This window comes from Schistocerca gregaria, chromosome 1 (genome assembly GCF_023897955.1).
Source record: "Schistocerca gregaria isolate iqSchGreg1 chromosome 1, iqSchGreg1.2, whole genome shotgun sequence".
In the NCBI taxonomy this organism is placed as follows: domain Eukaryota; kingdom Metazoa; phylum Arthropoda; class Insecta; order Orthoptera; family Acrididae; genus Schistocerca; species Schistocerca gregaria.
In genome coordinates this window covers 314,862,445-315,006,623 of record NC_064920.1, presented here as the reverse complement: position 1 = coordinate 315,006,623, position 144,179 = coordinate 314,862,445, and the positions used below count along the sequence as shown (strand labels likewise).

The 144,179-nt window shown below is 41.4% G+C and overlaps 1 protein-coding gene across 1 annotated transcript; it reads left to right on the top strand.

The window, feature by feature from the left end:
* The first annotated feature begins 30,526 nt into the window (after nt 1-30,526).
* LOC126343351 (uncharacterized) lies at nt 30,527-137,668 on the top strand. The gene is made up of 7 exons (XM_050001931.1): nt 30,527-30,678; nt 75,155-75,242; nt 84,069-84,105; nt 84,808-84,852; nt 114,324-114,409; nt 117,677-117,830; nt 137,348-137,668. Exons 2-7 carry the CDS (start codon nt 75,162-75,164, stop codon nt 137,434-137,436), a joined length of 492 nt encoding a protein of 163 aa, XP_049857888.1. The 5' UTR covers nt 30,527-30,678; nt 75,155-75,161; the 3' UTR covers nt 137,437-137,668.
* The last annotated feature ends 6,511 nt before the right edge of the window (nt 137,669-144,179 follow it).

Here is a 144,179-nt window from a genome sequence, read left to right as displayed (position 1 = left end):
ACACTGAATAGTGCACGGTACATCCAAATCGTCATCGAACCCATCGTTCTACCATTCGTAGACCGGCAAGGGAACTTGCTGTTCCAACAGGACAATGCACGTCCGCATGTATCCCGTGCCAGCCAACGTGCTCTAGAAGGTGTAAGTCAACTACCCTGGCCAGCAAGATCTCCGGATCTGGCCCCCATTGAGCATGTTTGGGACTGGATGAAGCGTCGTCTCACGCGGTCTGCACGTCCAGCACGAACGCTGGTCCAACTGAGGCGCCAGGTGGAAATGGCATGGCAAGCCGTTCCACAGAACTACATCCAGCATCTCTACGATCGTCTCCATGGGAGAATAGCAGCCTGCATTGCTGCGAAAGGTGGATATACACTGTACTAGTGCCGACATCGTGCATGCTCTGTTGCCTGTGTCTATGTGCCTGTGGTTCTGTCAGTGTGATCATGTGATGTATCTGACCCCAGGAATGTGTCAATAAAGTTTCCCCTTTCTGGGACAATGAATTCACGGTGTTCTTATTTCAATTTCCAGGAGTGTAGAATAGATTGCTCTATGGTGTGGCAGGTGGCAGTTGACGCTAAATAACGAAAAGTGTGAGGTGATCCACATACAGGGTGTTTCAAAAATGACCGGTATATTTGAAACGACAATACAAACTAAACGAGCAGCGATAGAAATACACCGTTTGTTGCAATGTGCTTGGGCAACAGTACATTTTCAGGCAGACAAACTTTCGACATTTCAGTAGTTACAATTGTGAACAACAGATGGCGCTGCGGTCTGGGAAACTGTATAGTACGATATTTTCCACATATCCACCATGCGTATCAATAATATGGCGTAGTCTCTGAATGAAATTACCCGAAACCTTTTACAACTTGTCTGGCGGAATGGCTTCACATGCAGATGAGATGTACTGCTTCAGCTGTTCAATTGTTTCTGGATTCTTGCGGTACACCTGGTCTTTCAAGTGTCCCCACAGAAAGAAGTCACAGGGGTTCATGTCTGGCGAATAGGGAGGCCAATCCACGCCACCTCCTGTATGTTTCGGATAGCCCAAAGCAATCACACGATCATCGAAATATTCATTCACGGAATTAAAGATGTCGGCCGTGCGATGTGGCCGGGCACCATCTTGCATAAACCACGAGGTGTTCGCAGTGTCGTCTAAGGCAGTTTGTACCGCTACAAATTCACGCAGAATGTCCAGATAGCGTGATGCAGTAATCGTTTCGGATCTGAAAAATGGGCCAATGATTCCTTTGGAAGAAATGGCGGCCCAGACCAGTACTTTTTGAGGATGCACGGACGATGGGACTGCAAGATGGGGCTTTTTGGTTCCCCATATGCACCAGTTCTGTTTATTGACGAAGCCGTCCAGATAAAAATAAGCTTCGTCAGTAAACCAAATGCTGCCCACATGCATATCGCCGTCATCAATCTTGTGCACTATATCGTTAGCGAATGTCTCTCGTGCAGCAATGGTAGCGGCTCTGAGGGGTTGCCACGTCACCATTGTGTAGGTGTGTGAAATTCTCCTATAGAGACGTATGATGCAATTGACACCCAATTAACTGACCACGTTCGAAGTGTGTGAGTTTCGTGGAGCACCCCATTCTGCTCTCTCACGATGTCTAATGACTACTGAGATCGCTGATAGGGAGTACCTGGCAGTAGGTGGCAGTACAATGCACCTAATAAAAAAACGTATGTTTTGGGGGTTTCCGGATACTTTTGATCACATAGTGTATCTGACCCGACTGTAAAATATTTATCCTCAGATTGTGAAAGAGCCCCACGCTACTGGTGCCTGACAGTTTCTCAGCAGTCTAATCGAGTTATTATTTGAGCTGTTTGGTTTCTCACACCAAGTGATTTCCTACATGCGCTGAAAATATGGGCTAAGATACTGAATCGGAAGATGACTTCAGAAGATATACCACCAGAGGCATCAGTAATCTTTCACCCGAAGCCACTCTGTTGGAGAAGTCAGTTTTGCCCATCTCATGGAGAAATAATTATCACGTATTTATTGACAAAAGATTTTGTGGTGTTCCATGTGTTGCGTTTTTCGGTGGAGGAAGTTTCGGGAGAAGGTTTCAAGGATTCTATCCGGGGATAGCATGGTGTCAAAATTGAGGAAATTGTATGGGGACAGTGTAGAGTCCAGCGATGGCGATCAAGGCAGAGTCCAGTTAGGGCTGACTGCACCAACGCCGATTAAAAGTTAACCGCAGTCAAGTCAGCATTTAACGCTGATTAACTCGATATTCGGCTGCACCAACCTCAATCATAGTTTCAAGGGATTTGATCGTGATTAGAGTCAACCGAGCTCGAAGGTTCATTTATCTTGAATTGATCACGGTTAACTTATCGTAAACACGTAACATGGCAGCGCGTTCTGATGTTTTAGATGGCATAGAAGACGAAGAAGTGCTATATCTTCAACAGATAAATCGTCCCAACCATGTTGGTGTGCTTGTGGAAAGGGGAAAACCTTTCGAAGATTTCGGCAACCAGAAATTTGAAGAGAGGTTTCGTCTTTGAGGAGAAAGAGTGTGGTAGTTATTGGATCAAATCCACGATAGGTCAGAATTTCCCACTTACCGAAATAATCCGGTTTCGCCCATGAACAGACTTCTAACGATAAGACGCTGCACTCATGGACTGTGGGGCCGGTCCCGGCGGAGATTCGAGTCCTCCCTCGGGCATTGGTGTGTGTTTGTTTGCCCTTAGGATAATTTAGGTTAAGTAGTGTGTAAGCTTAAGGACTGATGGCCTTAGCAGTTAAGTCCCCTACTATTTCACACACATTTGAGCATTTTGAACTTCTGATGACATTATTGGCATACGCAACTGGAGCATTTAATACAGTTATTGGTGACAGTGCTGGTGTACATTCTACAACTCCAGAAAGAACTGTAAGTGAAGTGTCGGGAATCATAGCTACAATGTCATGTGAGTACATAAATTTTCCTTCTCAAAAAAAGTGGTTCTGAGCACTATGGGACTTATCTGAGGTCATCAGTCTCTTAGAACTTAGAACTGCTTTAACTTACTAACCTAAGGACATTACACACATCCAAGCCCTGGATTTCCTGGAGTCACTGGTGCAGTGGAGCGCACTTACATAAGGGTTCAGTCACCTGGGGGAAAGAATGCAGAACTTTCCTGCAATAGGAAATCATATTTCTCCTTCAATTGTCAAAGAATCAGCGCCCACAATGTAATAATACGGGGCATTGTGGCTCGGTGGCCTGGCTCTGTGCTGGATAGTACAATATTTCGTAATTCCGCTCGAAGGGCACTGTTTGATAATGGTGAAACACCAGTCGGTCACTTAGTAGGAGATAGTGGCTATGCATGCAGATCTTACTTATTGACACCACTTTCAATTCCACCAAGTGCGGCAGAGCACCCACATAATAGGTCTCACATTACAACAAAGAACACTGTGGTGAGACAATATGGTTTATGGAAGAAGAGATTCCCCATTTTATCTATAGGAATGAGGTGTAATCCACAAAAGACAATGGCAATTATAGTGAGCACGGCTGTCTTCGATAGTATTGCAAGGAGCACAAGCAAGGAAGAGCCACCAGAAGATACGGAAATTATGTGGCTTCTGAGGCTATCACGTAGCGAGAGAGGCTCCGATATCGACGATAATGAGCCAGTGCCTCCCGGTCAACAAATGTATCGTGATGACCCATTACCAGGACGAGCAGTTCGTCGCAATATAATTGATGAAAATTTTCACTGAGGTAAACTGTTATTTAATACATGTGAAATATGCAATTACTTTTATTTGAAATTATTATAGTGCACAAATAACAATTTTTTTAAATATTTACATTACATTCGGTAGAATTCTTCTGCTTCCAATATTTTAATTTTTCTTTTAGTGCTAAAATTTTGAGATTTTTTATTCTCATTTCTTTCATATGTTCTCTCTCCATCGTTTCCAAATGTTGCTGGCGTACTTCCACCCTCGTCTGCATCAGATTGTCCAGTGCAGAGGAGGAAGTTGGTTTAGGTCCGGTGGCATCCTTCTCCGATTACATGTTTCTTCTGTTCCTGCACTAGAAGGTTTGGAGAAGAGTCGTCGAACATTCTCCATAACAACCTGTGCTGGGATCAGGATTTCGCCAGCTTCAGCAGCAATTACAGTTCCATTTCTGTTTGTGGTACTGGCGGCATCGCCAACTGCTGCATCATCAACTACATCTACATTTAGATCCATTATTACACTGTACTGTGCATCCGAATTAAAGGTATCTTCCAGTGGCTTCAATGATGAGCCAACTATTTCCAGTAGTTTTGCCTCGTGTGGACTCTTTTTAGGTACTGGTACTGCCTCTCCTCATCCTGTTTTATAGGCATGAACCTTCTCTTCAGACAAACCCTTCCGCAACCTCCCCTTCAAATTCTCCTAAATGTTTTAAGCCTTTCACGCCTTCTTTTTGTTACACCTGGAATGGATATATTTTGTAGTAGCTGATATCATTTTTGTTGTGTGTATCTTGAATTGTTATTCAATATTAATCAAAGCACCATGAAAAATAGTGTTTCAATTTATATTAGTAACAGATATTTATTGATTTATGATTCAAATAAAACCTAATCTTACCTGGAGTTGAGTTAAATTATGTTCCTATATTTTCCCATGCATACTGCTTGTCCCTAACTGTGCAACCATCCGTTTTTTTTACACTCAGTATACTTGAATTGGAGGCAACCAACTCCAAAACTATGTCTACTTCGAATATGGAAAAATTCCGCGTCGTTTTCTTGTTCTCCATAGTAACGCTCACGTGATGCCAACGATATGAAAAGCACGCGTACGTTCCACAGACCCAGGCGGTTACAACACCGTGCCACAGGCAGACAGTGAATATAATTATCTTTGCATGTATATGGGCGCTTTCCTTTGTAGCCGCCGTCAAACTGCCGATTAGGAAACCGCGTTTTGGTAATCGGCGTTTAACGTTGGTGCAACACAGAGTAAACTTAATCGCGATTAAGTTTTAACCGTGATCACGGAACCCTCATTTACCTTACTTTTTAATCGGCGTTGGTGCAGTTAGTCATTAGAGTCTGTGCAGGGGTGTCCGGTCATGGACTTGCAGATTTGAAGCACAAAACACAGAATTTACTCATAATGGACAGTTATGTGGAGTGAGTGTCTTCGCAGCTCCGACACATAAGGAATTCTTCAGGATGTTTTATCTCCGTCTGTGGCGTGTTCGTTCTACCTGGAGCAGCAGTTCTACAATTAGTGCATATAGCATATCATTAGAGCTTAGTGTTTCACAATAACTGTAGCTCACTACAGAATTAGTCAGATAGTGTTAATGCTTGTATGCAGAGAGGGAGGCACCATGAGAGACTTCCACTCCTTCCTGCCAAACCTGCCAAACTTCTATTAGTACTTATGTATTTTTTGTAATATATTGATCGTGACAGTGAATAACCTTTCCCATTTCAGTAGACAATATAAATTGTTCACTCGGAATTTGTGGTCTTTTACTCCGGAATATTTGATTTTCCAACTTAAGAGTTAACTACTAGAGCCATCCATTATTCATACGCATTTAGGTGATCCATTGTGCACAGATTACCGTAACGTATGTTAAGATTTGTTCTGTGTTGAGGGTCATCCTGGTCCAGAAATTAATCACAGGTAATCCCCACATTACCGTACCACTATGAAATTTTGTATAATTTGTTGTCTCTGTCAGCATTCCTTAGGAAGATTCTGATGTGTAGTCACTAAACTTAAACGTGATTTCCAGTAACTTATCTTGTTTCAAGGTTTGTGAAGATTTAGATCTGTGATAGCGGTAGTTGCTGGCACGAATTTAGCAAACCACGTTTTCATTTGTCAACGCACGGATTTCTTTATTTTAGATGTTTTAGTTTGAAGATTTCTGCACCAATGACTATTGATGTTTTTGCAGTGTTGATATCATCATTTCGAAGAGGTGGTCATCTATATGTAGGGTGAATTACTTAAAACCTGCACCGCAGATACTGAGGAAATGGAAACTGTTATTAATGTGTGTTTTTCGCAGTATGGATTGGTAGTCAAATTTTAGTGATTCTTAGAAAGAGTCTTTTTCGTGAAAGCAGGTACTTTCTAAATGGAATATGCCTGTTGATATTAACAAACAGAAAGTAGTGTAAAATAATATTTCTGTGGTGTTGTTGCAGGATTCTAGCGCGAGTCGTTTACGAGATATCGTATTTTGAAAAGTTTCCGCACCAACACTTGTTTGTACCATTCAAATTGTATAGCTGAAAGGTATGATGTTATGTTTGCTTACAATGTGCTTATGTGCTCCTTGAGTGTATTGCGACTTTCTAGTCAGTAAGTGTGTGGCAGTCCATGTAGTAGGTCGTAAGTGGACGAAGGGATTTGCCAATACAGAGTAAGCCGACATGTTCATGGTAAGAGTAGGAAGAATGCAGTTCGCTCTTGTAGGCGTACGCAACAAGGTACCCCATATGCATCAACCATCTCGACAGTTATCAACCTCTTCAATCAGTTACTTGAAAGTGGTAGTGTAGCACCCAGACAACGTAACAGAAGGATAAAAATGGTGACACACAGGGGTTGCGGTTACTACAAGCCACACCACAAGTTGGAAAACGGGGCCAAATTTCTAGTAGTTTACTGTCGAGGTGAGATTTTTCACAAATGCTTTATTCGAATCTTACAGAAACTAGCATTACGGCAATAAACAGGCTTTTAAACACGCCACTAACGGCAATCAAGTAATTTATAGCAATACAACAGTTTAAAAAAATAAAAAAAACACAGAACCTAGCAGGACGGCAATAAACTACCTTTTCAAAGAAGCCGTTAATGCCAATCAAAGTAATTTATAGCAATACAACAATTTAAAAGAAATTAAAAGAACATTAGTAAACATACTACTAAAGTAAATACAGAACTTTGTTAATGAAGTACGGTGAGGTAGTGAAGCTTCCAACACCGCCATTAAAAAAATTAAACAGGTCTCAACAAATACACGATTAATGGCAATAAAAGAATTTTCAAACTTGGAGGAATTTTAAATTTTTTTAAACAAAAGTGTCCTTGAATGTTATTAGAACATAATAGATACGAGGGACCCGGTGTAAGGCAGCCATAAATCACCCACTCAGGGATGCTCAGGCTAAACAGAATACTGACCAATTTAAATGCGCTCGTAAACACAATTGCCACTTTCAGGCTGGTCACTGCACCGACTTTTAGCCAGAGAACACTTGTTATAAGGTGGCGTAACTTGCTGACAGAATTAGAGCTAACCTCGTGCAAGGAAACATTACACCATACAGTCCAGAATGAGTGAGCGAGCACATGATCAACCAACAAGAAGCATGAATTTGCTCATAACCCACAGCGAAACAATTAAAGTGCCAAAACTACACCTCCCATCGGACAGTAACGAGAGGAGGAGGAAAGATCACTGTCTTCAATTACACTGGTGCCAGGGACAGGAAACCAGGTAACCGGAGGCCACAAGGCAGAAGAGACGCTGGTTACACGAAATTATTACTTAATGATTAAACCTTCCACGAACTTAACTTGCATTTATGCTCGAACAGGCAGTACACGACCTCCAATGACAAGGATCCTCACATCCGACCGCGCTCGCGTCGCCAGCGTACCCAGCACGCCACGGTCACGCGACAACACGCTGTGTCACTGGAGTCCACGTCTTCTCTGCAACGTTGATGGGTAGTGACCGCTCCTTCATGTTAGGTGCCTCCTTTTAAAACTCCAGTGTTGAAACGGAGCTCTTAAAGAAACACCAAGATAAAATGAACAGCAACTACTCGTGGGGCGATTCTGTATACAACGAACCCGCGGGGAGCTCTTCCGTCAACTCGACCCGCTCGTTCCACACAACCGACATACATCACGTGGCGACTCGGTACGACTGACCACGCCTGCTTCGCGCTAGAGAGCCACATTGCCCTCCAGTGTCCACTACACTCTCTGCGCGCAACGCCCTTACTTCCGCGCCACCACAGGAGGTTACAACCGGTCAAAGATCTCACTTTCTCCATAGCAGTTTCCCGGAAGCAAAAACGCAGATATTGATAGCAGAGGGAAAAGAAAACCTAGCAGCCACTTAATGACAGTCATAGCGTTTAAAGTTCAGTTTTGTAGTTCGATAAATACGCCACTTCCAGTGCATTTTAAAATCAACCTGCAGTGATTTTCTTAAATAATTTGCCTTACATGCAAAGATGCCTGAAAATAGCAAAGCTGATCTGGAGTGAGAAAGATTATTAATTGTTGCAGTTGTGCATTTTGATCAGAATTATAATGTTTTATTAGTGTTCAATTCTTGAGAAAGTGTTTGAAGCTGAATTTAATATTGTGTTGGTATTTGCATAGCGATCTAAAGTCTGAGTAGTTTAAAAACCTGCTTATCAAAGCACATTTGTAAAGAGTTATAGTTTCTTGTGCTTTACTGAATTAATAATTATTAATGAAAATATTAACCATTTCTCATAAATGCTTGTGTAGTTTTGTTAATGAGCGTGGTTCGTGAAACCATGAAAGTTTAAGGGCTCTCATGCACTAGGTTGCTAGTTAATGAGGCAAAGCAATGTCTCCTTCACAGTCAGTGCAGATAGATTTGCATTCTGTTTAATTACTTCAAACCGAGTTTGAGGAACAAATATTGACTGTTTTATCGATTCTAATGCAAGCTGGTCAATGCATGGGCGTAGAGACCTTATTCTAAGCAATGACGTTATAAACTCTGATCATTAACTGACCCCCTGATTTAAATCAGAATCATTTCATTGTCTTCCCTTTTTAGTGTTGCTACTAGTTCATTTAAGGTATGTGTTGTTGAGAGGCATATGTTACTGTTTGCTATCTCATTGGCCATTTGTTTGTCTGACTTCCAAGTTTGCAGTACATTTATCTGCAAGGTTAGGTTACTGTGTTGTAGTGCGAACAGATATAAAGAAGGAGTTTAATGTGTGTATCAAGGAAGGTTAGGCTAGCCTTAGCACTGCCTTCTGCTTTTTTATATTGAATGACACAAGAATGTCTATTTAGGACTACGATCAATATTAATATGTAGCGTTACAAGTTGTTTTTGTGCTGGGAGAACGCCTGTTCCTGACCCACGTGTTTACTGTTCGTTATACTTTGCTGGAGTGTTTCGGAAACGAATCGCAGTCTGATTGTTCTGTTCCAATTAGGTTATCTCATGGTCACAACTTTCTCAAAATACCTCGCAGAGGTTTAAAGTTAGCAGTGATTGCCGTTTAAGGTGGTCAATGTGACCGTTACACTTGGCGCTGGGTGACAGGACAATTATTGTTTTCGATCATAAAACTGCGCATGTGGAAGAGTCCGTGGCAGGCCGACCTGTATGTGCGTGTCCCCCGCAAATCAGTGCAGTACAGGCCGCAAGCTGCTACATGGAGAGAGACCAGTCACACAAGAGTGTGCCACTCAGAAGATACGAAAAGCACATGAAAATGCTGCAGGACATAATCATAGCAACCTGCATCATGAGATTATGGAACATATGGAGGAAATAAGAGCATCCAAATCGGGAGTAACAACGAGCGCAATAGAGGTCATTGCAAAACCTGCAGCATGAGGTTATGGACAATGTGGAGGAAATAAGAGCATCCAAATCGGGAGTAAAAAGGAGCGCATGAGGGATGGGTAGAGTCAACCGGTTAAAACCGATACCAGTATTTTAGTTCCGCTTACCGGTACTTTTATATGTTTGTTCGGTATTGGTTACAGCAGGAATTTTTTTATTTTTTACTAATAACAGAGTAAAAAATACATTCCATTTAGACATAGTAGCAGTCCTAAAAATTTTCGTTTTTATATACACATTTTTTTTAATAGGAATAATTTTTACTCATAAAATTTGTATTCGCTTGAAATTTTGTGTTGTTATTAGAAATGGTAAAACAAATCAGTGCTATTTTAATAAGAGTGTCGACAGAAACGAGCAACAAGTAGTTGGCATGAGAACTGGTGCAGCAACGCTGAGACAAAAATGTCCCAATTGCTGCACATTGTGCTTAGGGTAAGTGTGTATGTGTAACGTGCAAAGCTTTCCCCCACCTAGACTACATGGCGACTTCTCATCATGGTCACCGGACATACGCTGTATTGCAGAACGGCACCAGCCTCGTCTCGAAGTGTTTTAAATAACGTGATCTAGCTATGAAGTACAGTGCTTCTCACTTGCTTCAAACGGTTAAAGATCTGTCTACCACTTGTAAGAAACAATAAAAGAGGAAGGCAATAACTGTAACAGTAATAAACTGAAAACTTAACAACAATTCATTCACAGTTGTTGTTGTTGTTGTCTTCAGTCCTGAGACTGGTTTGATGCAGCTCTCCATGCTACTCTATCCTGTGCAAGCTGCTTCATCTCCCAGTACCTACTGCAACCTACATCCTTCTGAATCTGCTTAGTGTACTCATCTCTCGGTCTCCCTCTACGATTTTTACCCTCTACGCTGCCCTCCAATGCTAAATTTGTGATCCCTTGATGCCTCAAAACATGTCCTACCAACCGATCCCTTCTTCTAGTCAAGTTGTGCCACAAACTTCTCTTCTCTCCAATCCTATTCAATACCTCCTCATTAGTTATGTGATCTACCCATCTAATCTTCAGCATTCTTCTGTAGCACCACATTTCGAAAGCTTCTATTCTCTTCTTGTCAAAACTAGTTATCGTCCATGTTTCACTTCCATACATGGCTACACTCCAAACAAATACTTTCAGAAACGACTTCCTGATATATAAATCTATATTCGATGTCAACAAATTTCTCTTCTTCAGAAACGCTTTCCTTGCCATTGCCAATCTACATTTTATATCCTCTCTACTTCGACCATCATCAGTTATTTTACTTCCTAAATAGCAAAACTCCTTCACTACTTTAAGTGTCTGATTTCCTAATCTAATTCCCTCAGCATCACCCGATTTAATTTGACTACATTCCATTACCTTAGTTTTGCTTTTGTTGATGTTTATCTTATATCCTCTTTTCAAGACACTGTCCATTCCGTTCAACTGCTCTTCCACATCCTTTGCCGTCTCTGACAGAATTACAATGTCATCGGCAAACCTCAAAGTTTTTACTTCTTCTCCATGAATTTTAATACATACTCCAAATTTTTCTTTTGTTTCCTTTACTGCTTGCTCAATATACAGATTGAATAACATCGGGGAGAGGCTACAATCCTGACTCACTCCTTTCCCAACCATTGCTTCCCTTTCATGCCCCTCGACTTTAATAACTGCCATCTGGTTTCTGTACAAATTGTAAATAGCCTTTCGCTCCCTGTATTTTACCCCTGCCACCTTTAGAATTTGAAAAAGAGTATTCCAGTCAACATTGTCAAAAGCTTTCTCTAAGTCTACAAATGCTAGAAACGTAAGTTTGCCTTTTCTTAATCTTTCTTCTAAGATAAGTCGTAAGGTCAGTATTGCCTCACGTGTTCCAACATTTCGGCGGAATCCAAACTGATCCTCCCCGAGGTTTGCATCTACTACTTTTTCCATTCGTCTGTAAAGAATTCGCGTTAGTATTTTGCAGCCGTGGCTTAATAAACTGATAGTTCGGTAATTTTCACATCTGTCAGCACCTGCTTTCTTTGGGATTGGAATTATTATATTCTTCTTGAAGTCTGAGGGTATTTCGCCTGTCTCATACATCTTGCTCACCAGCTGGTAGAGTTTTGTCAGGACTGGTTCTCCCAAGGCCGTCAGTAGTTCTAATGGAATGTTGTCTACTCCGGGGGCCTTGTTTCGACTTACGTCTTTCAGTGCTCTGTCAAACTCTTCACGCAGTATCGTATCTCCCATTTCGTCTTCATCTACATCTTCTTCCATTTCCATAATATTGTCCTCAAGTACATCGCCCTTGTATAAACCTTCTATATACTCCTTCCACCTTTCTGCCTTCCCTTCTTTGCTTATAACTGGGCTGCCATCTGAGCTCTTGATATTCATACACATGGTTCTCTTCTCTCCAAAGGTCTCTTTAATTTTCCTGTAGGCAGTATCTATCTTCCCCCTAGTGAGATAAGCTTCTACATCCTTACATTTGTCCTCTAGCCATCTCTGTTTAGCCATTTTGCACTTCCTGTCGATCTCATTTTTGAGACGTTTGTATTCCTTTTTGCCTGCTTCATTTACTGCATTTTTATATTTTCTCCTTTCATCAATTAAATTCAATATTTCTTCTGTTACCCAAGGATTTCTAGCAGCCCTCGTCTTTGTACCTACTTTATCCTCTGCTGCCTTCACTACCTCATCCCTCAGAGCTACCCATTCTTCTTCTACTGTATTTCTTTCCCCTATTCCTGTCAATTGTTCCCTTATGCTCTCCCTGAAACTCTGTGCAACCTCTGGTTCTTTCAGTTTATCCAGGTCCCATCTCCTTAATTTCCCACATTTTTGCAGTTTCTTCAGTTTTAATCTACAGGTCATAACCAATAGATTGTGGTCAGAGTCCACATCTGCCCCTGGAAATGTCTTGCAACTTAAAACCTGGTTCCTAAATCTCTGTCTTACCATTATATAATCTATCTGATACCTTTTAGTATCTCCAGGGTTCTTCCACGTATACAACCTTCTTTCATAATTCTTAAACCAAGTGTTAGCTATGATTAAGTTGTGCTCTGTGCAAAATTCTACGAGGCGGCTTCCTCTTTCATTTCTTAGCCCCAATCCATACTCACCTACTATGTTTCCTTCTCTCCCTTTTCCTACACTCGAATTCCAGTCACCCATTACTATTAAATTTTCGTCTCCCTTCACTATCTGAATAATTTTTTTTTATTTCATCGTACATTTCTCAATTTCTTCATCATCTGCAGAGCTAGTTGGCACATAAACTTGTACTACTGTAGTAGGTGTAGGCTTCGTATCTATCTTGGCCACAACAATGCGTTCACTATGCTGTTTGTAGTAGCTTACCCGCATCCCTATTTTCCTATTCATTATTAAACCTACTCCTGCATTACCCCTATTTGATTTTGTGTTTATAACCCTGTAGTCACATGACCAAAAGTCCTGTTCCTCCTGCCACCGAACTTAACTAATTCCCACTATATCTAACTTTAACCTATCCATTTCCCTTTTTAAATTTTCTAACCTACCTGCCCGATTAAGGGATCTGACATTCCACGCTCCGATCCGTAGAACGCCAGTTTTCTTTCTCCTGATAACGACATCCTCCTGAGTAGTCCCCGCCCGGAGATCCGAATGGGGGACTATTTTACCTCCGGAATATTTTACCCAAGAGGACGTCATCATCATTTAATCATACAGTAAAGCTGCATGTCCTCGGGATAAATTACGGCTGTAGTTTCCCCTTGCTTTCAGCAGTTCGCAGTACCAGCACAGCAAGGCCGTTTTGGTTATTGTTACAAGGCCAGATCAGTCAATCATCCAGACTGTTGCCCCTGCAACTACTGAAAAGGCTGCTGCCCCTCTTCAGGAACCACATGTTTGTCTGGCCTCTCAACAGATACCCCTCCGTGGTGGTTGCACCTACGGTACGGCCATCTGTATCGCTGAGGCACGCAAGCCTCCCCACCAACGGCAAGGTCCATGGTTCATGGGGGGAGGTCACAGTATACAACAAAAATGGAAAATAGCCGATATACTCCATATGTCTATATAATATGCCTTCTGCTTGTAATCCTTGAAAATGGATAAATTAACACGAACAAACAGTTCTTCAAACTAAATTATCACCCCTTACCACTGACTATTCGTAATGACCGAACAGTGATACACTATGTGATCAAAACTATCCGGACACCCCCAAAAACATATTTTTTTCATATTAAGTGCATTTTGGTTCCACCTACTGCCAGGTTCTTCTTATCAGCGACCTCAGTAGTCATTAGACATGGTGAGAGAACGTGGTCAGGTGATTGGGTGACACTTGTATCATACGTCTATATACGAGATTCCCACACTGCTAAACATACCTAGGTCCACTGCTACCGATGTGATGGTGAAGTGGAAATGTGAAGGGACACGTACAGCACAAAAGTCTACAGGCCAACCTCGTCCGTTGACTGACAGAGACCTCCGACGGTTGAAGAGGGTCGTAATGTGTAATAGGCAGACGTCTATCCAGACCATCACGCAGGAATTCCAAACTGCATCAGGATCCACAGCAAATACTATAACAGTTAGGCGGTATGTGAGAAAACTTGGATTTCACGGTTGAGCGGCTGGTCATAAGCCACACATCACGCTGATAAATGGCAAACGAATCCTCGCTTAGTGTAAGGAGGGTATGGTCGTGCGGTAGCGTTCCCACTTCCCGCGCACGGGTTCCGGTTTCGATTCCCGGCGGCGTCAGGGATTTTCTCTGCCTCGTGTTGACTGGGTGTTGTGTGCTGTCCTTAGGTTAGTTAGCTTTATGTAGTTCTAGGGGCCATAGATGTTAAGTACCACAGTGCTCAGAGCCATTTTTTACAACATGAATTTTGAGCAGAGTTGCAAAAAATTAGTATCAGTAGGAGAATATTGGTGATTTCTTTGTAGTGTTGAGCTGGTTATCACTTTCTGAGAAAAGTAGCTGACGGTGCATAAATTAAGTTTCCTTTTAGTTCCCTTTTTAATTTAATAATTTGGTTCTATGCATCTTGAAATAGAGTCAATTTTTTTCAAAAAATACAGGAATACAATAACCGAAAAATGTTAGATCACAAAGCAGATATTTTGAATGACTTTATCGGTCAGTTTAAACTGATGTGGAAAGAAATCTATCTGACCGAAAACCGATTGTTTCAGCGATGATTGCCATCTCTACACAACATCCGATCACAAACACTTTAGCTGTGCAGAACTTCCAATATTACTGTGAGAGTGGGACTACACTGCATCCAACACCGTGGATTGCTCAGTTTGCTCGATCGTTACCACCATTCTGGGATTTATACTACAAATTCGATTTCCTTTGCGAACATACGGAAGGATCGTCACGAGAAATTTTGATGAGTAAAGAACTGAAATCGTCAGGTTTCAGACGCGCAGTGAAACCTTCCGTGTTCTTGTATAAGAAGAATTGATTCCTGAATGTGTCATGTAGTATATGTGAAATAATCAAGTAATGTTACGTGAAGCTAGCCACTAACTATCGACTGGTAGTTGCAGGTAAACGTGGATATAATGCGAAAACGTTCATGAGTTTTCTCTGTGAGTTAGAGTATATGAGTCAGAAAATACCAGAGAGATGTCTTGAAAGAAACTGTCATGAGCTGTCACGTCTTCTCGCCAACTTTCCAACCATCCTTACCACTTTTATGATTCTGACTGATACATGCAAATCAGCTCGTTATTACTGTGTTCGAACGCTATACTTCATGCACGTTGTTGTGGGGTGGATCCATCGTCACAACGAATAACCTTTCTCATTTCAGTAGACGGTATGCGTTGCTGACTTGGAATTTTCGGTTATTCTGTGAGATATTTATGCCATTTATTGTTTTATTACGAATTTGGCAATTTAGAATACCCTACTTCAGCAGTCCGTTACTAACGCGTGTTTAGTTAGTGCATTGTGCACAGATTGTAGTAATGGTGGTAAGGGGCATTCTGTTGCAGAAATCAATCAAACATAATTCCCACGTACCACTGCAGTGTCGTATTTCATAATTTTCTGGGTAAATTATAAGATACTTATGTCATCAGTGTTATGATTATCACTCTGTAAACAAATGCGGATCACAAAAAGAAAACTGCAAGTGATATGTTATAATGAACGTGGCCAAACGGCTTCACAAATAAACGAAGCGAAACGCTTGTGGCAAAAAGCAAATTGTCTTTCATTTAGTTGCATAAATAGAACACATCTCTATGAACATAACTTACTTTCACTTTGGTTTATTGGCAATGCAAACAAAAATACCTCATAATTACCATGGAAAACTATGTAGTTATGTAGTGTCATGCAAGGTGCCGAGTGTTTTATTAAATGGTACAGTAAGAGGAAGTGTGGTAAATTAACTTCAATTATAGCTATCTAGTGTACTATCTGTCTGTGAATCAAGCGAACTTTGTTCTGTTTGTTATATTTTAACTGTCTTTGTATCGTATTTTCTGAGGCAGAATTTGATGACCAGACCAGCATTTGCCTAAACGAGTGTGGGGAACAACGTAAAAAACACACTTAGGCTGGCCAGTGTACCAGCCCACTGTCGTTAACTCATCATCTGTATTCGGTCCACGTATGATCCACGTCCCCTCTTGCAAGCTACCTCCCTGTGGATTACGCTACCCCAGCAGGTCAGCCATCAGTAATTGTATTAAAATTATAAAAGGTGTACCTTATCTGCCATAACCGTACATGGTGGAGAAGGGAAAAAGGAAAAAAAAATAATGTGTACCTTTTAAGTTACGTATTTAGCTAATGTCCATGAATCTGCCTACATTATACGTTGAAGGAATAGCTGACACTGATTCTTGGTGCATCAGACTCATAAAATCACTATCAGTTTAAATAAAATCATTTTAGGTGCAATACAACATCATTATAAAACTCTAAAGCTACGATATAAGTTAGGCTCTGACCGTTTTTAGAGTGGTCCTCTTCAAAGTGACTAGACTGCTGGTTGCTGGGGAGAATCAATATGTTTTTTCGGTTGACTCAGTTATTAAGAAATAGCAATTTATACACATTGGATCCATTTGATGACTGTAAACAAATACTCTGCTTGTTACTTATTTCTTTAATTAATATTTTTGAGTGTAGAAGTTGCTATGCGAAAATACAGTTGGTGTCTTGTGTGTTAATCCAAGAGAAATATCATGGTACTGAAACCTGGGAATCTGTGACTCGATGGAGGGGCATGGGTGCTGCTAGATGTAAACAATATCAGCGTGTTTCATGTTCTCGAATCGAAGTGAGGTCGAAGATAGCAATGCAGACTGCAATCAAATAACGCCGACGTAGCGTTTAAGTAATGTGCTTTAATGTTTTAGCATAGGCACTGTAATTAATTTCTGCAATTTTTGTGTAGTTTATACAGAGGCAGAGCACATACATCGATTACTGTTGTCGAATGTTGATAACAGACAAAATGAAGGTGTATGGTTACAAAATATTTAACTGCAATCAACGATATAAATTGTTTGCTTTTACGATTACTACCTTTCAACGTTGTCACGCAACTGTAATCTTTGACAATCCCATCTACTGTGGGTTCTTAGTATTATATTCTTTGGTTGTACAGAAATACGTCCACGAAATTTGAAAAGGAAATGAAAGACTGAAAGAACGCTAGTAATGGGGTTGAGTATGACAATTGATGGAGATACAAGCAAAAATATATATTACGATTACTTTTGAAAAAGACTGCAGCAGACGTTACATAGCAGGAGAGTGCTCTACGATGTAACCCAAGATCTGCTCTCCAACTCGGACTGTGACACCGACACCATCAAATGCGAAGAATATGTCGGCGTCAGCAGGAAGGAGTTTTGAAGGTAACAACGTAGACTGTAAATATTTTTTGCTCATCGACTACAAACGGGATGAAACTGGCCAACTTCAGCTGAACAGCAGTTCATGTACCTGTGATGTCTTAAAACCACCTGATTATAGCTGTCTTCAAGAGAATATGGACGTGGTTCCGATTTTGAGAGCAGTTTCAGTCTTTGAAGACTGCAATCCTTTCGGTTCCATAACGGACGTCCTTTTGAGGGTACTTGTAGAACGAACGACAGCATCTTCTCATCTTCTCGTGACTGAACTAATCACTGCATACCAGTATGATGGAACGAAACGGATTTGGTTTATCGCTATTGAGGAAGAGAGCGTATTACCCAAGGTCAAGATATATCTTGACGTTACAAATCCAATGGTTTATGCATTAATAAACATTTATAATGCTACATATTTGTGTCAAATGCATACAAGCCCAGTGAGCTATAGAGAAGATGTGGACGATTACGGCCACTCATTGGTTCTCAAAATTCTGCATGTGTTTCCTGAAGATGTAATTCTACGCTGGATTATTTATGCTACTGGTGAAAAAATACATGAAAGCTGTGTCACGAAGCTAATAGAATTTTTTTGAATGAAACATAAATGGAGTTACGGTCAGCCACAAAATTAGAGGTAGTAACACTACAGTCGGATTCATATCCACAGCTGCTTTACTACGAGTGAATCGAAGAATCTCACGTCTCCATTGGCCACAAGATCGTTCGAAGGTATAGAGTCTCAAATTATGGGGATCTGGTTGGGCGGTGAAAAGGTGCTGGGAGCACAAAATAAAGCATTCCTTAACAACAACTTGTTATTATGAACAACTAATACCTTAACGATGAGAAAACACACACAGCTACATTCAGTCATTGAAATGTATCAGAGTAAAGTGATTATCAAGAAACAACTGATCGACCCACATAGTAGGACCGGAACGAAATCATCAAATGATGCTAGTACTCAGAAGTTGCCCAGATTTTTAATCGCTCCGTAGCGTTACTCATTAACAGGAAATTCATAAAAGGAATAAACTATATTTAGCAACTGCACAATTTGCTTAAGGTCCAACGAAACCCGTATTTCACCGATAAGTCAAAATAATTTAAAGTTACAAGTAAGTACAGAAGAGCCGTTGATGAAGTTACTGGCCAAGACTAATCAAAAAACATTCTTAGAAAAAGCACAAACAGCTTAAGACCCAGTAATAATTGGTGATACCAATAGTTGTGTAAACAAAATCCAAATTTTAAAGTACCGGTACTAAAATCTTACTTACAAGGAACATTTAAAACGAAAATACAGTGGCGGAAAAAGTGGCAATATCAACAAAGATTTCTGCAACATAACAAAAGTTGGTAGGCGTGTTTATACATCAGAAAGATGTCTATTCAAACTTCGCACGAGTCGCATAAGATTGGCGCTAGTAGCGCCATATGGTAATGGAAATTAGATTTGTTTTAAATACGCTGTGTACGGTAGTAAGCGTTACTTGCCTTTGAGATTGGACGTGATGAGCTAATGTTAGTCTAAAATCCCCTTAAGGCGACAAAGACGCCATTATCATCACTTCAACGAGTTTAAACAAGGTAGTGTAACTGAGCTATTATAAGCTGGATGTTCTTTCTGCGAGTGTTTTTAATTTCATGAGTAAAAACCATTTATGTACTGTATTTGTAAGGAAGTCTGGAAGTAAATAGGTAGGTTATGTACGGAAAACAGCTCGTGTACAACATATAAAGAAACACAGCATTGGAAAATGTGTGTAGTATTAGCCCACAAAAGCAGGTTGTGTCTCACATAGGCAGATACCCATTTAGTAATTGTTCTGTAGGAATATATTAAATCATGTAAGAAGAAATTGATTAACTTGGCACACGGTGTACAATCTACCTATACAATAATACCTACAAATTTATACCTGGAACACTCTCTTTCAAATTATGAAGGTGGCACGGGTAAAATACAGGGAACGAAATGCTATTTACAATTTGTACGGAAACCAGATGGCAGTGGTTGGGAAGGGAGTGAGACAGGGTTGTAGCCTCTCCCCGATGTTGTTCAATCTGTATACTGAGCAAACAGTAAAAGTAACAAAAGAAAAATTCGGAGTAGGTACTAAAATCCATGGAGAAGAAATAAAAACTTTAATTTTCGCCGACGAGATTGTAATTCTGTCAGAGACAGCAAAGGACTTGGATGAGCAGTTGAACGGAATGGACAGTGTCTTGAAAGGAGGATATAAGATGAACATCAACAAAAGCAAAACGAGGATAATGGAACGAAGTCAAATTAAGTTGGGTGAAGCTGAGGGAATTAAATTAGGAAATGAGGCAGTTAAAGTAGTAAAAGAGTTTTGGTATTTGGGGACCAAAATAACTGATGATGGTCGAAGTAGAGAGGATATAAAATGTAGGCTGGCAATGGCAGAGAAAGAGTTTCTGAAGAAGAGAAATTTGTAAATATCGAGTATAGATTTAAGTGTCGGGAAGTCGTTTCTGAAAGTATTTGTATGAAGTGTAGCCATGTATGGAAGTGAAACGTATGCGATAAATAGTTTGGACAAGAAGAGAATGGAAGCTTTCGAAATGTGGTGCTACAGAAGAATGCTGAAGACTAGATGGGTAGATCACATAACTAATGAGGAGGTATTGAATAGAATTGGGGAGACGAGGAGTCTATGGCACAACTTGACTAGAAGAAGGGGCATGTTCTGAGGCATCAAGGGATCACCAATTGAGTATTGGAGGGCAGCGTGGAGGGTAAGAATCGTAGAGGGAGACCAAGAGATGAATATACTAAGCAGATTCAGAAGGATGTAGGTTGCAGTAGGTACTGGGAGATGAAGAAGCTTGCACAGGATAGAATAGAATGACAAGCTGCATCAAACCAGTCTCAAGACTGAAGACCACAACAACAACAACAACATACCTACTTTGACATAATCTGTCTATAAACCTCTGACAAAGAGTCAGCTTCGTGATACACCATGAGACACCGGTAGCTTCTGTAATACACTGAATAATTTTATAAAGCACTTGTCATTAGCTACTCTGGTTTTAATTCTCCACTTACATGTCGAGCTGTACTTCACGCACATTAATACAATCTCTCAAAGCAGTGGACTGTACCGTCATTGGCGCTGGGGTCTACGAAATTTGTACAATCGTCGTAAATAGGTCACCGGTTACTCTGATTTCAACGCATTTCCAATATGTTGAGCTGTACGTCACACACCATTCCCCAGGATCATGTGGTAAAGGGTTGTGGCAGCGTCGTCGCTGGGGACTGGAAACCCGTCTCAGTGGACGCGACCTCCATACGCCGCCAGCACATAACGCATAAAACATCAGGAATGCAAGGCCAATGTTAGGACATGGAAACAGAGAACGACAGTAGCACTTCAAGTGGCCTGGCAGTGAAGTTTGACTGCGAGAAAATATGGCCTGAAAAAGAGTGTTTTTAATTCTAAATACGCGATTACGTGACAGTAGTTTTCATTTATATTTTGCAGGTCGGCCTCATAGTCCGCTAGTACAGTGCTGGCCTGGAAATCGATAGATTTGTTTCGACCTTGCGCAGAAATATTTTCGAGAAATCTCAGTCAAAACCGAAGGTCAACTTCTCGTAGCTGAAGTTCACATTCATTAAAATTTAGTAAATGCACCATTGTCCTTTTTTGACTGTAAAATTATTTATTTGTAAAACCTAATATTACTATTTAGGCCATGTGCCCATTATAAAGAGGAAACAATTGCACCTTATCACATCTCAAAAAGTAAAAATTATCTGACAGGACATGATACAGAAGTTCGTTTCATTGAATTGTGTTCCTGATTACATTTTCGTCTATGAATTGTAGTGTTTGAGCTGCATTATCAATATGTTCTTCATAGTATGCTTTATTTTTGTATGAATCCGTAAAATACTATGGAGTAACACATTCAATTTCATTTTTGTTTCGTGTAATACAGAAGTCGGTTTTGTCGCATAGTGTTCTGTGGACATTTGCTTCCTACCTATAAATCCATATGTGAGTTTCCCGTTATAAATACATTCATTATAAGTTTATTGTTCCTATCCTTCTTTATTTTAGTTCAGATCAGTTTTTCGTACTCTCTCGTATTTAATGGAGAACTCCATGTCAACAGCATTTGACAGAATCTGCATGCAACTGTATTTGTCTGCTAATGTAATGAGAAAGGCCTATGAATTCCAGTTTTGAATGGTGTTGCTCCTTGTAACGGCGTATGCTTTGTCGTCTCAGTGGCTACGGCATTCTCCCCTGCAAATGCTAAAACTGCAACAGTAGTTACCCAAATGTGTTCACACGTTATTAACAGGTGATACAAACAATTCATTTAGCAGAAGTCATTGTTCTACAATCATCCTCCTACTCCACTGAAAATTTAAAAGTAAATAAGACATGCTCTCATGTTTTCGTCATGGAATCTGCTAGTGAATTCTGTGCAACTAGAGTTAACTAAATTCAGGAGCATTTAGTATGGTGGAGGTACGTTCACACGACACCAAACAACCCTATGTATAGAGACGCACTTCGATGTAGAACACTATTGCTACATAATAATACCTGGCACGTAACTATGGACTCAACAACACGATTCAAAACAGAACTACACACTCATTCCATGATAAGATGACAAGATGCAATAAAGTTGAGTACCAATTCAGTCAAAAGCTGATAATGGAGAATACTCCATTAAATGCGAGATAGTACGAAAAAGAGATGTAAATTAAATAAAGTGGAATTCAGACCACATATCTTTCCATCTCACAGTATCCGCAGAAAAATATCCAACTAAGCCAAGTTCTTTTTTATATCACACAGAAACATGGAATCATTTGCTGCACCCAATGAATCTGAGCCAAAATCAAAAGATATACTACAAAAATATTCACAATGCAATACAAAACGTGAAATATACACAATAAGCCGTAATCACAAATTCGATGCAATGAGAGCAGCTTCTCTTTACTACGAAACGTAAACAAATACGGATGGCTTTAAATCATCCAATAAAAAACCGAGTGACAGACTGATAAATGTAGAGCGCTCCAAGTGATCTGGCAGAGAACCAAGGTTGTGTTACCGGAAGTCTTCATACGAGTTACAACCCATGATCTCCAATACCGCTGTCGGATCTTAACAGATGACCCACATGTGTCTCATTGTGTTCACATGCAAAGCGAGCTGCTCGTCCGATGACGTCGACCTCCCATGATTCAACGCGTCACCCTTCGCATTCCACTGGACGTATTGCCAACATCAGAATACAAAAAATATTATGGCAACATAAGAAAGAAAACACTGCAGGGCTGCTCGCGCATGACCTAGCTTTGCTAGCGCCCGCATGTAAACTGACAAACAAAACACTTGCCATGCACGCTGCAGTTATTGTTTGCTGTAGCGTCTTGCAAAGTACACAGTCCTTAGAAACGCTAATGTAACATATCACCTGTAAATAATCATTACTCCATTTTAACAAAAAGTTGCAGTTACGTAAATAGTCACTTCAAGTACCTACTACAGTGAGTGAATTAAAACTTACAGTTATTCGAAACATCACTTTTGTTTGCTGAAAGTTTCATTGCATGCACAGGTGGTGGCCATGGTCTTGGATTTAATAGGATTTGTGGTACCTTTCCCAAGAGATCATACGCAGTTACGTTTCAGTACTTTGCTTTAGGTTTTATTCTCACATGTAGTTTCAATTAAAATGTGTCCATCTTTTGTATAAAGAAAAATGCATCTCTGATCTCATCCATTTCAGTTACATCCTTTCAGAATGAATTCCACAGATTAAATCTTTGTAGTTTCTCAGTAGAATCACACATTTCATACAAGTCTTTGTTATCTCCTGCAGAATCATCAAGTTGATAAAAATTGTTTTTAAATTTGTCGCAACATTTGTTCAAGTACGTCTTCTACCAGTTAAGCGGCATATGACGACAAATATTGAGTCTTTCACGAACAGAACTAGCTCTACACGATTCAAAGACAATTTGCAAAGCAAGCCTCACACATGGAACAGTTTTCGAGAAGTTTTCAGTACATTGGGTCAAAAGTCTGTGTGCCTCTCACAACTCAGATAACACTTTAGCATCAACTGCCTCAACTACTTCAGTTTTTTCATAGTTATTACATGTAATGATTGCATTGTTATTAAGTACGTCCAGTGTCTCTGCATTTGCTACATTCCTCACAAAATTTTGTTGGTCATCATTGGCCTCTCCTAAAATGTCTCTTTCAACAAAGTAACTGCATGGGATAATAGCACAGTAATTAATCACTTATGGCGTCTCCACATTTCCTATACTCGTCACAGTACTTTCTTAGTTTCGTTCGATAATTAGTGTGTTCGATTTCTTAATTTCACTTTTGAGACTTTTATCCTTCTTGTTAATTACTTTTCGGAGTTCATCATTCTTTTGATTAAATGTACTGGTGTTCTATTCGCAAACTACCAATTGCACTGGCTAAGTTATTATAATCATCCTTCATTCCTTTTGAATACTTATTATTCTGTCAGAATTTTTTAATTTCTCGATTAGTTTTCACAGTTGCCTGACACAATTTTTAATTTTTTGGTCAGGTTATCAATTGTTTCTTTAATTTCTTGATTCATTCCTCTGAACATCCACACTACTAAATCATTGCTAACAACAGTAGTTTCCGTTTGTTAACTAGCTGCCAGTCTTGAACTATTCAGTATAGAATCAAAACTACCGATCTTCTGCTATACAGATCACGATATTTCCACGTTCATAATTCTATTCAAATCGTCAAATTGTCTTTTCTCATTAATAGTATACAGAAGCACCAAAGAAACTTGTATAGGCTTACGTATTCAAACACAGAGACATGTGAAGAGCCAGAACGCGGCGCTGCGGTCGGCAACACCGAAATAAGACAACAAATGTCAGGTGCGGTTGTTATATCGGTTACTGCTGCTACATTTGCTGGCTATCAAGATTTAACTGAGTTTGAAATGGTGTTATAGTCGGAGCACGAGTGATAGGACACAGCATTGCCGAGGTAGCAATGAAGTGAGGATTTTCCCGTATGACTATTTAACCAGTGTATCGTGAAGATAAGGAATCCAGTAACACATCAAATCTCCCACATCACTGCCACCGGAAGAAGATTTGCAAGAACGGGACCAACGACGACTGAAGAGAATCGTTGAACGGGACACAAGTGCAACCCTTTCGCAGACTGCTGCAGATTTCAGTGCTGGTCCACCAACAAGCGTTAGCATGCGAATCGTTCAATGAAACATCACCGAAATGGGCTTTCGGAGCCGAAGGCCCACTCGTGTACCCTTTATGAATGCACTACACAAAGCTTTACGCCTCGCCTGGGCTCTTCAACAGCGACAATGGACTGTTGATGAATGGGAACGTGTTGCCTGGTCGGTGGAGTCTCGTTCCAAATTGTGTAGAGTGGAAGGACGTATACGGGTATGGGAACAACCTCATAAATCCATGGGCCCTGCATGTCAGCAAGGGGCTGTTCAGGCTGTTGGAGGCTCTGTAATGGTTTGGGGCGTGTGCAGTTAGTGATATGGGACGCCTGATATGTCTACATACGACTCTGAAAGTTGGCACGTACGTCCGCATCCTGTCTGATCACCTGCATCTATTAATGTCCATTGTGTGCATTCCGACGGACATGGGCAATTCTAGCAAGACAATGCGACACCCCACACGTCCAGAATTGCTACAGAGTAGTTCCAGGAGCACTCTTCGCTGGTCCCCAAACTACCAGACATGAACATTATTGAACATATCTTCGGTGCCTTGCAACGTGCTGTTAAGAAGGGGTCTCTATCCCTTCGTACTCATACGGATTTATGGACAGCCCTTCCTCCAGCATTACGTCAGACGTTATTCGAGTCCATGCCACGTGGTGTTGCTTCACTTCTGTGTACTCGCTGGATGCCTACACGATATTAGGCTCGTGTACCAGTTTCTTTTGACTCTTCAGTGTCTCTCTGCCGTTCTGCTCCGGTATCAGTCATTGCAATAATGTTGTCTACAGTCACTGTTCGATATATAGTTAATGTCTGTATGTACTTTAAGAGCTTTTTTGCCACTTTATTAACACAGTTCGTAGTTCCTTTCCTATTCACTGCGAAGCAATGTTGAATCCAGTTCCACACGAAACGCTGCTGTCGGAAATATCTGATGAACTCACCGTGATGCTACGTTTGTCTTCTCCAAAGCCTCCGAAGATTGAAGTTATTTCAATGTCCTGGAGCCATTCATCGCCATGTGTAACTAATTTGGCGTTATATGTTTTGTTATTACCTTGCATACGATATGGCCTTCGTTACCACTAAGATGGTGTGAGATTTTTCTTGCCGGCTGTATTGCTCAGCTTTCTTGACTACTAATATTAACTACGACGAATCAGGTTTCTCTGACTACCAAATTATTTCAGTGCATAAGCCTTTACCATGTATAGTGATACTAAATCACTTGCAAACGGAAACACGTTTCACATTACATACCTTGCGCTGCTTCGTGCCGTTAACGTGATGCCAATAACCGCCTTAGCATGCTGTAGCCCATGCTTCATGATAGTCTACAACATATCTTTTGGTGAAGACGTAATGGTGACCTCTTGCGCCTGATTCAATAATTCTGAAGAGACGTGAAAGAAACGGTGTCAAAATATATTCCAGCCTGTGAACTGTCATGTAGCAACTGCTGACATTATTTCGGTTAAAATATTAGCCAGTTTACATCAACTATATTGAATGAACCGGAGCAAGCCATTTCTTTTAGTTACACCCATGCAAAAGCAAACTCTTGGAAAAATCAGTGTTTTTAACACGATGATGTTATACCAATATTTGTTATCCGATAATTGTTCTGTTTTCTTGGTCTGGGACCGACACGTTATGGATATAAGTACTGCTACATCTACCTTTTTTAAAAAAGTAATTGGAATGATGCGTTTTAAGCCTGTATTATTCTGTGACTTGACAAACTTCTCGGTTGTCTTATTGTAATTGAAACAGAGAATCAATTTCTGGTCACTTTAATCAAGTAGGAAGCGGATTGTATGGTGAGCATCTTCAACGCTCTTTCGTTATTTTATTTTTGTAAAGTCGAGCCTGCGTCTGAATACGAAGTGGTATTTACTTTTTACAAAATAATTTCTTTTCTATGGACACTATATACTTCTATGGTCATTGATCACCAAGAGTGCTTTAACCGATAATAAACTTTTGGCCTCAAGCTATCTGCATTCAGTCTCTTAAAACCAAAGAGTACGACTTGATCTGAAGTAAAATTAATCAAAATTCACAATAAATTATGTTACAAATTAAAATAGTTGGACTCCTACTTTTTATCGCCTTTGGAGTGGTTCCATTCCTTTGAGACATTATCATACCTGATAATCTGTAAAATCAATCAGTTTATTTGAAAGTAACTACTTCAAGACCAGCACTATCTGTCTACAATCGACGTTTGCTGGTTAAATGCGTTACAGCGCGTTGTTGGCATCAGTGATATATTCAAAGATGTAAGGGTAGTGGTTTCTAGACGGTGGTAAGCGTACCCTTGGTGGTACACAAGGACATATCAAGCTGTACCCGTACAAGTGAACAAATCACTTGCTGATATAAGTAAAATTTTTCCCTTACGTTACTTTATTTTTACAGTGAAATTAGTGAGAAAACTGGTTGGTAAAAGTATAACGTTAAAGAAAATCGATTTATGGCAGAATCGTTATTTGGGACTGTGCGCAGCATACAGAAACGTCGGATTGTACCCTCTCCACTTCTCCCTTCATTTGTCGTCGATGCTTCAGCCGGGAATGCTTTTTCCTGCTTTGCTGGTGAACATATTTTGATCGGGGCTAGTCGGTGGTATTCGAAATTTTTCGTGATGCTTTGCAAGCACTGCCAAAACATGCGGTGTACCAATGTACGTTGCCGCAGTTGTCATAACGCAGTGAATCATTTGTTGTCGCCTTGTTGGGCATTACGTTAAAAGACAATGGGACACGAAGAAGGCTTTCGTTTGTAACAGTAGTGGGCATATTACAATGAGCTAATTCCTGACTGCTGACATTATTATGCGAAGTTAAACCTGATTAATCAGGAAGCATGTTGTCAGCACTGAGTAGGATGACGAAAATTGTCATCCGATACCGTTCCTCACCGTGCGGCATTTGTCGCTCAACTTCCTCCAATCCCTCCCCTCCCCCTCTCCCTCCCCCCTCCCCACCACACACACTTCCGTATGAGGTTTAGTTACAAAGTGAAAAACTTACAGAGTTATGTCCAGATTTTTGAACACGTAAAGTGGTGTAAAAAAGCCTTGGAGCCCCCTGCCTTACAAGATCCAATGACTAGACCATGCTTGAAGTGACTGAGCTCTCCAGACTCAACTGTTCTGCTGATATTGCTTCTCTGCTGTTATTACAATACTCCGCGCCCCCTTTTATACTGGCCTATTCACCTCTCGTGTCACCTAGTGACCAACTGCACATTACATAAAAGTGTCCGATTCTTTTGATCAGGTGGTGTGTAACAAAACACCCATCCTTCTTTGAATTAGTTCCTAAGAATGCCCATGAAAGACATTGAAGTTGCAAGGTATTGTAAGTGTGTCAGTATAAGCGAAAATAATCATCGAAGTCGTATGAAAATAATTTCATTTTAGGAAAGTCAATGGATATGAAAATGTGAAAAACTTAGTCTAGCTTTTGTGGGTCTACTTCCCGCTTGTTTCCGCTTAGATCTATGTGTTATACACTGACGCAAAAAACTGCAACAGGAAAAAGTAATTGATGTATAGTAAGGAAATGTTTGAAATACGTTTGTCTAGGTTATGTATTTAAGTTATTAACGTTGCAAGATCTAAGCGTGAGACAGCCCATTCCACAAGTGGAATGCGGGTACATTAATAACGAGTGTTACCTCCAGAATGCTGAGTGCAAGCATGCAAACCTGTGTACATTGTTGATTGGCGACTCGATGGAGTGCTGTGTGCACAACGACCATATATGTCAAATTAAAAAGAAAGGTCAGCGTTGGCCGTAATACTGATGTTTTGTTGATAGCAGGATCGATTTTCGATCACATAGTGATCACCTTAGGTGCTGTACAAATTAAACACAGACACTGGTATCGAGTTATCGATAACAAAAACTGATAAGCGATCAACAATTATTGTTATCGCTTCTCGGTTTTGGTTGCTGATAACTCGATACCAGTGTGTGTGTTTAATTTTTACAGCACCGAAGATGATCACTATGTGATCGAAAATCGATTCTGCTATCATTAAAACATCAATATTACGGTCAACGCTGACCTTTCTTTTAATTTTGACATATATGGTTACATTGTGTTTTTCAGGTGCCAGATGTCAGTTTGCAGAAAGGAGTTGCATGCCTGTTGCATTTCGTCGGTCAATACAAGGACGGTTAATGCCGTTTGTGGATACCGTCCGAGTTGTCGTCAGGTGATGCCCAATACGTGGTCGACTGGAGACGAATGTGGACATCTCATCATCGAACACGCAAAGGCAACATTTCGACACTCCGTAGAGCATGTTGAGTTACAACAACAGTACGTGGGCGAGCGTTATCCTGTTGGAAAGAACCTCCTGGAAAGCTGTTCATGAAATATTCAATCGCCGGGGTGTGTGGGATAACCACGAGAGTGAGCCTACTATCATAATAAATTTCATCCCAGTTGGTAACTCAAGGTGTAGGCCCAGTGTGTCTAGCTCCCAGACAGGTTGATTGCATGTCCTCAAGTCTCCTCCTTCTAATGGACACACAGCAAGCACTGGCACCGAGACAGAGCCAATTTTCATCATAAAACACATCAGACCTCCATCTTGCCTTCCAATTAGCTCTCGCTTGACGCTACTGAAGTGGCAAATGGCGGTGATTTGGAGCCAGTGGAATACACCCCACCGGGCGTGTGACTCGGAGCAGTCCTTTTATACACCCCACCGGGCGTGTGACTTGGAGCAGTCCTTGAAGTAACCGATTTGTAACAGCCCGTTCTGTCACTGTGGTGCCAACTGCTGCTCATAATTACTACTGTAGATGCAGTACGATGGGCCAGAGCCTGGCCGGCCGTTGTGACCTAGCGGTTCTAGGCGCTTCAGTCCGGAACCGCGCTGCTACCACGGTGGCGGGTTCGAATCGTCCCTCGGGCATGGATGTCCTTAGGTTAGTTAGGTTTAAGTAGTTCCACGTCTATGGGACTGGCGACTTCAGATGCTAAGTCCCCTAGTGCTTAGAGTCATTAGAACCATTTGGACCAGAGCCATACGCCGAACACGATGGTCTTCCCTGTTGGCAGTGCCATGTGGCCGTCCGGAGCTAGGCCAACTTCGTGATAACCGCCGGCAGCAATGACGTAAGTGGTTATACACCTGCCAAGACTTTCTGCAATGTCGTGGAAGAAAAGTCCAGCATCTTACAATCTTATTACACGACTTCGTTCAAATTCACTTAGGTGTTGAAAATGGCGTCTTAATCGCGTTAAAGGAGTTCTTGAGTAACATGAGATCACCACGTCCAATGTCAAGGGTAACTAACGGTCACCGCCATTACAGAGTGTATTCAAAGCGAACTTGATTTGCATCCTCTTAGTGGCGGTATTAGTTGCAGTGTTACGTGACTGGCGATTGATCTGGATTGACACCATTCGCTAGATGGAGCAACACGCCTACAAGCATTTGCTTAAGACCCACAACTTCTTCTTAGTGTTGCTTTTACTTAGTGCAACTTAAAGCTCGGTTTAAAAAAGCCGGCACGCCGCGTAACAAAATTTCGCTACGGAACGTTGCACCCATCTGCGGTATCTGCGGTCCTGCAGCGCGGCCCCGCGAGCGACCCGCAGGGCTAGCTTGGGATCGCCCCCACTGCCCGAATGCTCTTGGATCCGCCCCCCTCCCTCCTCCTTCTCCTCCTCCTCCTCCTCCTACTCCCAGACACGTGACGACTCATCCTCGGCCGGCGCGGCGCTCGCCTCGGCCAGCGACAACGCACTCCACCAGCGTCCGCTCGCCAATAGAGGGTCCCTCCCACACGAGGCCAGAAGAGAAGCACCAGGGCCAACCGACTTGCCTCCGCACGCCGCGACGCCGTCCGTGAGTACTAGACACGGCTGCCTCTGTCTGTCACATTCTACACACGGACTGCAACGTTTTCGCCTTAGGGGGTGCAGCAGTATACCGCAAGTAGAATGTCGTTGGCTAGGACATTTTTTATTTTGGTATAAGGGCCCTATGGTTTCCAGTGGCTGGTGATGGAGAAATAATGTATCTGTGATTTGAGTTTCCTCGGCGGACCTGATATTCTGTTACCTACCGGACGTATATTCGAAGGAGCCAAGACCGATTCCAGGCCGGCCGGAGTGGCCGAGCGGTTCTAGGCGCAACAGTCTCGAAACGCTCGACCGCTACGGTCCCGGGTTCGAATCCTGCCTCGGGCATGGATGTGTGTGATGTCCTTAGGTTAGTTAGGTTTAAATTGTTTTAAGTTATAGGGGACTGATGACCTCAGAATTTAAGTCCCGTAGTGCTCACAGCCATTTGAACTATTTTGAACCGATTCCGGAATATTATTCCACGAAAGTTAACTACCACTTCGCACCTCCTCCCTCAGACATTACTTGCAATGGAGTGTTGGTAAGACATTTGAAAACAAATATGTATCTAGTGATCACGGTATTGGGTTTCTTTTTCTTTTAAAATTCCTCTGTAACAAAAGTGAGTTTCTAAATCTTATTTCAGCCCTAAATATTCGGAAAAGAAAGAATTAATTACTTTTGAACATAATTACCGAGAACTTCAATAGCTTTCTGCAAAAGCAAAAACAACGTATCGTATTGGTTTAACTTAACTAAAAATGTTTGACCAAACTGAGTTCAAAGAATGAAAATATAAAGTGAATGACCCTATGATTTCTTCATCAAGCATTTTGTAAAAATTAGGTGCAAAACAATATACCAAACTTCTGACAAAATTGCTTCCTACACTTCAATCCGAACTGCACTGAGATGTAACTTTTATGCTCTTCACAACTCGTGTATTAATTTTTTTATATAATTGAAATTTAATAATGCATATACTTGTAATATGCATTCACAAGTCGGAGACAAGTCTGTTGGTATATGCGTTTTGATGCTGCCATTAACAGCACCTAGTGAAAAAGAGTTTTTACCTTACAGCATTTGTACTGCTAAGGCAGTTCGAATATTGGTGTTGTAACAAATTGATTGTAAGCGACAAGACGCTGTATATCGATGTTAAAGATACGTCACTTAGCTCCACCGCCTCCTTATAATGTAACTGTCTCTATTGCGTTTCACATTTTATTCTTATGTCACAAATCAGAAACGCGTCACTATAAGCTAAAAATAAAAACATATTGCTGGCAAGGAGGACAAGTGTATATCCACAAATGACTCATATAGTTAGTTTCGATATTTCTCGTCTAAGGATAGAAATGCGTACATATTTATCCAGTTTGAAACCACTAACGTATCTACAAGGGAGATGGTTTCGCCATTGGAAAGTTTCCACCAAAAAACGTCTGCTAGTACGTTTTAGGTTCTATTAACGTACACCTTTACTCCCTGTCAATTTTCTCAACTTAGTACACATTGCATTGTATACAAACATTGCTTCCTCCCTCTCAGCTATTGATACGATTTAATATTAAATCCACAAGGTTTACAGCCAGATTATCAGCAGATGAATTACTGCAGTCACGGATACAGGTGCTAAAGGTAATCTAATAAGATTTATTCTGATTCATACCCTAGTTGATTTATTACTGTGAAAATGCCTTCACATCAGTCAAAAGGTTTGTAATATCGAATCATTGTAACATGGGAGGATGCCGTTTTCACACTGAGGTGATAGAAGTCACGGTGTACCTATTAATGTTGTCTCGGACCTCCTGTTGCCCGGCGTAGTAAAGAACCTCGACGTGGCTGGGACTCAGCAAGTTGTTGGAAGTTCCGTGCACATACACTGAGCCGTGATGCTTCCATAGCCGTCCATAGCGCAGAAAATGCGCATGAACTGACCCCTCTACTATGTCTCATAAATGTTCGAAGGGATTCATGCCAGGCGATTTGAGTGGCCAAATCATTTGCTCGACTTGTCCTGAATGTTCTGACATGGCGCATTGTCACCCATTACAGTTCCATCTTTCTTTGCAAGTCCATGAATGGCTGCAAATGGTCTCCAAGCAGCCGTACATAAAAAATTTCCAGTCACCGATCGGTTCATATGGACCAGAAGGCCCTGTACGTTCGGTGTAAACACAGTCTACCCTCTCCACCCACCAACACCATTATGGAGCCACCACTAGCTTGTACAGTGCCTTGTTGGCAAGTCTGCGCCACAGTCGAGACATACCACCAGCTCTTACTAACTGAAATTATTACTCATCTGAAGAGGCCACAGCCGTACAGCCGTCAAGGAACCAACCGGTATGGTCAGAAACCAGGAAAGGGGTGCAGGTAATGTCGTGCTGTTAACAAAGGCACTCGCGTCGATCGTCTACTGACATAGCTCATTAATGCCTAATTTCGCCACTCTGTCCCAACGGATACGTTTGTCGTATGTCCCACATCGTTTTTTTTTTTTTTTTTGGTTATTTCAAGCAATGTTGCTTGTCTGTTAGCACTGACAACTCTACGCAAACGCCGCTGCTCTGCGTCGTTAACTAAAGGTCGTCAGCCACTGCGTTGTCCATGGTGAGAGATAATGCCTGAAATCTGGTATTCTCGCCACACTCACGTCACTGTGTATCTCTGAATATTGAATTCACTAACGATTTCCAATATGAAAAGTCCTACGCGTCCAGCTTTGACTACTATTCAATGTTCAGAGTGTGTTAATTTTCGTCGTACGGCTATAATCACGTCGGAAACGTTTTCGCATGAATTTTCTGAGTACAAATGTCAGCTGCGCCATTGCACTGCCCTTTTATACCTTGTGTAAGCGGTACAATCGCCCTCTATATATGTACATATCGCTATCCGCTGACTTTTGTATCTCCAGTGTTTGTAGTCACTTTACTTACAGCTTCAAATGTACTGTGATATTATTACTGCCGGTCGGTGTGGCCGAGCGGTTCTAGGCGCTTCAGTCTGGAGCTTCAATCTGGAACCACGCGACCGCTACGGTCGCAGGTTCGAATGGTGCCTCGGGAACGGATGTGTGTGATATTCTTAGGTTAGTTAGTAGTTCTAAGTTCTAGGGGACTGATGACCTCAAATGTTAAGTCCCATAGTGCTCAGAGCCATTTGAACCATTTGATATTATTACTGCCATCGCAGCAGGAACAGCATTCGAGGGAATTAACCGATTTGCCATGCTGTGGTTTATTTACATTTTTCTTTTTTTGTCCGCAACTGTATGTTTCGGAGGTTTACATTTTATTTCCCTTGACGGTTATATTACTGTAACGACCATTATACGACTGTTGTAACATCTACCACTTGAAATAAAAACAAGTTACGTTTATTTATTAGGCCATAAGGTGATGGGATAATCCCGATACGTGTCATAACAAGAAACAATAAAGAAATTCCGAAGAAGTCATCAAATATTTTTGAGCAAAGTTACAGCACTTTTAATGTCTTTTTCATAATTACTCGCAGCGCATGTCATCGGCATTTCCACTGTTCTTAAGCTTCTTCAGTGCAATACAAATACACAGGTAAATGTGTGTTAGAAATCAAACGCAAAGCAATTACTTGGGGTGCGAGCCAACAGTGAACAGGCATCCGATACATCAAAATAATGAACAACCTGCAAATTATTGTCGTTGGGTTTCGGATCCACCTCGTATAGTTAATGGGCATAAAAACGCATCTTGTTTGTAATCTCTCATTATAACCGCTCATCCATAACTTCTTATATGTAAGTATAATAAACAGCGAAGTAGAAAATGTTTCAACTGTACGTGTTGTGATTCGCAAAGTACGCATGATGCCATCGGCCATCCATGATATAGCCCCTAGTGTATGTAAGTATAACTACAAGCAACCATTCAGTATCATGTGAAACCTAATGCACGCAGGTTTTGTCAATACATACGTTTCAAAAACGACTTTTGTCACTCACAGAAAAGCTGCTCAGTGATGGGAATTCAGAGTTTTTCGGCTGCCTCCAAACAAGGCAGCAATAAGGCAACGTAGATCGTGTAGCTTAATACCTATCAGCTGCACAATATTATGCTGTATAATAACATGGTTTGTGATTCGTAATCCCCTGTCTTGATACAAGTCCATACAATATTTTCACATCATCTTAACAATAATGAGCTATTTTAATAACTGGCCCTTTGATTCACCATCCTTTGCACATGACTGACATCCAAGCCTATCGCTTTACCAATCAAACTTTTGAATCTGTTGGGCGCAATATCACGGCGCTCTTCTTCTTTCTATCTGATAATTCGGATCACCAATTTTAAACATACAAAGTTGAAATTCCATAAAAAATATTGTTGAAAGCATGTTTAGACTTCTGTTCAAAGTTCTCCTGAAGCCACCGTCAATCTAGCCGAGAAACTTTCCGACTGTTTCCAGTGGACTCTCTGCTCCTCCAGAACTTGTTCACTGGGATCGGAGATGCCCAGATCATTGTGCAGCTTGCGTGATGTGTTTCTGAAAATAACATCTTTGAATTTAAGAGCATCGAAAATCATTCTCCAATTGATTCCTATTCGGATTTTCAGTAGATACCTTAGCTGAAAGCATCGAGTCACTCGAATTCTTATTTTATCCCACAGGTCACTGCTTTACTTTCTACTAACCTAATGCAGGTGATCCAAGAGGAAGAAAAATGAAATTATGGAAAAAATATTTTTAGGTCGCACCGGAGACGTCAACAATGGTTCAGAAACCAATTTAGTACCGGAAGCATTCGCTGGTAAGGGTTAACACTGTAACGGTTACTGGGACTGTGTGAAAAAAATGCCACCCATATTTTAGCCAGTAGATAACACAGTCTGACGTGACTTGCAGTAAGAACTAACGAGGGCATCCCAGTGTCGTAACTTGCAACTGAACCCTGATCTATTACGTCATACAGTTCGATATACACATCTGCGCATCAATTTCCTCGAATACATTATCCACAGCAAATTTCCGAAACTCTTGGGCACAGGTCATTTATGATCGGTGCTTTTCCTGTCCCCGGCCGTCGTTTCGCTCTTTCACATCACAAACACCATACCTCGAAGCAATGAATCTAACCGCGAAATGTCCATGGTGTATATAAATGAATCAGTAGAAAGCGTCGGAAGCCCTATAGGGCTGTTGGTAAAGGATACGGCTGTCTAAAAGAAAATAGCACCGCTAGGAGACAGTACCAGCTAGCATAAGAACCGACAGAAGATGTACAGTAACTGGCAGTTAACCCTCAACGTAAATAAAAGCAACGTACTGCGCATACGTAGGAACAGAAATCCACTACCTTACAGCTACTTACAGCTACACTACTGACGACAAAATACTGGGAACAGTAACCACAGTATAATATTTAGGACTATCTGGTATTGTCAGTATAGGGTGCAAAACAGGACAGTTTGTGCTTATCTTGTAAGTGACATACAACTGGAGACCTTATAATTGTTGTAGCTATTGCGTAAACTTTTAAATTGTGACTTCCTTTGAGTAAGAAAAGGAATAGTAAAATCTACGATGATTTAGTAACAATATAACATTTCGCCCGTTTAGTGTTCTAGGATTAAATTTAATGACCACATACTATAAATAGTAGGAGAAGCAGAATGAGACGGACATTCATAGGAGGGATCTTAAGGTATGTAATTAATCGACCAATGAAGTGGCTTACAAGGCTCTTGTTCGAACGATTGTTGAGTACTGTCCATCAGCTTGGGACCGATGTCAAGTTGGGCTTTTCGTCACGGAATCATTTATTCGGAGCGAAAGTGTTACAGAGATGCTCAGCAAACTGCAACAGCTGACCTAAAAAACAGGCGTTTTGCATCACGCAGAGTTTTACTGCTGAAATTTTGGGAGAGTACTTCACGGGAAGTGTGTGACGACACTTTACTCCCTCCCACACACGTCTCACGAAATGACCACAACGAGAAAATTCGAGAAATTAGAGCTAATACAGAGGCTTACCGGCAATCATTCTCTCCACGCACAATTCGCGAGTGGAATAGCGGAGGTAGGATCGGCTGGTGGTGCCAGAAGTTTCCTCCGGCACACGCCGTCAGCTGGCATGCGGATTATTCATATAGATGTTGCGTCAAATCGAGATCCATATATGCAGAACGGCCAGAAACAATCTGAGAACTTGTAATGGTGTTGCAGGGCAGGTTGTGCTGAGAAATAAGTGTTGAAAAATTCCGCACCTTAGGTAGTTTACGAGTTAATTGCCACTGAAGTTAGCCAATCAGACCGTTGCGCACACAAATCCAAGTGGCCCGCTAGTTGCAATCAGTGTCAGTTGTTCTCATAGCGTAAATGGTTGCGCACGGTACTGCTCACCTTTTGGCTAAAGTTACTTACTACCGACTCATGTCCAATCTTTGTATCGCTCACTTGCTCGATTTTACGAAACCAAACTAAGGACTGTTTGGCAGTACCATGTCTGACGGGTCGCTTGAACTGGAGCGAGCAACGGTCTGATTGGTTAACTTCAGTGCTAATCAAATCAGAAAAGGCACGACGTATCGAATTTTTTTGTAACTATTATTTCTATTATATTTGTAACTAGGGAAGACCACTTTCGGAAAACATTGTTTGTTAGAGGGAAACGTACAAAATAACCTGCAAATCCACAGCATCTGACAGATAGCCTACTCAGTCGTGGGGTCATAGCGAGATGAAACGGCCATGTGCAAAAATATTTTTGGTCGTTCTAATTATACTACCACTATCCTTATTATAACTACAGTAGCTGCCACTGTAAGCGGATGGCAACGTCAAAGCAAAGTAGTGCTGTTATTGCAATGTAACCCTTTTTTCGTATCTATGCATCTCTATGTGATGACTAACCTCGGCATCTATTGCAGAGATATTGAAACGGTTTCTGGTAATAGATGGACCAAATTATGAGCAACGTTTGTGTATCGGTTTTGGCTCTTCCGTGAGAAGTTAGATGAAGAGCTAGCAGAAAAAAAGACATATTTTTACTCGCTTATCTTAATAATCGGTCCGTGTACGACAGTGTATGGTATCAATATGTTCCAAACAGCCGCGCCCGAAAACGGAATTTTATAGGCGGTCATATGTCAGGTGCCATTGATTACGGAGATATGGGCCAAGTGTTTTGATTGCCCTTGACGTAGGGACCTTTTGTATACCTATGAGAAGACGGGGTATGCTGTAGATATCTTAGAATATAAGGTCAACATATAAATATTACACATTGCCTCCAGCCTAGGCAGACTCAGCAAAAAGGTTTATTCTGTTGCCCTAGATAAGTTCTAGGGGGACATTAAGCTGCTTATAAAAGCACCATTACCTCCTTGGCGGTTCCTGTCGAAACCACGAAAACGATCATTTTTGGGATCGAAAAGTACCGGTTGTGGGAATGGCCACTTCTATAATTTCTATTCGTGCTCGATCGGCGAAATTTTTACCCTGTGTTCCTAAGATGATATTCTCCGGTAACTTCGAAGCTTTTTTCAGAAATATTATCCTTTACCGATATCCAGAGGTTCGAGGCTTCTGTACATACGCATTAAAACATGCACTTAATATCCGAGCTACGACGTAAGTGCAGTTTTAACTGCCGCATTAAATACGTGGCAAGTGTTGCAGGGTCGTCGCAGGGGTTCTGAAGTCACTGAAGTATGTTTTTAGACAGCTTTGTTTCACCAGTATTACTTTAAGTTGGGGTATTTCTGTATAATGGGGTCCTCACAGCTATACAAATATGCCCTAAGTAGTACTGCAGTGACAAAAAATTGACTAAAAAGCATCCTAAAACGTCTGAATAGAACATAAAACAATTACCCAAAATAATGTAATAATCTAAACTCTGCAAATTCTGTGAAATATTTCTAATAACATTTTTGCTCCTTTAATATACAAATTAGAAGCTGACCGTTTTCGATGAATTGTAATCGATGAACGAAGTGTCCAGAAAAAACGTTAGAGAAACGACATTGTATCTAACTTTATATTACGAGCCCTCATTTGTTGTTTACTTGTGTTAAAATGTATAAATATGTCGAAGTATATAAATGAACTGTCAAATCTTTACTAATCTATACAATTCGTTTTACATAAGCGACACACCCTGCCACCCCCGAATCTACGGCATTTAGGAACCGGCGCAAAATCTTGATGTGACGCCCTCCCCCATATCTCCGCCTCCCCCTCTCCCCCGCCCCCCCCTACACCGTCCAGCGTTTAAGATATGAATCAAAAATAAAAAGGAATTAATTTTTTAAAAAATCTAGCTTATATATAAAACCGCCTTTTCTTGCTGCAGCTTTCACCATGTTTCTCCTCCTTCTTTGTGGTGCAGTGCACTGTTATTTCTGTCCCACTATTTACAGCTATTTGTTGAGATATTGTGCTTTTAAATAAGTGAATTTGGTGAGTCAATTATGTGTTTCGTTCTGTCTGGTTGGTTCACCTACAAGCTGCCAATCTAACGAAGTCTGTAACGTCTATTCATGAATACCTCTCTCACTCTCTCGGTGTGTGTATGTGTGTGCGTGTGTGTGTGTGTGTATGTGTGTGAGTGTGTGTATGTGTGTGTGTGTGTGTGTGTGTGTGTGTGCGTGTGTGTGTGTGTGTGTGTGTGTGTGTGTGTGTGTGTGTTTGTGGGGAGTGGTGATGGTTGTGGTAGTGGTGGTGGGGGGATTGGTGATTTCAATTGTAGAGTGTTGAATATGATTGTAACAGATGTTAGAAAGTGTTTGCAAGCTTTGGTATAAGCTGATTTGAGTTTTGGTTTAAGTGTTCTGTGGAGTGGTTCACGTATAAATGAATGAACAGGTGTTGAGTAGTGTTATTATTATTATGATAATAATCCTCTTTGCGAGTGTTATTCTATTATTTACATTATTAGTGTAAGTAATGAATTGTTTGTCATGTTTACTTTAACACTGAACGGGGTTCTCTTTTCTGCTTTGGTTTTCTGACTGTGGCAATTTTCCTGCAGGATCAGGAGGTGTTTTTTTATTATTGATTCTAATTATTTTCGTGTCTTCTTCTCTAGTGGTTGGTTTGTAGGTGTGTTCTCTTAGATGTTCTGCAAATGTGGACTGATTTGTCCCATACTTCCAGGCTCCCATGTGTTCTTTGTATCTGACATCAAATATTCTACCTCTTTGTCCTGTGTAACTGTCATCAGAAGTGTTTCACTGTATATGGTATATACCTGCTTTCTGATACATGTCTCCGTTTTTTTGTCAGTTTTGGTTTTTTGTATTTGTATAGAATTGACTTTTGTGTATGTTTTATTCGCTGTTATATGATAATGTTGGTGAATTTATGTGTGATTTTGTGTTTGTATGTCATTGTGTACCATCTTGTGTTTCCTTTTATGTTTTTCTGATTATTCTGTTTAGTTGTTATGGTATTGACTGTTTGGGTTTGGTTCTGTTAGGTTGTTTTATTAGTTTGGTGCTTTTTGCTTTTAATTTTGTTGTTTATATTTGTGACTATGTTACTATTGTAGCTAATGTATCGTGCAATCTGTATTATTATATCAAGTTCTCTTTCGTAATTTTCTTTGGGGATTAGCACTGTGCTGTGTTTATGGATTGTGTGTCGATTTGCTGTGAGTTGTTGTGAGTATGAGTGGTTCGAGGATTGGGGAATGATAATGGCTGATGCTATGGGCTTACGGAAAATTTCAGTTATGTGCTTATTGTTTTGTTGTTTGATTGTAATATGCAGAAAGTTAATTTGGTTCTTCTGTTCTCTTTCAGTTGTCAATTTTATACTTTTATGTACCTTGTTGTTCTCATTATGTAGTTTTTCAGTTTTTGTTTGTGGTTCATCTGTTACACATATGAACCAATATAACATGCTGTATTCTCTTACTACTATTTTTGTGAAAATGATCTGTTCAATGTGGTTTACAAAAATATTTGATAAGACTCCTAAAAATGTGGACTCCATTGATAATCTATCCTTCTGTAAATAAAATTCATTATTGTGTTGTGAGTAATTGTGTTATGGTATATGCCGGCCGCTGTGGTCTCGCGGTTAAGGCTCTTAGTCCGGAACCGAGCGACTGCTACGGTCGCAGGTTCGAATCCTGCCTCGGGCATGGATGTGTGTGATGTCCTTAGGTTAGTTAGGTTTAAGTAGTTCTAAGTTCTAGGGGATTGATGATCACAGATGTTAAGTCCCATATTGCTCAGAGCCATTTTTTTATGGTATGAGCTTTATTGATGTGTGTATTTCATTAATCTGTACATCAGGGAGCTGACTATACGTTTTCATGTTCTTATCGATGATTTCTGTTGTTTGTGGTACTGGTATGTTGGAATACATGATTTCAGTATCAGTTGAGAGGAGTGTTGCTGTGCTTGCCATTTTTATGTTTTATTTGTTGTATTAGCTGTTTAGTGTTTTTAATGGTTCTGTCTTCGTGTACGCCTGCCAGAGTGGCCGAGCGGTTCTAGGCGCTACAGTCTGGAACCTCGTGACCGCTACGGTCGCAGGTTAGAATCCTTCTTCGGGCATGGATGTATGTGATGTCCTTAGGTTAGTTAGGTTTAAGTAGTTCTAGGGGACTGATGACCTCAGAAGTTAAGTCCCATAGTGCTCAGAGCCATTTGAACCAAATTTTGTATTCCTGTACTTTGAAATTTTCTGACAGTAATTGTAACATGTATCTCACAAGCTTAAAAGTGGGGGATTTTATGAAATCCAATATTGGCCTCACAGGAAGATTCAGTTTCTGGATCTTTGGTATGCGTCAGAGGACAGGTGCAGTGGGATTAATCTCTGTCAGCTTTCTTTTCCCCATGGTATCCAGTATTATGTCTATATTTTTCAGAGTGATTTTTACTTTTGTCTAGAATCTGTTTGTTGGGTCTGATTTAAATTTTCTAATGTTATTTTGTGAAATGAATTATGGTGCTTTTTCAATGTCTTGTTCTTTGTCTATAAGTACTACTGTGTTCCCCTTGTCTGCTTTTTAAATGCTATCATTTTCATTTAGAATTTTTGCTAAGTTTCCTGAATGTTGCAGATTCTGTGTTTTTGTCATTTTTATGTTTATGTGTTTTCATACTAGTTATTATATTACGTATTTCATTCCTTCACTATTTCTCTAGTTAGTACAATGTTGGCATTGCTGTTATCGTTCCTATCTTCCTTTGTCAATACACTTAGTGCTTCTATATCAGGCTTTCTATGTAATCTTCATCTATTTCTGAATTTATATTGTATATTAATCCTTTCTCTCATTGGTGTTTGATTGTGTGCCTGTAAGGTGAGTAGAATTTTTATGTGCATTTTTCTTGGTTGTGTGTAAAGTCATTGTGTTGCGACGGGAGTATTTTGAGTTGGCTAGTCTTTCTTCCATGAACTGATTCCATTCTTTGTACAGAAGTTTTTGTATGCCATGCAACTTTATTTACGATGTGAGAAAACTGCCATATTCCTAATGGAATCTGCAAGTGGATCTTATACACTGGAGAGACAAAGAAACTGGTACACCTGCCTAACATTGTGTGTCGCCGCTGCAAGCACACAGAAGTGCCACAACAGGACGTCGAAGGGACTCGAGCAATGTCTAAAGTAGAGATGGAAAGAACTGACACCATGAACCTTGCAGGGCTGTCCGTAAATCCGTAAGAGTACGGTGGGGTGGAGATCTCTTCTGAACAGCAAGTAACCGAGCGAGTTGGCGCAGTGGTTAGCACACTGGACTCGCATTCGGAAGGACGACGGTTCAATCCCGTCTCCGGCCATCCTGATTTAGGTTTTCCGTGATTTCCCTAAATCGTTTCAGGCAAATGCCGGGATGGTTCCTTTGAAAGGGCACGGCCGATTTCCTTCCCAATCCTTCCCTAACCCGAGCTTGCGCTCCGTCTCTAATGACCTCGTTGTCGACGGGACGTTAACCACTAACCACCACCACATGAACAGCAAGTTGCAAGGTATCTCAGATAAACTCAATAATGTTAATGTCCGGGGAATTTGGTGGCCAGCGGAAATGTTTAAACTCAGAAGGGCGTTCGTAGAGCTACTCTGTAGCAATTCTGGACGTGTGGAGTGTCGCATTGTCGTGTTTGAATTGCCCAAGTCCGTTGCAATGCACAATGAGTATGAATGGATGCAGGTGATCAGACAGGATGCTTACGTACATGTCCCCTATCAGAGCCGCATCTAGACCTGTCATAGGTTCCAACTGCACACGCCTCACACCATTACAGAGTCTCCAACAGCTTGAATAGTCCCCTGATGACATGCAAGGTCCATGGATTCATGAGGTTGTCTCCATCCCCGTACACGTCCCTCAGCTCGATACAATCTGAAACGAGACTCGGAGGACCAGGCAACATGTTTCCAGCTTTGAACAGTCCAATGTCGGTGTTGACGGGCTCTGGCGAAGCGCAAAACTTTGTGTTGTGGAGTCATCAAGGGTACACAAGTGGGCCTCCGGCAACGAAAGCCCATATCGATGATGTTTCGTTGAATAGTTCGCACGATGACACTTATTGATGGCCCAGCATGGATTTCCGCAGTAATGTGAGGATGGGTTGCGCTTCAGTCACGTTGAACGATTCTCTGCAGTCGTCGTTGGTCCCGTTCTTGCAGGATCTTTTCCGGAGGCAGCGATGTAGGAGATTGATGTTTTACCGGATTTCTGATATTCACGGTGCACTTTCGAAATGGTCATACGGGAAAATCCCCGCTTCATCGCTACCTCCGAGACGCTGTGTCCAATCTCTCGCGCGCCGACTATAACACCTCGTTCAAACTCACTTAAACCTTGCTAACCTGCGATTGTAGCAGAAATAACCGACCTAATAACTGCGCCAGACACTTGTTGTATAGGCGTTGCTGACAGGAGCGCCGTATTCTGTCTGTTTACGAACCTCTGTATTTGAATAAGCATACCAAGTTTCTTTGGCTTTTCAGTACACAATTTGTGATTTAGCTCTTGTTTTGTAGAGTACAGATTCGACTTCGTATTTTAACCACATTTCTTGAGCAGCGGGCATTGCTTTTTGGGCGCTGGGTAATCTGTTTTAGTATATATTTATATTACCTTCAGGTAAGACAAGCTGAGTTCCACAGATCCTTTAGTGGAATGGATGGTCGGATAAGGAAGGACAGTAGTTTAGAAGTAGCTGTAAAAATGTCTTTATCATTTCTAACATGTTTTTTTCTGGAAATCCTTCTGTATTTCTCATCGGCACACAGATTAGTTTGTTTCTTAAGCGTTGTTTCTTGGAGAATACAGGCCCAAAGAAATTTTTCAGGTTGTTAAATGCACTAGAAAAATAACGTTTCGTATTTTCATATTGAAAGGCAAACAAAGTGACTCTTTTACAATATTAAAATCTTTCATCATTTCCATCAAAACCTGATTCAAAATTTACCTCAATGGTTCACCTGTTTTATAGTGCATATCTGTAGAGATTCAGTGGGGCGCCCACAGTTTAAAACTTACAATACAGCACTTAAAGCACTACATGCGGAAGGATGCTCCACGCATACGATAGTCACTGCCTTACAGTCCGAAACAGGAAGCTGTTGGGAATAAAAATGCTTCAAATGGCTCTGAGCACTACGGGACTTAACATCTGAGGTCATCAGTCCCCTAGAACTACTTAAACCTAACTAACCTAAGGACATCACATACATCCATGACCGAGGCAGGATTCGAACCTGCGACCGTAGCTGTCGCGTGGTTCCGGACTGAAGCGCCTAGAACCGCTTGGCCACCGAAGCCGGCGCTGGGAATAAAATTTTTGTGTACCTCACCGCATGCCCCATGCAAAGACAAACTGAAGCAAGCGACCTCACGGTTGCAGTTATGTTCGACGTCTCTCTACATCCTCGAGGTTGAGCTGCGAGAAAAGAAGCCTACTATATTTCCCCTAGTAAGAATTACACACCTCCAGCGAGTTCCGTGCAATACAAAACAGGGAAGTACGTTTGGCGTCAAAACCAGAAAACAAAGTAATATAAACAAACATTATTTAAATAGTGACAAGGTGAAAATATTGGTGAACTGTCACAGCTGCTACTACCCCTGACCCGTCGTCACTGTTGTGTACGTACTCTGATGTTTAAGAGTCGTGGGACAGCGATATTAAAACGCAGAGCATTGGCGGAGCTGTCATTTGGACTCTGGTGATTCATGTGAAAAGATTTCCTACGTGATTAAAACCGCACGACGGGAATTAACAGATTTCGAAAGCGCCGTGGCGGTTGGAAGTAGACGCATGGGATAACTTCATTTCATAAATTGTTAGGGAATTCAATATTCCGAGATCCATAGGGCCAAGAGTGTGCCAAAATTACCAAAATTCAGGCATTACCTTTCATCACACACAACGCAGTGACCGTCGGCCTCCAATTAGCGGTGTAGAAAGCGGCGTTTGGGTGGAATTGTCATTGTTAACAGCAAGCAACACTGCTTGAAATAATTGCAGAAATTAATGTCGAACGTACAACAACGTATCCTTTGGGACAGAGCGGCGAAATTTGGCATTAATGGGCTATTGCAGCAAACGACCGATGCGATTGCGTTTGCTAATAGCATGGCATCGCCAGCAGCGCCTCTCCTGGGCTTGAGACCTCATCAGTTGAACCCTAGACGACTGGGATATCTGGCCTGGTCAGTTAAATTCCGATTTTAGTTGGTAGCAGCTGATGATAGGGTTTGAGTGTGGCGCAGACCCCACGAAACCACGGATCCAGGTTGCCAACAAGGCACTGTCGAAGATGCTGGTGGTCTGATAGTGGTGTGGGCTGTGCTTACATTGAATGAACTGGGTCGTCTGGTCCAATTGAACCGATCATTGACAGGAAACGGCTATGTTCGGATACTTGGAGATCATTTGCAGCAAACAACAATGGAATGTTTATGTATGCGAGTGCGTAATGATACTGGGCCACATTTGTTTGCAACTGGTTCGAAGAACATTCCAGACAATCCGAGCGAATGACTCGCCCGACGTAAATCCCATCGAACATATGGGGAACATAATCGAGAGGTCGATTTGTCCACAAAATCGTCCTCTGGCAACACTTCCGCAATTATGGACGGCTATAAAGGCAGCACGGTTCAGTAATTCTGCAGAGGGTTTGTTGAGTCCATGCTACGTCGAATTACTGCACTAAGCCGAGTAAAAGGAGGTCAAATGACATTAGTAGGTACCCTACTACATTTGTCACCCAAGTGTAATATTTATTACCACTGCGCTACAAGTCATCTAGCCGTAGTTACTTAGCTGTCTGGGTCGCTAGTAATCTAAGATTGGTGAAGTGACAACCAGAAGCACCAAATGAAATTTTTAAATTTTTTAATCATCAGGTCATTGTATCATAAACTGCTACAGAAAATTTTTGTGGAATTTATTAATTACGTTAACGCTGTTTTGTAAGGTTTTAATTCGAAAACTGATCTAAACCTATGTTAGTTTCCCACAACACGGCTCAGCCTAGCAGTTCTTAGATTAAAAATACGGCGCTGACACCGTCCTTAACCGTTTATCATTTTTTCACAGAGGTTAATATTAACTGTCCTTTCTAGTCAAACTCGAAATCAGAAAAGAAATCTTTTTATCTTTTAGTTAATGCCTACACGTATTATTTAGATCTGAAACAGAAAAGAACATCAACACGTTTGGTTCAGTACCTTCAGGAACTACCGAGATACTCATTACAAAAATTTAAAGCTACGGTGAACAGATACTCAAACCGTATTCCGGTTTACATATTGACGCTGCTACAAATGAAACAAAAATTTCTGCAACTCCTACTCTCTGCATAATAAATGCAGTTGTTGATCTTATGGAGATTCGTAGCTATTTCTGTCGGAAGTAAAGTTTCTCACCGGTCGAGTTTTACATTTAAGAAAAACCTACCTAATATTAATTTGTCGTAGTTAGAAATGGGGGGAAGAAAATCACTACCACTCTCAATTTGCTGCATTGTGCAATTTGCAATATATTTAAGTCGACACACACCTGGGCAACTAGCAGCAAAAATGCTAAAAATGTTTTTAAATCATCTGTCTTGGGCACAGGTATCCCAGAAAAGTCTTTATCATATGGAATTTGCCGTGACATGTCCAGTTAAACTGTTTAATGCTCTCATGATTCACAATAATTCATGCGCAGACCAAAATGAACATCGAATAGGATTTAATTAGCACAATCCTACGACGAATGTGATTTTTGTTTGTAAACTGGATAAAAAGGCTTCATGTCGTTCAGATTACAGATGCATTGCTGCCGAAATCGAATGAAGCCCAGCCATATTACTCTCATAGAATGCTCCTCCTCGCAGATCGTAAACAGAAAAGGTTAATATGAAATCAGTAAACTGCAGCCGCATCCATGGCAAGCTCCCGGTACTGGTATCGTTCACTATAGATAATATTGGCCAGACAGTATTAGGAACAGAAAGTTGGTTGTAACCGGAAGTGAATAGCAACGAAATCGTAAATTCACATTGGAATATTTATGCTAAAGATAGGTTACATGCAATGGTTGGGGCGTATGTAACGATTTGCTACTCGGCGGCCGAACTTCCAGAGGTGGGAAGTGTTGGCCATCAACGCCGTACGACCTACTGCAGTAAAGGGTCCGGAAACATCTTGTGGGCCTGTAACAGATTGCTAATGTGGGTTAATCTGCTACAGCTGAGCATCAAAGGTGGCTCAGAAACGGCAACCGGATCCATCAGGAGCTCTAGTGGGTGACCATTTCAGAGAGAACGTGCAGAATCTCGTGAATCTGTAAAAGGGTGAGACTTCAACGTGCCTGGTGTACAATGGGAGTCATATAATCACAACTGGTGCCAGAGACAGGATTCGTCTGACACCATTCTGAATGTCTTATTCGAAAATTATTCGAACAAACAGAAAAAAACAGTTTGTGGAGGTAACGTCTTAGATCTCCTAGGAAGAACCACACGTAAACCTTGGAAGAGAGCTAACGTGGAGGAGGGTAATTATAACGTACTGACAGCGTCAGCGATAACAGTTTACAACTACTGCTAAGAAAGTAGGAGAATGTTTTTACTTAGCAAGCGTGACAGGACACGAGTTGCTGAGTATGTGAAGAGTCCACTTCAAATCCTGACGAAGATGTGGAGCTCAAATGGAAAAATCTGCAAACTATCATTGGTATTTCTTAGGCAAGTACGTTACGAGCAAGGTCTTGATGGATTGGAAAGACGTGCCGTGGTTTAATAGTCATATCAGAAAAGTGCTACGTGAGCAAAGAGGGCATCACAGATTTAAGAGAAGTCAAAATCATGCTGGAAAACAAAAATTAAACGAAGCGAAAATGAGTGTAAGGAGAGCAATGAGAGAAGCGTTCAATACCACTGAAAGCATTATTTTGCCGACCGAGTTGACTCGAAAGGTAAGGTATCAGAGAGAAGCCTAAATGCTGAATTCGGTCTACCGAAATTGTTTCATCGCGGAAGATCGTAATACGACCCCTCTTTTGAATCTTCATACCAATACAGATATTGCGCATATTGACATAGGTGTTCACGGAAAAGAAGGGCAACTGCAGTCGCTTAGTGAAAAGACATCTGGACAAGATGAGATAACTGTAAGATTCTACGAGAATTATGCGAAAGAACTTGTTCCCCTTCCAGCAGCAGTTTATCGTAGTTCACTGGACAAATGATGGGAGTCGGGACATAGGAATGGATAAAAGAGCGTGCCACTCCCGTTTTCAAGAAGGGCTGAAGGATATACGCACGTAATTATACTTCTATAGCACTGACGTCAATTGTTGAATTATGGAAAATGTTTTATATTCACTTATTATTATATTTTTGGAGAACAAATCTCTCCTCCATACAATCAACATAAGTTCCTCAAACAGTGACCTTGCTAACCTCAGCTCGCTCTGTTCCTCCACGAGGTCTACAAATATCTGCGCTCAGGATGACATGCTCCTTAACTTCAGGAAGGTATTTGTAACGTCCTTCATTGCCGTTTAATGCAAAAATTCGAGTTTACCGAATACTGGTCCAGATTTGTGACTTTATTCAAGACTTCCTTGTTGACAGAACTGAACACGTCGCTCTTAACGAAACACAATCAACAGATGCAAGGTTAGTTTCAGGATCAGGCTTTTGCAGGTGACGCTCTTGTCTATAAGAAAGTAGTAATATCAGAAAACAGAATCGATCGTCAGCGGTATCTGCATATCTTTGATGTATGGTGCAGTCTCTAGCAAGCTGAAAGTGAACTTAAGTAAATGTAATATATTGCTCACGCAGTGGAGAAGATATCCACTGTACAACTGCAGTGTTGGTGACAAACAGCTAGAAACAGTATCCAATGTGAAATATCTAGGAACAACTATCGAGGGCGACCTTAATGAATATGACCACATAAAATAAATAGTAGGAAAATCAGAGACCTGACTGAGGTTCATAGGAGGAATCTTACGGAAATGTAGATCGACCAGAAAGGAAGAGGCCTACAGAATAGTTTGTCTATCGATTCTCGAGTATTGTTCGTCAGTGTAGGGCCCTACGTTTAGTAGAAGAGAAAGAAAAGATCCAACGAAGAACGACTTGCTTCGTAACTGGGTCGTTTGGTCGCACAATAGCGTTATAGAAAGTCTCTGAAAAATCCACTGACAGACCTCACAAGAGAGACATTGAACGTCTCACAGATGTTTACTATTGAGTTTCCGAAATAGCTCGTTCCAGAAAGAGTCAGACAACATACTTCTTATAGCCAAATACGTCTCGGGAAACGACCAGAACGAGAAAATTCGAGAAATTAGCGGCTTACCGACAATCGCTCTTCCCACGCATCATTCGAGAGTGGAACACGGAAGGAGGCATAAGTTAGTGGTACGAGAATTACCCTCCACCACAATCAAACTCGGGAATAATTCTGACATCACGGTGGCTGAGCGGTTCTAGACACTTCAGTCACGAACCGCGCAACTGATACGGCAGCAGGTTCGAATCCTGCTTCGGGCATGGGTGTGTGTGATGTCCTTAGGTTAGTTAGGTTTTCATAGCGGCATTTAACCATCGGTGGTCTCAATTCGTGTGGTTAAAGATGCGGCCCACCACGAATTCCTTCCATCTGTCAAACTCTTCATCTCATAGTGGTACATGCATCATACATCCTCAATTATTTTCTGGCTGTATTCCAGTATGTCCTCCTCTATAGTTGTCACCCTTTTCAGATCACTCTAGTACCATGGAAGTTATTCGCTGATGTCTTATCATGTGTACTATCGTCCTGTCCCTTCTTCTTGTCAGTGTTTTCCATACATTCCTCTCGTCTCCGATTCTGCCTACAGTTTCCTCATTCCTTACCTATATTCACATAATTTTCGATATTTGTCTGTAGCACTACATCAGTTCTCTTCTGTTGCGGTTTTCCTACAGTCTACAGTACGTGTTTCATTATCATGTAATGGTGTGATCCAAACGTACATTATCAGAAATTTCTTCCCCATACTAAGGTCTATGTTTGATACTACAGACTTGCCTTTGGGAAGAATGACCTATTTGCCAGTGTCTACTTTTGATGCCATCCTTGCTCCGTCCGCCATGGGTTATTTTGCTGGTTGGACAGTAGAATTCTTTAACTTCATCTACTTCATGGCCATCGAATTTTTCTAGGTCTCATTCCTTCGATATTCTTCGATTTACTCTCAATCCATATTCTGGACTCATTAGACGTTGTTTTCGATTTGCTCTCAGTCCATATTCTTTACTCTTTAGGCCTTGTCTTCATTCAGCAGATACCTTAATTCTTCTTCACTTCCACTCAGGACAGCAATGTCATCAGCGAATCTTACCGTTGATATTCTATGACTCTAAATTTCAGTCTCACTCTTGAAACTTCCTTTTATTTCCATCATAGTTTCTTCTATTTACTGATTCTACAATAGAAGCGAAAGACTATTTTTAATTCGAGAACTTCGTTCTTCTTGCTTCACTCTTACTATTCCCTGTCGGTTCTTGAAGTGTTGTATATTACCCGTCTCTCTCTATATCTTATCCCATTTTTCTCAGAACTGCGAACTGCGAACATCTAGCACCACTTGACATTGTCGAAAGTTTCTTCCACGTCGATAAATCCTATGAACGTGTCGTTATTTTTCTTTACTCCTGCTTCTTTACTCCTACTTCTGCTACGTCAGAACTGTCTCTCCCAGAGAGGCCTTTACCTTTCCTAAAGCCAAACTGATCGTCATCTAACACATCCTCAACTTTCTTCTCCATTCTTCTGTATATTATTCTTGTCAGCGACTTGGATGCATGGGCTGTCAAGCTTCTTAATGCGATAACTCTCGCATTTGTAATTTGTTGCAGCTTTCGGAACTGTGTGGATGTTTTTGCGAGAGTCAGATGGTATACTGCCAGACTCATACATTCCAAACACCAACTGAATAGCTGTTTAATGCCACTTCCCCCAATGATTATAGAGATTCTGATGGAGCGTTATCTATCCCTCCTTCGTTATTTAATCTTAAGTCTTCCATAGCTCTCTTAATTTCTGATTCTAATACTAACACTTCAGTTTCCACTCCTGTTTCTTCGTGTATCGCGTCAAAGAAATCTTCTCCCTCGTAGAAGCCTTCAATGTACTGTTTGGAGCTATCAGCTCTGTTCTCTGCATACGCAGTGCAATTTCCATCGCATTCTTAATTTTACCTCCCTTTCTTTTAGTTTCACCGAAGATTACTTTGACTTTTCTATGTACTGAACCAGTCTTTCCGACAATAATTTCTTTTTCGATTTCTTCACATTTTTCATGCAGGCATTTCACCTTGGATTCCCTGCACTTTCTATTTATTTCATTTTAAAGCGACTTGTATTTCTGCATTGCTGAGTTTCCCTGAACGTTTTTGTATTTCCTTCTTTCATCGGTAAACTGAAGTATTTCCTCTGTTACCCATGGTTCCTTCGCAGTTATTCTCTTTGTGTTTACGTTTTTCTTTTCCTTTCTAGAGATGTCCATTCCTCTTTAACTGAGTTGTCTACTGAACTATTCCTTATCACATTATCTATAGCCTGAAAGAACGTCAACATATCTCTTCACTCCTTAGCACGTCCGTATCCCACTGCTTTGTAAAATGATTCTTCCTGCCAAGTCTCCTGAACTTCAGCCTCCTCTTCACCGCAACTAAATTGTGATATGAATCTATATCTGCTCCTGGGTACATGCTACAATCTAGTATCTGATTTCACAACCTCTGTCTGACCATGATGTAATCCAAATGAAAGCTTCCCCTATCTCCCAGTCTTTTGCACGTACACCTCCTCCCCTTGTGATTCTTCAACACAGTATTCGCTGTTACTACCTGAAATTTATTGCAGAACTCAGTTAATCTTCCTCCTCTCTCATTCAAAGTACCAAGACCCTATTCCCCCTTAACGCTTTCTTCTACTCCTCTTCCTACAACCACATTTGGCTGTTAGATTTTCATCTCCATTTATGTATTGAATTACCCGTTCAGTATTCTCATATACTTTCTCTTTCTCTTCATCTCCAGCATGCAATGTCAGCATGCTGAACTGTCTTTGTCGGTGTTAGTTTCCTGTAAATTCGCATGAGAACAACCCTATCACTGAACTGTTTAAAGTAACACATTATCCGCCCTACCTTCCTATTCATAACAAATCTTACTCCAGTAATACCATTTTCTGTTGCTACTGATATTATAATATACTAATTTGAGCAGAGACGATTGTCTTCTTTCCGTTTCCCTTCACTGATCTACGCTAAATTGAGATGGAGCATTTGCATTCCCGTTTCCCGATTCTCTAGCTTCCCTAAATCGTTGTACCTTCTGTTATTTCGAGCCCCGACTCGTAGAACGTTATCCTTTCGTCGATTATTCAGTCTTTTTCTCATGGTCACTTCCCCCTTGGTAGACCCGTTCCGGAGATGTAAATGCTGGGTTAACCTAGAATTTTTTGCCAGTGGAGAGAGCACCATGGTATTGTTTCAATCAGAGGCCACTTGTCTTGTTGATACACATTGTGTGTCTTTAGTGCAGTGGTTTTAATTTCCTTCTGCATTCTCATGCCATTGACCATTGCTGCTTCTTCCCCCTTTTAGGGGAATTTTCCCGCCCCAAGGGCAAGGGCGTACCCTGAAACTCTCTCCGCTCCTCGGCATTCTTTGACAAGGCCATTGGCAGAATGAAGGTGGAAGTGTTGATTTTTATTCAAAATGTAAACGGTTTCGTGATTCGAACCCGGGACCGAGGGCGTTGTGATTAGTAGTCAAAGACGCTACTCCAAGAACAGGTGACCAATAAAAAACCCATTCTTCAGTTAGACAATATGCAGATCACTAAAAAGGATGCCAGGACGGTTCTTACAAAGAAGATTCTGCGAAAATCTAAAATCTTCGTCTAATTATTCCAGTTTCCCTTTTCATCACCAATGAGTAAAACCCACTCTTTCTTCCTTATTCTTTTCAAAAGGAATTGCTGTAGCCTTGAAATCTTGAAACCACTTACACGTGGTGAGTGAACCACACACGGCTTCATGGCTATGCCACATCCACACTCTCATTCTTCCCACATCAGTAGTAAGTGCCCCATTGTTTCTGGTGTTTAGTCTATTCCAATGCTTCGGTGCTACAGAAGAGACCGTTGTTGTGGCTGCTAAGAAAACCCTGAAGTGAGCACTGCCACTCTTGTTGGAAGTCAAGCCTGATAAACATTTGCTTTAAGGTGTAGAAACATTTCTAGATGAAACTTACTGACAACTAAAATAATGCGTTAGACACTCAAGTTTTGCATTCAGTGCTGTCACTGAGTGAGCCAAACCTGCACGAATCACGACACTTCCTAGGATCAGTCTGCATACATCTATGTCCTACTTTTGCCGCTATACTGTATTGACTGTCAAATTACAGGAAACAGTGACAATTTTCGAATTGAAAGAGTGAAATTACACAGTGTGTAAAATAACAAGATTTTAATTGAAGGAGTTAAATTACGCAGTGTTTAAACTGGTAAGATTTTGCCACCATACATGAATAATGTTTGACAGTTCATATTTCATGTTTACTTTATATGATACCATTTCTTAGGTTATGTCATCGAATTATTAAACATTTGTTGGTTGACGCTGCGTAGCTCCAGACTAACATTTTTGCATAGTTACTTGCTTTAAGGATAATTTCCTACAAGTTCTGACAGCACTGAGAGTGAGGACCTCAACGGTCTTCGAAAGTGACATAAGCCGAGGGCTGGAGACTTGGCAGTTTTTATGGCTCTAAAAGATTGGGACAACAGAGATGTTTACTGCCTAGAACAGCCGCGCCATCAAGAAGCCGGTGGAAGAGGCCACTCACTGCTACTAATGAGTTGGGGGTGAGGCAATGCTGAAACCTTAAAACTGTCGAGATACCAGCTTATAAGTGCCGCCACCAGCCTTTTACCATTGAGGCATGAGCAAGGAACACCCGCTGCAGATGAGAGCTAATGGTCGCCAAAGTTCTAACACAAGATGTCAAGTACATTCCCACCACAAGGCACTGAAATAGAACTTATTATGAGCTGAAAGTGATTGGCTGAGAGCTTTATGACTCGTAAAGTAGAAAGTATTCCATTCGTCACAAGTAAATGATTGGCTGCATGGGAAGCGCATGATGACAAGACGAGGTTTTCTCTAAACTGGGCGCTGCGCAGGTGTCGAGAGAACACACAGATCGCAGAATAGCGTTGCGAGACGCCTCTGGCAAGGCGCCAGTGAACAGTCTCACTATGAGATTTGATAAAGTACTGATTTCACCACTGCTCTGTCAGCAGAGAAACGAGTCTGTGCTTCTCTTTAGAGACTAAGGCATTATGCAGTGCTTCTTTACGATAGCACATCTGAGTCAAGTCTCTGCTCCTGGCTTATGAGCAAGCAGAAGTACTGATTCGTGTCCAGCATTTTACTGCAGAAGTCAGAATTTATAACTATAGAACGCACTTCGATTGGACAACGGTCGGCTGCACAGCCCAGACCGATGTGCAAAATTGCCCTTCCCAGCACAGAATTCGGTTGCATACGTACCGCTGTTCAACCGGCAGGGAATCTTCATCAGCGCATTTGCTACTTTGCATTGGGTTCAGCGCAGAACTCGTCAGAACTAGTGCCAATAAGGGTGGACACCTTTTTAACTTCTACGCTTATTACGACCAACCACTTGTGTTACCGTTGAATAAATGGGGGCGCGATTTCGATTTAGCTCATAGATGTTTCGCCGATTTGAAATTTAGATTAATGGATAGGAGTTAACATTCTATGTAAATATTTGTCCAATTTACATAGTTTTTCTTTGGATCTTCTTTTTACATCAAATAACTTTTCAGTACCCAGTTGTTCTATGCTTCTTAGGTTTACGCGTACACTCCAAATTCTGATCCTCATTTAGCTAGAGTAGAGTAATATCACAACTTGAGCAACTAATCCACGTGTTATTCCCAGATACAGGCATGTTTAATTGAGCTTATAGACGTGGCGATTCTATTGCGAATAAAACATTGACAGCATCACACGAACACATGTCGTACAGTACAACCCAAATCGCAAACCGGGGTAGAATTGGGAGCATGTAGTGGTGCAACCACCCCATGCAGGCATTAAATTTAAGTGAAATTCTGTGGGTATAGTTCTAAGTGCAAAGGACAGAGTGGGAGTCATGAGACGTGGTACCGCTTACGTTTCAGACTGCCATGCATACTCTGAGATGTACCCGCGTGAAGCAAGATTATTGCGCCAATGGGCACCAGCGAGTGCCAAAACGAAGTGACGGTGCTCCTGGGACGATGGGAAGCACCAAATGCCGTCCCACAAAATCTGAAAACGGAAATAAGTAGAAAGGGACACCAGCAGCACAATTGCAGTTTATAAGAAAGAAATATAAACTTAAAATCTGACTTACGAAAACAGGAATATAACTTAATACTGAAAAGTGATGTCAGAAGAAGAAAGCTTGGCAGGAGATGTACCTTGTGATTGGCTGGCACTTCAAAATATGTGTTCACGTAGCAGCCTGTGTCATTTGCCATGATTCGCTATCACTTCCTGTACAGAAATAGTAAGGCCCAATCCTCATACAGGCCTGATGACATTCGTTCTAGGCGCTGCAGTCCGGAACCGCGGGACTGATACGGTCGCAGGTTCGAATCCTGCCTCGGGCATGGATGTGTGTGATGTCCTTAGGTTAGTTAGGTTTAAGTAGTTCTAAGTTCTAGGGGACTGGTGACCAAAGATATTAAGTCCCGTAGTGCTCAGAGCCATTTGAACCATTTTGAACATAAGCTTCTAATGGAGATGTAGTCAGCTGCGGATAAAAGACAGGCATGGTGATAAGCTATCTTGGAAAATGAACTCTTTTCCTCTGCCAAAGATTTAAAACCCATTTTCATTTCATCTACGGTTTTCATTTCATCTACGGTTGTGAGATTTTGTGCATCGGCTCAATAAAAGACGTATGTGTTGATAACAGAATCGTATTTAATAGGCTGAAGTTTGTGATGCTTTTGTACAGCTACCCTAAAAGCGTCAATAACATTTGATAAATAAATATAAATTTTTCTAATCACATGATTTGTTGAAGTTTTCACACCCCTGGAGACCAAATCATAATTTGTGAAAATTAATGTAATCCTTGTGTTACCAGTCAGTGTCGATTATGGATTTAAAATTCTGTTGACATACACTGTATGTCAATTCCTCAAACAACCATTTTAACAACAACTAACTCTCTGTACTAAACAAAGGCTTTAAACATAACCTAAAACCTGAACTCAATCAGCAAAATGTTGAAGACATCATTTGCTCACTCAAAATGGTAGCTGATAGAGCCAAACTAACCAAAAATGAACGAACAGTAATAGGACAAAAAACTGAATAATTATTAGAGAGACACCTTAATAATAATCCACTAAAAGAAGCTAAAGAAGAGAACTGGTTACTTAAAAACATCAACAAGAAGCTCAATGAGGGCAATGCACTATCAGTAAAATCTGAAAAAGGCTATACAGTAGTTATCATCGATAAACATGAATATATAAATAAAACATTTGAGTTCTTTCAGAATAATCATATACAAAAAATCTCTCATGACCCCACTCAGAAATTCAACAGTAAACTAAAGAAACAGCTGAATAAAACATGCACCTTATTAACAAGGGACGAAACACAGAGATTAACAATTATGAGCCCAACAGCCCCAAAGTTAAGAGCCCAGCCTAAGGTCCATAAACCTAATATCCCTATCATACCAATTGTCAATGCTGTGTAAGCTTCATTCAATATTACAAAAGCAATATAAATTTGAAACCTCGTTTTCAGTGAAAAATAGTTAGCAAGCAATTCAGAGTATTAAAGATCTTCATATCCCACCCAATGTAGAGCTCATCTCCCTTGAGATAGTAAAATTATCTAGCAGCATACCCATCATAGAATCCATAGCTATAATCAAAAATAATTTATTAAAAGGTCAGACTATGTCCTCAGCTGAAGTAGTTGAGTTAATAGAATTGCTAATGTTTGTTCTTTCACACAGTTGTTTCACATTTAATGCAAAATGCAAGTTGTAGGCCTAACAATGGGAAGTCCTATAAATCGAATCATTGCAGAAATTTTCATTGACCACCTTGAAAATAAACTTCTCAGCAACAAAGACATAATAGCCCAGAAAACAGTACACTACTGCAGATACGTTGATGACACATTCTTTGTATGCAATGGAACTGATGAAGAAATAGAAACTCTACTAAACAGATTCAATAATTTACACAACAACATCCAGTTCACCATAGAACATTAGAAGGAATTAATTTCTAGAGATGACAGTAAGTAACACAGACAAAACCCTAAATATCAATGCATACAACCAACATACACAGACACAGTCATTAATAAATTTTCCATACATCCCAACTCACATAAACAAGCTGCGTTCAGACACACTATAACAATGCACAACTAAAAAACAGCAAACAATGTGACACAACTTCCTCACACAACATCCAAAACCTCAAGTACATAACGTTGCCATATTTAGGCGTCATATCAGACAAAATAGCCAAACTGTTAAAGAAAACAAAGATCGGGATCACCTTTGCCACAAACAAAAACTTAAAAAAGAAACTGAAACGTGACATCTCGCATCCCACAGAGAGACTTAACAAAACAGGAGTTTATAAAATTACAGGCAGTCATTGCAACAAATATTACATTGGCCAAACGGGAAGAAATTTTAAAACCCGCTTTAAAGAACACATTGATTGCTCCAGACTTGGCAAACCGAGTAATCAGCTGTAGCGAAACATACAAATGAATGAGGACATAGTCTTACAATAGACAACGATCTCAAATTACTGCATAATTGAGGAAAGAGCTGGAAAATGGACACCTTGGAAGAAATGTAAATATTCATCCAGGGCTACATGGGGAATAACGAGATCCTGAATGAAATGACAGACTTCAAAAATTCACATCTCTTTTCCAGTTTCACTACAGTACTCCTAGAATAAAAGATACATAACATGACAGTCATCTGACTGTAGCCCCAGAAATAGCTTAGAAATATATAAAGTAAATAGTTTATATCAAAATGTGTTCAATAATATTGTAACAGGTTCTCAATTTGCAATGTATTTCGTCAACCTACATCTGTAATACGATAACAAGACGTGCTGACGACATGTAAACATCTGACACCACATAGATCGACAAATCGATAGTCAAATCGAAACCAGCTGTATTTCGACCACCTTCTTGTCCACTGCACCACAGAACTGTTTGTGATCGTGTTTCCAAGTTACTGCTATGCTAGTGTCAATTTGTGAACAGTGACCAAGAGAGCTACGGAAATTAAAACACCCCGGCGTACCACGAGACTGCCACGCCACAACAAGAAAGTGAGTGACCGTTACACAACATTTTCGTGCAAACATCAGTCCAGCTTCCAAAGTGACATCGCCTCTTACTAAGTTTTCTCTTCTTCAACATGATGACCACAGCGTTTACCAAAAGGCTATGTGATGTCAGATGACCTTATTGTAAAGTTGTTTTTGTAATGCCATTTAGCGTGAAGGTGCGGTTTAACCCTCTAAACATGTCGCTAAATAAATAAGTAATATATAGCTGACATGTATGTGACTGGTAGCAGTAATTTAAAAAAACTTTACAGGATCTGAAAGACTTTTAACACGGAATGATGGTTGGAGCTGGACGCATAGGACATTCCATTTGGGGAATCCTTAGGGAGTTCAATATTACAAGTTCCACAGTGTCAACAGCCTGGCGAGGCATTACGTCCACTCAAGGACAATGCCTGCACTTAATGGGCGAAAAATGGTTCAAATGGCTCTGAGCACTATGGGACTAAACGTCTGAGGTCATCAGTCCCCTAGAACTTAGAACTACTTAAACCTAACCAACCTAAGGACATCACACACATCCATGCCCGAGGCAGGATTCGAACCTGCGACCGTAGCGGTCGCGTGGTTTCAGACTGAAGCGCCTAGAACCGCTCGGCCGCTCCGGCCGGCACTTAACGGCCGAGAGCAGCTGTGTTTGCGTAGAGTTGTCGGTGGTAACAGAAGAAAAACACTGCATGAAGTAACTGGAGAAATCAATTTGGGACGGAAGCCGAATATATTCGTTAAGACTGTGTGGTGAAATTTAGTTTTACTGGGCTATCAAAGCAGACGAACAACACGAGACCTTTGGTAATAGCGAGACATCTTTATCTCGTGACCATATCTTCTGGACTCTAGACGACTGGAAAACCGTGGCCTGAACAGACGAGAACCGATTTCACATGGTAAAAGCAGATGGTAGGGATCGAGTGTGGCGCAGATTCCACGAAGCCATGAACCAAAAACTCTCTACAAGGCACTGATCACATAGTGCAACTGGGAAGATAGCTGGTAGTGTAACCTGTACGTGATCACATTTGAAAACTCTAGACTTAGGTAAAATCAACTGACTTGATCAGTGAGGATCACTCTCACCCAACTACACACGGACTACATTCTTTAAATATCCTCAAAGCGTTCTTCGAGTCACCTCCAATATCCCTTAAGGCTGCTTCCAAGCCATTTCAGAAATATATTTGAGAAGTCACACCCTTAAATCAACGTCAACAGGAGAATGGAGATACTGTCGTTGGTCATTTGGTGCTACGAAAGAAGTCTGTTTTTGGCGTCGGAGCGTTTAAAAAAGATAATTTCCGACAGGTGCTGTAAAACACCTGCTATCGTGGGAAGTCAGTGTCTTTTCTACTATCACAACAGACTGAGGCAACAACTCATGTAGAAGGGATAACGAAAGTTCCGCATACCGTTTTAAGGCAGTATGTTGTCCCCTTTTCTCAGATACCAGTAGCTGTCTCTAACGACCACAGTAAACAAGACGACGAAAATATAAGATGCAGCTAGGAGTGATATTTTGCATATGGACTGTTAGGTCCTCCAAACTCGGCAGATGGGCGAGGAAAATGAAGAATGGGTAGGGAAAACTTGCTACAGACACAATTTTTCATTGACATTAGCATCGTTTTAGTATGGCGAATCAGGCACTGAGCCTCACAGCCGTCACTGGGTGGCACAAATTTTCTGTGTGGGCTGGAAGAAGAAAATAATACACCCTTCCAGAGGTTTCCAATTCAGCGAAGAGCCGTTGTTGCAACAGTGCATCTGGAGTATATGAAATGATTATATTAACAAATCGATAACCTCGCGATTCTACAACACTATGTATCGACCCATGCTGAAACACCCATCTTAGTAAGTGGTGTAGCGTCAATTGGCAGCAATGTAGGTGATGACTGTGGCATTCAGTCGATCGTATAGATGTCAGATACTGCCCTGGGATAAGTCAAGTCATGCCTACTCGACCTTTCCCATAGTTCTACAAGAATACTTGGTTGATGAGTCTAACGAGTCACTCCTCGTCCCATCGTATCCCACATGTATTCGCTTAGAGACAAGCCTGGACAGCGTGATGGTCAGGGAAGTTGCTGTACTTCTTGCATAGAACGTTGGGTTTCATGGGTAGTGTGAACGGGCACTATCCAGTTGAAACCACACATCACCTTCCTGGTGCAAGAACAGCAAAAGAATGGGTCGAATAACATTTTGCATATATTGAGCACTGATTAGCATCCAGAAACACCAAAAGGTCAATCAGCTTATAGCACCCCAGACCATAAGGTGGTGTGGGGGGGGGAGGGAGGGGGGGAGGGGTGCAGCGTGCCTTGGACCAGTGTACCCGACGGAACAGACGCCACTCACCAGGTCTACATCGTACTCGCAAGCATGCAGGCAGAATCAGCTTTCGTCACTGGAGGCCATGGTGCGCTTTTCTATCTTCCAGAGGAACCTCTGACGCAACAGTCGAGCTGTGAACATCGGTGCTGTGATGTGACTGGAAGATGGGCTACATGTGTGCGTGCCTGTAGTCCCACTGCTATCAGCCGGCTCGCAACAGTTGGTGTTGACACGCCTGGGCTCACAAGCCCTTTTCTCTGTGCTGTGGTAGCTGTACGCTCTGCCACTTCTGCCGTCACAATTTCACGATCCTGGAGGCCGTCTGTGCTGCACTGACGCAGCACATCCAACCTGTGTGACAATTCACTGTCCGAAAAGACCATCTCGCCACTCGGAAGGCAACAATTTGATCCCTTTGAAACTCGCTCAGTTGGCTGTATGAATCATGAGTACATCTCTGTGACATAGTTGCCAGCTTACTTCAAATGTTTGCACCCTCTGAGCCTTCTGGCTGTGAGCATTTCGTAATAAAAAGGTAGATACAGATGGCGACGTGGTACCTATGCCACGACGCTATCTGTTGGTGGACGATGTTGATTTCATTATCAGTACACCTACTTTCCCCATAAGTGGCAGATGCCGTCATCGGAACAAAATCAACGCAGTCTTTCCGGCTGAACTACTTTTTTTTTTCTGGCAGGGTACTATGAACGTGAAGGTCAAGTATCACCAATTCGGGAAATTGGGAAATGCTAGAAATCCGCGAAGAATTGGTTTTGCGGATATTACTGAAAATTTGAAAAGCACATTGTGTGAAAAATAGTTATCACACATGTTGCTACAGACGAGGAAACGAAGAGTCTAGTTGCGTCTAGTCGTTGTTTACTTGTGACGAGAACTTTTAGTTTAGATTACTACAACAACTAGTGACCATGAGAGACTAGGGCGCCGTCAGGCGTGCCCCAGAGAAATGTGTTAGGGTCCCTTTTTCCAGTGCCCGAGTTTTTATAGATTATTTGGTAGAAGATTTCAGTATATGCTTCATTTAGTAAGTGCTTCATTTAGTAAGTGCTTCATTTTTTCTTGTCCCGTTGATCACCCAGGCACGATTTTATGTTTCATCAGCTTAGCTTTTGCTTGTTATAGTCTGCGTATTTTAATTATTCAAGGCCTTGGTCTTCTGTGTGAATATGTGAATGCAAGTGAGGCAGGGAGCAATAAGGGGCTGGAAACTACTTTTATTTTGTTCCGTAATTTAAAAAAATCACGTTCGTCTACAATTAGTGTATTAAATGCCGTGATGACACCACTACATACCAGAACCGGCAACGCTCTTCTTGTCTGAATACATAAACGATCTGACTTAAAATCTGCATGTTTCCCGGTGACGATGGTGTGTGTTGTCATTCAGTGACAATAAGAGAATATAGGATTACTTAGAGAGAAATTCTGCTTGGTGTGATGAATGACAGCTTCCTCTAAATGTGGAAAAATGTAAGCTAACGCTGCTGAGTATGGAAAAATTCATGTAACGTTCGAATAAAGTATTAGTGGATGCTGATTACCTAGAGCCGATCGATAAAATGTATCGAGGTGTAACGGTGTAACTTGGTATAAGATGGAACGAACTAATGAGGCTGAATTTAGAGAATGCGAATCGTCGGCTTCTGAGAGGATATTTTCTTTTTTAACCTTCGATCGATCGGGAAACTGAAACTACAGTGAAATTCGGTGAAACTTTGCACAGATCCTTTTTCCAGTGTTTGCAGGATGCCGGTTGACGGTGTCACGTCGTTCTTTTTTCATCTGAGCGAACACTGAGCATGTAGAGATGTCTGTGTCAGGTGTGAATGGCGAACTGAGGCGTTATGTCGGATTTCGTGCAGCTCACTTAACCTACCTATCATGCGTTTCCTTCTTCGTGACAACAGTTGGCTACATGGTAGAGGTGTAACGAAGGCACTACTGAAGCGTTTTCAGTGGGAGGTGTTTGGTCACCTACCATACAGGTCGGACGTCACTCTCTGCGATGTTCATCACTTTGGTCACACAAGGACAGTTTTTTTTTTTTTTCAATGAAAACGAGCTGCAGATCAGTGTAGGGAAATGACGAAATCACAAGCGGCTGCCTTCTGTGACGAAAGTACTGGAATGTTAGTAGAGCGGTATGACAGATGTCTAAGACGGAGCAGCGACTATGTAGAGCAGTATCTGGAAGGTATAGCCAAAAGTTACAAATAAAACATCTTTCATTTTCACTTCGGTTTCCAGTCAGAGGTTGAAACAAACCTAACCCTCGTATTTATTGAGAGATATTTAGGAAAGTATAACTGATATACACTGCAGGGAAAAAGATGCGACACAAAAGAAAGTAGGTAGGTCTTTATCTATATTTAAAAGATGACATCTATTCAAATATCGCGCCAGACACATAAGAGTTGTGCCAGTAGCACCACTATCTGGATGCAAATAAATTTTCCTATAAATACATGGTGTATGGGTAGTGGGCCTTCGTTGCCTTAAGAGACTGGATGGGGTAAGTTGATGTTATTTTACAAAATGCATAACACAGTGCTGTCTGTAATCACGTTATTTGTCCTGCTACCGGCTTCGGTTTATAAACCATAATAAGCGCCAGCTATACAACAAACGAAAGCCGGCACTGTGACAATGCCAAACGATATAATATAAAAGAGGAAAAATCGTTAAATCAATCGAAATGCTAAAACATTTTATGGCAGATGTACCACATGCCATAAACGCTTTATGTTACTGAAAACTGTAATTACCAATAAAAATAAAAAATTATGATTAAAGTTTAATGGCACAGTTCCAGAAGGACATCATATAATGTATAGCAGTACAAGTCAAAGGGCCTCTAAGTCAGAGATGACAGTCTTGACCAAATCCAAAGAACTTGCCATTAAACACTTCTGTGATAATTAGAAGTATTAACAGTTCTACACTTAACTGATAATACAGAAAAAAATAATAAAATAAATATCAAGTAAAAGAGTAACAGAATCGATGAATGTAAGAATCTACAATTATTTTTACAATCCAGTCGAAAATGTAAGCATGTAAATAACAAGCGACGGTGCAGTCAATGAAATTACAGTCAGGCACGCCATATTTTACGAAAATATATATTAAAGTAAATAAATATGGAGGCAATACAATTTTAAGAGTGAAGGAGAACACAAAAGGAATGTAGAATATGTAGATGTAAAACATCTAAAATTTTATGCATGTGCCACAATATAGCCAGTTTTTGGTGACGAAATATGGTATAAACCTACTACACATTTGTTATAAGAATGTGTCATACAAAGTCTACACAATCACAAAATCTAATTTAAATTCCTTTTATCATACAGATAAAAATTAATAAAGAAATATGGTATGAAGAAAAGTCAGAGTAAAACACATATGTAAAAAAGCTCTACATTTTAAAAAACAAGAAAGTGGACGATGACAAGGGTGCGGGGGGGGGGGCAGTTGAAATAAAACGGGAGGGCATATTTGATGATAGTTGTAGTTTAAGAAGATCAACTCAAATATTTGAAACTCTCAATGAAATTACATAAGAAACTTTTGTTTTAAGTGGCACCCGCTCTCTGTATCTTCTAGAAGGTTTGTAATAACAAGCTTTTCATCTTTATGCAACATTTCCATCTGATCAGAAGTTCTATCCAGTATATGACTGTGTGATCTTAATTACATACTTAAATATGAGGTACTACTTGGGTAGGTCTGTTTATTAAATGTACTTCTTAATTTCCTTGCTGTTTGCCCAATACACATTTTGTCACATAACATTATCTTTCATTTGAAATGAAATTAAAGTGATACATTTTTAAATAAGTATTTCATTTTAACAGATACTTTTCCATTATATAGAGTTGTTGCAAATCTCAAATTTGGCCTATCTTTACCTTTTCCAAAGTGATTTCTTGTCTACCTAAATTCTCTTGAGCTCTGATTTTTTAAAATATAGTTTCTGTAATAATTCAGGGTCATAACCATTATTGGTTGCAATGTATCTTAGGATATTTAGTTCTTTATTTACGTTTTGATTACAAAATAGCAATCTTGTAACTCTCTCCGACATAGATTTGAAAAAGGCATGTTTGTACATAAATGGTTGACATGGCTGGTTATTGATTACTACGTCAGTGACTGTAGGATTTCTGTATATGTTGAAGTGATATCTACCAGTATACTATTCCACTCTTAAATCTAAAAAAAAACCTGCCTATGTTGTCTTTAATTTCCACTGAAAACTGTAAGGATGGATGCATATAATTATAAACACTGTGTATGCTTTGAACTTGTACTGATACCCCTTGTATTAAGATGATTGTGTCATCAATATACCTCTTATAATTGGCAATTTTTATACTACCTCTGAATTGCTGTTAAATAATTTATATTCAATATTATCAAGGAAGATATTGGCAAGAGTGCCAGCTAAACCACAACCCATTGCAAACCCATTTTGTAGCTTGAAATATTCATCACAGAAGAAAAAATAACTATGGGATAAAACAAGAGCTAATAGCTCAATAAATTCAGTAATCTGTGGAACATTTAACTTTCGATATTGTAGCATATTTTGTCTGACAAACTTAATACATTTTTAAGTTGGTACATTAGTATATAAGTTAACAACATCGAAAGAGCATAATGTGATATTTTGAGAGAATTCAATATTATTAAAAAAATCTATTAATTCACTGGTATTCTCAATACTTTTTGTTGTAATACATTGTTATTGTTTATTATATACTTATGTTTCTCACAAATTAAATATTCTGGGATATTAATAAAATTAACAATAGGTCTTAATGATATAGAATTTTTGTGTATCTTGGGCTGACATCAAAGCTTGGGTGATATGGGATTCATTACCAGAACTCTCTTTTTATCTTTCCAGGAAACAGAAATTGGATATTATTTATTTTATCTTTAAGGGGGTATTACCATCTAATACCACAATGTTATCAGCTTCAAAGAATTCATATCTTTTGCTAATGTAATAATTCCTTAATAAGCTTTCAGATCTAAATCATGGTTCTCTTTAAGCTTAGAATTAATCTTATTTACCATTTCATATTCAAAATTGTTAATTATAGACCTCTTATTTTCCTTTATGCGATGCTGTATGTATTTAATCTCTTTAGCAGAAATGAAGTTTATCTCTTGCAACCTTTGTACTATGTCTATTTAGATTCCTTTGACTATTAGAGGATATAAATTGTACAAAAGGCCATTTTCAAGTATTAGGACGTCCTCATTGGGAAACACAACATCATTTAAATTTACCAACCTATAATAAAATTTAAAATCAAGGTCAATATCTCTAAAACCAGAGCACTGTTATAAAATAAGACTGTCAATTTTCTGTTACATCTCTCTATAACAGACTGTCTCTCTAAATTAACAAATTCATACACAACTTCAAAGACAATGTGCCAATAATATTTAAAATTTTCCCTAAAAACAAATATGCCATGTAGAAAGGTGCCATACATCGTCTTATGAAATTGATTACAGCCTCACATTTCTTAAGCGTCACCTTTTCACCTTGGTAGGCCAAGATCGCCATTTTTGTTGTGTTTTGGAGCAAACTGAACATCTTGATCAGGCGCTGATCAACAGCATGTATAAGTTTTACAAAATGCGTAACAATGTTGTGCCTGTGATAATTTTATTTATTCTGCTACCAGGTTCGGGTTTGGTTCAGATGGCTCTGAGCACTATGAGACTTAACTTCTAAGGCCTCAGTCCCCTAGAACTTAGAACTACTTAAACCAAACTAACTTAAGGATGCCACACATCCATGCCCGAGGCAGGATTCGAACCTGCGACCGTAGCGGTTGCGCGGTTCTAGATTGTAGCGCCTAGAACCGCTCGGCCACCCCTGGCCGGCGATTCGGTTTTAAACCATCATCAACGGCAGCTGTACAACAAACGAAACTGGCCAATGAGACAATGCCAACCGAAATGAGGCAAAACAGGAAAAACCACTAAATCAGTCGAAATACTCACAGAAATTATTGCAGATGTATCACATATCATTCATGCAGTGACATATGTTACCAATGAAGACGATAATTGTCAATAAAAGTGAAAAACTGTGAAAAGATTTAAGTTTGATGGCAAATTGATGGAACGACAACATGTGATGTGTAGCAATACAAATCAAAAAACTTCAAACTCAAAGATGACAATTTTGACCAAACACTTGACTGATATTACAAAACAAAAAGTAATAAAGTAAATGTAAAGTAAAAGAGTGACAGGATTGATGAATATAAAGAATACGCAATAGTTTACAATCCAATCAAAAATGTAATCATGTAAATTACAAACTACAGAGCAGTCCATTAATTTAGTTAAGAATCCCTTTACGGCGAAAAAATGCCATTATCAGCACCTCACAGATTCAACGAGGTCGTGTAATAGGACTATGAGAGGCTGTATATTCCTTCTGCGATAATGCAGAAAGTTATGGGAGAAATGGAGCCACCGTACATGCCTGCTGTCTGCGGTGGTCACGACAATGTGCTGTTGCATGAAGACCAGGCTTCGGACGGTCACGTCGGAGTGCTGAGAGGGAAGACCATCATGTTTGGCGTATGGGTCTGGAGATTCGTCCTGCATCTGCAGCAGCAGTTGACACGATGACATAACGAAGAGTTATAAATCGGTTACTTCGAGGACAGCTCCGAGATACACGCCCGGTAGTTTGAATTTCATTTGCTACTTCGGTGATATCAAGCGAGGTCTCGTTGGAGGGCAAGTTGGAGGAGTGTTGTGTTTTCTGATGAAAACTGGTTATACCTCGGTGCCAGTGAAGGCCGTGTATTGGTTAGAAGGAGGTCAGTTGGGTGCCTGCAATTAACCTGTCTGCGTGCTACACACACTGATGCTAGACCTGGTGCACACGACGGTGCACATGACTAGAAAACTGTAGATCAGTCTATTGTGCTGCCATTCATGAACAGCATTCCAGGCGTTGATTTTCAACATAAACTCAACTCACCCATATACCGCTGTTCTAACCCAACTTTCTCTACAGAGTGTCAACATGTTGCCTTGGCCTCCTCGACCACCAAAACTGTCTCCAATCGAGTACATGTGAGACATCATTGGATGGCAGCTCCAGCATCATCCAAAACCAGTACTAACCGTCCCTATCTTGACCGATCAGCTGCAACAGGCATGAAGCTCCATCTCATAAACTGACATCCTCCACATGTGCAACACAATGTATGCATGTTTGCATGCCTGCATTCAACTTTCTGGCGGCTACAACATTTATCAATGTACCAGCCTTTCACATTTGAAATGTCTCATATCTCGCGTACATTAACCTGTTACTTCGCAGTCTTAATTAGTTAAAAATGTTACATTGGCAGATTTATTCCCGAAATTTAACTACTACGCATTAATTATTGTTTGGTGTTGCGACTTTTTCCGTCAGTGTACAAAGGATGTGGGTCTGAAACACTTGTATGATCCATTCTTAATACTCCTCGAGTGCTGGGTGTCTCCCACCCTCCCACTCTCCTCTCAAAAAGCGGATTAAAGGACAATATCGGAGCAGTGTAGAGGCATTCTGCTAAATTTCTTAGTGGTAGGTTGCATCAACACGGGATTATTACGGAAATGACATATGATACCTGTCCACCGTTACTCAGTAGTCAGCCACTGTGACTGCTTTGAGGATGGTCTGGGTTCGAATCTCTGTAGATACAGGAATTTTTCTGTGGTGGGAGGGCTGAAACGGAGTGCACTCAACCTTGTGATGCTAACTGAGGAACTGACTGAATGGGATGTCGTTGGTCCAGTATCGGGTAAACTGACAATAGAAGAGTGTTGTGCTGCCCCGTGCCCATCCATTCCCATTGTCACAGGATTAAATCTCTGGTAGTCTATGCTAATTGGCCCGCTAGAGGCGGAATACACAGCTTTAGCCTTTTTGGAAGCTTCATCGTAGGAAATTTGCGCCCATATAAAAATCTGTGAAATTTGCACCGACTCTTCTCTCTGCTCTCTAAGTCACGTTCCACCTGCAGATCGAGAATCCTCGTCGATTGGTAACGCTCCTAACAAGTATCGGTCCTCCGGTACCTCAAAAGTCCTTGTCCATTCCAGTAGATAGCTTGAGCGATCACCTAAAGTAAGGCATCAATTTTCTAACGAGCATTGACGTGGAGTATCAAAATGGAGTTAGGTTGGCGTAGGCAGAAATGTAGCCAAGAGCAAATGGAAGTGATAAAATACAAAAAGGAAGGCCACTCGACGTTTCAGAAGAACTAGAGATGTACGTTGCAAAAAGAAAGGAGACAGGCTGACTATTTAAAGAACGTAATTAACTTGTCAGTAAGTCTCGTTTTAAAATTAATCATCGATTGCTCGGCTTATCTGTTGGCTGGTGCCCGCCGTGAGTTACTGTGCAGCCTTGTCCAAACCGCGATAACGCCGCCATACAAATGGTTGTAAACATCCTGCTGCCGGGAGAAGAGCGCAACCGAAGGTCGACATAACTACCTACCGTATATACTCTAACATAGTGGTTGGTTCGTCTCAGCAACTGCGAAATCAGAGTGACAGTTTGTTACCCGAAAAGACCAGAGTTCAGTCCCCATCCCAAACCGAAATTTTTCTCTGCTCTTAGACTGAGTGATATGTTGTCCTTACCTTCGAACCGTCGTATTCATGAACTGCATGAATGAAAATTGCGTGACAAGTCTAAACATATACGATGTGTGATCAAAAGGTAACAGAATATTCGTAGTTATTAAAGAATCCTTATTTATTCAACATCTTTGACCCTTTCAGAGTAATGCCCCTTAGATAAAACACTTGTACTAACGCTTCTTCCAGTCTCGGAAGCACTTCTCGAGCTCACTTTCCGTTGCGGTGTTCTGTTATTTTAATAATTCTGTTTTTATGTAATCAGCGGTGGCAAAAGACGTCCTTTGATGGTTCTCTTTAGCCCAGTGAATAGAAAGAAGTCACAGTGACCCATGCCCGGTGAATACTGTGAGGCGACATAACGGTTTTGTTTTTTGCCAGAAAATTAAGTACATTCATTGAGCTGGAACTGGGAACAAGCATCAGCTTGATGCAATATCCACGAGTGGTTTTGTCACAATTTATTCTAATCGTTTCCTTCCGACTGCTTCAGACAAAGAGCGTATGACTTCCAGATAGTGTCCTTTATTGGCCATACCACAGTAAGACAGGAACTCTTGACGTACTATCCCACTGTAATCGAAGAAATCAGTCAGTATAACCTTCAGGTGTGATGGAACTTGTGGGTTATTTTTCGGTCTTGGCTCTACAGGCAGTTGGGAAGACAGGGTCTTGATTTCGACGTCATACCTTTATACCCATGTTTCGTCAACTACTATAATCTTCTTTAGAAGTTGTGGATGGTTGTCGACTTCACTCATCAATTTCTGTGCTATGCCTTCTGTCGTCGTTTTTGGTCGGAATTCAATAATTTCAAGACAAATTTTGCTGCTACATGTGTCATGCCCAAAACATCCGAGAAATGGCTTCTCATGAGCCAAAGGCTATGCCGACATCATCACAACCCCTATGATGATGATTTTGCGATTTTCCAAAACCATTTTCTTTACGTCTTCCACTTTGTCGTCGGTAAATCACACGTAAGGGCGTCCAGGCCGGTCGTTGTCTCCAACATATTTTCGCCCCTCTTTGAAATGTTTATAAATCTCTTAAACTCTTGTTTTACTCACAGTAGTTTCGCCAAAAGGCACAGTCTACATTTCTAATGTGGTGGTGCACTTTATTCCACTTTTCAAGCAAAATTTTGTGGAAATTCTTTGATCCACTTTCTTCGAAATAAAAATTTTTGCGATAACTCAAATTACGTATAACCATTTCACTGTCATCAACAAACTAAATATTCATAATAGCCAAAAATAAAAAATAGTCAATAATGACTCTAAGCACTATGGGACTTTTAACATCTGAGGCCATCAGTCCCCTAGACTTAGACTGCTTAAACCTAACTAACCTAAAGACATCGCACACATCCATGCCCGAGGCAGGATTCGAGCCTGCTACCGTAAAAGCACTGCGGTTCCGGTCTGAAGGGTCTAGCATCGCTCGGTCACAGCGGCCGGCCATACCTCAGGAGCATGTGTAACTACAAGATGAAAAAATTTTTTAAAATCGTAGGTATAAAACCCGTTACTTTTTGATCACATCTCGTGTAGCTTCGTACTACAACTTCGTACTTGGCCCTAACGAATGTTATGAAATGTTGACTCATCCTGTCGTATCTTCCACTGTTGAGATGGCTGTGTGGGCACTTCCCGAAAGCCAGTTCAAAAAAATACGCACTGGTTTTAGTTGATGTTTAAACCTTTTCCTTCATTTCTGAACTGTTCTTTGTCTAATATGAACATATTAAGCAGTGTCACCTTAATTTTTATTTTATTTCTTATTCCTTAAATTATGTTATGATTCGTTCACCGTTCTGTTAAACTGTACCTTCCTAATATACAAGTTTTAATGTTTATATAGTTTCCACTTACCAGTGTACTGACCGTAATACACAGTTAAAATTACAAGGAAAACAGTTTTCATATTCTGATGTGACATATAGAAAACACTGTTATTTGGAGTGGGCGGAAAAGTTATGTGCCGTTTATGCTACCTACACAGGATGAATCTCAATAAAAACGACGTACTGCAGGGAAGGATTCCTGTCTGAAATTGGAGGAAAAAAGGTACTATGAACATGCGTTCATTTCCAGACATGGACAATGTGCATGCAACAACAACAGATCGTCCCAAAACATGGAACAGAGTTGCATCGCATCCACGTCACAACAGATGTTCAAAGTGCCCTCCATGGGATGCAAAGCATGCGTTTACATATCGCACTATGGATTGCCACGCGTTCCGGCCTCTCTCTTAATAGTGTCACAAGCGTCGTGAACAAGCTGTTGGAGGGTCTACATATCACTAACTGGTTCATCACGCACATCGTGATGCTGTCAGACGTAAAAATCTAGGGTTTTAAGTGAAGTTATCTTTCAGGTCTTGATACAGGGCCTTCGCGCCAGAACCAACTATCTGCGAATATGTTGTTGAGGTGTTGGTGAACTGCCGGCCTCGGTGGTCTCGCGGTTCTAGGCGCTCAGTCCGGAACCTCGCGACTCCTACGGTCGCAGGTTCGAATCCTGCCTCGGGCATGGATGTGTGTGATGTCCATAGGTTAGTTAGGTTTAAGGAATTCTAAGTTCTAGGGGACTGATGACCACATATGTTAAGTCCCATGGTGCTCAGAGCCATTTGAACCATTTTTTTGTTGGTGAACTGTAAAGTGGAAGTAACTTGGCGCTCCTTCATGCGGAAACCACATAACCTTTTGTACTGTTAAAGGCACATCCTCAAGAATCCCAGGCAGGGTATTCCGCAGCAAGTCCAGGTGCGTTGGTCCGTTGATGCGTTGTGATATAAGATTGAAATGGTTCAAATGGCTCTGAGCACTATGGGACTTATGTTCTCACGTCATCAGTCCCTTAGAACTTAGAACTAGAACTAACTAACCTAAGGACATCACACACCTGCATACCCGAGGCAGGATTCGAACCTACGACCGTAGGGATCGCGCGGTTCCAGACTGTAGCGTCTATAACCGCCTGGCCACCCCGTCCGTTAGACGCTGGACTCGCATTCGGGAGGACGACGGTTCAATCCCGCGTCCGGCCATCCTGATTTAGGTTTTCCGTGATTTCCCTAAATCACTCCAGGCAAATGCCGGGATGGTTCCTCTGAAAGGGCACGGCCGACTTCCTGCTCCATCCTTCCCTAATCCAATGAGACCGACGACCTCGCTGCCTGGTCTCCTTCCCCAAACAACCTAACCAACGCCGGCCGTCGTGTTATAAGAACCCCTACCCAACCACTGATGTCGAACGGATGCTAATGAGACGCCTCAACCGTTCCTCGAGGTTTGTCTGTATCCTACCGATGACACTTAATGCAGCCGGCCGTGGTGGCCGAGCTGTTCTAGGAACTTCAGCCTGAAACCGCGCGACCGCTACGGACATGGACGTGTGTGATGTTTAGGTTAGTTAGGTTTAAGTAGTTCTAAGTTCTAGGGGACTGATGACCTCAGATGTTAAGTCCAGTAGTGCTCAGAGCCATTTTAACCAATTTTTGAACGATCGTGCAGACTGATGATGCCAGTTCTTGTGAACACTGCTTCGTCGGTGAAGAGGATTGATGACCGAAATCCCATAATTGTTTTGGTCTGGTCCAAAAAGGATAAACAGAATAGTTGCCGCTGAAAGAAATCTGCTGGTGATAATCCTTGTATTCGTGGCAAGTGATAGGGATAGTAGCAGTTGTCATGCTGGAGACACTTAGAATTTCTATGGTTAACACGATGTTGGCGGCCCACTTGCCTGGAGTTTGTACCAGAGTTCGTATCAATATCCTGTAGAACACAACCCTCCAGATCTGGTGTACGCACAGTCCGCCGCCTCTATGCACTTTCGTCTGTCTGAAATGACCTGTCACCACACAAACGCAGAAAAATGTCTTGAAAAGTTGTGTGGTGTAGTTGGTATCTGTGAGGATACTTGTTTTGCTACAGCCGTGCTGCCTCTCGACCGTTTCCATCCGTTCAGGCGCACACAAACACCATCTAGGCTTGTTCCTGACATGAATACCGGACCATTATGCTGTTTACAGCGTGCTGCGTCATCAAGCAGCCTGCAACACATAAGGAAAACACGGCACGTAGTCAGAGGAACTTGCATTCGTCAGCGTCATCTACCGTGACTACGACGCATTTATGACAGATGATCAAATGATCTTTTCTCTTCCATTAGTCGTCAGGAAGCCATCCCTGTCATTTCTCGGTTTTATTCATGTTCTCACTGTACATGTGTATGCTCGTGTCCTTTTAGTTGGCATGGAACATGACAACATATCAAATGTACGTGAGACGCCTCAACCGTTCCCCGAGGATTGTCTGTATCCTTGCGATGACAGTTATGCAGGCTGAAGAGCCATTTCTTCCAACCATATTTTACTTTACGTTTATTAAGTAGAAGAGCTATAATTTTTAAATTCCATGTGTTGTAATTTGGTTTTTATGTTTTCCATTACAATATCTGAAGATCCGGTGATAAGTAAATATTTTGTGACAGACAAAAAACAAAATAAATTGAGTTCACCTCAGACGGTAAAACTTTTGGCATTTCAGTTCTTCTCCGATCATCTCCATTGCTTTTCACTAGTAGTTGTCATGAAGTAAAACAACACATACGGGGCCTCAGCTCATCTCCCTGCTCGAAAAGTTGCGAAGTTCGGACATGGGTGGACTTCTCTTTATCATTTCTGGGAGTAAATTTTAGTTGCAGCAAATATCACTGTGTGCAGTTGACAATACACTTTACGGAAATGGTCAGAAACTCAAATGGGAATACCTGGAAGATAGACGTTCTTTTCCGGAAACGCTTCTGAGGAAGGGTAGACAATCGACATTTGTGATTCATTATAGAACTAGTGTACTGCCACAAATGCACGCCTCTTGTAATGAGCACGAAGACAAATGAAATTAGGATTCGTACAGTTAGATAATGAGTTTTCCCTCATTACTGAGTGGAAGAGGGAACGCAATGACTGGCAGTGGTACACGGTGCTGTTGACAATTTAGTGGCTTTGCGGAGTATGTATATATGGGTATACTGGTGACAAAAGTTTGAGTTTTGCTGACAATCGTCAAAGAAGACGTTAGAGTTACGCATAGGGCGGACAGCATTCCGAGTCTGGAAAAATGCCCTTTCAAATCCTGAACGGTGAAGAAGTGTGTTTATCTTCCAAAAATGGAAAATTCTCTCGAAGAATTCAAGATTCGACACGGCTAAGGATATCCAGCAGACAGTAATCAATAAATACAGGTCATTCCCAGAATAAACCACCTATCGGACAGTAAATAGAGGTTGAATAATGCGTCCATAGAAACTGATCTTATTTTGAGTAATTAAAGAATGGAAAAACATGTACTTTTGATTTTGATCTTTGGCACTGCACATCATGCTTATTACGATGTACCATTACCTCAGCCAAGATTATGTCTTAGACTGTAGGTTTTTCACCCTATTTCAGATTCACAATGAGGGTGCCTATGCTGGACTACTGTTGCTGTGGCTGCACTTTGCAGACGGGAAGCGTTCTCATCGGCACCTTTGAACTCGTAAGTACAGAACACTCAACTTCCAACTAAAGTTCTCTAGGTATTAAAATAATGTATAGATGCCTGAAAATATAATGTTTCCGTATACAAATATTGATCGAAACATGCAGGATAAACGAGAAAATATCGTGTAATGCTGTAATTGTGATTCACTTAGGTACATTACCAATTTATTTTTACAGAACCTAAAGTGGTATGTATAAAATGGTTAATGAGGTAATAAAGCGAACAGACTACATAAAATTTCAAATGTTACATGTTTTGGATTTACGTCAAAGTAGCAGGTTCTTGGATACGATTTTGTTGCATTAAAATAATCTAGGCAACCTAATAGAAAGACCGAGCGAGGTGGCGCAGTGGTTAGCACACTGGACTTGCATTCGGGAGGACGACGGTTCAATCCCGTCTCCGGCCATCCTGATTTAGGTTTTCCGTGATTTCCCTAAATCGTTTCAGGCAAATGCCGGGATGGTTCCTTTCAAAGGGCACGGCCGATTTCCTTCCCAATCCTTCCCTAACCCGAGCTTGTGCTCCGTCTCTAATGACCTCGTTGTCGACGGGACGTTAAACACTAACCACCACCCACCACCTTAATAGAAAGAACTTAACAGCAACCCAAGCATCCATAAGAAGGGCTGTTCTTGATACCTACAAAACATTTCACGGTCTCTTCCTACCAGGATATTTATCAGTCTGGGGTTTAAACTGAAAACAAGATTATAGCGATCATTTTCTGGACAAGAATGAGCTTATTGAGTGGACCGGTGAGTATAAATTACGACTCTACCTATCATTTACAGATTTCTAGAATGTTTTGTGTTCAATGTCAATGAAATGCGAACAACAACGCTTTAGTGACCAGCCAAGGATTCCGTATTATTTTCATATACTAAGTAGTCTATCAGTGAAAAATAACTTGACAAGAGTGCGAGACACAAAGTTCACTTGAAGGACTGTGTAATATTTATTTCAGCTGCTTCTCTCGTTAATTACATAAGTTATTTGTCTAGTGCTCAGATAAAAATTGTAACTCTCTGAATGTTGTTAAGTTTGAGGTTACTACTACTGATACCAGAAAGCCAAAACGAACTACAATAATTCGAACACATTTCCCTGGGGCACCATAGGCTACTGCGAAAGAGGCAATAGGCGTCACTCGCCGGCTCACGGAATCTGGTGGTCTGTTTTCTCATTCATAGTGGAATTCAAATATATAACAAAGAAAATCTCATTTTTATAATTCAGGTAAAACGAAAAAAAATCAAATATTTCAAGATCAGAAATATGTCCACACCATGAATGGAACCATTTCAAACTCTACGGCTTGCAACACAGTGCCCTACGCAGTAACACAGCCACGTATTTTGCACATCAGTTGGCATGACTGCACATTAACATGACAGAGTGTAGGGACCAGAACAGGTCAATCAGAGGATGACTTTGGAAGGTTTCCCACATTAGTCCAGTCATGTACTGGCCCTGAGTTACACTTCCCTCAATTAACCAAAAAAGTAGCGTAAGTAACACATTCTTTCACCTTTAATCATGCCAGTTCACAGTAAAAAAAATTACAGAAATCACGAAAATAATGTAATGATCGATTAATATAATTTGCTGTGAAATTGTGTCCACAAAAATGGTGTCACCAGTGTTGAATAAACGTTTTTCAGTGTTTTTTCATGTTTCTAAAGTTCGAGGAGCATTAGCGTAAATTTTTGTTGGATATTTTTGTTGAAGTTCATAGGAGTTTCTCAATTGCGTTGACTTTTTGAGTTTCAGCCTTTTAACGACCAGCGTCAGTCTAACGATACTGGTACACGAACTAACTTTTCGTGAATACTTTCTAGCTATAACTCGTAACTCGTCTGATATCTTAAATTTAATCACATGTGAATATAATTTCAGACTGTTTAATTAAAGAGGCGTCTCCTACTTCCAGAATATTAATACAAAAACATGTACCTTCGTACGCTTTTGAAATATGCATGCTGCTTGGCTACCAAAGTAATCGACCTCAAAAGTGTTAATTGAGTAACTATCAATTCTTATGAATAAAATCGTTACTTTTTTAAATTGAGCGAATGAGTTATATAAAGAAAAGCTATTTTAGGTTACTGTCACTACTTGACTAAATTCTTTCGAACTCCCACGCTCTCAACGCCTTGATGTCAAACGCCAACAGGGGTCCTGATTGGCCAGCCTTGCTAGCATTCAGATAACTTTACAAGGGAAATAGCGGCAGACGTAGGCTTCCGCAGCAAGGGACAGTCACCCTCTCCTGGAACCTGGTGGTGTGTACTTTATAAAGCAATTTTAGTACCCTTAGTCTAATATCCCATTACATAACAGAAATAGCAATACCTCGATAGAAGATAATGTATGTTTAATATTGGTACTGTTTCTTCATTTTAAGAAGTATTAATTTAGCATTTTTTGCTGAGTTTTCTGTAGTAATCCTTCTTTCCATTGTCTGATTTTTTCTATTTCAGGTTTCTAATTTTCGATGAGAATATAACATGGTTGGTGTATCAGTAAAACATTTATTGTGAATAACTCGTTGAATACTTTAGAGTGAAAAACCATAAAAATTACATAATTTGCAATAGTTAAGTCAAAATGGTGGTTTTCCTATTCGTAGCAATAACACGGAGAAATATATACCTAGACTATATTAATCAAATATGCTTACCATTTTGCTATCAAGGTATTGTACCTAAAACTATAAAATGAACCTGCAGCAATCGTTAAGTTTTATATAATTCCTGTCAAATTAAGTTCTTGTAGCACAATACGTCTTCAGTCTAACTGCACTTCAAATTTAAAAATTAGCAACATTAGAATATTGCTTCCTTTTGGAAAAATTGCAGTGGACGTCCAAGTGGGACACGACTGACTCGCCATCCAAAATAACATGCTGCGTCCTCTTTAGCAAGATATCCCTAATCCAAACAAATTATGTTTCATACCCCACACGATAGCACTTGTATTAATAGACGTTAATGTCGTACGGAGCCAAACGCAACTGCATGATTATTCCAAGGTTCTACAATAGACTCATGCTAAAAATACTGCATAGTAGTTTTAGCAAACTCTCCTGCAACTCTTCTCGTAAACCGGTGTCACCTGTTCCTTTTTTGTTTATGGAATCGTAGCTAGATTATGGTCAAGATATAAGACCGCTACAAATTTTGTGTAAGAGTCACTATATATATATATATATATATATATATATATATATATATATATATATAGTGGGGAGGGAAAGTTGCAACTATTTATGGGAATTCCCAGACACCATATCACGGATGAGAAAAAGGTTACACTGAAAGCTGTTCGTCTCAAAAGGGGACATCCAGTGACACTTAATTCGACCCACCTGCCCTACCCCAAGGGGATGGCGGGTCAACTTAGAACTCTTCAATAGAAACCACCAATTTTACTGTGGATTCGAATTCTTCAGAAGAAGTACGTAAATTTTTTATGGAACAGTTTTGTCGTTGCTTGATGGATAGCGCTTTACCCGACTCTAATCATAATGGGTTACAAACCAATGAAAAGTGGTAGGTAAATGTTCGGTACGTTAATCATTGTCTGCGATACATTTCGTGCCATTGAAATAACCGTCTGAGACGAACGGACGACGAACATGGATAGCTTTCCGTGGTCAGACTCTCGCGATAGGTGGAACACCTCTAGGTGCAGCCATGTAGTTCCACTATGTCTAGCGGAATTTTGACCCTACCGCGAACGACGGTGAAGGAAACGGCGGTCACGGTTCACTTTTCCTTAATCATTCGGATCGCAAAACTCTTTTCTTACGTGTGCAGCCATGTTGACGATTACAGAGGCAGTAGGTGTCACTCCTTCGTACTTTGCTTCTAATCGGCATGTATGAGAAGCTCATCGACGGTATGTGAACCTGTTTCCTGACAGGAATGTTTCTTTGCAACGACATGTCGCAGTCTTAGCCAACTGTTTATTGCAAGTGGAAGCGCTCAACACACAAGAAGTATCCGACCGCGGACAGCGACGAACAAAAGTGCAGCAGTGGGTGTGTTAGCTGTAAGTGTCTGCATATCCTCACGTTATATCGCAGTCAATCACACGAGGTATAGGAATTTCGCGACGAGGAGCTCTGCGCATACTGCATGAACACAACCACCACCCGTATCACCTGTCGTTGCATCATACCCTACGTGGGGGCCATTTTCACTGCCACTTGAATTTTTGCAGTTGGATGCAGCAACAATTAGCATCCAGTGATGATTTGCATCCACACGTACTTTCCCATGACGAATCATCGTCCGGTGAATGCCCTGCTAGGCAGGGGAGAACTTCCACTGGTTAAAACCAGTCAAACATCAATGACCGTGTAGTATCAGTGTTTGATGCACTGTGTTACGTAATATAATATAATACAATTGGCCCATACTTTATAGACGGTATTGTGAATGGTCGAATATATGACGACTTTTCAGACAATATTTTGCCAATACCACTGAAAGATATCCCACTTGAAACAGGAATGGATACATGGTTTCAATGCGATTTCTATCAAGCGCATTATTCATGGATATCTCGTGAAGCTCTGAATAGACACCATCCCGATCAGTGAATTGCACGAGGAGGTCTACGTTAGTGGCCTACGCGTTCACTCGATTTAATGCCTCCAGATTTTTTCCTGTCGGAACACTAAAATACAAAATGTTACATTGTCGTACCGACAACACTTGCAAATACGCGGCAGCGAATTGTCACTGAGGGTGCGAACATTAGCAAAGTGACACTTAGAGATGTAGGAGTGTCTTTGAGAAATAGGATTGCAACATAAGTAACAGCAAACAGGCACTATTTCGAACATTTGCTTCAGTAAAACATGAATTTGTGAAAGGCAAGGAGAGGCATCTAAGACAAGCCTCATAAGACGAGACTCACATTAAAAAAACATCCCGAAGGGAACGAAACACTACAATATACATGTCGTTGTTCCTGGATAACGGTAAATGCAGTTATTACTGGATTGATTAACAAACCGATGACGTGTTCCAATCGCTATCCACTTCGGCACCATCTATGTATGTAATTACACCAATAATGTGGAATCGTAATCTGTAATGGTCTGGAAAATCACGTTCATTTCCTATGCGACACCGGTGTCGCATTACAGAATGTAAGAATACCGCTTATCTACAATCCTGGATTGTTAATCTGTTGGATAATTTTCTGAAATACTATGATATTTAGAAGGATTGTAACCCTTTACGATGTAGTCGATTACAGCTCCATCTAGCACGCAACGATAAATTTTTTCGCGTACAAAATTACATATTTTTTCCATAGAATCCATATCCGCAACAAAATTGGTGGTTCCTATTGAACATTTCAAAGCTGCCCCTCTCCTACCAATGGGAGAGGGGTCGAATGTAGTGCTATTGTAAGTCCCCCTTCGACATGAACAGCCGCTATTACAATGCCTTTTGTTATCCAGTGTGTAATTTCCACGTTTCCCAAAATAATTTTAACCGCCATGTCCTGTATATGTGTCACTCATTTTGAAGTGGTGCGAGAATTAAACTGTGGTAACTGAGGATTCTTTTTTTTCTGTTTCTTTTCTGCAAAGAATAAAATGAAAACTGAGTTCAGCGTTCTACTTTTGATTATATACCCCTAGTTTTTATTCCTTGTCCATCTATGTGTCTGGTTACTAATTTGGTGTCACTTGCAGCCTTTACATATGAGCAGAAATCTTCAGGGTTTAGTGATCTTTCGGTAAAATTATGATTCACCAGTGACTGAAGACTACAAGCACAGCACTCTTGCCAGGAAAATTCGGTTCATTTATCATCTAACTATGGTTTGCTTTAGACCCATTATAAAATTGCCGCTCTTTCTGTAGAAGTTTCTTTACATTGGTTGTATACTACAGTTGGTCCTAACCATCATGAACTGTTCTACTCGGCAGAAATCTCTCCAGCATATCGTCAACCAATGTTTTTCAGCTTGAGCCACATTTCTTTTAAATGCCAGGAGGTAAGAGTTTTGAGTTCCACTCTGAGACATGGCACTACTGCCCCTTCAGCTATTTTAATGAAACAAAAAAATCTTCCCACTTGTTTGCCTGGCTTTTGCACTTTAGTAATTATTCTTCATACAACTGCCTCATGCTCATTTTACTCGGAGTGGTCACGTCTATTCATTGGCATTAAGTCCAACATACAGTGTGTGCTTCTGAAACTGTTCCTAGTAGTGTTCAGAGAAGGTTACCTTTGTAACCCCCTTCAATTAAAAAAGTTTAATTATTTCAGGTGAGTGCTCGACTGTGGTTAGGGAACACACGTACTAGCGTACGCAGTTTTCCTGTAAACTTTTCGGTAACATTTGGAGGAGAGTCAAGTGATCGATAGAAAGATGGAATTGTAAGGTTGTGCCCCCCGTTAACGCTAAGCATTGCCCAAACAGTCTCACAGGTAGCTTCTTTTATTTTGGTGTACAGCAACAATTAAATCAACTAACTCAAACACCTTTACTTGCGATGTGAATAGCGCATTCATTGTCCTGACACAATATTGTCCAAATTCCAAAATTTTTTTTTGGTGATTCTAGACGTTCAGTTTTTTTCTCTTTATTCTGAGGTTGGTGCCAGTTCTGTGAGGAGTCAAGAGCAGAATATACACTGCCGGAGAAAAAAGGTGGAGCAACCGGAAGGGAAGGAGGAAAGTAAATGTAACTTTAAGAGAAGAGAGCTCATACGATGTTAGCTCAATGATTAAAATACAGAGTTAAATTTACGAAACATTTGTAATACGAGCCCACTTATTAGCATGGCGTTGCGCCCCCTCTGGCCTGAACGTATACACCGATTTGGCTGGAAAGAGTGTCGTAAGGCCTTTGTATCCTCTCGTGGGGGAAACTGGCGCACAGCTATTCTTACTGGTACAATGACTTAGTATCCTGGTAATTGCACTGGGACAGAGGTGACGTCCAAGATGCTTCCACACGTACTGTTACTGGCCACGGAAAACATTACCGTCACGCAGACACTTCATACACGTAATATGTGGACGAGCATTGTGCTGTTGAAAAATGGCACCATGATATTGTTGCGTAGGACGTAACACAAGAGAACACAAGATACCCGTAACGTGCCGCTCTACCATCGGAGCTTCCTCAATCACAACCATCTGCGATGCATCTCCACATCATGACGCCGCGTCTCTGCAAAACATTGAAAGAATGACATCCGTCCTTGAAAGAATGAGGTCTCTTCCTAGATTCCAGCACACTCGCCTTCGATGGTCGTCCAGGGTAGTACAGAAGAGCCATTCGTCGCATTCATCACCAGCCAAAACTTCCTTGAGACGGCAGCTCTCCAAATTCGACCCACTGTTTGTGGTACTAATGGTAACCTACCCGTTCGTCTCCTACCAGTGGTGCCTGTGCACTGCAGGGAAGCCATTACTTGTCTTCAGATGGTGAACGCAGATGCTGTTACGATGTGATCGTTGCACAACAGGGCGATACTTCATTGTAGTGATGAGACGTGGTCGACCGGAACCAGACGACGAATATTCCTGCCCTTATTTTCCCTTGCGGTCCAAGGCCGGGCCACTTGTCGCACAGGAATGCCCACAAATCCTGGTATTGTCCGGCTCCTCCATCCGTCCGAATGGAGGCTCGAACACTGGGAGATGCTAGCCGCTCACACAGTACGCGCCATCTCCGTCTCTTTGACGACTGTAACTCAACATATGGTCTGTTCATGCCTCTTATATATCCCAACAGGGTTTCCTAATGAACACCACGCTCGACTGCTCCTAAGAGTGCCGCCAATCTGACAGAAAGCCTGGTCTTTAACGCACTCCCCGTTAGCGATGCGTTGAACAGTAATTAAGCAAAGAAAAGCGCTGCCGATGAGCCGTTTTCGATCGGACACTTCTTGGCCTCCTACCCGTCACCAAGTCATTGTTGCTCTTCACGCTCAGAGAGAGGTATCTTCATTGATAAAGATTTTCGGAAGCTTTGGGCTCGAGAGGAGCAGTTCACAGTACGCACTCCGTTGCTCGAAAAGAATGCTACTCATCTTCTGTATTTTATCGATGAGTTTGAAAGGACAATATCGTATATTCACAGTCAACACAACATGTGTCCTTTCGTTGGTCAGTTCCCAGACCTCGTTGCAGTATCGTTTCAGGTCAGATTATCGTCATGCTTTCCTTGCTTTTTTATGAAAATCGAGCCCTTCTCAGAACGAACTATACTAAGGCAATCGGGTGTCTGCTCTGGTTCACATTGAGAAACGCAACTCTAACTGTTTGTATACTCGCAGACAGTGAGCTCATGTCCAAGTTACATGGACATTCGAGTATGTCTTGTGGGTGCTTTACATTCTTTGTCAGGCAGTGTATTATCTTCTGCACGTCACAGGTAATCCGAAGGACAACGAAGGAACCGGCCTTCTTCCCACATATCGATATATCTGAACAACGCTATTACCAATAAATATTACAATAAAATAAACGAAGTACTATCACATGAGGTGGTGCGAATCATAAACCAGTGACGCATTCTAGGATTTCTCTGGATTGTCACAACGTCCCAGAAAAAAATATAGTTCTGTACGTACCTACAATTTAATTTAATTTCGACTGCGATACCTGCAATGTTTTTGATGGCTAAGGGGCTGTAAATACTTCAGAGACGTATGAAGGTAGCATACATTTCCTTCGGACTGTAGGAGGTTACTCATGATACAACAGTTAGTATTTACAAAAGATAACACGATGTTGTCTTTCTATTGTAGTATCTTAATAAACTGTTTTGTTACAGGTACGGAGCATACTGGCTTTACTTGAAGCAGTCATTCGTAAGTAAACTATTCAAAATATATCTCTCATCGATCATAAGGGATGTACCAGCAATAGTGGTAAAAACTTCCAAGATTGTATTTCTCAGGCAAAAAGAAGAAGAAAACTGTGTGTTATTAGGTTCCTGAAGTTTTTAGTTCGGAATAGTAAGACATCGTATATTGCGAAATCATTTAGTGCTAAAATGCTTTCATGTGATAAGTCAAATACTTACGCAAAAATCTGTCGTTGCTGGAGAATCTCCTCTGAAGCGAGTTATGGAAGTGCAGACAGTACGCAATAGGCTGAATGTATTGGAACTTGGTCAGAACTTTATACAATAATTAGCTCAACTTTGAACACTTGTTATTATTACTTAAATATTATTATTATTGTTATTATTTACGAGTTACTCGAAATTTGCAGCAAATTACGACTGTGATGAACGAATACTTGAGGTTTCTCAGTATGAGTGATTCATATTTCACAAACTAATAATTTCCATTATTTGTTGACATAGGGCTTTCTTCTTATCTTTGCATGAGTAATCAGATCAGTAACTCACTGTTTACATTATAGCCTGAATAACTATCAGGTGCTAATATGTATTATACACCGCATTATGTCTGATTCCTGATAATCTTACAGCCAAGTAGTTTACATTATTTAATTGTAAATGATCGACTACTAAGTGTAATATGAAACACTTTCTTTTGTTTCAGACTTTCATCCCTTCCAGTTCAATTACAAACTTGCCTGGACCTACTGTGAGTACATACGCATATTCATTGTAAAGGAACCTACGATCATCTCGTCTGTTTGTGTATCAATAGTGCAAATGTCGTCATTTATTGTTGATAAAGTTTTATACCTGAAACATTTAATTAGTTATTAGGTGAAATTCATAACAAGAAATATGAGTGGATTCGCCTTTTTTTCTGAAAGGCAATGTTGAAAGTTGAGCCAGCTGTGAGGTTAAATCATACAGTTTCATATAGAAGTTGCTTCTATGCTGATGTTACAACCTTTATACAATGTGTCAATCTGACGTAAGATACTCTGGTATCTTGTAAGCGAAAAGTATTCTGTTAATACAGTGGAATAAATGTACTGGATTTGTTGTTGCTAAGGTTGTAGGGTAGGCAATTTTCAGAGGTGGTAGTATACGGACCAATACAAGAAAAATGTCTTTATTTACACGCATGTCTAAAAAATCACACAATGTCGATGATCGACACCTGTACGCAATATTTTGAAATTATTTATAAGGATTGTTCAGATTTGCTGGTCTGTGATATAATTTTTTTCTTTAATTAAAGGTCCATTTCGGCTAAATTGCCATTATCGAGTGGTGTATATACTGTCTAGATCGACTGACATACATATAACGCCATTGGCAACTTTAACTTTGACTGTCGTTCCATATTTGCAGCATTATGGTAGTCAAATTACTGCCACAACAAATTAATTACAATCTAAGACATTAAATATAGAACGTCAATCAAAATACAGTTCCTAACGACGTCATATGAATGTCAGTCCATCGAGACAATCTATACGTCACTCGATACTGTCAATTCAGGTCTGTAGTGGAAGAAAGATATAGGTCTGCGATTACCTTGACATCAGCTGTATTAAGTATAGATCTACCAGACTATAGTGCAATGTAAAAATATGTGCCAGACCGGGACTCGGACCAGTATTTCCCGCTTCTTTATTTCGTGAACTACAATACAAAGACTAGACTTTGTGACATATGCAAATTTAGTAAGCCCGGGAAGCGTACACGAACAGCGGAAGTGGCTGAGGTGACGCTTGCTATGTTTTCGTATGTCACTGTTGGGTAGTACATCTTCAACAAAAAGATTTGACGTCAAGGAATTAGCAGTCAGCGAATGAATTTTGAAAAAATAAAATGGCTAGGTAACACGGGATTGTAGTGCATACTTGGCATCTATGGAAACTTGTTCGTCTTAGATACTGTGAAACACAACTCTCCTACTGTAACCTCTTTGGTTTACATGTTTTTGGAGGAGATACTGTGCACCAAAACGAGAAACCAATGTCAAGTAAATATGGGCTCCAAAATGCATAATCTACGGGCATCACATGTATGTTTCACAATAACGAGGATGAACTATTTATTGGTCATAGCTCTTCAGGTTTGCATTTTGGAGCCCATGTTTACTCGACTCAGTACCGGTAACATATTCCGCTGTCAGAGATTCCACAACGACTTTTTTTAATAACTTTCGAACCAGGGGTTCTTACCCGAAACTGATTACCTAGATAGCCGTGAGATTGAGAAATCTAATGGGAATATTGGTCTGGTTTGCGTGTATTATTTCTAGTGGAGCGGCATTATTGCCACAACTTCTGGCATTTGGCGCCGGCAGGGCGTATCCTATAAACTGAATCATTTTATGTTAGCTGTCGTGGATGGAGGATACAAACATGGTAGCAGCTGGAGCTGAACTCAATATCTCTGCGTACTTGCATATACAATCACTTTTTTTATTGAGTCCTGATTAAAAAACTCTTCTGCGGCATTTGCAGTGTTTCGTAAAATTCGTTCTGCAGTTATTAAAACCTGTTAAATTATTTCATTACTTGTTTACACGTTGTCATATAAAATGTGATAAGAATAGAGTAGAAAATATGTATATCCAATAACAAATGTTAGCAATACGATACCAGTAAATCCAGCATAAATAATAAAAACTAGGAATAATTTACAGCAGTGGCGTGAGTGAATTTAACAGAAGTTTGGATCAAGGGAACCCAGTATCTAAGAAAGAGTGACGTTGTTGCTGTTGAGGGATTACCTACTACAGTAAATGCGATACAATGGCAGGTAAAACTGCAGTTTGACCGAAAATATGTTCTGCAAGACAACAGGGGCTGTTGCGTCGTTTTATGCTCTACATTACATTTTCTGTCGCCCTGCTGATGCACATGGAGAGTAATTAGCACATAATATTTGAAATAAACCTTACTAAAGAGTGAATTTGCGAACTCGTAGTCAAGGGGTTCCTTGAGAGACCGGTCTTCGTACAGAAATCTGCTACTCCCGGCCTAGAACGCTTTGTCATTACAGAGCGGCAAGTTATGCTCACCGTAATTATTCTCGGACAGCTGTGCTGGACACCGCTGACGTGTGAATGGCTCTGCTGCAATAGATAAGGGTGTGGTGTTGTAGCTGCAACTCTGGACCCCGGTCAAACGCTCAGTTGCTCTCTCGGACTGTGACTTCAGCGTCTCGACCGCGTGCTCCAGTAATATTTTACCGCCAAGCCATACATGTCTGCCAATGGCGAGGATTATGTACATGGCGGCTAAATAGTGTGGATTCCATCCAGCGCATAGAATGCCGCCAGGACCAGGCGCCACATCTATCCAATAACGTCGCAAATTGCGTTCCCACTTATATAAAGTCGCTTCAGCTCTGTCTCCACGAAATCACTGTCTAATTTACCAAAGGCTCCTTTTCGCTCCCTGAACTAGCCTCACGTACAGGTCCCCTGAAATTGGAGAGCCATACAAGAGAGAGGGCCATTATTTCAGCTCCAAATGTTTCTTTGGGAAAGGGAGCTATCGGTATCTACAAAACGTTTTTTGAAGCATAGGAAAGCGGCGCTCTCGCATAGTTTGTGCGGCGACTCGGCCACAGTTTTTGTCGCTGGCGAGGCCCGGGTTGTGGAATACACAGTGCCAGCTAGGTCCCAGGCTGCGTGCTGGCAAACCGACTCCTGCAAAGACAGGCACCAGAGAGCGCAATCGTCGCTCACGGCTGAGAGCCACTCTGTTTTCGTTGCGGTCTGTCCATGCTGTGACAAATCCCAGGCGCTGTGCCTCCCAGTCTGGAGAACAGGCCGTTCCAGATTTAAGGTATAACGAATGAAATGAGACTAGAACGAGCTCAGTATTCCCAGTCCCTGGGATTTGTCATAGGGTAATAAACATTTCCCATGTAATCTGCACCATTGTCTTTCTCTCCTCCACTAATCGATTTTATATAGAATGAAAGAGGCACGCAAAATAGCTTTTCGTGTGCCATGACATCATTTGTGTAAATTTTGTGCCTTAGTTGTCCCTTTTGAGTTGGCAAAGGGGCAGCTACAAGCAAAATTTTTACTGTCCACTAACGTTCTGAAATGTATTTCTTTTGGCAGACCGCCAAGCCTTCCTATGACAAACATTATCTTTCCCAACATATCGCCTAACCACAACATGCAAATAGCTAATTAGATGACATATATATAGTCCACTCCCAAGGAAGCAACCTCACGTTATCACTGGATTGAATGCTGAAGTCTGGTTCTTTGGAATTATAGAAAATGCAATGGAAAGAGATACCAGAGTCCAGATGAACATATGAAAAACTAATCTTCCTCACAGATCAAAGTCAACGTTGGGTCATATGTTTTGAATCTCTCACTTTGACTGTCATTTAATGTGGCTCCTGGTTCATTCATGATAATGCAAGATCAATATAATTGCCGCTGAATGTCAACTCATGCTCTATACCTAGCAAATATGATGTTCACAACTGTGTACATATATATACAGGTTGAGTCGGGTAACACCTCCATTATGCCGGGGGCGACTGCACGTATCGGCATGCGGGTTTCGGCGAGTCATGGCCGACTATGGGGCACATTCGTTGGTACATGCACAATAATCACTACGTTTATATTGACCGAGATAACGAGACAAGTACATGTTTTTTAAATGGGACGCCATACTTTTTTTACTATCATTCCAACGCTCTGGAAAAGACGCGTATAGTGATGTAACGCACGTTGCTATTGTGATTAAAACATCGATTAAAAGGCGCTGGGAAATATTGTACGATTGAAGGTCGACGCGGTCGGAAGCGGCTGCAGACTGTAAACATGCCTCGCGCGACCTGCAGGTCGAGCTGCCGTGCTCTATGCAGCATGTGCGGCCTACGCTACGTAGGTAAATCCTCATACGCCCTCTTTTAAGTAAAGTTTCAATCACAATAACAACATCCGGTACATCAGTATATGCGTTCTGATAATTGTGCATGTACCAGCGTATGTGCCCCATAGTCAGCTATGATTCACCGAAAACCTCATGCCGATACGTGCAATCGCCCCCGGAATAAAGGGGGTGTTACGTCTTACGCGACTCACCCTGTATATAAATGTTGCAAATATTACCACTAACAGATGTGACGACGTAAGATTACAAACATATCTCTACTGTAGTACATTTGCATTGTATGATCGAAAGAGCTAGTAGGCACAATAACGTCACATAGCCACATTTCCAGGAATACTAAGTAGCTAAATGAGTGTTGAATGAAACGTTACATGTAAATTCAGCAGGTGCTAGGATTAATTAAATTACTTTTTTGTGAATATATGGTGTGAACAATTTTAGTGACAATTAATTTTCGGCCTCATCGTGGATTTCTTAAATGAAAACAGGTGTAATTTGTCAAAATTACAGTACACAAAAAATATGTGGTACAAAATAGCAGCTCAAACAAAAAAAATGACAATAAACATTTAACATGACACCGACCGTTGCAAAATTTTACATAATATACAAACGGAAATGAGCCTGGGCGTTAAGCTGTCACTGCCCTTTGGTAGGTCACAAGAGCACTGGGGTTCACTCAGCACACAAGAGTACATTGGGGCTTAGAGAAACACAAAGTACAGTGGGAGGACGTGCAGACTAGTTCGATGCAGCTCTCTCGTTGTCACTTGCAGCGTGTGTATTCCCCATCCGGCAAATGCTGTCAAACTAGTGGAGAGCAAGTGGAAATCCATCTCTTCTCCTAGGTATATTCCATAGAGGAGAGGCAGTACGGCGGACCGCGGTGGCCGAGCGTTTCTGGGCGCCTCAGTCCGGAACCGCGCGACTGCTACAGTCGCAGGCTCGAATCATGCCTCGGGCATGGATGCGTGTGATGTCCTTACGTTAGTTAGGTTTAACTAGTTCTAAGTTCTATTGGACTAATGACCTCAGAAATGGAGTCCCATAGTGCTCAGAGCTACACTCCTGGAAATTGAATTATTGTATATCCACCTTTCGCAGCAATGCAGGCTGCTATTCTCCCATGGAGACGATCGTAGAGATGCTGGATGTAGTCCTGTGGAACGGCTTGCCATGCCATTTCCACCTGGCGCCTCAGTTGGACCAGCGTTCGTGCTGGACGTGCAGACAGCGTGAGACGACGCTTCATCCAGTCCCAAACATGCTCAATGGGGGACAGATCCGGAGATCTTGCTGGCCAGGGTAGTTGACTTACACCTTCTAGAGCACGTTGGGTGGCACGAGATACATGTGGACGTGCATTGTCCTGTTGGAACAGCAAGTTCCCTTGCCGGTCTAGGAATGGTAGAACAATGGGTTCGATGACGGTTTGGATGCACTATTCAGTGTCCCCTCGATGATCACCAGAGGTGAACGGCCAGTGTAGGAGATCGCTCCCCACACCATGATGCCTCGGTCGTATGCAATCCTGATTGTGGCGCTCACCTGCACGGCGCCAAACACGCATACGACCATCATTTGCACCAAGGCAGAAGCGACTCTCATCGCTGAAGACGACACGTCTCCATTCGTCCCTCCATTCACGCCTGTCGCGACACCACTGGAGGCGGGCTGCACGATGTTGGGGCGTGAGCGGAAGACGGCCTAACGGTGTGCGGGACCGTATCCCAGCTTCATGGAGACGGTTGCGAATGGTCCTCGCCGATACCCCAGGAACAACAGTGCCCCTAATTTGCTGGGAAGTGGCGGTGCGGTCCCCTACGGCACTGCATAGGATCCTACGGTCTTGGCGTGCATCCGTGCGTCGCTGCGGTCCGGTCCCAGGTCGACGGGCACGTGCAACTTCCGCCGACCACTGGCGACAACATCCATGTACTGTGGAGACCTCACGCCCCACGTGTTGAGCAATTCGGCGGTACGTCCACCCGGCCTCCCGCATGCCCACTATACGCCCTCACTCAAAGTCCGTCAACTGCACATACGGTTCACGTCCACGCTGTCGCGGCATGCTACCAGTGTTAAAGACTGCGATGGAGCTCCGTATGCCACGGCAAACTGGCTGACACTGACGGCGGCGGTGCACAAATGCTGCGCAGCTAGCGCCATTCGACGGCCAACACCGCGGTTCCTGGTGTGTCCGCTGTGCCGTGCGTGTGATCATTGCTTGTATAGCCCTCTCGCAGTGTCCGGAGCAAGTATGGTGGGTCTGACACACCGGTGTCAATGTGTTCTTTTTTCCATTTCCAGGAGTGTATTTGAACCAATCAGTACGCCATGTGTGGCATCATCTCACTTGCAGGTAATGAGGCTAGCGTTATCCCACCGTGACAGTGTTTTGGCCACAGCTGTGTATGAACAAGCAGTGGATCATTACTCCAGTGCTCATGTCGACGTGGCTGGTGCTGGTCGCAGTGGTCAACTCGACTGTACCCAGACTGTGTGTTGCTAAATGGTTCAAATGGCTCTGAGCACTATGGGACTTAACATCTGAGGTATCAATTCGCTAGACTTAAAACTACTTAAACCTAACTAACCTAAGGACATAACACACCTCCATGCCCGAGGCAGGATTCGAACCTGCGACAGTAGCAGCAACGCGGTTCCGGACTGAGGCGCCTAGAACCTCTCGGCCACAACGGCAGGCCTGTTGTAGTGTAACGACGTAAGTTTTGTTTAAATGATTTTCTTTTGACATATGACCATGTGCAGACTTCGTAACCAACGTCAGTTATAAAACACTTCAAAATTACTTAAACTCTTTTTAAAATTGTCTCTGAATGGTTCTTGAACGAAACTGTAATTAAAACATCATCCTTTGAGTCGTATGCGTAGAATTACATCACTCAGTCCAATTTGTTTGCGCAAACTTTTTTCAATTTAGATGTCATTTGTTTTTTCTCAGACATTATATTAACGCAAGAATCTGCTTTAATAAATATTAAAACCACATTGAATAAACTTTTAAGACTCAAACTCGCGATAAACGTTGTCAAAATTAATAATCTTGTCAAATAAACCAATAATTCTTCATAAATAAATTCTCGGAACACGTGTTTAAACTTTTGTAGTATACACTAGTTTATTATCTTCCTATATACTACATATAGACGTGAACCTGAGCCTTGACAAGATAGGACTGAACATTTACAACATGATTAAACTTTCTGTGATGTCATTGTTGTAGAAACATTACATATTCTTATTTTTTCAGTTTTTAGAAGCACGACGCAACAAATCGGTTTCAGGATCTTCTGTTGCTCTTTGGCTGTCGACCCGCGACGTATAGTGGCCAGCAATTTTCTCTCTGGTCCGGCAGCGAAGATGCTGTCTCCGTTCGTTGCACCGCCCTCTCCGTACATGAAACATAAAAATAAATACAAAACTTTAGATAGTTCACAACAATTATAAATATTACAAAATACCTAAACAAAACACTAAATTAAACTTACATTCACCTGCTAACTGGGCTGACACTGGTGGATGGGTGACGCTTCAATTTCACGTCCCACTACACTGTGTTTGTTGCTATTTTGCTTACTAGAGCTACAGAAATCTGTTGTGGAATAGCTTGGCCAGTCATTCCGCACTGCCGAAAAAATCAACAGAAAAAGGAGTGCTGATCTGTAGGGAGCACGTCGATAAATAGCATTGGAAGTTTTATCTGTGAGAGCTGCAACTGCAGCTGATAATATGTTGTGTAGCTAATAACTGCATTATGGTAGATACTGGCTATTGGATACTGGTACTTGGCTGGAGAAAAGGGCAATTTATGTTGAGGAGCGTCAGACACATTCTATGAAGTATCTTTTGAATTATCCAGTTCATTAGTTGTGACATAACACTAGCCATACCATCCCTGGAGGTTTCCTCATGCCTCGAATTCCATCTGTCGACATACGGCGTTGTGATGTAAACGACTGCTGCTCACCTTGCAGCCACGTGCCAGTCACTAGAAGCTATTTTTCCCTTGTCTCCTTGGACCTGCACCCGCCGTGTGCCACTGACGTAAGCTCCCTGCCACAAGTTGTCGGGTGACTGTAGATTGGCGAACCTGGATCGTAGATGCTGCCAGCGGCTGAGGCCTCATGCCACCGCACTGTGAAGTACACTTTCTTCCTCCTGGCTACCCTTTACCACGCCCCTTGTTGTGTCTGGTCAGTCCACATTTCAAGCTGCCACGGTGACCCCATTTCTCGACTCCATAACTCTGCAAAATACTCAAGAGACCAAACCCAGTTAAAGATTACTAAAATTTGAAATACGACTGTGCAAAATGGAGTGATATTATTACTGCATCCAAAAATATTTCGTGCTCATAAACAGATACTCCTAACTACTGTAAATTACCATGTATAAATTTTACAATATAAAATCATGATTGGTGTGTCTTGAAGTGTTACCAAATTTGCTTAACAGTGCCGCTGATGGCTGAATGATCTATAACTCTTTCCATGTCAGGTTGTTGTGCAGGATACGACATTAATATCAAGTTATTAAATGGTTGTCAAATTAGTATGTTACCCAAATTAATGATGCTGTGCCTCATATACAGGTATCCTACATAAAACTGGTACACGTCTTGTATCGGTTAATCATCTCTAGCCGAATAATTTGTAAAGTCCGCCACTTCTAGCGTCTTTTATAAATAGATAACTACATGTTTCTAATGTTACTATTATCTGTCTTCTTTAAGTTAATTCACTGTTACTTCACTCATAGGCGTGAAGTTCAGCGATTTTATGTGGGACACCTTGTACAACGGGCTTGGCTAATCAGCATGTGTAGTAAACCTACTTAATCCTGTGAATCACAAAGTTAAGAAAACACTTATGACGTTTAACTGGTCTACCAAGCTCTTGGCTTCAGACCGTCGTTCCTCCTAGCCTTTTTTAAAAACATTCCATCCCAAACACCTTCTTCTTTATCTATTACTACTCTCTTCTGGGAACAGAAATCTCCTGAACAGGACTACATCCTTTCATAAATTGTCTGTACAACAATTATTTATCAATAACCAATTAGTGTGTATGCTTCTCTTGTTAATTTCAGTTGTACAAAAATTGTGTACCTGAGTGTTCACATTTTAGATCCAGAACGAAATTTTTCCTCTGCCGTGCGCGCTGTTATGAAACTTTCTGGCGATTAAAACTACGTACTGGAGCGAGACTCGAACTCGGGACCGTTGCCTTTCGCGGAGAAGTGCTCTACCAACGAAGCTGCCCACGCGTGACTCAGGACGCATCCTCACAGCTTCAATTCTGGCAGTACCTCTCCTCCTACCTTCAAAACTTCACAGAAGGTCTCCTGCTAAACCAGAGGCGAGGTATTGGCAGAACTGAAGCTGTGAGGAAGAGTCGTGAATCGTGCATGGGTAACTCAGTTGGTAGAGCACTTGCCTGCGAAAGGCAAAGGTTCCGATTTCTAGTCTAGCTTTAATCTGCCAGGAAATGATCCCCATATCACTCATCGTTCTCTTCAGTCAACTTTAATTTATCTTTTTTCTTATCTGATGTACACTGTAAAAAATGAAACAGATTTATGAAACACTATATACCATATAATGAGTCCATGCTATTGCTGGTCATCGGATTTTTTTCAGAATGATTAACATCAGGGTGTTTGGCAGCATGTATTCCCATTCGTTCATGTCATCTTCACTCGACAAAAAACAGTGCTTGCCACCTCCAAACATATACCACTTATGCTCCCACTAAACAAAAAGCAAACAACTGTTCGCAAAGAACATACAACCCATTCGGCCATTCTCTCACGCCCATATGATAATATATTCATTAAACAAATAAATATCATCTACTTGCATCACTGTCAAGGACATCAGTAAAAATGAGGCTTTGCCTATGACACTGGTAACCGTCAGCGGGGTAAGAGATCATGTAAACCCACAGTAACTAATATTTACGTTCATCGTTTATAATGCTAGTCGGTGCTGACGGAGTACAAAAGCACATATATTCAGTTATCACCTGATGACAAGACAAACATATCAACTACGAAATGCAAAGCCCCAATAGAGAATCCGTATCCAAACATATCCCCATTGCTGACAGCTAACGTAAAACTTATCTCTTCCAGCTGGAAACTCCTCCTCTGCGTAACTAATGCAGTCCACCAGTATGGACTCAATGGCAGGGTATCCAATCGTCCAAATTTCTTTCAGAAACATTCTGTTGTAATCTCCTCTAAACATTCAGCACGATGTTAAACGTGTTGATGTGAATTCTCTCTCATTCTGACTGAACGCTATTCTTCTGTGCAAGCTCGTGTCATGTTCACACTTCACGAATTGGTTCTTCTAACTATACATCAAGTACGATCTGATGGTAACCTTTTCCTGCCATCTTTCCTCGCCTTCCTTGTTGCAGAAATTACTGTATCTCTTTTGTTCGTTTAATTTATGAACGGCTTGTTAGGGGATACATGCTATACGACCAACAACACCTTACACTTCAAAATTTCTAACTCGCACTCTCTTTCATGGACGATACATCGTGTCTTCAGTGGCCCATTGTATACGTAAAAGAATTTGTGGCACAATCTCTTTTATTTGCTGGACAGACAGAACGATTTCACAAGACGCTTCCACCCTATCTGATATTCCCTTATTCTCGCCTTCTTGCTTCATGGATCCTGTGCAGTATCTGATTAATTATCTGACAAAACTGCACCCTTGTTATTGTTGGGCAGTCATCTTTTTCTCTAGTGGCTCTTATTCTTCAGGGCAGTCAATGGAAGCAACAGAGTTCAGATGTATGGCATCTCATTAAGAATTTTATGGAATTCTTTTAACAGTACGTAGCACGTCCCGTGCTGTTTGTGGCAGCAGAATCTGCACAAATTTCCAAGTTCTATCGTTAAATGTTTGCAGTTTTCGAGCTTGGATGGTGTTTTGAGAAACATGTGGCCTGCATTCTACGCCTCCTCAGTCACACCACTTGTCATTAAACTGAAGTCCATTGCCCGAGATTGTTTTTCTATATGTTCTACCTGTGCCAAGAAGTCTCTGCACAGTGACTTTGATATAGTAAATGCGGTAGCTCTAAGTAATGATGTGTCATAAATTTAGAGGTGAATATACACGGTGTTACAAAAAGGTGCGAGCAAACTTTCAGGAAACATTCCTCACACACAAAGAAAAATAAAATATCTTATGTGTCCGGAAACGCTTACTTCCCATGTTAGAGCTCATTTTATTATTTCTCTTCAAATGTCATTAATCATGGAATGGAAACACACAGCAACAGAACGTACCAGTGTGACTTCAAACACTTTGTCAGAAGAAATGTGCCCACATCTCGTGGTCGTGAGGTAGCGTTCTCGCTTCCCACGCCCGGGTTCTCGTGTTCGATTACCAGCGGGGTTAGGGATTTTCTTTGCCTCGTGATGGCTGGGTGTTGTGTGCTGTCCTTAGGTTAGTTAGGTTTAAGTAGTTCTAAGTTCTAGGGGACTGATGACCATAGATGTTAAGTCCCATAGTGCTCAGAGCCATTTGAACCATTTTTACAGGAAATGTTCAAAATGTCCTCCGTTAGCGAGGATACATACATCCACACTCCGTCGCATGGAATCTCTGATGCGCTGATGCAGCCCTGGAGAATGGCGTATTGTATCACAGCCGTCCACAATACGAGCACGAAGAGTTTCTACATTTGGTACTGGGGTAGCGTAGACAAGAGCTTTCAAATGCCTCCATAATTGAAAGTCAAGAGGGTTGAGGTCAGGAGAGCGTGGAGGCCATGGAATTGATCCGCCTCTACCAATCCATCGGTCACCGAATCTGTTGTTGAGAGGAGTACGAACACTTCGACTGAAATGTGCAGGAGCCCCATCGTGCATCAACCACATGTTGTGTCGTACTTGTAAAGGCACATCTTCTAGCAGCACAGGTAGAGTATCCCGTATGAAATCATGATAACGTGCTCCATTGAGCGCAGGTGGAAGAACATGGGGCCCAATCAAGACATCACCAACAATGCCTGCCCAAACGTTCACAGAATATCTATGTTGATGACGTGATTGCACAATTGCGTGCGGATTCTCGTGAGCCCACACATGTCAACTGAGAAGATTTACAATTTGATCACGTTGGAATGAAGCCTCATCCGTAAAGAGAACATTTGCACTGAAATGAGGATTGACACATTGTTGGATGATCCAATCGCAGAAATGTACCCGCGGAGGCCAATCAGCTGCTGATAGTGCCTGCACACGCTGTAGATGGTACGGAAACAACTAGTTATCCCGTAGCACTCTCCATACAGTGACGTGGTCAACGTTACCTTGTACAGCAGCAACTTCTCTGACTCTGACATTAGGGTTATCTTCAACTGCACGAAGAATTGCCTCGTCCTTTGCAGGTGTCCTCGTCGTTCTAGGTCTTCCCCAGTCGCGAGTCATAGGCTGGAATGTTCCGTGTTCCCTAAGACGCAGATCAATTGCTTCGAACGTCTTCCTGTCGGGACAACTTCGTTATGGACATCTGTCTCGATACAAACGTACCGCGCCACGGCTACTGCCTCGTGCTAAACCATACATCAAATGGGCATCTGCCAACTCCGAAAAAACCACGTTCGTGATGAACACTAACCTGTCGATGCTACCTACTGATGTGCTTGATGCTAGTACTATAGAGCAGTGGTCCGCATCTCCTGGTCGTGCGGTAGCGTTCTCGCTTCCCACACCCGGGTTCCCGGGTTCAATTCCCGGCGGGGTCAGGGATTTTCTCTGCCTCGTGATGACTGGGTGTTGTGTGATGTCCTTAGTTTAGTTAGGTTTAAGTAGCTGTAAGTTCTAGGGGACTGATGACCATAGATGTTAAGTCCCATAGTGTTCAGAGCCATTTGAACAATTTTTGTAGAGCAATGAGTCGCATGTCAACACAAGCACCGAATTCAACATTACCTTCCTTCAATTGGGCCAACTGGCGGTGAATCGAGGAAGTACAGTACATACTGACGAAACTAAAATGAGCTCTAACATAGAAATTAAGCGTTTCCGGACGCATGTCTAAATAACATCTTTTCTTTATTTGTGTGTGAGGAATGTTTTCTGAAAGTTTGGCAGTACCTTTTTGTAACACCCTGTATAACGAAAGTGGCACCGTGTCGTGGTCAGTGGCCCACGTGCTGCCGTGATGTGACACAGCTTATTGCGTACAATAGAATAGATCGACGCTTGTATCGTCTGTTTACTTTGTTTCGTCGTTTGACATGCTCTGTAGACTGAGAGGACCTCCTTTATCCACCACTCCATCTTACTAAAATGGCATAAGTTTCTCAACCTCAGAAAACATTTCTTGGGCTCAAAGGTGCATAGCTAAGGTGTACATCAGATTATTTTGTTTAATAGGTCTTCCAGAATACGAAGGGACCACAGAGTGTCTGTCGCACCTCTCCGTGGTGGAACTAGATTCCATTCCCTATGAAATAAGATGGTGTGATAGTGGCTTCCTCTCTACTGTGTCATTTCTCCTTTAGATTGTTGTCCTGTTCCTTAACTATATCCTGCTATGATACAGCGATGAAGTCTCCAAGGCGACGTTTCTGAGATAGAATAAACTGAAGTATCTTCAGTGCCCTCTGCTAACGCTTCCTTCCGGCCCACGGGTGAACGTAAGAGTGAATCAGTTATAATGCTTGTTTTTCCTGGCACACATAAGGCTATGAAGTCATATTCTTGGACAAAAAGGACCCACCACGTTAACTTGGCAGTCGGCTGAAATTCTAGTACTTTGTTGTCCATATAAGCCCCGGACTTCCATAGAAAGAGGGAATAGCCGAACATCTTAAATCTCCAAACCATAGATAACGCCTAGAGCGTGGTCTCTCAGTAATCCCTTTTGCACTTTGATAGCGCACGACTACAAAGGCTATCACCATTTTCACCGTCTGTCCATTTTCCTCACTCTCTTGGAATAACATGACTTTGATTACTGTCTTCGCCAAATCAATAGTCATGCAAAACTCTGCTGATAAATCTGGATGTGACATTATAGGTGACGTTACCTGTGACGTTTCAGTTTCTGAAATTGTTTATCTGCATTCGCTTCCACACCCATGATGTCTTTTTCCCTGTTAATGCACAGAGTCTCAGAGCTGCTGATGTGGCCTTTCTGAGATACTTTATCACAAAAATTGATGACAATAACATATCCTCTTAAATACAGAGTCTCAGAGCTGCTGATGTGGCCTTTCTGAGATACTTTATCACAAAAATGGATGACAATAACATATCCTCTTAAATACTTTTCGGTGCGACGTATAAGAATCTGTGTAATTCTTTCGCTGAAGTAATGTAACTCCTTCAGTGTGCGAAAGCAAGATTTCTCTAAATTCACGGTTACTCTGTTGCTCCGAAGTGCACCGAGCAATGCCTTTAGTATTCTATTGAGATCCTTCCAAGTTTCTCTTGTAATTAACAGATCGTGCAAGTAACTGGTAATGTACTTCTCCGCTGATTCATCGAGGATACCATTAAGTCCACGATTAAACGCAGCTGATATGTTTAGACCGAAGGAAAGTCGTCGGAGCTGATAACATCTACGGACATCTAGGAAAGCTATGGCTTTGTGGCAAGTTCGATCTGCCAGAAGCTCTGTCTGAGATCGATCGGCGAGAAGACATTCACTTCGTCATGTCTCTGTAGTGTTTGCAGCCTGTCTGTCACTGACATGCTGATTGTGTTGAACTGTCCGGAATCTAAAATAGGGCATATAGATCCGTCCTTTTCCTCAACGACTCTCAGTGCGGAATTGTACGGGGAAATTGCATGTTCAGTCACAGTCTTTCATAATATGCTCCCTATTTCTTGCCCTACTTATCCTCTGTATGCAAGTGGTGTGCGTAAGGCAGCACAAAACAATGGACACCTTCGCTCAGAATCGTTCTGATTATTGTTGATTGTTCTTGTCTTTGGTAGAAATAAGTCACGATTGTTAACTAAAATTTTCCTGAACTCTGTCCTTTGTCACCATTCATTGATTGCATGACTAATTTCCCTTCTTATTGCTTCTTCATCATCTGATGAATACTTTTCATCTCTGTCTGTCCAGTCTGCATTTCTGTAGTTGGAGTTCTCCATGTTCCCACACAGCTTGCAGGTAAGCATCTGTGCACGAATGGGTTGTTCCACAAACTGAAACTGAATCTTCTTTCTCTTCTTCAAAATTACTTCCCTGCACACCAGGCCTAATACTGTGCTGCATGCACTGAGCACATCCATCCCGATTATAAGATCTATAGCCAGTTCAGGCACTGTAAGGAAATTCCTATAAGCATTTGTCCTTGACAGTCTAGTTTGAGTCACACCTTTCTGTTTGCTTCAGTAATCTTCCCTAACAGGGCGCCTGCGACTCTAATTTTCTTCCTGTCCACTCCCCATATATTCAATGTGGTCTCTAGTAGAGCCGGAAGTTAGCTATCGCGAACCAAAATCAACAACTTCTTTTGTGACTTTTATCACCCGATGGATGCCCTTGGTTGTTGTCGTTTCTGTTCCATCTAATGAAGCTTAAGAAATATCGTCATATTCAGTTAGATTTATGATGCTAGTTCCGATCTGTGTAGCAGTCGTGATATTGGCCTCTCCCACATTGTCCTACAGTCGGTGCGTCGCTGGCCATTTCCAAGCTGTTCGATGCGTGGGTTAGGCCCTCGAATTTCAACAATCTCTAGGCAATCTCTGTTCGAATCTACTTCTCGTTATTCTGCCCAAATCGTTCTCCATTGTAGATGTTCCCATGTTTATTTCATCTGCGGTTCAGAAGCCAAGTACTATTACTTTGATAATTGTTCCACACTCTACTTTTCATCCCGTAACTGTATCTCCTCTCATTCCAACCTCCATTTCGTGGTCCACGATTACATTCAAAATCACCTCCCTCTTTAGGACTACCTATTAATTCCTACTGCTGCAGTTATTCTGGTTTTTGTAGTGTGATGTATATCCACAGTGGTTCTCATTATTGCACCTACCTTGCAATGTAATCTCAATTCTAACTTGGTGCAGATTCTTACGAAATGCTTTTTAGCTCACGTTACATGTTCCTCTTAACAACTGCTGTTAATAAGACCTTAGAACTACTTAAACCTAACTAACCTAAGGACATCACACACATCCATGCCCGAGGCAGGATTCGAACCTGTGACCGCAACGGCCACAGTGGTCGGCTTCACAAAACAGTGTCCGATTATGTCTTTCGTCATGTACGGTTCACCTATAAAATGGTTTTTCTTAATCGTTGCCTCAAGGAAGTTCACCATGCGTTTTCACCCTGACCCCCCATTATCCTTGGAGAGAATCAGCTTGTGTTTGACTCTCTTCTGAGTTTCCTTCGACTAGTGGTTCCCCAGAAACTTGTATCCAAATCCTTTGTAAGATCAGCACGTATTTGCTATACCTCTCATTTTCTCCTCTGCCATTCACTTCAAGTGTACGCAAACAAATTCGACGTTCTAAAACTATGGCCAAGTCGGTCGTAGTGAGAATAAAATTGTAAAATCCAAATGTTTGTGGTTTAGAATTTTCCTAGCGTGGAAGAAGTACTTGTTATCTAATGGTACCACGCTTTCCATTCTCGCCCTGCCACTAGCTTTGACTCTTCTCACGATTTTGTTTCTCGGTACCTCATGCAAGGTCCCACCATTACCAATGTTGAAGCTAATCTAACTGTTGCCACAACTGTGTCAATACCGAACGGAGCGTAGTTATGTGGTTCATTTAACAGTGTCTTCTCCAGCTATGGTCCTATTACGCCATCGCATTCTTAAACTTGTATAATATTCTTCGTCATACTTGAGGTGATAATCTCCTGCTTATTTTTGAAAGTGAGCAGCGCCTGAACTTCTTCAGTTTCGGTCGCTGGTGTTCGGTTCGTTAAATCGGATCCTGTGCTAATTTTGTCGAAGCTGGCTTTCTATTTTACGTTAGTCTCATTCACTAAATGATTTGTAATCTCTTGCAGTTTCGCGTCGTTTCGTTTCTCTCTGTTTCAATGTCGCTTCTCCATGTTTTCAACTCTCTTTGCTATTTACAGGATTGACTAGAGCCTTTGCTTTCCGAGCAATTTTCTTCGTTTCGCCAGCCAGTTTGGCCATTTTCTTCATGTGTTTCCTTATTTCACGAGTTTCACCTAGGAGCTTCCTGCCCACGTCCTTATTTTCCTTTCTCATTCCCTCAAAAATTTTATGACTTTGAACTCGTCATCTTCCGTTTCATTAATTCTGCATGGTGAAGGTGCGCATTATTCTCGTCAATCATTCTCTGTTCGATGACCTGCGTTTTTCTTCTTCCCAGTTGAGAATAATTACTAAGGCTTCTACAAGCTGTTGTGCATTATCTCTTGTTTCTTCATGTCTATTACTCTTCGCCGTACGGTTCTCATATTCTGATAGGGTGCTATTTGTTTCACTATCTACGTGATTCCTATATATTGGACTTGACTATTCTGCAGGATGTGTCGCATGAACCTCTCCCGACTCACTAAAATATATGGCCTTACCTTGCTCCATCATTCTATCTGTTTTGCAGCTATCCTGACTTAATATGTGATGTGCCTTACTTTATATCAACATTCAAAATCATCTAAACGACTGACACACAAAATACAAACTGATGTCCTGGAATACCTACTGATGTTTCTACAAATGGTAACTTAACAAAGACTCGCTGGTTTCAGCCTAGATACAGATATTGAGCAGAAGCCACGGCCCCTTGAATACGAACCTAAAGGAACGATGTAACATGAATTATTACTTCACGTCATCAAGTCGTAGATGCTACTGTGGTGTAGTGGTTGTTTCACATCCTACGTGAACAAACTGAAATACATGAAAAAGGAAAAAAAGAATTGTATTATTGATCTGAAACTGAGGAAGTGGGAAGAAAGGAAAAGAGGTAGGTGGGAGGTCATGACGCTCACTGCGGTACTGCTGTGGCGAAAGCTGAAAACTTGTATTGGACTGGAGCTTCAACCGGTATCGTTCGCTTCTCTACAACGGTTGTCTTAACAGACTCGACTACAGTCCAACCAAAATTCTCAACTTACCGTACACTGCACTGCAGTATTCCTCCGTTGCAGCTCTCAAATTTTTGATTCCCTTAGTGATTTTGAACAATATTCGTGCATCCACACTGAATAGTATTTCATACAGCTGTAACACTTGGTTATATTACTGTAACTATCAGATATTTGAGACAGAATAGACGAAATTGGCAAGGACATTAATGAATCTGACTGCACATTAGGAGATCCTAAATGACATACAATCCTGAGCAAAGGTTCGCCAAATCTGGGAAACCCTCAGTCTGGGCACAGGAAACTAATTGTGTGAGGCGCATGCCTTTAAAATCTAAGTTCAGAATATTAATGTGAGCATCTTTAGTAGATAACGTGGTTTGTTTGGCCGAAACTATAGATCCTAATGTGGAGACTTGCACAAAATTTTATTTTAAAGTGAATGGAAACTATCTAACAGATACAGTCTTCCGGTGAACAAAATAATTTATTCAGTAAAATATAGAAGAATTGCACCGATTATTCAATATAGCAAAATGATTTATAAAGTCGATGTATATTGACTTTCCCCAAGAAGGTAATTGGGCCCTTCTAATGCAAACTATCAACAAGTAATTTAGTCTGCAGTATCGTTAGCTTCGAACGAATGCAGTGACTGGACACCTACTATAGGGGGAGTCACAAACGATGGCGGTCGAGTTAACGCTTGTTCAGCGCACCTACACTACTGGCCATTAAAATTGCTACACGAAAAAGAAGTGCAGATGATAAACGTGTATTCATTGGACAAATATGTTATACTAGAACTGACATGTGATTATATTTTCACGCAGTTTGTGAGCATAGTTCCTGAGAAATCAGTACCCAGAACAACCACTTCTGGCCGTAATAACGGCCTTGATACGCCTGGGCATTGAGTCAAACAGAGCTTGGATGGCGTGTACAGGCACAGCTGCCCATGCATCTTCAACACGATACCACAGTTCATCAAGAGTAACAACTGGCGTATTGTGACGAGCCAGCTGCTCGGCCACCATTGACCAGACGTTTTCAGTTGGTGAGAGATCTGGAGAATGTTCTGGACAGGGCTGGAGTCGAACATTTTCTGTATCCAGAAAGGCCTGTGCAGGACCTGCAACATGGGTCGCGCTTTAGCCTGCTGAAGGGTAGAGCCACGGGTCGTAAAAATCTGAAATGTAACGTTCACTGTTCAAAGTGCTGTCAATTCGAACAAGAGGTGACCGAGACGTGTAACCAATGGCACCCCATACCATCACGCTGGGTGATACGCCAGTATAGCGATGACGAGTACACGCTTCCAATGTATGTTCACCGCGATGTAGCCAAACACGGATGCGAGCATCATGATGCTGTAAACAGAACCTGGATTCATCCGAAAAAGTGACGTTTTGCCATTCGCGAACCCATGTTCGTCGTTGAGTACGCCATCGCTGGCGCTCCTGTCTGTGATGCAGCGTCAAGGGTTATCGCAGCCATGGTCTCCTAGCTGATAGTTCATGCTGCTGCAAACGTCGTCGAACTGTTCGTGCAGATGATTGTTGTCTTGCAAACGTCCCCATCTGTTGACTAAGGGATCGAGACGTGGATCCGTTACACGCATGCGGATACGATGCCTGTCATCTCGACTGCTAGTGATACAAGGCCGTTGGGATCGAGCACGGCGTTCTGTATTACCCTCCTATACCCACCGATTCCATACTCTGCTAACAGTCATTGGACCTCGACCAACGCGAGCAGCAATGTCGCGATAAGATAAAACGCAATTGCGGAAGGCTACATTCCGACCTTTATCAAAGTCGGAAACGTGATGGTACGCATTTCTCCTCCTTACACGAGGCATCACAACAACGTTTCACCAGGCAACGCCGGTCAACTGCTGTTTGTGTATGAGAAATCAGTTGGAAACTTTCCTCGTGTCGGCACGTTGTAGGTGTCGTCACCGGCGCCAACCTTGTGTGAATGCTCTGAAAAGCTAATCATTTGCATATCACTGCATCTTCTTCCTGTCGGTTAAATTTCGCGTCTGTATCACGTCATCTTCGTGGTACTGCAATTTGGATGGCCAGTAGTGTGCATCACGCGTTCTCCGCCAGCCAATGAACGCACAGTAGTTTCCAGAGCGCTCTGCAGTGAATGTTGTATGCAATGCGAGCATTATAGGCGATCGTAGCGATTTATTTAGTGATTTTGTATCCAATTTGTTGCGAGATGTCATGACTAATGGTAGTTGTGAGCGACAAATTCTACACAACTAAGCGAGACTCACAATATACGGAATACACACTTCCATCAGGAGCAGAGCTCGTGTATGCGTCAACCGCATCTGTCGCTTGGAGCAGACAACAGCCAAATCCCCGTCTCTCTCGCGATCTGCAGGAACCGCCGCCGATCGTGGATCGATCTGCAGTTAACCAAGCGGCTCATACGCTCGATACAGCGTCTGTGAATCTGACACAGGTTGTCGTGCAGAAATTCGCAAGTGCAGACTACGAATGCACTATCAGGAGAGAGCTGGAACTTATGCTCATCGTAATTATTCTCGGACAGCTATGCTGGACAGCGCTGACGGGCAGATGGTTCTGCTGTGATGCATCTGGGCGTGGTAGTGTGACTGCAATTCTGAGTTCCGATCGGTGGCTAAGACGCGCTCTCCACACACCGTGACTTTAGCGTCCTGACCGCGTGTTCCGAACTCCGTCCACCGTCAACGCTCGCCACCGTCTCTCATTTATTGTCATCTTCCTACACCCAGTAATATTTTCACACCAAGCCATACATGTCCACTAATAACGAAGAATGTGTACACAGCGGCCGAACAGCGTGGATTCCCTCCAGCACACAGATTACCGCCAAAACGACGTGTCACGTTATCACTCCGATCATATCGCACATCGCCTCCCCACTTATAGTCGCTTCAGCTCGGCCTCTATGACGTCACAAACGTCTTTCCCAATGGTCTACTTTTCACACCCATCACTAGCCTCGCATCACAAGTACACTAAAATTCGTAAACGAAACAAGGGCAATTATTTCAGCACCACATGTTTGTTTCGGAAAGCAAGCTATGGTTCTCGACAGAAGTACTTGGAAGCTTAGGAAAGCAAAGCCCTCTCGCCGTTTGCGTGGCGACTCAGCAGCAGCTCTGCCGCTCGGCAGGCCCAGGTTGAAAAATGCACAGTAGCTACTGGGTCCCCTGGCTGCGCGCTGGCGACCCGACGTCCGCGAACTTAGTCACCTGAGGCCACCGTTCTTGCTTGGTACAGAGAGCTGCTCGTTTCTTGTAGCAGTCTGTCCATCCTGTCCCATATTCGAGTCGCTATACCTTCCCACACTCACAAAAGGCGTCCAGAAAACAAGTTGTTCCCGCAGCTGTATAAAATGAAAGGAATGAGGCTACAAGGTGTACAGTACGTCCAGTCCCTGGGATTCGATGTACTTTAATGTACAGTACCTATGTAATCTGCACAGTTATCATTCTCTCTTCCCTTAACTTACTTCATATGAAATGAAACAAGCGTGTGAAAGAGCTTGTCGTGTGTCATTTACTTACAATATAGATTCTCAGCAATTTCCTCCACTGTTTGATATTAGTGGACTTGTCCTCCTTTTCTGGCCTAGTGCGCTTTTCACGTTCTCGTTGCTGCATCAGTCCTGTGTTATTTTGTCTGAAAGAGAGCATATTTCCATCATCTAAGTTGTAAGTATAACCGTATTCTCATTTTTATTACTTTCGTCATACTTCGGTTTACTCTCACTCTATATTCCGTATTCATTCTACTCAATAGGTCCTGTAATTCTGACTAACTTTCACAGAGGATATCAGCGAATCTAATCATTATTCTCCAATCTTTAACCTTTTTTTATTTCCATCATAGTTTCTTCACGGTATACACCGAGCATACATCTAGCAGACGGTGTGAAAGACCCTTTTTAATCCAAGCCCATCGTTCTTGGTTTTCCTTTCTTATTGTTCCTTCTTGGTTCTTGGAGAAATGCCTACTGTACATTCCCCGTCTTTCTCTTTCGATGACACCATTTTTTCCCCAGAAAACCTAGAACAACTTCATAATAAAGCGCTGTCAAACGCTATTTGTAGATCGTCAAATCCAACAAACGTATCTCTATTTTCGTTATGTTTTCCCTCTATTAGCAAGCACAACATCAGAAGTGCCACCATTTTCTTTTCCATTGTTTTGTTTATTACTCTTAGCAGTAACCTGGATCCATTAAACATTAAGCTGATTGTTGGTATATGTGCTATTCATATGAACTTGCTATCTTCAGAATTGTCATAACTATATTTCTTCTAAAATTGTAATGGTATGTTTGCAGTAGCACTGAAAGATCTAAGTCGAAACAAGGCCTCAGGAGTAGACAACATTCCATTGGAACTACTGACGGCCTTGGGAGAGCCAGTCCTGACAAAACTCTATCTTCTGGTGAGCAAGATGTATGAGACAGGCGAAATACCCTCAGACTTCAAGAAGAATATAATAATTACAATCCCAAAGAAAGCAGAAGTTGACAGATGTGAAAATTACCTAACTATCAGTTTAATAAGTCACGGCTGCAAAATACTAACACGAATTCTTTACAGACGAATGGAAAAACTGGTAGAAGCCGACCAGGGGGAAGATCAGTTTGGATTCCATAAAAATATTGGAACACGTGAGGCAATACTGACCCTACGACTTATCTTAAAAGCTAGATTAAGGAAAGGCGAACCTACGTTTCTAGCATTTGTAGATATAGAGAAATCTTTTGACAGTGTTGACCGGAATATTCTCTTTCAAATTCTGATGGTGGCAGGAGTACAATACAGAGAGCGAAAGGCTATTTACAATTTGTACAGAAACCAGATGCCAGTTATAAGAGTCGAGGGACATGAAGGGAAGCAGTAGTTGGGAAGGGAGTGAGACATGATTCTAACCTCTCCCCGATGTTATTCAATCTGTGTATTGAGCAAGCAGTGAAGGAAGCAAAAGAACAATTCGGAGTAGGTGAGGAAAATTAATAAAAACTCTGCGGTTCGCCGATGAAATCGTAATTCAGTCAGAGACAGCAAAGGACTTGGAAGAGCAGTTGAACGGAATGGACAGTGTCTTGAAAGGAGGATAGAAGATGAACATCAACAAAAGCAAAACGAGGGTACTGAAATGTAGTCGAATTAAGTCGGCTATTGTCAGGGAATTAGATTAGGATATGAGTAGTAAATGAGTTTTGCTATTTGGGGAGCAAAATAACCGATGATAGTCGAAGTACAGAGGATATAAAATGTAGACTGACAATGGCAAAGAAAGCGTTTCTAAACAAGTGAATTTTGTTAACATCGAGTATAGATTTAAGTGTCAGGAAGTCGTTTCTGAAAGTATTTGTATGGAGTGTAGCCATGTATGAAAGTGAAACATGGACGATAAATAGTTTGGACAAGAAGGGAATAGAAGCTTTCGAAATGTGGTGCTACAAAAGTATGCAGAATATTAGATGGGTCGATCACATAACTAATGAGGAAGTGTTGAATATAATTGGGGAGAAGAGGAGTTTGTGACACAATTTGACTAGAAGAAGGGATCGGTTGGTAGGACATGTTCTGAGGCATCAAGGGATCACCAGTTTAGTATTGGAGGGCAGCGAGGAGGATAAAAATCGCAGTCTCAGGACTGGAGTCCACAACAACAACAATCTTTGCAGTCTCAGAATCTAAGTGTTAACTTGAATAGTCGTTTGGCCGCCACTTCCCACAATGATTATAGAAATTTGTAAGTATTTTTTATATTCCTTCCACTTACTTTGATAGCAAGTCTTCCAGTGTTCTGTTAAACTGAGTGTAATACTGTATGGCACGTGTCTTCCATATGGACTCCCTTTTTTTCTACTATCTCGTCATGAGACAAGTTCTGCCCCTCATAGGGGCCTTCAGAGTACTCTTTCCATTTATCCGCTTTCTCCTCTGCATTTGCAAGTGGGATTTCCATTGCACTCGTAATGCTGACACATTTGTGTTTAGTTTCGCCGAAGGCCGTATTTTTTATTATTTTTTATTTTCGATATGCTAAAACAGTCTTTCTGATTACCATTCATTTTCCGATTTCCTCACGTTTTTCCAACAGCCATTTAACTTTGGCTGTCATGTGTTTGCTATTTAATTCATGTCCCGCATACAGTGTATAAGGACATTTGTCAAATACCTCTGAGAAGGTTGGGGTCTAAAAAACCTTCATTAGGCTTTACGAAACGACTGTAAACAAAGACTTCACAATCGGTGTTCAGGGCTGGAGAGAGTGGGGATCCGCTAATTTGATGATTCATTGGTCACATACGACCCCCACAAAGATCCACAGTGTTTAATCATCCCCGTCGGTATTCGAAGGCTTCTAACAGGATTCCCAAATCACTCGAATTTGTCAGTATTTTCTGTATAAATGTGGTAAATCATCAGGTCGTCGGTATTACTGTGGTGCTGTGCACCGGTTAACGGACAGTATTGTGGCTGCAATGTCAGTGTGTACCCACGGCCAAAAGCAGATTTATAGGAACCCAGAGACGCTGTAATTTCATGAATGAATCGGTTAGACGTTAATATTTAAGGGTTATGCTTGTTGTTCATGCTCCTTAATTCACTGTCAACTTTTCTTAATGTAAATCATTATTCTATTTATTCTTACTTTCTTTGCATAGTTATTGTTCATTTTAATTTTACTTTATTGCTGATTTTAACGTTCCTTCTTATTCTGGCTCCCGTTAGAACTTACTGTTACTGGTCATTCTTCAGTACATTGCATGGCACACTATGCTGGTCATGTTACTACATACTTTATACATATTTTATAGCTAATAGGCAAAATATTTGATGTGCTTGTTTTCTCAGCTCCTCAACTGGAGTAATTTAAATGCCCAATGTGTCATACGTGTCCAGCTCTTTATGCCAAATGGCAGACAAATAAATCTTTAATCGTGCTCTCTCAATTCAATGAAAAATATCTTCCAACGATCCTCGTTTTTCCTTTTGTGCTCCAGACATTTACTTTTCTCGTAAATTTTTAAGTGTGGTATGCCAGACCAGTTGTCCGACAGTTTTCACATTTATCCATTCCGCCTTCTTTAGAAGTGTTACTGAAATGCATTTCTGAAACTGCAGATAACCCGTTTCATATGTTTCTGCCATCAATTAAAATTATAACCACTATTACTCTGCCCACCATTCATTTTAGCAGTTTAGGTCGGTTGATCATCCGCTTCTGGTGTTTTAGTTTTTGGGCTAAGGTCATCTGTGCTATCAAATTCCATCTGTTTTCCTTAAGCAGCTATTTTCGTGAACATAAGTCATTATCCTCTTCTACCACATTCATGGGAAGCTCTGTGATATCACATAAACCTCCAGTGTATTCTTGCCAACTATCTAGTCTTTCAGTTGACCATAGGAAGTTTTTCACCTTCAGATTACTAGATTAGGGCATTCTTCAGCTGTTTATAAATTACGTTTATTTATCCTGTATGGTTCTTCTACACTCATATTTCTTCTCAGTTTCCTCATGTCTTGCTCCCATCCTTTCCGATTTGCCTACCCATATTTTCGTAATTTTCTACATCTTCATACGTCTAATGATACTTCTAAAGATAATTTAATTATACCTGGGTGTCTCAGCACACATTCCATGATTAACAATGTTTTTGAGCCAACGATGTATCATTAACCTCTTTCTTTGGCTATTTTAACACCGTAAATTTATTTTATTTTTTAATTGCTCGTCATCCTTTTTTTACCACCATAATCTAAATACTTTCAGTTTATTCCCTTCCAAATGAAGCTTCCATACAATGATGTGGTCTTGATTAACACTTCGAGGAACAAAATCAATAATTTATTTCATGACGATTTGTATCTGCGTCTACATACATAGTTTTTAAGCCGCTGTACGATGCGTGATACAGGGTATCATGTACACTACTAATTATTTCCTTTCCTGGTCCGCTCTTAAACGCAGCGAGAGTGAAACAAATCTTGCAGCCCGCCTCTGAATTGCTCCGATGTCCTCCTTTAATCCGACTTTGTGCGGATCCCAAAACAACTGAGTGGTACTGAAGAACAGGCCGTACTGATGCCTAATCCGCGGTTTCCTTTTACAGGTGAACAATACTTTCCTAAAATTCTCCCAACAAACCGAAGTCGACCATTTGCCTTCCATACTACAATCCTTAAATGATCGTTCCATTTCATATTGCTTTGCATCGTTACGTCCTGATATTTAAACAACGTGACTGTGTCAATCAGCAAACTCGAACATATCTGAGAACCTATTTCATGTGATCTTACCTTCGTTTACAGTCTGCAGTGGGGTGCCGTTTCAATTGCTTTTGGCAGATCTAGAAATATGGACTTGTCTATTGTTCTTCATCCATAGTTCACAGTTCATCACATTAGAAAAGAGACATTTGGGTTTCTCACGAGCAAACATATCTAAAAGCGAGTGTGATTCTTGGACAGAAGTTTCTCGGTCATAAGGACTTTTATGTTAGTCGAATTTAGAATATGTTCAAGAAATCTGTAGCGGACCGATGGAAAGCATATTAGTCTGTAGTTTTGTGGGTCTCTTTTCCTGTGTAGAGGAATCACCTCCGCTTTTTCCAGTCTTTTGGGACTTCGCGCTGGGCAAGTGATTCGAGGTAAATGTAAGTTAAGTAAGGGACCAGTGCCGTAGTACTTTTCATAAAGCCCAAGGGCTTACTTGTTTTCAACTCTTTTAGTTGTTCCTCTAACCGACGGATGCCTATCACTATATTGTCCATACGGGAGCCTATACGATGTTCAAAAGACGGTTTGTAAGCGGGAGTCTCTATAATGGCCAAACGACAGGATGTGCACGATTCTCCAGCGTGCATGATTTATTAGCGCGAAATTTAAAACGTCGGCTTTCCTTTTGCTATCATCTACTGTCACTCCAAACTTGTCAACGAGCGACTGGCTTGAAGCCTTAGACCCGTTTAGAGATTTTACATGGGACAAGTCTTTTGTTGGGTTCTCGTCCGGATCTTCTGTTAAGATATGGCGGTGGTATTGGTATGCTTCTCGCACTGATCTTTGTAAACACGAACGAATCTGTACTACCCTTATCTGCCATCATTTGCTCGTTGTCCTTTGAACCGACGTTGCTACAGCCTTTGCTTCATTAGCATTTTCCGAATTTAGTTGTTAAGCCACCATAGGTCTTTTCCGACCTTAATCCGCTTACTAGACACATAGTTATCCAGAGCACGATTTACTATTCGTATAACTTTGCCCGTAATTCCTCTACGTCCGTCACACTGGAACAAAATTTTGTGAACTCTTTGTTTAAGTGAGTTGCTAAAAACAATTTATCTAATATTTCTAGCAGAAATACTTTTCTAGTATTCCTTAAAGATTTATGAACTCTAGTTATTATAGACACTATAATGAAATCATGGCTACTACTCCGTGTCCCTATGCTGACGCTGTTGATAAAATGAGGCCTGCTTGTAGTTTAAAGCTCTAAAATACATACATTTCGTGTTGGATATCGAACTAGTTGCTCAAGACGGTTTTCGGAAAACCTGTTCAGAAATAATCTAAGATTGTACCCCACTGCATTGAATCCATACATGTCCCAGTTTGTACTAGGTAGGGCCAAACCGCCTCCAACTAGTATTGCACTATATACGTACTTACGCGTTACTGGACGTAACTTTCTTTGCAACACTATAAAAAGGTCACAGCGGAAAAGGGTGGCCGATAAAGGCAGCCAACAATTAAGTGGATTTCACCTATACCCGTTATATGGGACACGATAACTTCATTATCATCCGCCCCGATAGCTGAATGCAGTGTGACGGACTGCCATCCTAATGGGCCCGGGTTCGATTCCCGGCTGGGTAGGGGATTTTCTCCGCTCAGGGACTGGGTGTTGTGGTGTATCCATCATCATTTCATCACCATCCGGCGCGGAGGTCGGCCAATGTGACATCGAATGTAATAAGACCTCTGCACCAAGGCGGCCGTACCTGCCCCATAAGGGGCCTCCCGGCCAATGACGCCAAACGCTCATTTCCATTTCCACTTCATTACCACACTCAAGTTCAACAGAGAAAATTTTTTGTCAGTTGCAGTGAACACTAGTTCCTGTTGTATCTAATCTGTCACTCCCAACATGTTTAATGACTCGCTAAATATCTCAGAGCTTTCTACCTTAGAATTTGACTTTCCTGTACTATAGGCTGCTTCGTGCAACGGTAGTCTGATTAGGGTGATAAGGCCTGCGACGAATGATGATGATGATGACTGTGTATTGCTACGTGAATGTTGGGTGTGATCCAAATAAAATACTCACTGCCAGTAGAAAGGATCGTTGAGACACGACTGCCAAGGCTGGGGCTGTGAAAGAGTGAGACAGTCATCTATAAATGAAGATGTTATCAACAAATCTGTGAAACAGTGATCATGATCTTTCGCGTTAAGACGGTAGTTTCACAAGTACTGGTGCACTTTATGGGCTGGCAGACGGAAGGGTAGGCTAATTATATGCTAGCAAATGTTAATTGTTTAACTGAGACCGTACGTCTATTTGAAACACACAACGTTCGGCACATGGTGTACCATCAGCGTGAAGTACCGGTGAACCACACTACCCAAACTGTACAGTGAGACAATGCTCGTGATATGCTTGCCAAATGGCATTTGCCCTGCTCCAACGAAGATTGCAACGAACGTATCATGAGCACGGTCGGTGCTTCATAAGATTGGTGTACTTGGCAGACGTATCACAATGGCATATTCGTAAGACCTTCCTCGCCGCATAGCGGAAAACGCTTCTTCGGTGCCCTGCACATTTATAAAAGCTCTTCATAACGAAGAACCTGTAAACTGTGGCTACGTAATGAAACGACCTGGTAGGAAATATTTCAGAAGTTCACTGATCTGCTCTATAATTCAGTTTTGTGCCAATCTGAATATCTTCGTCCCATTATACTCTCACAAGGTGCAGTTTTTTAGGCATTATTTTGTTTTTGGATTTCTGGAAATCCGCACAGTTCTCTCCCTATGATTTCTCAATGTGGTTATTATTTAGGGTGGTTCTGTAGCAGTAGGCAGTCAACGATTCCGAAGCTACTGACGCTATACGACTTCTCTGTGTGTTGCAGTCGTGGACGGCTACTCCATAGCGACGTCGGTGTTCGCCGTGCTCATGATCGCCGCCAGCATCCTACTCATAGTGGCTGCCAATAAGGTGAGGCGGCACGTCCGACTTCTACATTCTGAGTCTCTAATTTAAGGTAAAAGAAAGCTCAACATACAAGTTAGTGGTTCAAATGGTTCTGAGCACTATGGGACTTAACTGCTGTGGTCATCAGTCCCCTAGAACTTAGAACTACTTAAACCTAACTAACCTAAGGACATCACACACATCCATGCCCGAGGCAGGATTCGAACCTGCGACCGGAGCAGTCGCGCGGTTCCGGACTGAGCGCGTTAACCGCGAGACCACCGGGGCCGGCTACGTTTAGTGGCGGCTAGTCATTCGTCCTCTATGTTTGGTTACGTGCAAAATTAATACCTCGGTAATATTCACATCAAGAGTGTAGCAGTTCGAAGATTAAATGCCTATAGTTCGAGAGTCTGTTACAGTGTCGAAAATATGTGTTCAGTCCTGAGACTGGTTTGATGCAGCTCTCCATGCTACTGTATCCTGTGCAAGCTGCTTCATCTCCCAGTACCTCATGCAACCTACATCCTTCTGAATCTGCTTAGTGTATTCATCTCTTGGTCTCTCTCAACCGTTTTTACCCTCCACGCTGCCCTCCATTGCTAAATTTGTGATCCCTTGATGCCTCAAAACATGTCCTACCAACCGATCCCTTCTTATAGTCAAGTTGTGCCACAAACTTCTCTTCTCCCCAATCCTATTCAATACCTCCTCATTACTTACGTGATCTTTCCATCTAATCTTCAGCGTTCTTCTGTAGCACCACATTTCGAAAGCTTCTATTCTCTTCTTGTCCAAACTAATTATCATCCATGTTTCACTTCCATACATGGCTACACTCCAAACAAATACTTTCAGAAACGACTTCCTGATACATAAATCTATATTCGATGTTAACAAATTTCTCTTCTTCAGAAACGCTTTCCTTGCCATTGCCAGTCTACAGTTTATATCCTCTCTACTTCGACCATCATCAGTTATTTTACTTCCTAAATAGCAAAACTCCTTTACTACTTTAAGTGTCTCATTTCCTAATCTAATTCCCTCAGCATCACCCGATTTAATTTGTCTACATTCCATTACCCTCGTTTTGCTTTTGTTGATGTTCATCTTATATCCTCTTTTCAAGACACTGTCCATTCCGTTCAACTGCTCTTCCAAGTCCTTTGCCGTCTCTGACAGAATTACGATGTCATCGGCGAACCTCAAAGTTTTTACTTCTTCTCCATGAATTTTAATACCTACTCCAAATTTTTATTTTGTTTCCTTTACTGCTTGCTCAATATACAGATTGAATAACATCGGGGAGAGGCTACAACCCTGTCTCACTCCTTTCCCAACCACTGCTTCCCTTTCATGCCCCTCGACTCTAATAACTGCCATCTCCTTTCTGTAGAAATTGTAAATAGCCTTTCGCTCCCTGTATTTTACCCCTGCCACCTTCAGAATTTGAAATAGAGTATTCCAGTCAACATTATCAAAAGCTTTCTCTAAATCTACAAATGCTAGAAACGTAGGTTTGCCTTTTCTTAGTCTTTCTTCTAAGGTAAGTCGTAAGGTCAGTGTTGCCTCACGTGTTCCAACGTTTCTACGGAATCGAAACTGATCCTCCCCGAGGTCCGCATCTACCAATTTTTCCATTCGTCTGTAAAGAATTCGCGTTAGTATTTTGCAGCTGTGACTTATTAAACTGATAGTTCGGTAATTTTACACATCTGTCAGCACCTGCTTTCTTTGGGATTGGAATTATTATATTCTTCTCGAAGTCTGAGGGTATTTCACCTGTCTCATACATCTTGCTCACTAGCTGGTAGAGTTTTGTCATGACTGGCTCTCCTAAGGCCGTCAGTAGTTCCAATGGAATGTTGTCTACTCCTGGGGCCTTGTTTCGACTCAGGTCTTTCAGTGCTCTGTCAAACTCTTCACGCAGTATCTTACCTCCCATTTCGTCTTCATCTACATCCTCTTCCATTTCCATAATATTGTCTACAAGTACATCGCCCTTGTATAAACCTTCTATATACTCCTTCCACCTTTCTGCTTTCCTTTCTTTGCTTAGAACTGGGTTGCCGTCTGAGCTCTTAATATTCATACAAGTGGCTCTCTTTTCTCCTAAGGTCTCTTTAATTTTCCTGTAGGCATTATCTATTCTCATATTTGCTATAGGTTTTAAGCATCCGGCAGTCTTCACATTAGTGCTTAGTGATCGTCTTGAATGGGCAGGTAGTCACTACATTGCATGGATGCGTGGTACGAGGAGCATTATATAAATATTATGCGCATTGAAGGTGCAGGGTTGGAAGAAAGGAAAGAAAAAGCGAGGAACTATTGACGTCAGCTGCATCGGGACTTTATGCGGAATCAGCGGCGACGAGTGGAAACGTGTGCCACACCCGGATTCGAGTCTGGGTTCTCCTGCTTACTGTGCAGTTGTATTAACCACTTTTCCGTCCGGACACAGCGTTTATCGCACTTGTCGGACTATCTGGGCACGCTCCACAGGTGATCCACACTCCCTCCTAGGTACCCGTACATGTCCTCCATGATCAGCATGTCGAGATTCCAACAGGAGATCGAATTGTATCCGCACTGAAGGTGGTAGATTCGTTCCCCATCGGGGCGCATCAGTTATATGAATGGCGTTGTTTGTTCTTTCGGACATGGACACTGATTCCACCACATTCACTGCGGATACAATTACTTTCGAATTCCTTTAGTAATCTCAGTGTAGGGAGCATAGAGGACATTGACGGTGGCTGTAGAAAGGTGGCGTTGGATGGGAATGTGGATCCGCCTAGTGGGCATGCAAAGACAGTCGACGGAGTTTTGTGCGAAATCAGAGGCTACGAGTGAAAATGTGCGTCGGATCGGGATTCAAATCTGAGATCTCCTGCCAACTAGGCAGATGTTTTCAACCACTGCGTTAACATAGCGGTAGGTAATCATAATGTTCTGGCTGACCAGTGTATTTTTCATTTATCATTATTATTGTATTCCGACGAAATAATCGCAGAAATTTTTATTTAGTGTGTATTACCATCATACGAAGGAGATATGTTTCTTTCAACCTTTCTTCTTTCCTCTAGATGTACGTGCAAACCTATATGATTCAAAATTAAGAAATGTTTAAACTAGTTTCTTATTTGAATATCTACTTGAAAATTTTCTCATTAAGGATAATCGGTTTCTAATAATTAACATTTACACTGATTCATGTGTTTTTATGCCAGATAAACCTACAGTTCTTAACTTTATATGTATATAAATCTTCCATAACGTTTTCTCTTCCAGAATCGACACCGACTTGTCTTCTGGTGGCTTATCATCAATTCAGCGATCACAATCATCTTGGCACTCAGTTTTCCAGCGACTATGACGCTAGGCTTCATGTATGGACATACGCCATGGATGATCACATACCTGGTGCTCGGATTCTTAGAACTTGGTAAGTGTTGTTTATATCAGACAGAGAGGGGCTAAGGCTAACGCTATACATCATTTGTACCACAGTAAGTGCTATACATACTGAGGGACATGGCAAACGTTATACAGCAGTTCCCAGCTGACTGTGAAAATTGCAGCATCCAGAGATAAACTAATGGAAGCAGTGAAAAGCTACATTGAACGGTTCATGAAATGCATCACTTTGTTTCGTGAACGTAAAAAACTAATATTGGTTTAAATAAGAGAACACGTATTATTCAGTTACTTCGACAGAAAAGCGGACCACCGAATAAATTAATTAAAAAACTAGAGTGATACGAAGTCGGAAGCGTTGCATAAACTCTTTGCCTGTGTAGCTAAGCAACTACCTCATTCGCATCCCATCAGGGTCTTGCACACTCTCCACCATGCCAGTTGAACGGCGTTGCGTTAGCTGGCCCTCAGTCATTTACCATTGCTGCAGAACAGCGACACGAGGGTAAGTGCTCTCAGTCATATGGCACATGAGATTTCTCATAGTTGAATGTGACTTTGAATGGGTGCTTGATTCTCTATTCCGCCAGCTTACATGCCCGACGAGCACAATGCTGGGATTTGGTGCAAGACGGCCTTGGAACACTGTAGGCTGTTTGAGTCTTCAGAATTCATGGGAAAAGTGAGATTAGCCATTGGTGCGTGTTCGAATTATTTCGTGAGCACTTTTCTGTGTAGACTGTACGAACAGTTATTTTGAGCTATCGGCTATTCCACGGTTTTATTTAAATTAATTCAGTCATATTGTTTTAGGTTCTATTTATCTCATATTATATTTAAAAAGTTTATCGGTTCCAACTTTGCTACCATACATGGCTAGAATTGTTTCTGCCTCAGTTATTCTGGTGCATCGTGTAGTTCCTGTCTATCGGGTTTGTATCGTGTTTGTTAATAATACATTTTTACCACACACCCGATCCTCTAGTACTACATTGGTGAATCTTGGATGACTCAGAATGTGTCCTACCAACCGATTTCTTCTTCTACTCAAGTTGTGCCACAAATTTCTATTCTCCCGAGTTCGGATCAGTATTTCGTCATTAGTTACTTGATCTACCCAACTAACATTCAGAATTCTTCTGTAGCAACATATTTCTGGTACTTCTATTCTCTTCTTGTCTAAACTTAATCTCATCCATTTTTCACTTCCATACATGGTAACACTCCACAAAAATACTTTCGGGAAAGACATCCTGACGCTTAACTCTATACTCGATGTTAACAAATTTCTCTTCTTCAGAAACGTTTTTCTTGCCATTGCCAGTCTACATTTTAAATCCTCTCTACTTCAACCATCATCACTTATTTTTCTGACCAAATTTCAAAACTCTTCTACTACTTTAAGTGTCTCATTTCATAATCTAATTTCCTCAGCACCACCTGATTTACATCGACTCATTCATTTACCTTCGTTTTGCTTTTGTTGAAGTTCATCTTGTATCTTCCTCTCAAGACACTGTCCGTGCCGTGTCTCTGACAGAATTGCAGTATCATCGGTGAAACTCAAAATTTTTATTTCTTCTCCCTCAACTTTAATTCCTACTCCAAAGTTTTCTTTTGTTTCCTTTACTGCTTGCTCGATATACAGTTTGAATAACGTCGGGGTAAACCCTGTCTTGCTTCCTTCTCAGCCACTGCTCCCCTTTTCGTGTACTTCGACTCTTACAACTGCCATCTGGTTTCTGTACAAATTCTAAATAGCCTCTCGTTCCCTGTATTTTGCCCCCGCCACCTTCAGAATTTGAAAGAGAGTATTACAGTGACCATTGTCAAAATCTTTCTCTAAGTCTACAAATTCTATAAACTTAAGTTTACCTTTCCTTAACCTACATTCCATGAGAAGTCTTAGGGTCAGTATGGCCTCGCGTGTTCCAACATTTCTCTGGACTCCAAACTGATCTTTCCCGATGTCGGTTTTACCAGTTTTTTCATTCTTCTGTAAAGTTTGTGTTAGTATTTTGCAATCGTGACTGATTAAACTCATAGTTTGGTAATTTTCACACCAGCCAGCACCTGCTTTCTTTAGAATTGGAATTATTAAATTCATCTTGAAGTCTGAGGGCATTTCGCCTGTATCCTACATTTTCCACACTATATGGATGCGTTATGTCATCGCTGTCTCTCCCAAGGCTATCAGAACTTCCAACGAAATGTTGTCGACTCGTAGGGTCTTCTTTCGACTTAGGTCTTTCAGTGCTCTGTCAAATTCTTCACGTAGTACCTCATCTCCCATCTCACCTTCATCTACGTGCTCTTCCATTTCCATAACATTGCACTCAAGTATCTCTCGTAAAGACCCTCGGTATACATCTTCCACCTTGCTGCTTTCCCTTATTTGCTTAGGACTGGTTTTCAGTCTGAATTCTAGATATTCATACGGTTTATTTTCTTTTCTCCAAAGGTGACTTTAATTTTCCTGTAGGTGGAGTCTGCCTTACCCCCCGTAATATATGCTTTTAAATCCTTACATCTACTCTCTAGCCATTCGTGCTTAGCCATTTTCTTCTCTTGTGCTTCTGTCATTTTTTAAAAGATATTAGTATTCCCTTCTGCTACTTCATTAAATGCACTTTATATTTTCTCCTTCATCATCAACATTCAGTGTCTATTACAATACCCAAGGATTTATACTAGTCCTCGTCTTTTTACCTACTTGATCCTCTGCTGCCTTCCTTATTTCATCTCTCAAAGCTACTCATTCTTCTTCTACTGTATTTTATTCCTCTATTCTTGTAATCGTTCCCTAATGCTCCCTCTGAAACGTTCTATAACCTCTGGTTCTTTGAGTTTATCTAGGTCCCATCTCCGTAAATTCCTAACTTTTTGCAGTTTCTTGAGTTTTTATATACAGTTCGTAACCTATAAATTGTGGTCAGAGTCCACATCTATCCCTGGAAGTGTCTTACAATTCAAAACGTGGTTCCTAAATCTCTGTCTTACCATTATACATTCGATCCGAAATCCTCCAGCGTCTACAGGTCTATTCCACATGTAAGACCTTCTTTCATGATTCTCACACTAAGTGTTGGCTATGATTAAATTATGCTCTGTGCATAATTTTACCAGCGGGCTTTCTCATTCATTTCTTTCCCAAGTCCATATTCACCTACTACTTCTACTTTTATTCTTTTTACTACTATCGAATTCCGCCCCCCCCCCCCCCCATGACTATTAAATTTTTGTCTCTCATAACTGAATAATCTCATCACACATTTCTTCAATCTCTTCATCTGCGGAGCTAGTTGGCTTATAAACTTATACTACTGTGTGGTTGTGGACTTCGAGTTTGTCTTGGTTGTAATAATGCATTCACTATACTGCCCAAAGTAGCTTATCCACATTCCATTTTTATCCTTTTTTAAACCTAATCTTTCATTATCATGTTTGATTTTCTGTTTATAGGCAACGTTCTCTTGACCAGAAATCCTGTTCCCCTTGCCACCGAACGTCACAAATACTCACTATATCTTACTTTAATCTATCCATTTCCTCTTCTATATTTTCTAATCTACCAGCCCGACTAAGGGATCTGATATTCTGGATCTGATATTCTATGCTCCGGTCCGTAAAATGCCCGTTTTTTTTCTCCTGATAACGACGTCCTCCTCCATAATCCCCACCGCGAGGGTCGTATGGGGCACTGTTTTACCTCCAAAACATTTTGCACAAAATGACGCTATCATTATTTAACCTTACAGTAGAGCTGCATACCCTCGCTGCTTTCAGCCGTTCGAAGTTACAGCACAGCAAGGCCATTCTGCTTGATTTTGCAACGCCAGATCAGTCAATCATCCGGACTTCCGCCCCTGCTACTACTTAAAAGGTTGCTGCCCATCTCCAGGTGCCACATGTTTGTCTTTCCTCTCAACACATACCCCACCATTTTGGTTGCATCAACGCTAGGCTATCTATATCGCTGAGGCAAGCAAGCGTCTCCACCAACGGAAAGGTCCCTGGTTCATGGGGGAACGATGTGACAGTTATGTGCAATTTATTTTATACTCAGGATTCACGTAAATTTTGTTACTGCTGTCTACGGTGAGTCGTTTATAGAACTAGCCTGAATTATCACAAGGTACGTTCACTGGTACAGGCGGAACTCTCTTTCCACGTAATTCCATTTTTGCAGATTTGTTTCTAATCTCTGGCTAATGCTATATAATCTCTATTTATGTTCTTCTGATTTGTAAAAAGAGTTATATTTCACATTGTTTTTATAGCTGCTCATTGTCTGTTTCCTGATGCTTGATTTATTATGCCAGAACATTTGTTAAGTGAAATGTTTGCTCCACTGCTGTAGCAGTCGCTGCTTCATAGCGTATTTTGTTGAATTTACTTTGAGACACAATCACTTGAGTGACATGAAGCTCTTTGGAATTTCATGATATGAAATCTCAAAGTAATACCGATCGAATTTGTCCCTGCTTTTCTTAGACTGGCTTGTTAAATACAAGAAGTTGCCTTTTCTGGGTGAAGTGTTTTTTGACAAGCTGGTATTTTTCCCCTCCCATCTCTTTACTTGTTACACTTTTCATAAATCTTCCGTAGTTTACTCAGATGCAGATATGAACGCAGTGATGAGAAATGAGCCGAAATTTCTAAAAATTTTAGGAAAAACGTTCCTACATTTGAGCTCCCATTCTTACAGTGGTAAATGATATTATAAATACGAAATATTGCATGGTAGTTGGTATTTGTAGAAAAATAAGATTAATTACAGAGGACAGAGCATAAACTTGAAGAGCAGGTGAGAGGCAATGATTAATAAAACATATACTCCCATACCGTATGCAAGAAACGTACAAAATAACAGACAAAGTTATCCAAGGGTTCAGAACCTTCTATAAATAAATTAGTCAGATAAAAAACCAAAAACTGAAAAAAACCATGACTTTGAAAAAATGTTAAAAGCAATCTTGGAGAAAAGATATGTATTAATTTCACATATGCAGACGCCAAGTCTCCTTAGGTTTAAAGATATCAACAGAAACTAGAAATGTGTCTCGGTGAAGAACACTGAAGTATGGATAGCCATAGAAGATCGGAAAGGAATCGATTTTTAAGAAGTTGGAGAGTCCATGTTGTGCTCCAAATCTGAAGCAGTCTTGAATCACTGAGAAAGAAAGGACGATGAAGGGATGATATAAAAGTGAAAATTATCACATGAGGAGTTCAGCATCTTCTACGTTTAATTTGTTCTACAGCACCTGCCGAATATTCCCGTCTTCGCTAGTGTAAAATCACATGTCATTATTCCCAGAGAAATATAATTAAATTGAAAAACTGAATGAAATGAGCTATAATGTGCATAAACCCGAGTTAAAAAATAAAACTAATAATTTGAAGTGTATACAAGACTTAGTAGATTTCTACTTCTTAACTTACACCAGGAAGTGAAAGAAAAGTACAAGTTAGGAATAAAATTACAGATGAAAGAACCAAAATTTAATGCTTACAGAGTACATGAACTTAGTCACTGGATGTCGTTAAATCATAGACTGCTGGGCAGGAGAGAAACCTCAGTGCTGAATAACTCTAAATAAACAAAGAATGTGAATATACAGACTACAAGAAACAAAGATAACAATCTTTTAAACATCAAAATTCAGACTGATTGAGTGGAACAAACCACACCGAAATTTCATGGCGTAGTATGGAAGCGTTTAGAAGAAGGCTGACATAGGTGAATAATACAGTCAAAATAAACTACATGCAAGAGCAAGTTTCTAAATTTCGGTATTGTACTACATATAATTAACCTTAAAATTTATTGAGCATGCCTACATTTCGAATTCCGCTCTTGTTGGGTATAATAATTCCAAAACGCAGAGGATTCATTTTCGACAAATAAAGACGAAGGAAATCAAATAGAATCTTTGCCATAAATTTGTCTTCCTCACCACTGCCAGGGCATGTTCAGTTTTACTTGGTGTGAAACACTGAGGTTACAAGCAGAGTACAGGAAGTGTTCAGAGTATCACAGTAGGAGGGCAAGGAGCGAACAAGCCATTTTTTACCCCAATGCAGAGGACATTCCAGGAACTCTTATGCAGTTTTGTATGTTATGTTTTGCTGGTGTCATCATCACCACTTCCGTATCTCCAAGGTCATTCCATATATCACTCTACCCTTCCATGTGCAAAATTCAAGGTGAGGGCTTCTCACTCTCCACTGCACTGCCACAAATTTTGCCTGAAGCACCCTCCACCCAGAGTGCCCTCTCCCCTCCTCCCTGCTGCAATTCACACGTACGCCCTCATGTCATATTTCACTGACATCAGCATCCCCACCCACTGCACCTTGCACTTGTACAAATTTTGCAGCGGACACTGCCTTTTCCATGTCCTGCACACCTGTATTCCTGCGCTCCCATGCACCTCGTATTTCTGCTCTGCGGTTATGTCTGCAATAGTGACTCCCAAAAATTTGTTTAAGGAAGACTGCCCAGATCAGTCAGATAATGAAATAGGAATTCTTATGTACTGAAAATGAGTTTTGCCTTAAATACAATCCCAAAAACTATGGAAACGAAAAAAAAGCCAGGTTCACTTCCACAACCTGCTTGCTCCGGTCACCAGCAGATGGCTGCACTGGAGAAAACGATTCCTTACTTCCACCATCTGATAGCTGCACTGGAAAATCGATTAGAGTTCGATTTTCTACTGCAACTTTTTACTGCCACCAGTAGATAGTTGCACAATTAAAAAACGCACGAGAGTCGTTAATTTTTTCCACATCTACGATGTTGAAAAATACTAAGTCTGTGAAATATGTAGGCAGTGTACCAAATTGTCAAGTTTTATACTAAACATGCAGGACCTGATTGAGACATATATTAAAAAACGCTGTGAGACTCAAAACGGTGGATTGCCACAATATTGCCGAAAATACATCAGCATTGTAAAATAAATTGTGAGTTAATTTGTACGTACTTGTCAAATTAGTGTCCAAAATTCTATTTAATGTAGCCCAGTACTAATAATGCTCACATTTGAAAATGTTGGCCCAGAGACTAACACAGCAGTGCAATTTAGTTAGATGTTTACATTTAGACTATAAGTACAGGCAAAGTTTGCAGGAATGAGCAGAAGATCACTTGATGAGGAGTTCCTTAGAGTGTAAGAGAAGGCTTCTGTGCTAGTGGAAAGTACAGGTAGTAACATGTCTTCCTCCAATGTGCTAAACATCTCTTCATTATTATTGAGGAAGAAGAGACCAACAGACAATATTTTGGTTAGTGGTTATTCCTCGAGAACATGGACGGTCTTGTTACTGGTACGGAGCAGATTAAACTGCACCAACCATGGCACGCTTCTTAAAATGAAAAATTAAAGTGTGCTTACACTCAATATGGGACCGTTCTGCGGTAACATAATCGTTGTTAAAAACTCTGACGAAGTGGGTTGTCAGACACAATTATAGACGAGGCAGTCTGTAATGTTACTGAAGGAGGTGTTTTGATCAATTAACTGTTATCTACATAGTAATTTTTTCAAGTTCTTCATTGTGAGACATGGTCTCAAGACTGAGCTACCATTTCTCCTACATGGGAGCGTCAGTGTGACTTTCAGTTGAATACTGGAAAAAATCGGCAAGGAAGCACTGGAGACCACTTCGAGGAAATATAAACGTCCTATGAGTAAACCATACAAAGTGGAACTAGCAGCCGTTAATGCGTACTCTGATGGAAAATCTGTCTGGAATACTACAGGAGCTTAATGTAGACGAGTATTACCTTTTGGATTTGGACATAACGAAAGATTTCGCTGGAATGTTTAATAAACTGGGGATGTGCGACTACCTTAGATCAAACTACAACTTCTACATGAATGGTGGCTACCAGAGAAAGAGCAATGTGATAGTGGCAAACGGTAAAACAGCTGGAATAGATTGCGTAACGCGGATAATCTTCAATTAAAGATACATTACACATTTCTGTGTCAAGTCACAAGTACGAGAATAAACACAGTTACTAGTACCTACTTTACAGATTTTATAATGTGCCCAGACATGGGACTACTACAAACATTTGAGTCTTATTTGATTAAGGAGCATGGTATTACCACAGTGGAGGCTACAATATACAACTGCACAATGGGTCACTTGTTAGATCCTGTGCAAGTGTGTTTAAGTGTATTAGACTTTAGACTCTAACAGTATGAACAATGTGCTCCACTGTGTTCTGTGCCTATCACGTCCATGTTTTGTCAGCTAACTAATAAGTTGCAGAACAGTTGCTGTGTGGTGTTCACGAATGTTTACTGTTTGTTTACTGGGTAATAAGAATATCTCAAAATTCACTTGTGTACAGATAACCTTTGCTGCCACTCAAGACAGAGAAAAGCTTATAAATTATCCTCTGTCAGATTTCTGGTCTAATTATCTACTTGTAAATTACATAGACGTTCTTAACATTGACTCCAGCAAAGGCAAGCTAAGCATTCACGGATGTGTTATATTAAAGCAGAGGAAACACACTTGTCTCAATCAAGGCTATTGTTCTGCACAATAACGACAAACATAGATATCACCGAATTGGGACTGATACCCACACACAGTGTTAACCTACAAATCATAAGAAGCAGTGTAAACATATCACATAGCCTTAATCCATTCCCCATTATAGAATTAATAACTTTAAATGGAGTTACTGGGTTATGTGTACGAGAAAAAATGTTGAAATGGAGGAGATCAAAGCCCAAAAATCGCAAACAGAAGTATAGGGCGAAGACAACTGCCGTAAAGGAAGAACGTAAAATAAACGGGTAAAATTAGAAGCTGTGGCAGATGTACAGGCACAACTTACATGTTGATTTAAACACAGTGTATGGCGAGATCTGGCTGTGAATGGTTAATGTAAAATATCTGTATTTACTATAAACAACACTGGTAAATGGTGCTCCACTTACATGTTGATTTAAACACAGTGTATGGCGAGATCTGGCTGTGAATGGTTAATGTAAAATATCTGTATTTACTGTAAACGACTCTGGTAAATGGTCATATGATGAAGTCCTAGCCGAAAATGATGGAATGATGCATGTTATTACATTAAAAGACACTTGAAAAATAGGTTTATAAAGCTCTGTTCCAACCTGGATCTGCTTACAAAGAATGGTTACAATGTAAATAAATGCGCTGGTCTAGATGATGTGCACCTAACAAAAGAACAACCCTTTCCAGAGCTTAAAACGAACAGAATAATAACATTTAATGGTTATGGAACATCTCACATTCATTGACAAGTTTTTCTTTGTGCAGAGAGGCTCACAATTGGAATGGAGCGCTTCCAGATTTCCGTTACAAGCTGTCATTCCATAACTTTTAAACTTTCCAAACGATTGCTATGTTTTTTTTTTCGCCGGAACTTTACTTGTAGCTCGTCTGTATTGGGACAGAATACCACCACATTTAGAATCCAAATAAAGGATACAGAAGACTCTTATAACTGAGAACAGGATGTATTGTGTCTTTTGACCCCTTACCAAGACTGTTTGAGTGTATTTAACACAATGTATCAATATTTATGAAGAGCTCCACTCTACCAATCGCTTTTTATAAAGTATCGATACGTGTGACTGCAGCAAACTTTTTACATCCTCCATGGCTAAGGAACATAGTATTACCATGATAGAAAACATTGCAGAATTGACCGTGCGTTTGACTCCCGTGCAAGACTGTTTAATTATACACTTATTGTGTTATATCTTTCTTCTCAACTACTCTGTTATGGAATGAAATTACGTCACTTCGGCAATTATTGATAATGTCTCACCGGAATACCTGCTGTAACCACATTATTGTCCGCGTATTAAGACGTCGATATCTTCGTCTCTGCAAATTGGCACTGTTATGCTGTCACACTGCAATGTTAGGGTACCATCCTCCGTAATGTTTAGTGCCATATTCTTTAAACTTTGGGCCTTGTACATCCGAACATAAGCGATGTTGTTGAGGGCTTGATTTTAAGTGTATATTTCAGCTGAGGCAGCATCATGGTTTGGTAGTATCTGTAACGTAATTTCCGTCTGTGATCCACTAAATTTTAAAACATCTACACATCTATATTAACAGAGAATACCATCACTTTAATATGTGTTGTGGCATTTGCTTAGCATTTATTGCAATGAAGGGCGGTCATACGAAGTTCGTGTTAGGTGTTATGAGTAAAATAGTGGCTCTTTGTGTCTGCAAGGCGTACGAAATAAAATTTGCGTAACGATTTTGTTTATATTACGATAAAAAGGTGTTTTAATGAGTTAAACAAAAAATTTAGCTGTGGGAATATTTAATGTTTGCGCACATAGCTTGGGCCGTCTTGTAAGTATTTCTGCCAAGTTTGCAAGAATCTTTAGGAATGGACTTGATGACTTGTATCTTTCTTTTCCAGTACTCTTTTTTATATAATATAATTACATCAGCCGGCCACAGTGGCCTTGTGGTTCTAGGCGCTGCAGTCCGGAACCGCGGGACTGATACGGTCGCAGGTTCGAATCCTGCCTCGGGCATGGTTGTGTGTGATGTCCTTAGGTTAGTTAGGTTTAAGTAGTTCTAAGTTCTAGGGGACTGATGACCTAAGATGTTAAGTCCCATAGTGCTCAGAGCAATTTGAACCATTTCAACCAATTACATCACTTCAACAAGTGAAACCTTCCCGTCTAATATTGGATGTACGTTTGCTTGCTGACTGAACGCTGCGTCTCTTAAAATCTTTTAACTGCTGCTCTGTCAAGACTACCTGCTGATTATTACGACGAAACAAAAAATGTGTTGTCGCCGTGGCCCTCAGTCGTTACCTGAAATTATTAAGACTGATTCTTACCTTTAATTATTTATACTGGATCGCCATCTGACTGCTACAGCAAACTGTGGAATGAATATACTTACTTCTCTTTAACATAATTATAAGCTGCTGGTGGAGTTTCATAATACTTTGTGACTGGAATTCTTTAAGTTGAAGTTAATTTAGATTTGATAAAAGCTGAAGCTCAGTTTAGACTTTTCTTTTAAGATAACAATAAATTCCGTAAAGCATTTACGTGAATGATTTTGGGATAGAAAATTCTTAATGCACTTAATCTGGTAGAAGTTAACTATATTCTGAGAACGATCTTGACAAACAATTACAAGGGGTATAGTTCTTTACAAAAATTCTTAACAACTAGCATTGCGCTACATATAGCGAGTGGATGGCGAGCACACCGCTTCTTTCAAAGTGTTAATTCATACCTCGCTTACAGCGACCTCCTCTCATGTCTCGCTAGCTACGACTGCCTCGTCTCACATCTTACTCGCAACTGCTCGCTTCCAACGCTCAATGCTACAAAAGTGCGGTCTCGCCGCCAACAATGGTTTTTGGTGCAGACAATCCCTGCTACCATTACAGATGTATTACTGCGCGCTGTTTCCCGCTCTTTCTCAAAATGTATCTATGCGCGGTTTCCCGCTCTTTCTCAATAATACACAATGCAATTTAATTAACAAAACAATTTAAATAAGAAACAGTTCAGATAATTACATGCTAAAACAGTTTAAATACGCCTATTACATAATTACACAATTAATGGCAATACCTCCACAATTGTTGCTGTAATTGCATTATTTAGTCTGTTTCCCCTGTATTATGACGTTGCTGTTTTCATTTCTGCAAACCAGCTCTGTTATGTTATCACATTGCTGTATTGGGGTACCATACTTTGTAATATTAACAGCCATTTTGTTGGAACTACTGTTGCTGGAAGTTCGAACTTGGACATTGTACTTGGGCCCTTGATATTAAGCATATATTTCAGCTGTATTAGGAGCGAGGGTATACAGAATCTCTAACGTCATTTACGGTTGCGACCTGCTAAGTTTTAGAACACATCGACATATCTGTATGTTGCAGAGGTTAATATCACTTTAAAACATGCGCCGAACAATCGATTCCAACATTGTCACACATTTTACTTCTACCGACATTGGTCGTCCTTGTTTTATGTTAGCGGTCTATAATGTCCCCAAATGCTGCTGCTCGGATTAAGTAAGCATGCTACATGTTTAACAGGACGAGGATGTGGTGCAAAAAGGGTACATCGAGGATGTGGAGGGTCACATTGACCCTGTTTTTCATTTATATTTTTATGTATTTATTGTCAATTTTTGACAAAACGTAGGAATTAAATTTATGAATTATTTGCTAATTTAAGGGTTTTCATAGAAATAAACACCATTAAGCGTATAAATGATTTACTACTTAATTTTTACATGAAGTCTGCAAAATAATCTTTTAACCGCCCTTAACGACGCGTATTTTTTAAAATCTGCAAAACAGTACATTCTCATCAGTAGTACGGATTTTTTGCCAAGTATTTACGAGATAAATCTTCTTCCAGCACAAAATGAACAATAAACTTTTGAAATAAGCTGTTAATCATCTCTTGCCACATCACGTTTTTGACAGAATGGAACAATGCGTTCTTGATAAATGTACTTATGACGATCTTCACTAACATGAGTTGTCTTACAATTTCCAGCACATGGACGTTCTTGACATCTTTTTGGTACACCTTGGACTCCGTCAGTCGATTCATGTGAATATTCTCCATTAAATTCTGTGATTCTCTTACGCAAAATGCTTAGAAGTTGAGGTATTTCTTGTCGGGCACTCAGCTGTTCACTAAAGAACATAGGGCCTGATGTTTTAATGTAATAAAGACGCTTTTGGTTTTTATTGTTATTTGATCACTGAAAAATAGCAGGATTTATGCTGGCCATATTCAGCATTACCTAGAAGACAGTCTGAGGCCATCTTTTTGAGTTGCGGCTTACATCATAAGTCGCTGACAGCTCATCTGCAACGTCAACTCCACCTTCCATAGAACTGTAAAACATGTATATCTTTGGTTTCTTTTTATGTCTTGTCAGTTCATCAATTTGAGCACTGAAGACTAGATATGAGCAAAATAACTTTTTTTTTCTTTGGCATATGAGAAACAAGTGTAATATCCTTTTCGTAACCGAACTTAGATGTGTAGATTTCTCTACCACGAGCTCTGCAAAATTAGGAGTGATTTGCCTCTTGTTCTTACGCACTGTCGTTCTTTCAGTTATTTCAGCCGATATGACATTAGTTCATAGCTAGTAAGCCAATTTTCAAAAGTCACATTAAGGCTTGTTTTTGAAATGGGTTGCACCAGCTGATTCACCACAGCAAATGTTTTATTTCTCAGTGGAAACTGTCTCCTTGGCTGTTTTCCAGCATATATTTCGAGGCTAAAGACGTAGAAATTCTTTGAGTCGAACAAGTCAAATATTTTTATGACATATTTAGCCGGTTTTGGTGAAATGTATTGTCTAAATTTGCCTCTGAATGCAAGCAGCCTTTCATCTATGGTTGTATGTTCTCCTAGTACAAAGGCGTTCTTGCAGTTTTCTATCAATCTGTCAAATATCTGAGGTACTCATGCTAAGTTGTTCAGCTGTTTTCTTTCTTCACGTGTGTATTTGTCGTCAAAACGAAGACAACTTTGAATAGAATGAAAACGTTGCTGTGTCGTTATCAGCCGAAATATTTCAATTCCTGTGCCATTTAAAGCCCTAACGTCAACGGTGTTCTGCCTCCTAGATCGGTAAAATCCTGCAACGTACAACAAGCTTATATAAGCCTTAGGCTCGCTGATGGTCATCTCCTCCATAAAATAGTGATTTGCAACTACTTCACAAGCTGCTCTCCTTTCTGAAGTTTGTATATTTCAAGATAATACTAAGAATATTTTCATTGCAAAACGGACTCCAGCATTCATGCTCTGTGTTTGCTAATCTTGCCACTAAAATCACGCCAGGTACCTCTCTGATGATTTTTCATAACGGGCTCAAACTTGATGTTGAGGTGGATATTTGCACCACTTGGATCCATCTGCAACAAAACAAAATGAACAGCGTACCTGATTTTCCGATCGCTCGTCTAATTCTGCTAACGCAGGCAGCATTGTGGGCAGTATTTTGTAACTCATTTACTGGTATATTCTTTGTCACTTGCATCTTGGTCAGTACAACTACTGCCACTGCGCTCACTTACACAATCTTCATATTCGCTACCATGTGACGTAAAATCGCTTTCACTGTCTGATAATTCCGCCAGCCAACGAAGTATACGCTCAGCCTCCCTTTCTTCGTTGCCCATTTTGACTAAAAACACCAAAAATTATAAAACATTCATAAAAAAGAGTAACTGAAAAACGGCACAGAAATACTACTTCGCGGTTGTGTAAGGATCAAAACTACCCTCATACCGTTCGCCCTCGTTCATCTACTTTCACGGATGGCAGCCGACTGAGTGCGTGCACGCATTAGGGAGGGGAGATCTATAATTACAGCTACTGACGACTTCGACTATATGCAACAACGCAACAGGGAACTGCCAACAAAACAAAATGAGCAAGGTCAAATTGTCCCAACCACATCCTCACCGGGTTAATAACAATTACAGCCGCAACTTTAAATTTTGCTACATTTGTTTTGACTTCTTAGACGTGTAAAATAACATAGGAAATACGGTCTGTAAGAATTTTAGAGAGCCTTACCAGCGTAGTTCTGATTGTAAACTGCTATTATTTTATTTAGGCTCCTACAGGTCTTTGTCATTTGCGATAACAACATTTATTTTCAACTAACAGCGTCGTTTATATTTTTCTAGTGATTAACGCGATTCATTATCTTTCTCCCTGTTAAATTTATGCTTCAGAGCAATTGGAATGTGGAAATATTCTCTTGTGGCTCACATCAACTTCAGGCCTGATTAGTTACTTTCGGTTTGTCTGTTTACCTCCTTAGTATCTTTTTTTTTACTTTCCTTGCCGTCATGCACTTTCTTCCTCTGTTAAAAAACTGGTTAGATTAGTCTTACGTCGTAGAATTGCTAGGCCTACATTTTCATATATCAGCTATTATTAGTATTGCGGTCCTTTAGAATTCTGGGCTTTAAATTAATAAATATGCGTATATAAACACTGTATTTCCTGTTTTGCTTACGTATTTTGCAGACTTTTTACAATACTGCCACATCCTAGTTGAAGAAAATAGTTAATTACAACTCTGTTGTGTTTTTGTAGCCATAGGTGTTACTGTAGACTGCTGTTATTGTGCATAGCCTCTAGTAGGTCTGTGTCATCTGTACTAATAGCACTATTTGGCATTCAGTTTGCATCGTTTATAATTTTTCTCTGGCTAGCTTCTATCAGCGTTGACGTCGAGGACTACCTCCTGGAGAGATGAAGCAGGGACTTTGGGCAGCACAGCAACACAAGCTGCTTGACGGAGCCGGCCGCGGTGGTCTAGCGGTTCTAGGCGCTCAGTCCGAAACCGCGCGATCACTACGGTCGCAGGTTCAAATCCTGCCTTGGGCATGGATGTGAGTGATGTCCTTAGGTTAGTTAGGTTTAAGCAGTTCTAAGTTCTAGGGGACTTATGACCACAGATGTTGAGTCCCATAGTGCTCAGAGCCATTTGATTTTTTTGCTAGACGGACGGACGAGATTGATAGGCACTAGTTGTCAACAAGGAGCATCGTTCCGCCTGGGCAGCGAACTGTGATGGGCTTCGTAATCCAAGAATTGTAGCGAAGCTGAGAATGATGAATTACACTGAAGCGCCAAAGAAACTGCTATAGGAATGCATATTCGAATACAGAGATATTTAAGTAGGCAGAATACTGCGCTGCGGTCAGCAACAACTTTGTAAGACAACAAGTGTCTGGCGCAGCTGTTAGAGAGGTTACTGCTGCTACAATGGCTGGCTACGTTTTAAGTGAGTTTGAACGTGGTGTTACAGTCGGCGCACGAACGCTGGGACACAACGTCTCTGAGGTAGTGATGAAGTGGGGATCTTCCCGTACGACCATTTCACGAGTGTACCATCAATATCAGGAATCCGCTGATACATCAAATCTCCGACATCGCTGCGACCAGGAACAGGTCCTGCAAGAACGGGACCAATGACGACTGAAGAGAATCGTTCTACGTGACAGAAGTGAAACCCTTCCGTAAACTCATGCAGATTCAATGCTGGGCCATCGATAAGTGTCAACATGCGAACCATTCAATGAAAAATCATCGATACGAGCTTTCGGAGCCGAAGGCCCATTCGTGCACCCTTGATGGCTGCAAGACACAGAGCTTTACGCCTCGCCTGGCCCGTCAACACCGACACTGGACGGTTGATGACTGGAAACATGTTACCTGGTCGGACAAGCGTCGTTTTAAATTGTATCGGGCAGATGACAAGGTACGGGAATGGAGACAATCCCATAAATCCTTGAAACCTGCATGTCGGCAGGGGACTGTTCAAGCTGCTACAGGCTCTGTAATGGTGGGGGCGTGTGCAGGTAGAGTGATATGGGACCCCTGATACGCATAGATACGACTCTGACAGGTGACAAATAACTAAGCATCCTGTCTGATCACCTGCATGCATTCATGTCCATCGCGTATTCCAACGAAATTGGGTTCAAATGGCTCTGAGCACTTTGCGACTTAACTTCTGAGGTCATCAGTCGTCTAGAACTTAGAACTAATTACACCTAACTAACCTAAGAACATCACACACATCCACGCCCGAGGCAGGATTCGAAATTGCGACCGTAGCGGTCGCTCGGTTCCAGACTGTAGCGACCACTCCGGCCGGCCAGAATTGGGCAATTGCAACACGCAATGCGACACCCACACGTCCAGAAGTGCTGCAGAGTGACTCCAGGAACACACTTCTGTGTTTAAACACTTCAGCCGGCAGGAACACTTCCCCAGGTAGAAACATTATTGAGCATATCTGGGATGGCCTGCACCGTGCTTTTCGGAAGAGATCTACATCCGCTCGTACTCTTACGGATTTGCAGGCAGCCTCGCAGGAGTCAGGGTGCCATTTCCCTCCAACACTACTTCAGACATCTACACCACATTGTGTTGTGGCACTTCTGCGTGCTCGCGGGTGCCCTACACAATATACGCAGGTGCACCAGTTTCTTTGGCTCTTCAGTGTAGTTCTACGTAGTGCTTGCGAGTACGACAGTTAGAAGAGAGTTTGTAGTTGAGTGTCGGCATTGGTTTGGAATTTTTGGTATTTGGTTTTAGGATGAGATCTGGTATTGTATGTCTATTGTATCTTAATTCGCTCTCTTATGTTATAGCCTGAGTGAATTCAGAGGGTCTCATTTATTGGTTTTCTATCTAGTGTGCTTCGTAGTAACGTGTTGTTAAACTGTATAGTCACTTGTGCCTCTCAGTGAACGTTGATTGTTAACGGCAAGTTAACTAAAGATGCATTATATGATTATGTGTATTATTTCGTAAGTCGTATTTTGCTTTTCTGAGCACTGTGTTCTTTGGTCGTTGCTTATTCTTTATACTTCCTAGATTCTTTGTACCCTTTTACAAACTGTTTTTATTTGCATATGAACCCTCTGCCTATTAATATTCCCTTCAGTTCAGCCGTCTCAAGTTGAGCAACATTACCTGTCACGGATTGGGCGGCCCCTCCCGCCGGAGATTCGAGTCCTCCCTCGGGCATAGGTTTGTGTGTTGTTCTTATCATAAGTTAGTGTAAATAGTGTGCAAGTCTAGGGAACGATGACCACAGCGGTTTGGTCCCTTAGGAATTCACACACATTTGAACATTTGGTGTCGCTTATTTGCATCCTTCTACCATTCCATGTCGACAGAGTCCAATAGTAGCAATCTCGACGTTTAACGCAGAGGTCATTGGTTAGAAATTTTTTTGCATGGTTCTCTTAGTGGTTGCTAACGTTACCTCAAATTATTCAGTACGAGTGATGATGAAGTCCCATACTCCTCGACAGAGCATAGGGGACGATGCGGGAGACCCACACCGCCGCACTAGGCAAGGTCCTAGTGGAGGTGGTTTTCCATTGCCTTCCTCCGACCGTAATAGTTATGAATGATAATGATGAAGACGACACAACAACACCCAAACAGTCAGTCATTAACTAGCATACAACACTGCCCTCTACATATAAATTTCAGAAATTTCTGCATGAAATTAAGGGCATTATTTTACAGTAATAAATCTCTTTCCATGTGCTATTCTACATCTTGTACTGCACCTTCCTTGCTTCGTCCGTTACGCGTAATTTTGTGTCCAAGGTAACAGAATTCCTTCACATAATCTACTACGGACTCCCCAATTTAGATATTAAGTTTATCGCTAATCACATTTTTGCTGCTCCTAATTACTTTCATTTTCATTCAATTCACTATCAATGCGTATTCTGAGTTGGTGAGACTGTTGATTCCATTGAACAGATCGTGTAATGCTTCTTCCTTTTCACTGATGATAGCCATGTTATCAGGGATTATGTTCAACGGTAACCTTTCACGGTGAGTTTACTATGATATCTTGTCACCGTGAATTTAAATGCAACTTCTGAAAGTTCTTTTCTTTCTATTATAGCTCTCCCCTCCCCTTCAGTATAGTGGTAGCTGCCATACACTTTTCTAGGTCGAAAAATCCTGTGGGAGATTTTTGACTCTTCTTTTCTTTCTTCCACTATCATTAACAACTTCAGAATTGCATGTGTTTTCTTTACCTTTCAAAAACATCCGTCATCTGACCCTCCATTTTCTTTTCTAGTTGTAACACACATCACCCTTGCTGTCTTGTTGACTGTATGGATGATATTTTTTTCCCGAAAGTTTGATGGTACGTCTCGAAGCTCATAGATGTTGCACTCCCGACAATAACTGAATAAATTTAGACTAGTTATCTACTATTCTTGACTCTCTAACGCTGGAACCTCTGTCCTCCAACTCATCACACAATTCTTGATCTATCATGTAAGCAGACAGTTCGAACCTTTTGTACACACCCACAATGCACGCTTTTTATCCATAAATTCTGTACACTTACCATCCCGTATAGCTGAATGCGTTCACACGCTGAACAGGTGATTCTCTCCCGAATCATGTACGCCTCTCTCATTAACGGTAGCTTTTGAGCCTGCAATCTGGACGGGGATTTTAGGCGGTTTCGCACATCCCACTAAGCAAATACCGGGCTGGTACCCCCGTCCCGCCTTAGGTGTATGTTACACAAACATTTCTAAAACGTCCTCACAGTTGTACGTGAAATTTGCTCTAGAGAAGACAAATGGGGTACACATGTTCCTTGCTCAGGGGTGAATAAGAGATTGATGACTTTAAGTGTTCACTCTATTTAAACCCATAATCGTCATCATCTTTCTCTCCTCTGTATCTAACAGTGGGATTCTCTTACCAAATTTTGGTTATGGTTTGCCTAAAGTTGTTTTGACATTTCATTGTTGTGAATAATTCCTTCTGAGGAATATTACGTTTCAGAGCTCTTAATATTTTTGCTGTTGCCATTTCATTTTAGCTGCCCCGAATTATGTATGACCGAAGTGCTGCCCTTTATAAAATCTACGCGCAAGTTATAAGTATTGCTTGCCGATAGGAGCGTGTGGTGCTACTGTTCCAGGTCTGGAGGTGTACTTCATGCTGGTGGTGTACAGCTACTTCCGCATCATCGTGGAGCGCGCTCCAGGCGAGCAGGGCGAGTTTGTGTGAGACGCAGAGCAGCGCTGCCCGCACCTGCCAGCACCACACACCACACCACACCAAGCCCCGAGGTGGCATCCACTGGAGGTGGCCGTGTCTCGTGGTGGATTACCTGTAATGTGGCTCCCTCAGGAGTCAGTACTTAAAATGGAAACTTTGGAGCTTTGCCCATGTCTGTACCCACTAAGATTTACAATTGTTAGTCACGCTCAGGCAAATTGTAATAAAGATGATATTTTATACACAATGCATTTCATTACTCCTCATCCAGCTGTATCAAAGACATGATGTTTGACTGCAGATGAACAGGTAAGTGCATGCATGTTTCCTGCAGTGGAATGATACCAGGAGCTTTGTACCACTACTGAACTGTGAAAAGTGTTATTGAGGTAATGAAGTTTTCGTGAATGCTACACATCCCAGAATGGTAAGACTGAAAATAACTATCTGCACATTTAAAGAATATACACTGTCCAGCCACTCTGATGTGACCAACTGTAAAAAGGCTGAAAAACTGAAAAATTACCTTGTTCAGAGCGGACTGCTGCAAGGTGTGCAGGAAGAAACTCAACGCGGATCGGAAAGTTACCGACAGGGCTGTAAAGATATGCTAAACCAATTACTACAGGTTTAATGGTTGAGGATTCATTGCACAAACAGCCCGATTGAGTTTGTCCCACAGATTCTCGATCAGGCCTAAATTTGGGGATTCTGTTGGTGAATGCGGTAAACTTGTCGTGGTGCACTTCGAAACACGCGCGTACTTTACAAGCTGTATGACATGTTGCATTGTCCTGCTGATAGATGCCATCGTAATGAGGAAAAACAAACTTCATGTAGACGAAAAATGTTCAAATGTGTGTGAAATCTTATGGGACTTAACTGCTAAGGTCATCACTGCCTAAATGGACACACTACTTAACCTAAATTATCCTAAGGACAAAAACATACACCTATGCCCGAGGGAGGACTCGAACCGCCGCCGGGACCAGCCGCACAGTCCATGACTGCAGCGCCTAAGAACGCTGGGCTAATCCCGCGCGGCTCATGTAGACGTGTACATGGTCCCAAGGATAGATGCATAATTGTGTTGATCCATCGTGCGTCCTAGAATGACGAGATCATCCAGGGTATGCCACGAAAGCCTCCCCTTCCCCCACTCAACCTCTCTGGCAATTGTGAGTTGCTTGCTTTCAGAAATTTCACGCCATACAGGCTAACGGCCATCTGTCTGATGCGGCATAAAAAGTGATTCATCCGCGAAGGTCACATGGCGCCAGCTCCAGTACAGGCGTGCAAATTCCAGCCTTAGTCACCGATTAACAACATTCAGCATCGGTGCATGAATCAGGTGTCTGCTGCCGAGTCTCATATGCAGTAACATCTGCTGAACAGCCTTTGAGGAGACACTGCAGGTAGCCTTTTAGTTCACCTGGGCGGTCAGTTTCACAATAGTTGCACTTCTATTCGCCTGTGCATATTTCTGCATCTGTCGTTAACCCCTGACATCTATGGCCTATGGTGCACCACAGCTGCCTCGCTGCCAGTTTTGGCTAGCACCATTTTGCCATGCACAGTATATTTTAACCACCACAGCATGCAACCAATTTACAAACATAGCCACTTGTGAAATACTTTCACCTTTGGCTCGGAAGCCAGCAATCAGGCCCGTTTGGACAAGAGATAAGTCGCTTCGATTTCGCATTACGACAACGACTGCACTGTTTACTGCATCCACAGACGTTCTTTACACACGCTCCGCTGCTAGCTCTGCCTTCTGGCATCTGTGAGCTGCACGTTAATTTGACTGGTCCATGCGTACGCATAAAGGGGTTCAATGGATAACCGGCGCACTTAAATCCATCACCTCAGCCATCGTTCAGCCGTGTTTCTATGACCTATGGTGCACCACATGTGCCTCGACCCCCGTTTTGGATAGAGCCGTTTTTTCATGCGGGGTATACTTTAACAACAGCGGCGCGTGTACAGCTTACAGAGTTAGCTATTTCGGAAATGGTTCCGCCACTAAAATCCAATGATCATGGACTTTTGGACAACAGGTAAATCGGTCCGTTTCTGCACTACGACAAGGACTGCACTGTTTTCTGCGTCCCCCAGTGCCTTATATACGTAACTTATACATACCTCAATTCGTTTTCGTGTGTGCGAATTCAGTCTCGTCTAAAAGAAAGATTCACGTACACCACCTCTTGCAGAAATTACACTCCTGGAAATGGAAAAAAGAACACATTGACACCGGTGTGTCAGACCCACCATACTTGCTCCGGACACTGCGAGAGGGCTGTACAAGCAATGATCACACGCACGGTAAGGCGGACACACCAGGAACCGCGGTGTTGGCCGTCGAATGGCGCTAGCTTCGCAGCATTTGTGCACCGCCGCCATCAGTGTCAGCCAGTTTGCCGTGGCATACGGAGCTCCATCGCAGTCTTTAACACTGGTAGCATGCCGCGACAGCGTGGACGTGAACCGTATGTGCAGTTGACGGACTTTGAGCGAGGGCGTATAGTGGGCATGCGGGAGGCCGGGTGGACGAACCGCCGAATTGCTCAACACGTGGGGCGTGAGGTCTCCACAGTACATCGATGTTGTCGCCAGTGGTCGGCGAAAGGTGCACGTCCCCGTCGACCTGGGACCGGACCGCAGCGACGCACGGATGCACGCCAAGACCGTAGGATCCTACGCAGTGCCGTAGGGGACCGCACCGCCACTTCCCAGCAAATTAGAGACACTGTTGTTCCTGGGGTATCGGCGAGGACCATTCGCAACCGTCTCCATGGAGCTGGGCTACGGTCCCGCACACCGTTAGGTCGTCTTCCGCTCACGCCCCAACATCGTGCAGCCCGCCTCCAGTGGTGTCGCGACAGGCGTGAATGGAGGGACGAATGGAGACGTGTCGTCTTCAGCGATGAGCGTCGCTTCTGCCTTGGTGCCAATGATGGTCGTATGCGTGTTTGGCGCCGTGCAGGTGAGCGCCACAATCAGGACTGCATACGACCGAGGCACACAGGGCCAACACCCGGCATCATGGTGTGGGGAGCGATCTCCTACACTGGCCGTACACCTCTGGTGATCGACGAGGGGACACTGAATAGTGCACGGTACATCCAAACCGTCATCGAACCCATCGTTCTACCATTCCTAGACCGGCAAGGGAACTTGCTGTTCCAACAGGACAATGCACGTCCGCATGTATCCCGTGCCACCCAACGTGCTCTAGAAGGTGTAAGTCAACTACCCTGGCCAGCAAGATCTCCGGATCTGTCCCCCATTGAGCATGTTTGGGACTGGATGAAGCGTCGTCTCACGCGGTCTGCACGTCCAACACGAACGCTGGTCCAACTGAGGCGCCAGGAGGAAATGGCATGGCTAGCCGTTCCACACGACTACATCCAGCACCTCTACGATCGTCTCCATGGGAGAATAGCAGCGTGCATTGCTGCGAAAGGTGGATATACACTTTACTAGTTCCGACATTGTGCATGCTCTGTTGCCTGTGTCTATGTGCCTGTGGTTCTGTCAGTGTGATCATGTGATGTATCTGACCCCAGGAATGTGTCAATAAAGTTTCCCCTTCCTGGGACAATGAATTCACGGTGTTCTTATTTCAATTTCCAGGAGTGTATGTGGAAACATCGTAGCAATTACCCTCATAACTGACTGATCGCCAGTAATCTTCAGCACCAAATACAGAAACAACGTAATATCTTATAGTAACATGATCGTTTTTGTTGTCCAGGTGTTACGATGTTGGGCGGTATAGTGTTGCATGGACACACTGACCTGCAAATCGTTGTGCAAGATACAATCACCAGCCAACCTCATTGTGGCCTTATACTCCTTCCCCATATGCGCCTTTTGAAGGAACAGTTCGACATTTATTTCATTTTTATAATTCCGTACCAAAGACGCTGGAAATGGAATCATTATCGGATCCCGTTTGTGCTCATCTGTGTGTCGATCTGTTAAGACGCCTTTGTCTTTAAGACCCCTTTGTCTCAGGAACGGGTAGACGAACCAAGTTGAAATGTCCATCTAATACTATCGCCTACAGTTGCTTAGTGTTGGGAAAAACTTAAGTTCCTAAGCAACTGCAATCAAAAGGTACATCCATTTAAGTCATCTATCTTCATAGTAGCAAACTCAGACATTAAAATCTACACATGAAATGTCTGTATACATAATTAAGTATGTACAGATGCATCTGTGTGCGAGTCCTACCATACTTCAGTCCATCTGCCTGTCCACGTGTGAAGATGGGTAGAATTTTCAAGTTGAAATTTATGTCAGGTACTAATGTCTACAGTCCATTGGGGGTGTAAAAAATTAAGCATCTAAGTCAATGCAAACAAAGAGATACAATCAATTATGTCACATCTTTTGATACTCGTAAACTTTCTCCTCAAAACCTATAGGGTACTTCGTGATAATCTAGAATCACAAGAAGGAAGGTCTCACAGTATACTCCTCTCGAACAGGCCATGAAGGCCAAAAGGTACCGATCGGCCGCCGTGTCATCCTCAGCCCACAGGCGTCACTGCATGTGGATATCGAGAGGCATGTGGTCAGCACACCGCTCTCCCGGCCGTATGTCAGTTTCCAAGACCGGAGGCGCTACTTATCAATCAAGTAGCTCCTCAGTTTGCCTCACAAGGGCTGAGTGCACCCCGCTTGCCAACAGCGCTCGGCGGACCGAATGGTCACCCATGTAAGTGCTGGACCAGCAGAGCGCTTAACTTCGGTGATCTGACGGGAACAGGTGTTACCACTGAGGCAAGGCCGTTAGCCTCTCACAGTATAAGTAAAGGAAAAATCACGTAAAAATATTTCTTTTTTTCTGCCATCTGCCACTTAGAAGATGCCACAGGTCTGCTACGGTGCACTTGTCTATCCTCTGGTAGAGTAGTTCTGTGCGATATGGAAACGTTACCACATGGGATTGATGGAGGAGACCGAAAAAGTTCTAAGAAAGGCAGCTCGTTTTGTATTATCGCAAAATAGAGAGGAATATCGCGGATATGACGTGCGAGTTGGAGTGGAAATCATTAAAACATACATTTTCCTCTGGGGCGAGATGTTTTCAAGAAATTTCAGTCTGCAAACTTCTCCACCAAATGTGATAATACTTTGTTGACACCCACCTACATAGGGAGAAGTGATTATTGTAAAAAAATAAGAGAAATCAAGGGTCGCACAGTTATATTTGAGTTTTCGTTTCACCTGTGCGCATTTAGAGAGTATAAACGTAGGGTCATAGTGTGAAAGAGGGTCGATGAACCGCCTGCCAAGCACTTAAGAGTGAGTTGCGGAGTAGTAACGTAAATGTAGATGAACATCAACGGTCCCTTATCGGTGTTAAAAGGTTAAGATTATAAGTCAGTGCAATCAACAGATACGGACATTGATCTCACATATTTTGATTTTCGCAAACTCAGTCATCAAAGCCAATAGCTGAACTGTCTACATACATAATTAAGTTTGAATGGAACCCTCAGACAGCGAGTCATACTTGCTAGTGTAGTTTTTCTTACGGATGAGAATGTGTGACCCCATCGACCTGCAGAGGCAGAGGAGAACTCCGAACAGGGTATATTCGGCGAATAGATTGAGCTCCCCATTGCCCCAAGTTAAAGTCCATCGAGCACACGTGGAATGCGGAAACGTAGTGTACAAAAGACCATCCAGGAATCGTCAACTACCCTCGCATCGGAATGCGGTCAGTGACACTGACAAATGTGGTAAACGTGTTGTTATATGTACCGTCCAGCATCGATTTACCTCCTCTGATTATTTGGCAAATTGGTATTGGCTCCACAGTTGGCTTTCCTTGCCGGACCAGTTGACACAGCCTACAACACTGATAGTGTACTATTGCCTGCAACTTTGTTTTTTACGAAAACGCAAAACAATACAGTAATGTGGCTGCTTGGTCATTTTGCACACTTCGTGGTCGCTGACGATGGGAGAGATAATCACTTCGCGTTTCGTTACTACAGGCATTCTGTACACTGGTGCAGACGTCAATCGCCCGTTTTCTGCATTCCGTTGGCAACACACTCACCCTTATGCTTTATCGGCATGGCATCGAGGTCATATGCCGGAGGCTTTTGATAGCATGCTCTGTTGCCCAAATGCATAAATACATTCATATGAGAGACAACCCGACTAACAGTACCAACTGATTGGTAGTGGACAAGTAACAGTAAACGTGTTGCGAATACAGTTTTGTGCTGAACGGTTCGATCTCCAAAGTTCACTTGCGGCTCTAAGTGTAATGTTTTTTATTGTATCATTTCATACTGAGTGAATTTTTAAGATATTCATCTGTGCACAAGAAATTTAAAAAAAGCGGAAAATAGCGTGTATGCAAATCAAGAGATTGCTGGAGCGAATTTCAGTGAGACTGCAGGTTTCTCTGTACAAAAGTATTAAACATCGCGAAATGTAGATATAAAGTGGCGATTTCGAGACCCCCATGACTTGTTTTTTAAATCGAATTTCATTTTAGGATTTGAAGCTCACACTTGCTTAAATTTTGAATACAAATCATCAACATAGGTGTCAAAAGAAGTGCAGGATGATGGACTGGCTTAATTCATCAGGAATTAAGTTCCATGGTACTAGAAGTTGCTATGGAGCGTAAAAGCTGTTGGGAAAAACAGTGATTCGAATACATCAACCAAATAACTGAAGAGGTAGGTTACAAGTGCTACTTAGAGGTGAAGAGTTTG

Coding starts and splice junctions, on each gene's coding strand:
- LOC126343351 (XM_050001931.1), top strand. CDS start 75,162: ATGAGGGTGCCTATGCTGGACTACTGTTGCTGTGGCTGCACTTTGCAG. Junction 84,106..84,807: donor TTTACTTGAAGCAGTCATTC/GTAAGTAAACTA, acceptor CTTTTGTTTCAG/ACTTTCATCCCTTCCAGTTC. Junction 114,410..117,676: donor TCATAGTGGCTGCCAATAAG/GTGAGGCGGCAC, acceptor TTTCTCTTCCAG/AATCGACACCGACTTGTCTT.